Here is a 134,996-nt window from a genome sequence, read left to right as displayed (position 1 = left end):
CCACAACAACAGAAATAAATAAAAAGGGAACGGGGTAACAATAAATGTGATGTGATATGGTAGCCTAGTAGCAGTTATAAATTTGGGGGGATTTTTTTCGAACTGCCGGGTGCGTGGCAAGATTATATTATATTCAATTGTCCGCATAATTTTTCTGTATGCTGGAGGGGGGTGTTAGTTATTCAAATTTATGTTTGGTTAATTATGATAAATATATTTAATTTTCTCTGTCAAGGCTATCCAGTTAAATGCGGTTAAAGGCTGTGGGGTTGGACAACACTGAAGGCTGAAGTGTTGAAAACATCACATGGCCTTATCTTGGCGCATAGCTGTTTGAATAAAAATTGACGAAAAACGTTTTGGCAAGCAATTTTCTTATCTGAACAGCTCTTCAATAATTTGTTCACAAAAAAAAAAAAAAAAAAAAAACGAAACAAATTGATTAGATTTTTATATTGGCTCAGACACACACACGAGCACACATACATTGAGAAGCGGAGAGAAACTCACTCACAAATTAAAGTATTAAATAGTTAAATAATAATAGTTATTTGATTTGTTTTGAGGTTTTTTTTAATGTTTTGGACGTATTATTAAGGGGAATGGAAAATGATATGGCCTTTAGACTTTGCGGAGCAACACCTTTCGATTTCTTAAAGAAACTGAAGTCATTTTATTTTTTAATAAATTTCAATGGATATTTCCATTTTATTTTTTTTATTTTTTTTTTTATCAACGAACAACGTCAATGTGTATGTGGTTTGTCATTTTAATATTTCATCAGATTATTTTGTGATGATGATGATATTTTTAGTTTTTGTTCAGGCACATATTTTTCCCCCTATATATTGCTGCACTTTTCTTATTCACCTTTATTTTTATCTTATTTCATTTATTGCAACCACACAGACCTCTTCTGGCCTACCAACATTTTATGTCATTCTATATTTTTTTATTATTTTCTTCTCTTATCAGTCATTGTCTTTTAATCTTTGACAAATATGTAACATGTCTCGGGGCTGATGTGTCGTAGCATTTATCTGTCTGTCTGCCTGTCCGTCCGTCTCATTGAGAACGTAATTCGCTTCTTGTCATTTGTATTGCCTATACCTTTCTTGGTAATACGTGTTTATTTTTTTCTATGATTTTCTCGTTTATAGGTAACTCGGTTCGTATCGAAAACTTATCTAGAATTGTTGAGGGAAATAATAAAATGTACTTTTTTTGCTTTGCTTGATATCATTAAAAAATACTCTAGAGGAATGTCAACAAATTTACGGTGATTTTTATGAGTTAATTGCAATGAAATTAAAAACAAGTAACAATGTCGTTAGGATTGATCGGAACGAATTTCTTTTACCCTGCATCATGAGAATATGTGGACATTCAAGTCGATCAGTAATTTAACATTGGTACTATTACATGGTAAATTACTGTTAAAAAAACGAACACAGGCTCTAAGGTTGAAAAATCCTTAAAATACCAAAAAATTTGGTTGATAAACAAAAATGTCATATTTGGTAGGGAACACAAAAAACTTGGACCAATATTCACAATTTATTATATTAAAATGAGACTCCAAAAGATATTAAGAATATTTTTCGAAGGCATATCCGAATTTGTAAATTTGCATATCCGATATTTAGGTGTGGATTTTAAATGAATATTCTTTCAAGTAAGTTCCGTTAGGAATTACAATATACTAAAGAGATGTTGCAACCATTTTATTATTTTTAATATACATTTCACATTAGGGAAAATTGTATTTTACAGTGAAATTCTCATTGAGAACAATTTCGGATATTATAATGAATTATTTCTGAAATTCTCATAAATGTATATTATTACGTGTATAGATTATAGGTAAATTCCACTGTACGGACGCAAGTCGTTTCTATAAATATACCATTCAAAGCTATTGTGAACATATTTACGTAAATATACTTTTTAGTATAAATTCACCTGTGTCAATAATTAGGCAGCAACGAAGTGTTTCATAATACTGCTGTCAAATTAAAAATATTCAGTGTTGGGAAAATGTGTCTATTTTTTAATATTGGGCAATGATACACATTATATATTTCTGTTTTAAAATGTGCAGTATGTAGTTCCTAAGAAGCAACAAGTGAAAAATACATTACGTTCGGCCGGGCTGAAGTTTTGATACCATTCCATTTTAATGAAGGTACTATGATACATCATATGATGTGTGAAATGTGGCTAAAAGCAAAAAAAAAAAAAAAAAAATACTGACGACTAGAAATACTACATTTTCATGGTAAACTTTCTTTAAAATTCCACAAGAGGCTTCTAATGTGCTCGTATTGATCGTAATATAAAGGATATACCAATATGTGTACCTATACATACGACTTTTCTAAACAATTGTTGTAAACCACAATCAACACGAAATGCTAATTTCAGAAACTTGTAATGAGTTCTTTCCCCAAAACCTCAAAATATGTACCTATATTGATAACGCATGGTAGAGTAGAACAAGTGTCTGAAATATATCTAAAGAGAGACCAGTATTGATTACATGTGGTAAGAAATACCGAATAAGGAGGGTGGTGTATAATTTTTTGAGGGTCGATGCCTTAATGTGAACCGATATAGCTCATTTTCGAAACTGACTTTTCAGTTCTGAATTTTGATACCCTCCGAAGTTAGTTTGATAGCAATATATGTACAGACGGGCAGAAATGACTTAATTTTCATTGAATTCCTTACTTTACAGGATATAAACGGACAATTTCGAGTTCAGAATGGGGGCAACCCTTAACATTCGAAACAAAGAAGTTAACTATATATACTAATAAATGAGTAAAGTTTCATTTCATCAACGTCCACACGTAACGGCTAGAGATAGAATCTTGAAATTTGGAGTGATGGTCACTCTTGGTCCAAAGGGGTCAGATATGGATGAGTTTTTGTAAATTCGTTGCTAAATGTGGTACCATTTGTATTGGGTGAACCGGTGCGGATAGAACTTTGAAATTTGTTTGGGTGTAGGAATATGGTATGTAGGGAATTTTGAAAATTCGTACTAATGTGTACTATATGGTATCAAATTTGGGTGAACCGATAGAGCTGGAATCTTGACACTGAACTATATAGGAAGTTTTTGGAATTTCTACTAATGTGAAATAAACTTTGAACAATTTAAATTTTGCGTGAACCGATGTATGCATTTTTGCAAATTTGTACTAAATGGTAACAAATTTAGATTTGGGTGAACCGATAGAGCTAGAATCTTGAAATTTGATGCTAGGATAACTGTTGGCGTGTAGGATTGGGCTATGTAGAAAGTTTTGAAAATTCATACGAATGTGTACTAAATGGTACCAAATTTGTATTTAGGTGAACCGCTTGAGCTGGATCACTGTTGCGGTGTTGGATTGGGATGTAGGAAGTTTTGGAAATGTCTACTAATGTGTACTAAATGACACTTAATTTGGCACAATTTGGATTAAAATTGAACCCTGAAATTTGGTAATATGATTTCCATTGGACTGCATGATCAGGTAGTAATGGAAATTTGTACTTTGTACTAAATACTACTAAATTTGATACAAATTGAATTTAGGTGAACCGATAGAATGCTGAAATTTTGAATAAAGATTGGGGTATATGGGAAGCGTTGGAAATTCGTATTTATGATTATTACAGTAGGTAGCTATGGACATTTATATTAATGTTTACTAACTGGTACTTAATTGGGATTTAGGTGAAGCCATATTTGAAATTTGGATTTTTTCAATCAAAATAAGCACTACAAGAGTACGAAGGGTAAAAAATTACACCAAATTTAGTATAAATCCAGATTTCTGTTGCAGTCAGAACTAGTGTGTAGGGTTTGGTAGGCCAATTTTTTACCAAATGCCAAATTTTAACTAATTCGATTGAAAAACGCCCAATTACCGACAATTTGGGCTATCATAGGGGCTATCAAAAAATTCGAAATTGCAGCCAATGTTATCGAAAATCTGGTATCCTTATATGGGGGCTACCCCCAAGTGGAAAAGTGGAACATTTTTAGTGTGGGGATTTGGTACTCAATAAAAACACAAAGAGCGGAATTGCAGCAAATTTGAATGAAAAACTCGCTCAAAAATCTTAATATACCGAAATGTTGGATGTACCGTTAAGTGGGGCCTTTTCCTAAACAGACAAAATACAACTCTATGCAAAATTTTTCCATTTATCTCAATTCGTTTAGAGTGATTACAACAAACTGACATATCGAAATCGTCATAAATCCATTCCACTGATTTTAGGGTTGGAAGTGATTATTTCGATGAGTTGCAAATGCCTACCATACTATGGCGTAAGGATCTTTGATCTGAAAGTCTACACTATTTTCATCTTGATGGGCTCACAAAAAGAATTCGATATCATGGTTTGTAAAATTGTTGTATCATACGGCAACGGTTAAATCTAATTTAAATGTCCTCAAACGAATTTAATCTTTATTCTTTAGCAGAATAAATTCACAAGTCGATTTAACTATGACCGTATGTCTGGATCTCATTGGGAACCAAGAACTTTGGATTTACACGAAATTGTGCGTATGGCATTAAACTAAGTCTAGTATAGTGCTAAGTTTCGTTGAAATCGCTTTAATATTTGATGTAGCACCCTTATATGTTCGTCCGATTATAGGAGTATCCATTGTATGAGGGGTATTATATTGACGGCGAGGGGTATTATATTGACGGCCCGTCCGACTTTTGACTTTTCTAACTGGTTTCAATTGGCTAGATAGCAATCTGCGAAGCAATCGAAGTTCATATAAAATGGGATACTCCATATAAGATTTAGAATGTTTTTATATATTGACCCCTTGTGATGGGGTATACCACAGACAATAGAAATAGAAGAAGAAGTGGACCGATGGTTTCAATATTTCATTCTAGAACATAATCAAATTATTCATTATATTCATTATTTATTCATTACTCTATCCATATCAAAATAGATAGACCACAATCGCTTTCCCATACAACGGTGCTGTCCATTTTCGGCAGTATAAAAGTTGTTCAAAATTAATTCCAAGAAAGGTCCATGTTTTGATATAGCCGCTTTGTGAAGATACCAACCAACTATGATGGTTTAAGTGTATTTTACATCTAAAATTCTAGACGTTTTACTTTCCAATCCTAGATATAATTCTAAGTTTTGACATAGAACCCATATAAAGTCACGTCCTATTTTTCGTATTTTGAAGATTTACCGAACGGTTTATTATTTGACATTCTGTGTTTGGCATAGACAGAGTTTCCAAACCGTTGGGATCTAATTTGAAATTCCGAGCTCGAAGAGGGTGAAACCATATTTGCAGACATTACCAACATAGGTCCATATTTTCTCCCATACAGAGGTCATTATTATCTGTGGTTTAAAATATATTTAACAAATAAGTCCACACAGTTGATACGTCACATCTTCGATATATTCATGGTTGTCGACAAATGTTTCAGCCGGAGCCTCTATAATTTGCTAGTTGGATTTTTCAGAGGACGCACAACCTCCTAGCAATAAGTCAATTGTTCAGGTATTTATCATGTTATTTTTCAAAACAAATTTCTCCAGAAATTTCTACTTTTTTATCAAATTTAAAAGCGTCACGCGAACAACACAGATCGCAATCAAAAACACTCCCATTATTTATTTTCAACATCCATAAAAGAAAACACGTCGACTTGACATGTCTTGAACACTTGACTTCTTAACAGGAAAACAACATTTACCGGAAAATTATCACTTGAAATTTCCTGTTTCCGGTCAAAATTTTAACGAACAGTTAAAATTATTAACACAGTAGTGGCAGCAGCATGACAGGACGCACAACCAGAAAGGGATTCCATAGAAATAATTTGCATTACATTAAGTCATTGGCGTTTTTGTTGTTGTTGTTATAGCTGTGGTACCTTATTGTACCAGGAATTGTGTGGACGAATGAACGAACGAGCGATCGACCAAACGATTACATCCGCACATAAAATTTGGAGACCGGAAAAAGACGTCAATTTCGTTTCGTTTTTTCTTTTCTTGTTACAGACTTTGGCAAACCGTAGAAAATCCGATGTTAACGATTTGGTTTCCTATTACGGTTTCCAGTGACGTATTTTGTTCACATTTCACTTTTTATACGTTGGTTTTATTGTTGTTGGTGTTGTTAGCTTTTCTTTATTTTATTCTCGTTTTGGCTTTCGTAATATTGTAATGAATATCGAAGGTAAAGGCAAGAAACGAAAAAAGTGAACGCACACAAACTCTACATGTAAGGGGTGAAGCACAGAAAAAAGAACAACGACGACGATAGCGACGACGAAAAACAACGGAAAAACAGTCAAACCAGACAACCACCTGCCGCCGTGGAAGCTGATAACTCAACTAATTTAACGCATTCAATTTAAATTGCCAATTCAATGAACAGTAAATACGAAAAACAACAACAGCGGCAACGGCAATATCGACAGAACACGTTGGGCTTTTGGGGTTGGGGGTAGGGGGCTAAGACGAAGTCATGGTAGGAACATAAAAGACGTTAATGGTGGGGTTGAACGGTGGGCCGGCGAGTCGGTTGGCAAGCAATTACTGATATCAAAATGGAGCTGTGAGCGTACTGCTCGTACTGTGTATTTTTGTCGCCTATAATTACAACAACATCAACAACTACAGTCCCCAACACCAACACAGGAAAGAGAATTCCATAACGGGGCAACGAAGTGCCGACGTACCAACAAACGAACGAACGTAAACAAATACCAACAGAAATGTTGCAATATCTCCAATACCACCATTACCTTTCAAACTGAGCCTCCTTCAGCCGGCAAATGAATGCCAATGGATTGTCTGAAAGTCGAAACATGAACCTCGGCATTGCTACCTTCCGTTTTTCAAGGAAACTACCAACCTGGCCAATTTATGAATATTCCACAATATTTAGTTTTGCTTTTTGTTTTGTTCTGTTGGAATTCCATTTTTGTTTTTGGTATTGTAGTTGTGTGACGTTAAACTTATTTGACTGGAGCAACCACAACAAGCTCACATCTACACACCCACTCCCACCCATCCACCTACCCTGAACACACATTGACAGCACCATCGAACGAGCCATTTAACGATATCAGATAATGAAGCGAACGAAACATTAAATGTAAGCAAATGGCAAATAAACAAAAGAAAAATAAAAAATACAAATAAATAAAGTTAATGATAAATAGAGAAGTAAAATATAAACGTTCCGACATTCTAGGCTAACCAGTAGTTAATGGAACATATTGGAGGGCAGTAGTGTTTAGGGAGTAATTCCGAACTTAAAGCCGCAATTTTATTCTAGTAGGTTACTTAAGGTCTTAGAATATTTCAAACACTAAGGCTCAAAAACTGGGTTAAGAACTTGAATATACCGAAAATTAAGCTGGACCTTTGTATGAATGCTATGTAAAACCCTAGATCGAAATGGACATTAAACATTTTTGGTAGAAGACAGATATTTTGGTGAGAAATTCAGTAAACACATTCATCAAAAAAACAAGTGAAAAAGTCAAAAGGTTCGGTCGGGCCAAACTTTGGATATCCTCCACCATAGTTACTTGAAATGAAAATATAGGGAACATACCAATAACGTAGGTTCTTCTCCTGATTTTCCTTTTCATAGCAAAAAATTAGATGATTAAGCTTGAATGGGAAGAGTATAAAAAATAACTCACTTAAAATCTCAAAACTCCAAAACGTGTACCTATATTGAAAACTCATGGTAGGGTGAAACATGTGTATAAAAACCTCAAAATACTGCAATTTTAAGGGCAAAGTTATACGAGGCCAATACCAACGTACACAATGTACATTACAGAAAAAAATAAAATAAATTACCGAACATTTGGAGTTATCATTATATGAGATGTTATGCCTAATGGAGGACTGACATAGCTCAATTAAGCGTTAAGTTCGGATGAGCCGAACTTTGGATATGAATATGAATGAATATAAAGGCAACATACCAAAAAGTGAACCTATACAGACAATTCTACCAATCGGTTGATGTAAACCATGTACACCAAATGCAAATTTTAGCAACGACCGATATTGATAACAATGTACCAATATTGATAACGCGTGTGTATAAAATCCTCAAAATACTGCAATTAGAGATAAAAGTTATGTGAGGTTATACCTAAAGAGGGACATTATGTACGAATTAGGAAATACTCGTAGTTGCAGTTTTCATTATATGAGGGCTATGCCTAATTAAGAACCGATATGGCTCAATATCGAACCTAATATTTAAGTTTTGTATTCCAATACCTTCCTTCATGCTAATTCGGACCGATATATTTTATTCTCGTCAGGTTCGAGATCTCGATATCCTCCGAAGGTATGTTATATAGGGGGCTACCCAAAAAATATTGAACATTTTTGGAGAGAAGATTTAGTACCTAATTTGTTTTCTGATTGAAATACTTTTTTAAAATCCTGATGATCAAATTTGATTAAAATACCTTTATATGGAAAATCTTCAAAAAAGTGGACCTGTATTTATAATTTCAGTGGATAATTGGAAGTAACCTTATAAGAGAGCCAAACGTAAACCAATATAGCAAATCTTCGAAAAACGCTTCATCTGCCTACAGAAAATTGACGATGAGAGCGCCTAAACGTATATCTTCAAATTGACCTGTTTAGAGGCTGGTGTATATATCAATTCGTGACATGTTTAAATCGTTATAGAATATATCTATATCAAGAATATACATATCTACTTTATGTGATCGGAAATGATTACTTCAATGACATATATATACTTTGAACTTTGTATAAGGACCTATATATATTGACAAATATATTGGAAAGAGACTTACGACTATATACAAAAAAGTGTTCATTGTAGTAATCTTGATTTTAAACCCAAGACATTTATAGTCGTCCGTCCGTTTGTAAATCGACTGATGCGCAAGATAACTCTCGAACTAAATAACAAATTTCATCCAAACCGTGCATATCTTTATATTACTTCTTTTTCACTCTTACAGGGTCGAACATTTTGAACCTGATTCGTATTTCTTAAGAAGGTGTTGAAGCATAAAACAACTGAATTATTATTGCAATTCCCCATGTTCGACATACATTTCGGCCGAATGTAACAAAATTGTCGGGTTTTTAGAGCCTTTTTAAATCCATTCCTTTTAAAAACAACATTTCTAGAAATATTTAACAACCGACAAAACATTTATTTTTTATTTTAAATTTAACTTGAATTTAAAGTCAAGAGCATTAACTCTACATTATTGCGTCCTTGAACAAACACAGTTCAATTTCCGCTTTACATCAATTTCATGGCCACCCGGGGATACCCAGCTGTAATAGCACTTAAACCAGCACTTCCGTTTCAGGCAAGAGCAGTGCACAGAAAAAACACACACACACATACACAAAATCCCAACAACATTAAAAAGTTTTTCAATTTTACACGCCTTTTCACAGGTTTTCTATTTCCTTCTTTTCTGTTGAATTTGTTTGCTCAGCGTGTTAGAGCGTGGGTTTAAGTGTGTGTATGTGTGTTTCTTTTTTTAGATTTCCCCTCAAAATTTAAGACGAAAAGTTTCTATTTCTCTTGTCATTTTTTTCTTCTTCGCTTTTTGCCGGTGTATACTTCTTTAAAAGCGAATTTTAACTTGGTTTTCATTCTTTCTTGTGTTTAAGTTGTTAATTTTATTTCCAGTCTTCCAGTTTTTTCTCTTTGTTGTTGGCCATTCCAATCCACAATCTATGTTCCAATTCTTTAGCGATTTGCTTGCTGTTTGTTTTGGAGTATTTGTCTGTGATTTGTAATTGACTTTTAATGTTTACACACAAAAACAATTAAAAATCGTTCAGAACAAGAATTACAACAACAAAAGGAAAACTTCCACCACACAATCGTCATCAACGTTTGAAAAAGAAGATAACTAACAAAGTATTAATAGATAAATTAAAAAGTCATAAAGAATTATTAAATAAATAAGAAGAAACACAAAAGGAATAGAAGTGCAAAACCAAAAGAAAATCACATAGCAACATTTTAACATACGTACTTATAACAGTTGAAAACCGTTTATATGGAACAATTCTATTTTTGATAGATCTCAGTTGCAAATATTGAAATTGGAGAAAATCGGTTCAGGTTTAGATATAGCTTCCATATATATTTATATAAATTGTGCACCAAACACGCAACATTTGTCCGATAGAAACTTCATTATGTCCAGTATGTAAGGGTTTGTTGAAATCGGTTTAGATTTAGATATAGCTCCCATATATAGCTTCGTCAGATTTTATATAAATTGTACACGATACTCCCACAATCTTTCTGATTGAGACAAAATTTTGTACAGATTTGTTGAAATGTAATCCAGTTTGATGCCTGTGAAGTTTTGTTTAAATCTGTTCAGATTTAGATATAGTTCTCATAATACTTTTGTCCGATTTTACGTTAATGGAGCAACATATATCCTGTTTCATTTACACGATATTATGTTTAGCAAATTGAATCGAGTCCAGAATATGTGTTTAGTTTTGTTGAAATATTATATTTTGATATAGTTCCCATATATAGTTATAGTTACCATATATAGTATATAGTTTCCCAATTTCATGCAAATAGTGCACCTTATGTTTGCTCGCTTAAAATAAAACATTGCAGAAAGTATTGGACTGAAATCGAAATTTGGTGAATGCGGTTCAGGTTTAGATAAAGTTTCCATACATATTTTTATCCTATTTCATCTAAATATATCCAATTACTAAAGTTTTTCCGATTGTGACTAATTTCTACCAAACGTATCAAATTGGAGCTACAATAACGCGTATTGGATTCTGATGTAGATATAACCCCTATGTATATTCGTCTGAGTTCATGCAATTTGGGCAACAAATAATAAAGGTTTCTCCTACGAGATAAACTTGTGGACAGCGCACTATGCTGCAGCATACTAAATGGAGTATGCCACGATGGCTCAATTAGATCTAGATTTACATATAGCTCCCATATATAAAATTTCCGATTTTATACAAATAGTACACCTCTATTGACATACATTTTTCGTAGATATCAGAATCGTATGCGTATGGTTTTTTTATTGGCCCAAACCTCTATGTAGATCACAAATTTAATTTGGCTGATTCAATTTTAATGGTCCTCCAAAGATGCAATGTATGTTCTATTTACAGGATATTGTACATATGAGCAACTCTTTTATATACACAAAGTAGTGAAGGGTATTATATAGTCGGCGGCGTACGACTTTTGAGCTTTCCTTACTGGTTTGTATTAGTATAGTTAACTGATTAGTTCCGCTTTTCGGGGTTGTCTCCATATAACCGTATTCCACCATAGTATGGGGAATATGTTGTACTCGATATTGTCAATTTATACCCTACAAAGTATGGAATTTAAAAACGATTTAGTCATCTGTTATAATCGTTATATGCCTTCAATGAAATGTGTTCGATATAAACTATATCACCTCGCATTGACCCTCATATAATATAATAACTCAAAATGTTTTGTAATTCCTTCACTATGTATTCAATATTGATTATTCTTGGGCATGGCCCCATATATAATATAACTTTGCCCTTAAAATTGCAGTATTTTGAGAATTTTATACACATGCACCCTACCATGCGTTATCAATATGGGACCAAGTTTCGAGATTTTAGGAAAAATGCCCATTAAAAATTGTTGAAATTTGTAATTCGTGTGCATTATGGCTTACAAAAATCGCTTGGTACAATTGTCGGTATAGGTCACTTTTTGAAATGTTCAAAATATCCCCCCATTATTCTTTACATCAAAATTCTAAACAGTATAAGAAATTCTTCGTGGTGTAAGATACATCATTTCTAATAAATGTCAATACACAATGGTATAATATAAATTTAATATTAATATATTTGACAATAATTTAATGTTTCTGGTCGTCAGTAGTTTACAACATATCTCTGGAAAATGTAATTTACGGAGGTACAGTTATTTGCCGGCCAAACATAACGTTTTTATACCATCCACTATAGTATGGAGGGTATATTAATTTTGTTTTTCCGTTTGTAACTCATCGAAATATTCTTGATCAGCGTAAAATTCTTTGACGATATAGCCATGTCCGTCTGTCTGTCTGTCTCTCCGTCTGTCTGTTTTAATCACTCTAGCGTCTAAACGAATGGAGATAGATCGTCAAAATTTTGCATAGAGTCGTCTTTTGTCTGCAGGCAGGTCAAATTCGAAGATGGGCTTCTTCGGTTCACGTTTAGGCATAGCTCCCACATAAGGGTGCCCCCAAATTTCGGTATTTTGAGGTTCTTGAGCGCGTTTTTCAACTGAATTCGCTGAAATTTGGTACATTAAGTTCTTATTGGGTAGCAAATCTCTCCACTAAAAATTATAAATATGGGGTCCATATTTTCGGATAGCCCCCATATAAGGGTACCCCTAATTTTGCGGTAATTTGGGGGAAAAATTTTCGACCGAATTCGCTGAAATTAGGTACTTTAAGTTCGTATTGGGTAGCAAATCTCTATACTGAAAATTATAAATCGGTATTTTAGGGTTCTTGAGCGCGGTTTTCTACCGAATTTCCTGAAATTTGGTACATGGGGTTCTTATTGTGTACCAAATTTGCCAAATAAAAATTATAAATATAGGTCCACTTTTTTCTGGTAGCCCCAATATAAGGGTACCTCCCAATTTCCAGTTTTTGGGGGGTTTTGAATCGTATGTTTTTTTTTTTAATCTGGTTCTAATTTAGAATTTGGGTTCTTATTGAATAACCACAATCTCTCCACAAAAAATTATAGATATACGGAGTAAAATATATATACGAGACCAAATTTTCCCTATTGGGGCTAGGCGACCGAACTATCGTATTTGTAGTGTTTTTAATGGGGAGCACGTTGTTATTAACTTCTATAATTCGAATTAAAAAAATAATATATCGTTACAACAACAAACAAAATAAATAAATAAATAACGATAAACACATTTTGTAATCCGTCTTCCTTCAAAATGGCTTGAGTTTTCATATAACAAAATGTAGAAGTACAACAGTGATGGAGAATAAATCGTGTATAGATTTTTAAAATCATTACCTATATCAGGGCCGGGCAAATGCATTCTCTCGTGCTCTATGTGTGTACAAGATCTGCTCTCAATATTATAATCTCATATAGAAGAGAGTAGGTGATAACCATTTGATATGATCGCCATTGAGAAGGGCATTTGTAAGACCTTTATGCAATTCAAAGAGAACACTTGGCTGTGTGTGTGAAACTTAGTGGGAGACTAAAAGATAGCGAAAGTGTTGAAGTTGAAGCCTATACTACTAACCTCAATATTTATTGCTAATCTATTTCTATGTTGGTTACACAATTATCGTAGTGTGAGTGCACTGATAGGCACATTTGTTGCAATCGGTCTTCGTCGGCGTCTTCTTCTTGTTAACAGTTATTGATAGTGTTAGGTTGCCACTTAAAAATGACTGACTGTTGATAATGTTTTTTTTTTTTCAGTTTGTTTGTTGTCATTATTTTTTGATATTTTTAAAGTTTATGTTGTTGTTGGTGGTGGTATTGTTTTTGTTTCTTATCAGAGAAAAGAAAAACATGTTAGGGTTGTCAATTTTTTTATTTAACATTTCAGTGGTCTCTCTCTCTATGAGAGAGGAGATATTGTTACTGTAATTCATGGTGTGCTTTGATTTAATAAAGAGTCTAGTTGGTAGAGAGAGAAAATAGGAATGTTATTTACTCACGATTTACAGGTAATTTCAGTGAGAAATAAATTAATACAAATAAATGTCTGTTTGTTATCACATTCAAAAGCAATTATCTGATATTGACGAACAATCAATCATGTTTAATTGACGAAATAGGTAGGGTACACTGAAAAAAATTACCTATGTCTTATAAAAAATATTTTCGAGGAATATTCTCCTAAACTCTTCAGGCATATGAGCATGTAAATTGTTCACAGATGTCGCTGTTGTTGTAGTGTGATAGCACTATAATAGACTTTTCCTCTGTTGTTACGATATCATAACAACAGAGCAAACAATATTAAACGAAACGGGTCAATTTTTTGAGTACAGATCTCTGATTTTATTTATATTTTATACACACATTATCGTCGTTTAAGCTAAGTGAATCGCCAAATATTCGCCATATAAATATCACGAATAATTCCTCTATATGTCACAATGATATAACTTACAGTTTAGAAGTTTATTTGTTGATATTTTAAGTCTCTATGCTAAATTAAGCTTAACTAGCAAACAAAAAGCTAGTAACATTTGTTGCTAGTTTGAAAAGTATTAACTTTTGTCTCACATTCACTCGAAGGATATAATTTCCGAAAAAAAGTTTTTTCTTTCCTGTGCAGCTTTGTTTATTGTTAAGAGAAGGTGTGCTCACGGGAAAAGTTTCTGATGACTACAGAAACCCATACGACTGCATGACATTTGTGTTTTGAAAAAAAAAACAGGCACACACACATGAAAATTCCAACATATGTTGTGATTGTCAGTTAACCTCTCCCACACTAACTATGAAACTCATACAGGGATAAAACTTTCGAAAAAGTGAATGTTTATCTTTACGAAACATATGTTGAAGAAATTATAATTAGTTACTTTTGTACAGCACACAAAAGCCAAGATCGAGAGCATGGTCCATAATGAAAGGGGGGAGATACTGAACTGAACTTTTCCTAGATGAAACAAAAGTTGTTTGCCAAAAAATAAGCAGGTGGTTCGGTTAACAAAGGTTCATGACGAGAAAACTTTCCTTTTTGGGTACATAATGAGCGGAAATATTAAATTTGGAGAAATTTAATTTCAGACAATAGGAAATATTTGAAATTTTTTATAGAATTGTTTTGTGATAAGCTCCGTAATTTTCTATAAAAAAAATTTAGAGTGAAATATCACTGCATCTAGATTTTTTCTATAGAAAATTTTCTGCTGTGGTATATCACCGCATCTAGAATTATCCTATAGAAAATCACAATGGTCGCACCTCAGTTGAACCTCATTGGAAATTTCCTGCTGTGATATACCAAATCATCTTATTTCTGGTGTAATATATCACAGCCACTGGAGAATTTTTTTTTTTTAGAAAAGTGGTTTAGAATTGTCTATAGAAAAATTACTGCTGTGAATTATCGCAGCATCTGCAGAATTTTCTATAGAAATTTTTCTGCTGTAATATATCACAGCATCTGCAAAATTTTCCATAGCAAATTTTCTGCTGTGATATATCACAGCATCTGCAGAATTTTCTATAGAAAATCCTTCAGTGTGATACATCGCAGTTGTTGAAAATTTTTTTATTGGGATAAATTTTAGTTGGAATTTCCACACAACTGATATTTTCCATAAAAAGTTGTATTAAAACAAAATATCTACTGAATATCTCCTTTTATTATTTTTTGCTCAACTCACTTTTTAAATCTCTCCTTTATTTCTTTTCAGATATAATTCTTAAAATTCCTGACATAGATATCTCTCCACACAAATGTTGAAAACAATTTTGAAAAACATCACTACGCTCAACATCATCGTCACCACCATCATAGCTGCTTCTACTTACATCGTCCTTAACAACATATCGTAAACATCATCGGTCAGGATATTTTTCATCATTACATTGCGGTTGTGGATGTCTTCTCGACGAAAGAGCCAAGCCGCACAAATAAGTCAATGTCGATGACGACATTTCTGACTTCAGAGCTGCTCTTTGCGCTGCTTATGTTCCTGGCACATTTACATCAAAATCAGGCGCACACAAATGGGGCTGTTTGGTGGCACAAAAGGGCAAGTAATGAAGTGGCCAAAATGCACCAAACAACAACAACAATGCAGCAACGATCCCAGCGAGGTGTGCTGGTGGCAGCCCGCTCCAAACGGCAACCTTTCTCACCAAATGCCCCACTGTCGGTGTCAACTGCAACATCGTTGGCGTCACCGGCTGCGGCCGTGGCCAGCCCATTGTCATCGAACACCTTTGATTTGGACAGCTTTAATCATCAATTAAGACTACCTTCAGTGCCACTTCCACCACCACCACCATTTCCCAGCAATATAAATGCCATCTCCCCGTTCGCCAGTGGCACATCATTTACAAGTGTGTCAACGTCCTCCTCGTCGTCGTCTGGCTTAGAGACAAAACCTCTAAATGCATTTGCCTTCAAGCCCCAAACACATTCATCATCACCCTCATCGACGCTGGCGGCTTACAATTGTGGCGGTGTACTAACGGCCCGACACGGCATCATTCACACACCCAATTTTCCACATAAATTTCAAACACCCATCGAATGTGTGTGGGTGATTGATGCCTCCGAATTGGTTAGCCATGCCGGACACAATATATCGATTGTTGTCTACTTGACCCAGTTGTATGTGTTGGGCGGACTCAAGTTCACCGAATACATGTACTATTCGGATGATTATAAAGTGCCGGCTCATCGTGTCTTCACCCTGACCGAAGACGATGTCACCCAGGTGGCGTGGATTCAATTCACGTCACAGTATTTGGAGATACGCTTCCATATGACGACATTGGATGGTACACATTTGCGTGCCCTCGACCGCCTACTTGACGTTTACGGTTTCAATATGACTTATGAGGTTGAACCGGTCAAGACATATCAGTGCAATACCCTGCAGTGTCGTTTTTTGGGTCATTGCTATGCCAAAGAGGATTTTAGGTAAGTCGAGCGGGAGAAAAAACAGCAACAAAAACAATTATTTTTTTTTATTTTTGTGTGTATTGATGTAATGTGATGGCTAGACTTGTTGGCTTTTAAGTAGTTGTTGTTGTTATTTTCCAAGTAAAGGCAAACTTTCAGAATTTGATTTTGAAGTGCACTGGGACACTTATTGGCCAAGTGAGGAATTTGTAAGCATGTATTTGTTTCAATATAGGCTAAAGGTATAAGGGTGTTGTACAAATAGACTTTGTTAAGAATATTTTCAGGAGATGGTATTTTTTAGAGAATATTTCTTGGAGAGACTGAAGCGAATATTTAAAAAAAAAAAAATTAAAGAAAATTTTAAGAGATCCTGATTTTTAATCAACATTTTTGGGAGAGTCAGAAGAAATTTTTTAAAGAATATTTTCAGGAGAGTCGAATGTGAAGACTTTTAGAGAATATTTTTAGAAGAGACTGAAGCATAGATTTTAAAATAAAAAAATTTTAGAAGAGCCTGAAGCGTAGATGTATGAAGAATATTTTAGCAGAGCTTGAAGCGAAGACGTTTTATAGAATACATTTAGGAGATAATGCGACTTAGATTTAAATAAAAAAAATTAGAGGAACCTTAGGGGCAGATTAAATAAATGAATATATTTATGGAAATCAAGGAGTAGATGAAAAACAATTTAAGAGAGCCTAAAGCGAAGATTATTGAAGAATACATATAAGCGTAGATTATTAACAAATATTTCAGGATAGGCTGAAGCGTTGATTTTGAAATAATATTTTTAGGGCAGATTGAAATGTAGATTTTGAAATAATATTTTTAGGAGAGGTTGAGGTGTATATTTTTAATGAATATTTTTAAGACTGACTGAAGTGTAGATTTTTAAGGAATATTTTTCGGAGAGGCTGAAGGATGTATTAAAAAATATATATTTTTAGGAGAGCCTGAGGCGTATATTAACAAATATATTTTTAGGAGAGACTGAGTCGTAGATTTTTAAAAAATGTGTTTGCAGGAGTCTGAGGCATATTTTAAAAATATATTTTTTTAAGAGAGCCTGAGCGCAGATTAAAAGAAAAATATTTTTAACAGAGCCTGAGTTGTAGATTAAAAAAATATTTTTAGGAAAGCCATAGGTGATTAAAAAAATGTGTATATTTTGGAGATCCTGAATTTTATAGTTTTATATTAAATATATATTTTCATGGAAAATATCTTTAAGAAGTATTCTTCTACCCACAGTGTAGATTTTTATACTTTTTTTGTTGAGAGCATGAAGCATAATTGTTTTAAAGTATATATTTACAAAAGCATGAACCTTTGTATAAGAAAACAATTTCATAGTGCTAATTTTTTGGGCGTCCATTTTATATATACAAGTTCCGCCCAAATTGTAAAAATGTCAATGATTATAAACGCATTTTCCTTCCGAGGTTAATGTAATTGCGTATTTCGGGATCTTGGCGGGTAAAAAACTACGCACCCTCCATATTGTGACATTGGAATGATTTAGGCCGATTTTCTTACCAAATTACCTTCTTTGTGGGTAAACAGATTCCCACTTATTATTTTCCCTATAGCTTCCTGATATGACATAAAAGCGACCGCGCAATATTATGCCAAGAGTTTGTAACGCTGCGAGATATAGGTCTTAGTCTCTCTTTTAGGATACCTCAGGACAGGTTCTGGCTAATGAAGACCCCTATTGGAATTGAAATGACCAACAACTTTATTCTTGTCTAGTTTCCTGGTCTCTCTAGAGGCCACAATTATGACTCGAACATCACGAAATTTTATACAGAGAAAGGGGTCTGACCATGAAACAAGCATGACTGTTTTCATGAATATCGGTCAGTATTTAGCGGTACAAACGGACATCAGACTTTTGAGTGGAAAGTGACAAGATTTTCTGTCTATAGCATATATGTTTACTCCTGAAGGACTTAGTCCCAAGAAGATGACAGTATATCCAAGAGGAGTGCTTGGCCTTTAAATTGATACCAATTATGCTGATGTACGTATATACAGAGGTCTATATATTCTTATATTGTTTAGTAGTACCATTAGCTAGGCAATTTTGCGTGAGTTTCCGACTATAGTCAAGGACGACGCCTATAAATTCGATGATGATCAACATATATTTCGGTCCGAAAACTGCACTTTTGTCTAGTCGGTTTATTTTTAAATATTTTCATGTATCTATCTTTCCAATTACCTAAAAAACTTGAAATTGAAATTTTTTTTTTCAAAAATAGTTTTAACGACGTAAAAAGTACGTACGCCCTTTTTTAATATTTTCATATAACTTACAATATTATTATTATTCATATTTTTGTATTTTTTAAATAGGTTAAGGAAAAACTTTTTCCACCTACCATAAGACCAGCAGTTTTGTTAAGTATATATAAATACTCCCAAAACCTTTTATTATTATTTTTTTAACATTTGATTTGAATTCGAAAGGCAAACTGCAATATGTTTCACATCAGAATATTTATTATACCCTATGTTCTGTTTATTTAACCACCCATTTTTTCTCATTTTTCGATTTGTTTTCATTGTTGATATTTCTTTTTTCTTCTTCATCTAGTCAGCATAACAATTTACTGACTAGCAGACCTTTTTTCTGGGTGTATTTAGGGGCACACAGTTTACAATTTAATATCCATATAGGAGGTGAACAATTTTATTTCTATTACTTTATCATAATAAAGGAAGGGTTGTATAGGAAAATAAAATGTTTCATGATTCCTCATACATTACCGAAGAAAAAAAAATATGTATATATTTGCATAACCTTTTTGGCCTTTTAGCTTCCAATATGTTTGTGAAAAAGGTGAAATGATGTGACATGTCACACGCACTCACACCCACCCGAACTTGTTAACGCCTTTTTCTCTTTGTTATTTCCATACCAATATTAACAACGTGGCTTAGAGATGTTAAAAAATTGCTATGACATTTGTGTGGATATGTGTGGGTGCGAATGACAAATAAAATTAGGGTAATAAAGAGAGACACAAAAGATATGGAAAATAAATTGGTAGAGAAGTTTAACGTTTTTTCGTTCTTGGAGCACCAAAAGAAAAATGAAAGGATTATATTACCCATAGCCCATTGTAACCGATAACAAATAAATTGAACAGGTATTAAATTTATCAAATAAACTAAGATGGGAAAAATATTTCCAAAAAAATATATCCCCCTACACTGAAAATGAAGATGGAAAACCAATAGATGAATAATTTGTAAAGAAAAAAAAATGAATACCAATTCCAGAAAACAAATTTACCCAAACACCAACAGCCATCAGTTATGTTGCGAACGTGCCCTACAATGTTTATCCAAAAAATAATTTCATATACATAAGTGTTTTCATATAATATACATATATGCGCGATATGTTCATGAATCAGTCATGAACGGGGAAGAGTGGAAAACAAAATATTATTTACTACTACCTTTCGTTTATTAGTGTTTTCATTTCGTTAACAACCACATTTTGTTTCTGCAATGTTTTTTGCTCCATTGCATCTTTCCTAACGGTGAAACAGCACCGCACAGCATCATAGTTTGGTTCGGTCGGGTCTGTGTTTTCTTTTCACATTTTTAATATTTGCTCGAGTATTTCCATGTTCGCGTTACACACGATAGCTAGATGCCCATAACAAATGAAACAATAACAAAAACTTAATTTGTGTTGGAAAAACAGGAACATAAACACAGTTATTTGGCATACAAACACAGCCACGAACTCTCACACGCACACACAGATACCGCTGCATATCATGAAAATCAAATAATTTTGATGCCTCGAAGTCTGTGATTGTTAATGTGGGTGTAGTGTTTTTGTATGAAAGGGTAGGGATGTGGTTGCGTGTATGTGTGTGTGTTTTTGCTATTTTGTATAACTTTAGCAGAGTTACTTCCGTTCTTACTGTTGCATACTTTCAGGTTCATTGCACTGAATTGTAAAAATACTAAAGTTGTTGCACACCAGAGATGATGAATATGTGAGTGTGTGCGTGTTTTGTGAATATTATAGAGCATATTCTTCGATGGGAGTACTTGACTGGTATTGTAGGCAACATATGTAGAATAGACAATAGACACCCGTAAGCATACATTCTTTATATGCTTTTTTTAAACTATCAATTAGCAATAAATTAACTTCTTTGATGAAATTGAAATACATGTTGGTACGAATTGTATACTTGAACAATTTATTACACACATCCACCTAGTGTGCAACAAATTTTCCAAGTATACAAATCGAAACAACATGGATTTAAATTTTATTAAAAAAAATCAATTTATAGCTAATTGATAGTTTCAAAAATTAATATCTTGGATGGAATAACGTTATTTAGTTTCTAATCATTTATATAATGTTTGTATACCTATCCCGATAAAAATCTGAAAACAACATTTTTTATAATTGGCAGTTACAAATGTTTTCGTATTTTTTAAACGTAACCCATATGCCATAACATAAGGTGAAATTTAAATTGGTTAATCCATTTGCAATACCAACATTTATTTTTGATGTATGTCTGTCTTTTGAAATCTCGATATTGCTCACAAGGCAGCGATGTTTGGTATTAAAACCAGTAAGGAAAATAGTAAAGTCGGACGGGCCGACAATATGATACCCTTCACCACTTTGGGTATATTCTACATATTTATCGTAACATGAAACGAACTTAAATATGTGATTTTTATCTATAAGAGAACCGATTAACATCAATCTATGCAACCTATGATACATTTCATTTCATTTGGGCAGATTTAGAATCGTTTGCGTACAATGGGACTAATTGATTTAAAGCAAATTTGATACACGCTATGCGGTATGCCGCACTGTTCCAAATTTAATCGAAATCAGACACCCATACATATGGAAATTAAGGAATACATATAGAAATTATGCCTACATCTACACCACTTTCAACAAAACGCAAGAATGTTATTCTAGTCTGTGGAAAAATGTGTGAATCAATGTAGACTCAATTCAGTACGCTATGCCAAATTTCGTGCATGTTTCAAATGTATAGGGTCTTTGGTGCTTCATTAACATTAAATCGAACGAAAATATATATGGGATATTCACGAAACTTAACACACCTGATTATACACTTAAGGGAAACCACCCCCACCATTTCACGATTTTAATTTTTCCAAATTTTCAATGCGCTGGTAAATCAATACCAGTGCTTGTTAAGGTTTGTAACTTTGCACATATACATTTGAAGATTTCTGGCTCTTGTATGAACTAGGATTATTGACTTCGCTCTAAAATTAAAAAAAAAAATGGAGGACCTTTGAAAAAATATTCTTGGAAAATCGCCGATTTGTGACCAAAAACCATGTTAAAAAATAAGGAAGATCTTCACCGATTGGCTTTATCCTAGTTCATACGATAGCTATATACTAATAGAGAAACGTGTAACGTGTTATTAGTTTTTGAGTTATGGTGCCCGCCATTCGCAAAAGAGAAAAACGCGTTTAAAGTTTGAGAAGCCCTTTAGCCGTCACTTGATGTTGACACAATAAATCGGCTATATCTTCAAGAGTTGTTGAGATCTTCACTTGAAATTTTGTAGAGTCATTCTTGAATTAGTGTAGATTCGAATTAAATCAAAAACATTTTTGACCCCGAGAATGGGGGGTCCCCTTAATTCAATACCCTATGCCATATTTCGTGCAAATCGGAAGATAAATAGGGACTTTGATACACAATCTGAACCAATTTTCACGAAACTTAACAAACTTAATTCTAGACTTAATTCAGTACGCTATGCTTTGATAGATCATTTAGCTTAAATCGGACGAAATTATATAGGGGAGCTATATCCAAATCTGAACCGATTTTCACGAAACTTGACATGGTTCGTCCTCGGGCCAAATTAATGAGCTGTGTCAAATGTTATCCAATTCGGATCATAAATGAGTCCTGTACATTGTTTACACTTTAAAATGGAAAGACGGACGGATGAATGGAACAGGAAGTGATTCTATGCATATTCTCAAAAGGAACTATGTGTCTATCTCGTTTTCTTTTGCCTGTTACAAACATATGCACAAAGATATAATACCCTGTACCACAGTGTGGTGAAGGGTATAAAGATTGGAAGAATATATATATATATATATATACGACCAATATTGCCAATTTTTTAATATTCCATTTTCAAAAAATCAGCTTTTTTGTGGCACATCAATGATTTTTGGTACACATATAGAGAAAAATGTTCTGACTAAACCGTTCGAGATCAAATTTTATAGAAGTTATAGAAAATTATAGAAGTTTTAATTTTGGGCGTAAGAAAAAAATCTTAAAATTACGCCGTTTATTATATTGACCAAAAACGTTGATATATATCTTCCTCCGTAAAATAAGAATATGAACATATTATAATAATCGTGATAAAGTTGCACATTTTCGCTAAATATGAGAAAAAAATAAAAAAATAACATCAATATTTTCATTATATTAATGACACACACACCTAAAAATTAATTTAAAAATATCTACATAATCTAAACACCATGATGAATCAAATGCTATCAATATCAAACAAGTCTGTGTAGCGGTTTGTAAATCACAGCGACAACAAAACCAGATATTGAGGAAAAATAGTTGTATTTGGTTCGAACAAATAAGGTCACCATATTTATTTTTTAATTTTATACAAGAAATTTCAGAAAAATTTTTGGGTTTATTCTACTATTTTACCCGAAATTCGCCGAAAAATTTACATATATAAAAATAATCACTTTTTGTGTATAAGTATACGCCTTGCAGATTATATCAAGATCCTTCCGATAAAACTTGGTGTTCTATAAATAGGAATAAATCTTAAAATAAAATAATATTATGAAATATACATTTTAAATTGCGTCTAAATCGCGTAATTCTCAAAATCATTTGATGCGCATGCTGTTTCCAGGAAGTACTGAAGTTTATCTTCCAATCCATATATATTTTGCGAAATTTCATTTGACGACTAAGATGTACTACATGTTGCATTGAAGTACCCAAAACTCGTAAAACGCAAATAATTTCCGAAAACTCCATATGCCATTAACGCGCATCCGATTTCGGAAAAAATACATCTATCTATACCGATTTCAATGTGGTCCATTAAGAACCATGGATGTGCCAGCTCACACTATTTATGACGTAAATTTGGTACATCTCTCTTTCGGCTGAAATTTTTAAAGTTCTCTTTTCGAATATCCGCGATATTTTCAAAAACATTTTTTAGCCAAATTTCGTGTTTTTGGAAGGTCAGTTCCCGCCGTTCTAGTAGATGGATTTTCACGAAGAAGATTTTATATCATTCGAAACGTAAAAAAACTTATTGATCGCGGGTACTCGTATCATTCAGTTGACAGATCCAAAAATTTGGCCTGAAAAATAGGTTTTTTAGAAATTTTATCGCACAAAATTTTCAGCATCGGATGAGTATTACTCTGAAGCTGTGCATACTACATACACAAAATACATATCAAATTACGCAGATTCGCGACTACAATAATCTTATAATCGATTTTTAGAAATTCCTGTTTGTGTATTAAAGCTAGAAATAAAAAAATTAAAAAAAAAACACTCAAAATCGAGCTTCAAAATGTCAGCATCATTTAAAGGTAGATGCAGTTAAAATTTTGAAAAATGATACATAAGGGCTTCTAGTTTTACTTTGACACGAAGACCGTGAAATGAGTGGCTTAATCACAAATCGTTAGAGAACATAAAAAACTGGTTCGCCACAACCTAAATAAATCTAAACCGATTTTTTTTCAACTTCAATAGGGAACGTCCTTAGGCCAAATAAGTGGGCGGTGCCAACTTTCATCTCACAAAGATCTGTACCACAGTGTTGTAATGGGAATAAAGGGGGGTTGTATGGGGACTCCCCCCAAAAGAGGCCTAATATTAAATTTTTTAGTAGGAGGATTTGTTACCAAAAAAACAAATTACATCGAATTTGGTTCAAAACCGCAATCAAAAACGCTAAAGTAAATACAATTTTGGGAGTACCATTATATGGGGGCTATTCCAAAACCTGTACTGATTTTAATAATTTTTAGTGAAGAACTTTCAAATAAAATTCCAAAATATCAAATTATAACCATTTCGACCAGAAAGTAACTACTCCGAAAATTTCCTTGACAGAGTAAATTAGGATAGAGAATTTGAAGGACTTATCTTTTTAGATTCTCCATAATAAGATGTAGGATATATTACATTAATCATTCCTATCGAATTATATGTTATTGTCTTTTCGAGTTTCCTTGGTTTTTTTTTTTTTTTTTTTGTAGAAGACTTCAATATATATTTATTCAATATTATATTTAAGATAGAACTACATTTTGGATGTTCTAGCCGTATTTGAAAACGATTTGACAAACGAATTTGGAATCTAAATAAATATCATTATTATATTTCTTGAATATTGTACCATTTTCCAATTTTTTGAGAATCTACCAGTATTATAGAGGTTATGGCCCTTTATAAATTATAGGTAAAATAGTATATTTTGCAATTATATAATTCAATTCAATAGGACAAAAATTGCCTAAGATATGAGTTATCAGACGTAAGAACCAGTTGTATTTTTGGGCGTAGAGGCGCACTTCTTATATTACTAGATTCTTAATGATCATGCAGAAATATATGCTGTTCGGTTTATTAATTTATCATTCATTCATCTATAGTTCAAATTGTGTATGGTAGGCAGGCATTTATCCTAAAACTGTGTAATATTTTTCAACAACAAAATTCCGATGGTATCTCAAGGTGTGACCTTTCAGAGTCTTTCAAATATTTGTGAAATTGCGTTTGGCTTGGTTACAGTTAGAATATATTAATTTAATCTCTTTTGGTATTTCATGTTCTTACTGGCACATTATCAAAATATTGAAAGATATTCGATTACATAATCATTGGTGATGAGTAATTCCATATTGACGATGACTAAGTTTTACATTAAAAACTTCATACATTGTTTCCAAACTCCCCGCTTTTTATTACAAAATTCTGATTTATGGTAGATGGAGACACATATTTTACGATAGTGGCCACCGATAATAAAAACGGTGATAACCCTTTTGTAAAAAAGGGGCTTTTTAGAATTAATTACCGCTTCCCTTTTTTTATGTGCCCAAACATAAAATCAAAACAAAATCCCATTAAAAATGAGGGATATTACTGGATTCCTTACGATATCGGCTATAAAGTATAAAAACTTGGTTATTTAACGATATTGAATTAAATCAAGTGTTTAACATAACTGAAAAACAATAAAGATCTAAAATAAAGTGTAGCAGCATCACGGAAAACGACCATAAACTTCATGCCTATTTCGACGTGACTTTGGAACAAAAAATACAGGGGGGAGGGTTAGGCATAAAAGAAGAATAAGGAAAAGAATCGAAAGGAAGAAAAAAGCTAAAGTGGTGGTCAACTGTGGCCAAAATCATTTATTGTCCAAAACGCAAGAAAAACACATATATTCCGACTAACCTCAGAGTTAAATCACCAAGGACACATGAAGGAATTTTAACACTCCTCATGTCCTCCTTCCCCTCTGATTCGTTTACCAGTAAAAAAAAAATCCCAAAACATGGGAAGGCGTTAAAAACACAAAAAAGTGAATCTAATGGATTTGTATTTATAGGCATCAACTTTGGCAATTTATTCCTTTTCGGACGAGTGAGTTGTTTTCATGTTCATCCATATTAATACACACATATACATACACACTCACTCACTTACACACACACTTCAAACATATTGAAAGTCATGCTTGAACTTCATTTGCCATTTGCAAAAAAGAAGCAAACAAGGAAAATGTTTTTTGAAGTAATGTTAGTGTTCGTGTTGGCCATGATGTCCTCTGTGTCCCAACTTCTTTTGCAGATTCGCCTTTAAATGACACTTTATGGACATGCCTATTTTGTTAAGGTCAAAAGCATTTTATTGATTTGACCAGACGTTGAACGTTGGACAAAAAATAAAAAAAAAATTCTCCAAGTTTATGGTCACTTTTAATGTATTGTTGTTTCTTGCTGTTTACTTTGATCATTTAATGAATTCCATTTTTAGTTTCCTCCCTCCCATCCTTTTCTTCGCTTGTAAACACTTGTGTGCAGAAAAGTTATTAAATATTACACAGTTACTTCGTCTGTCTAACAGGACAACGTCACAATGCCAAGATGTCTTGTACTGCCACCATCAACCAAAGTGGTGGTGAAGTGTTGAAATCGGGATATGGCTCGCCGACTGATGAGAAGTTTAACGTCGTCATGCTTGGCCAGTCCGATTAATTCAATCAAAATGTATTTTCCGCCTCAGTACTCACGAACAACTTTAATTGAAGATTTTAACTTAGTTTCACAGGAGTAGACAGTGGCAATTATGATGGAAACAAGAATATCAATAGGGAATCGAATACAAATTGTTTATATTTTTTTATGGGAGATTTCATTGTAAAAATGTTATGGAATTTTATAAAATAAATGGAACAATATAAAAAATAATTAAAAATATAACAAATCTCCACTTTGAGGTAATCGGCCAAAACATAGACCATAAAACAAGTAAAAGTTTCGTTATGTTTGGCCTGATAGAACGTGGGATAGGCAACAATATTGCTAGGAATACTTGACATCCGATGAGAAACAAACATATTAGAGCCAAGTTAAAAAGGATGGTCGTTATACGGATGGTTTTGCAGGTCAAAAAATGCATATATGATATTAACGTTATAAAAGATACAAATTGAGATATAAGAAACATAAAGACAATATAAAAAATGGTTTGGTGATCGCATTATGGTACCGCCGACATCTATCCAATCAGCTTATAATATCGGCATTTCCCCCTTTGCCTGACGGCTTCTTCTTCCAGCCTGAACGATTGCCCATACTACTGGCTACTCCGCATCTTGCACTCTCGCTTCATATTTAAGCTGGACCATCGTCTTGCAGGCCAGAAAATGTCTATAATATATATACCGCTGCCATCTCTCCAAACAGTTTACATTATCGGCATTTTCACCTTTGTCTGTCTGTTTCTCAACTGGCTTCTGCGTATCTTTGCGCTCTCTACCTTTTATATTGAAGGCTGGATAATTGGCAATTATCTTCTTCAGCACAGACCACATTACATTCGCTACCCGGCACATTTATTTTCATTCGCCATCGCGTTCGTCCTCTCTTCTTTTACGTGCCTTCTCCAAAAGAGTAAAATCTTGTGAAAGTCATTAGACATTGGCGTCGTTCTTTGTGTTTAGACCTCCTTATTACTTACACGCAACTCCGCAACGTTACGGCCTTTTCCCCCCAATTCTTATAGTCTTCATATAGCATATCGGCCACAAGCTTCGATAACCTAAGCTTTCGTCGCTCCATCTCCAATGCCAATTGAAGCTTGTTAATTTGCTCTTGGCTTTCCTAAACCTTTCTGCATTTTTTTATTTCATCCAAAGATCACGAACCATAGGATGTTTTCTCTACTAGATTTCCTATATAGCTATATGCGCTCCCTGTCTCCTTCATATTCACAATTGTATTCTTACTATATTTGCTAGTGGAGTCTGTGTTCGGTCAGTGTCTAACCTTTGCACCACTAAACTTCTCAGTAATAAGCCCAATAGCTTCACCGCTTCGTTTTGTAGCTTATGCACCCAGAACTGAAGACCACTCGCCAAAATGTTTCGTCTTCACAGCCTTCGTCCTTGTCGCAGCTTCCTTCTGTCTCATAATTTAATTTATCTTTCAAATTTTAAAGCTAACTCTTCAGCATATAATTATATAATTATATAATTATATAATTATATAATTCAGCTCGAATTACCAATGTTTCGCAGGGATCTATATAGGATTATCCCTACAAGTGGTGTACGGGATTATCCCTACATGTGGAAAGAAGAACGAATAAGAAGTTACTGTGAATACCTACATAACCCAGGGCCGGCAGGTGCACACGAGTCACGCTCTGTAGTCATCTTGTGATCATGAGCAATCATCTCTAACAGATGTCGGGGTTTTAGCATATGTAGTCTAGGGTATCGCTAAAAGCGCCAGGCGAAAAAGGATCCGGGTTGAAACATCGCTGGGGAAGAGCAATCTTAATCAACCTTCCGAAGAGGCAAAAAGAGACCAGATCAGTAGGAGCAACATGAGCGAACATCAGACGGTGGTCATAAGTATAACCCTGATCTTCCCTCCATTTTTTCTGAAACGTATGACATCGTTATTATCGTATTAGTTAAGACACTTACCAAAAGGTTATGAAACCATCTACCGGTAATTGTCTGAAATAAAATGTAATGTGAAACCATATTAAGCGAATGTATCTACTTACCCTACTTGAATTATATTTTGTGATTCAGTTCCCAAGGTTTATTTATATTTTGTAACTATTGATCATGTTCCAATATGCTTTCACAGTTCCATAAAGAAGATAATTTATATATAATAATATTCGATTCATGTTTGGGCGCCACATTGTTGGTTATTAGCAGTCATGGTTTTCAAATGTTAATAAAGTGTAGGATATCAACTATGCCCGATTTTTTACTTGAATGTTCTATTAACACTCCTCAATTGATTAACGCCCCTTATGCATGTAAAAGCAAAAAAAAGTTTAACAACAAATTCACTTAACTTGCCAACCAAATGGCATTGACAATTGCAAATAACAAAAAAATGGATAATTTAATTAACTGAAGTTGTTGCTAACAAAAAACAACAATCACAACTTATAGTCCTTGAGTTTGGTATTTCTCTATTGAGTCCTCTTCTCAATTATTTTTTTTTACAAATTTTCTCTCTCTTTCTAATAATTGAATTTTTGTTTTTGTAGTTTTGGCAATCATTGAAACTAAACTCATTAATTTCTGTGAAAACTAGGCAATCCTTAGTCCTTTTGACTGTTTTAATATTCAAAGCTTTGTATCAATAAATGCTAATTTGTAGTGGGCTGTGAGTAATAAAAAAAATGGAAATATTCTGATAGAAATGCCTTTCTGTCAATTAAGCGAAAAAGTTTTTGGCATACAAAAATTGATTTTAAATTTCCTTTGAGTTTTTCTGTGGTTGTGCGTTTGGCAAAAAAATCGAAACGAAGTAATGAAATTGAAAAAAATTGGCTTAAATGCTTTTTAATGATCAGCGAAATATTGAAAAAAGGGTAGAGAAAAATCAATTGGTATTCAATTGGCAGATGGAGTTTTTTTTGTGTGACATTTAATGTTCACGAAGTTGGATGAGTATGAATTTGTGGTGTAATTTCATTCTCTCCTGTTTTTCCTTTTGGAAGTATAGGTCTTCCACAAAGTATTGCCATCTTACTCGATAAGTCTTTTATCCATTTTTAATGTGCTTATTCCAGCTAAATATATGATTGGACTGCTATAACCTCTCCTAGGTGATGGGGCTGCCATCTATCGTTTTCTAGAAACAACACCTTCTTGAATTTTGTGCAATGGTTGATATCCTTGCTTATTGAGTTTTGCTATTTTTCTCTGGGTGGCGCCATATCCTCTTTTTTGTGACATTCTAATATGTTGAAGTTGGATTTGAGATTGGTTATTAGAATGCATTTCATATTCGAAACCCACTTTAAAAGATTTTTTCATCTTTCGCTGGGACACGAACTCGTGATCTCGTATAAATGTTCCGCCATCATTGAGGTATTTTCAGGGAGAAGACGCATTTTCCAACCAAACTGGGTGTAATTTGGCATTCGAAGTTTGTGATGAATAATGAATCGTCCACTCTATTTTCGGTATATTTAAGGCCCTGTCCGAATAGTCTAACTTATGTACCTCTAATGTGATATTTAGTTTCTTTCAGATGATGATCTACCTCCTGGAATAATAAACCATTTGAGATATTTTTAAGAGTATAAAAGGTTCGGCTTGATTGAAATCTGAATATTTTTCAATTTCCAACCTATTACAGTCCTTATTCCCAACAAATGGTAATATTGCCAGTTACTATGTCATTGTGACAAAAATAAGTGTCACAAAACTTTCAAAATATTATTCATACATATCGCAATATATTAACTTCTAATCCTTGAACTATTTTCTAAAATTTCTTGTAACTGATATTTACATGGTTCGTTTTTGTTGATTTTTTTCCAAAAAAATTTTAAAAAAAAATATTTAAAAACTTTATTTGACATAAAAGTTAGTTAACATGTCCGGAGTTTGTTTGCGACATAGTTGATAATTTTACTGAAATAAAATCCTCGAGAAAACACAAAAATCAACAAACACAACAACTTGCATTTGTAATGACTTGACCAACATTTATGATGATGATGACTAAAATATATATGTATGTAAAAATATGTATATGGGCAATATTGCCAATTTTTTAACATAGCTGAAGCGGAGGTTCACCCCATTATAACTCGGGAATTGATTTAGTATATGAAAAAAGTGAATAGTTTTGGGTTAATTGGTCTGTCGTTGCAAACTGTTCATGATATTGAACTCCAAACTTTATTTTGGTGGAAGCTGTGTCTACTTTAATGTAAAACCAGTAAGGAAAGTAGTAAACCGATACTAAATTTTTCATTTGGTCAGATATAGAAGCTATATCTAAATCGAAACCGATTTTCAGGAAACTTAACACACATCATTCTAGACCCAATTCATTACGCTGTGCCAAATTTCGTGCAAATCAAAAGATATATAGGGACTTTGGTGCACCATTTACATTAAATCGGACGAAAATATATATGGGAGCTATATCTAAATCTGAACCGATTTTCAGGAAACTTAGCACACATCATTCTAGACCCAATTCATTACGCTGTGCCAAATTTCGTGCAAATCGAAAGATATATGGGGACTTTGGTGGCCCATTTACATTAAATCGGACCAATATATATATATATATATATATATGGGAGCTATATCTAAATCTGAACCGATTTTCACGAAACTTTGCCACATCATTCTAGACTTAATTCAGTACGCTATGCCAAAAACCGTGCAAATCGAAAGATATATAGGGTCTTTGGTACACCAATTACCTTAAATCGGATGAAAATATATATGGGAGCTATATCTAAATCTGAACCGATTGTCACGAAACTTTGCACACATCATTCTAGACTTAATTCAGTACGCTATACCAAAAGATTTCCATGGACTTTAGTGGACTATTTACCTAAAATCGGGCGAAGCTATATATGGGAGCTATATCTATTTATTTTCACGAAACTACATACATCATTCTAGACCTTATTCATTACTCTGTGCCAAATTTCGTTAAAATCGAAAGATATATAGGGGCTTTGGTACACAATTTACCTTAAATCGGACGAAGATATATATGGGAGCTATATCTAAATCTGAACCGATTTTCACGAAACTTGGCATACATCATTCTGGACCTTATTCATTACGCTGTGCCAAATTTCGTGCAAAACGAAAGATATATAGGGGCTTTGGTACACAATTTACCTTAAATCGGACGAAGATATATATAGGAGCTATATCTAAATCTGAACCGATTTTTATGAAAATTTACACACATCATTCTAGACCTAATTCATTACGCTGTGCCAATTTTCGTGCAAATCGAAAGATATATAGGGACCGTTTACATTAAATCGGACGAAAATATATATTGGAGCTATATCTAAATCTGAACCGATTTTTCCCAATTTCAATAGGGTTCGTCCTTGGGCCAAACAAATGAGCTGTGCCAAATTTCATCCAATTCGGATCATAAATGCGACCTGTACTTTGTTTACAATTTAACATCTACAGACGGACAGACGGACGGACGGACATGCTTAAATCGACTCAGAAAGTGATTCTATGCATATTTTCAAAAGGAACCATGGGTCTATCTCGTTTATTTTTGCCTGTTACAAACATATGCACAAAGACATAATACCCTGTACCACAGTGTGGTGAAGGGTATAAAAATGTGTAGAAACAGGTTGAGGCGAACCAGTTTTTTTATGTTCTCTATCGATTTGTGATTAAGCCACTCATTTCACGGTCTTCGAGTCAAAGTAAAACTAATAGCCAACAAAATGGGGACTACGTCTCTTATGTATCATTTTTCAAAATTTTAACTGCATCTACTTTTATATGATGCTGACATTTTAAAGCTCGATTTTGACTGTTTTTTGAATTCTACTTCTTGATATTGATATCATTTGATTCATCATGGTGTTTAGATTATGTAGATATTTTTAAATTTATTTTTAGGTGTGTGTATGTCATTAATATAATGAAAATATTGATGTAGTCTCCTATATTTTTTTATTTTTCTCATATTTCGCGAAGATGTGCAACTTTATCGCGATTATTATAATATATTCTTATTTTACGGAGGAAGACAGCGTAATTTTAAGATTTTTTTTCTTATGCCCAAAATTAAAACCTCGATAACTTTTGCGCGCATCAACCAAATATTTGATCGCGAACGATTTCGGAGTCAGAACATTTTTCTCTATATGTGTACCAAAAATCATTGATGTGCCACAAAAACAAAAAAGCTGATTTTTTGAAAATGGGATATTAAAAAAATTGGCAATATTGCCCATATATGTAGCTCCACAAAAAACAACAACACACATCAACTCACTAAACTTCAAAAACTGCAACAATGTACACAAAATATTTCAACAATTTATCCCAAACAAAAACCCCGGCCTCTAAAGTATCTCATTTGAGTTACGCCAAATAGTGAAACCCATCTCCCCTCAAAACAATTTTACTAAAAACAGCCCCAAAAAATGATGTAAAAGAGAAATAATAAAAAAAATTCTAACTGAAAATGACAGCATTAAATCTGGATCCCTAACAAGAACAACTACAAAATCAACGATAGTTGGCCAAAAACTATATTCCATAGTTTTTATATATATTTTTTTTCTTTGCCATTCTCCATCAAATATTTGACAAAAAGCCAAAGTGCACATACATTTAATGTTTAGTTGGAAGACACAAAAAATGGACTGACAAAAATTACAATAATCCGACAGCAATTACTGCTGCTTCTTGTCATGGAATTTAGAGGAAATAAAAAAGGAAAGTACAACCAACAATTCAAAAATTTACTTTATGAGCTACGTTTGCAAAAATTTTACGTTTTCCATTGCCAGAGTATCATTGACAATGTAAATGAAATGCAAGTACTGGGCCAATTTTTCTTTAAAATTTGGGCTAAAAATCACATATTACTTAGAATTACTCAATTGTAATTTGCAAAGAGCGCAAAGAGTGTAGTTATTCACTACGCGAATGGGTTAGTAGGATAAATAGGGAAATTCGGCCATATTACATTTTAGTTCAAGAATTGCCATCAGATGGCGCCTTCGGCGTAGTTATTTGTTATATAGTTTGTGTACAACATCCATGGGAACGATAGCACACCACAAAGCAGCAAGGTGATATCGTAAATAACGATAGTGTATATGGCGCTGTTTGTATTTATATTGGTCCAGATATGTCGACAATTGTCTGTACTAAAACGTAATCAGTGTCCTGGGTTTATTTCTTGACTGTGACTGTTATATAGAAGAAATCCATTAGGGCGGTCGCCGAATATGTCGATAAAATCGGAGAAATGATCGAAGTTGACCGGCATATTAGCAGTCGTAGCCAAAAAGCTGAATTCGAAAAGAAAGCTCGATGTTTGGGTGCCACACCAATTAACAGAAAAAATATATGGATCGAATTTCCATCTGCGAAGCCTTGGCCAAACGGAATGAGATAGAACTATTTCTTAAACGGATGGTGACTGGAGATGAAAAATGGATCACATACGATAACCCTGTGCGAAAACGATTGAGGTCAAAGAGCGGTGAAGCATCTCAAACGGTGAACAAACCAAGACTAACGGCCAGGAAGGTTCTGCTATTCATTTGGTGGGACTGGAAAGGGATTATTTATTATGAGTTGCTTCCATATGGCCAAACGCTAGACAACTGGACCGTTTGAAGATATTAATTGACCAGAAACGGTTAGAATTGGCCAACAGAAGAGGTGTCGTGTTCCACCAAGACAACGCTAGGCCACACACATCTACAGTGACTCGCCAGAAACTTCGGGAGCTTGGTTGGGAAGTTTTGATGCATCCGACAAACAGTCCGGACTTGACACTAAGCGATTATAATATTTTTCTAGTAATACAAAATTTCTTTAATAAAAAAATTGGTATCTGGGGAGAATTATGAAAATCGACTACTAGAGTTTTTTGCAAATAGAGAGCAGGATTTCTATGAGAGAGGCAGTATGAAGTTACCTTTGAAATGGCAACAAAACGGTGCATATCAAATAAGGTCCTATAGTTCATATAAAAATAATAGATTTATTCCCCCAACCTAATATTTAATCCTGAAGAAGATTTGCCGGAGAAGTTGAGAGTATGTCCACGAGGAGTGGCTGACCTTCAAATTGATAACAATTAAATTGGTGTATATCCTCGGATGTGGGATTTAAATGTAAATACGTACAGGGATCTACCTATTGTTATACCCTACCAAACTATATTGTAAGGGTATTATATTTTTGTGCCTCAAGAGTTTTTACACGAAATGTTGGTGCTAGATCCACCTTTAAGTATACCTATCATATCTCGATTAGCTTAGTTGATCTTGATACCAATTATGCTGATGTATGTCCTCGGATGTGGGAGTTATACGTAAATATATTCTGATATATTAGTCATTACCACATTTCTGTTGACTTCTAATTTTAATTGCGCTATTTCTATTTTAATTGCGCTACTACCGGTTGACCACTGCGTATACATTATAACAATAATCATACGTGCCCTAATACCAATGTAGAAATTAATTAATCATACATGACTTTTACAATTTAATGCCAACAATTCAAAAACTTAATCATTTGAATGAACTTTGAAGGCTCATTTTTAATTCGTCAATTTTCCCCTCCACTGGTAGCTGACGCCTAGTTTACCTTTTTTTAGTGTATGTAATGTATGTGCGTGTACGAGCCCCAAGGCGCTTTGTCGAGACTAGACATCATTTTTTAATATTTGTCTAAAATGTCCTAGAGTAGCTTAAGGCTTAAAACATGTCAAAAATGTTAAATGATATATGTATGGCCGTTGGATGGATAGCCATGACATACAGTTTTTCACTTACTTACAAGAAAGTAAGGGGTTGAGGAGATTTAGAGGTCATGGGGGAGGTCAGGCGTAAAATTCGACAAGTAAAATGGAAAACAGGCCATTTTACAAATGTTGTAACTTTAGAAGTTTGCTGTGTTAATTTTCAAGCAACTTAATTCTAATAAGAACTGTACTTAGTGAAGTCGTGGAATCCTTAATCCTGGGGATTTCATTAAACGCAGGTTATCTAATAACCTGTTATTACAGTTTATATCCCACGCCTTTTCGCAATTTTTTAATTCGATTAATGGTCTGTTAGTTATTAAATGCTTATTTTATAAAGTTGTTGTTATCTGAGCCTCCACAGGAGTATTAGATTTATCAACTTCTATAAACATCATGCTCAACCTTACCCCTTTTCTCCATCCTCATGTCTGATAAGTCGTAGCCGAAGAAGATGAAAAAAGGGACGTGCTTTTCCCATATCCTGTCATGGCTGTTTAGTTTAGCACCGAAGATGACTTAAGGTAGATGAATGGCTTGCTTTGTGTCGGAAAGTGAGTGTCAACTTTCAAAATGCTGATGCTGTTTCAACATTCCAACCACGTTCAACTTGTTATGCTGGCTGTTGTTTTTAATGGAGACGGAGAGGTAGAAAGTGTATTTTTTATCTCAGAGTGTTTGAATGGTTGGTTGCTGCGTGTTTGGGTTAAAATATGTTGACGTGAGCAGCACAAGGACTTGGCCGTGCCTTGCTTGGGCTTTTGATGCCTTCGTGTCAGGTGTTAAAAGTAATTATCATTAATCGACATAAAAATTCCAAAATAACGCTTAACAATGCGCTGCCTCACTTTTTTATTATTAAATGCCAAGCCAAAAGGGCAAACAATAAAGCAGCACAAGCAAACGCCACCACTAAGTTTTAATGGTAATTTCAGGCATCAGCAGCGGCGAGATAAATATCTGCTAATTTCATTTTTTTCTGTACCTAACAACTTAAATATTTCAGGTGTTTCTTCTTTCATCCACTCATCCATTATACATTTTACACGTTTTCCACACTTCATTTGTCGTTCATGGTGTCGTTGCGAAAATGTTTGAGCTCCCCTGTAAATGACTGGCATCATTAACGTTAATTGACCATAATAAGTTCAAGGTTTTCCGGTCATCAATATACATTTATAATATTCTATCCACTTTTTTTGATTTGAGTTATAACCGAATTGAGTCAGGAAAAGAAAAAAAAATTAAACCAAATTCTGCGGTTGAGAAGAATTTGAATTGATGTACTTTTAATGAAATTCATTAACGTCGTTATTTTTAGTTCATATTTCTTTGGTTCGTGTTTTTCGCATAATTTCTTTATAAATCGATTATCACTTACAGAATTTTTTCTCGTATTTCTTTTTTACAGTTCTTATTATTGTTCATGTTTTCCCGGGTTCAGTGGACAGGATTGTGGCCGTGGACCATTGTGTGAAGATCCGCATACGAATATTTGTCAAAATGGTGGAACATGCAAGTAAGTATTTAGAGAAACGAATTATCAATGATCAAAGAACGAACCGAGTTCAACTCAGCGACAGCTGAGTTCCTCAGATGAGCAAATCATTTCGGCAGCTTTGCTCGCTATTCTTTTAATTCGTGTCGTTGTTGAAGAAAACCCAGGTCCTGATGTCTGGTTTTGTTCCGTTTGTCATCAAGGCATCGCCGCAAATTCAAACTCAGTACGATGCAATGTTTGCAACAATTGGAGTCACCTGAAGAGGTGCTCAGGTCTACCACGACCTTATCTCCAACACTCCCATTAATTCCATCCTTTCTCAGCAACCTGCCCAGAACTCCATGTGGAACTGTTCGATTTGCGGGAAAATCATATGGGGAAATGTATCATCTGTAAGGTGTAATGGCTGGAGTAACTGGTGCCATATGAGGAAATGTACAACCCTGCGTTCACACAAGAATTGGAATTCCGACTTTGTAGCCATTAATAAGTTGAGTCCTTCCAGTAATACAGCTAGCTTTCCGTCCAGTTTTCCATCTGGAAGTACTGCTACCAGTGTGAGCACTATTAGCAGAGCTATTTGTTCTACTAGCTCTACTTCCAGTTCTTCTGTTAGCACTCCGGCTAGTTTTTCGTCAAGCAGAACTCCTACCAGTTCCATTGCTGGTAGTCCGGCGTATTATCCTACTAGTGATTCCAGTATTACGGCTAGCACTCCCTCTCGTTCTCCATCCAGTAGTTCTGCTACTAGTGCTCATGCTAGCTTCTCTCCCTATTCTACTGCTAGCATTCCGTCTAGCCATTCATCTAGTGCAATTTATTCTAGTGTTTCGACTAGCACTCCTTCTAGTCCTGCAATTCTAACATCGAATGCTCATAACATCTCATCCAGGTGGCAGCTGAACAGTTAGATTTTCAGTAGGCCGATTAATTCCATTCGCCTACTTCCACAAGGCAACTTACTGTAGCAGTCCATGCAGGGGAGTGATCCAAATACATCATTCTTAATCATTGTAATTTAATTGTAATAGGCTTAGAAATAAGGTAATTGAGATTACAAACTTCATGTATGAAAACAATATCCTCATCCTGCGAGGTAGAAGCAATTATCTCCAAATCCAAGTCATCTATCCATTTCTGTGTTCATACTGGGTTATCTGACCAAAATTCACGAAATGTCGATGTCACATTATTCGATGTCCGGATTATTCCAATTCTAAAGCCAAATAAACTAATGGAAAACCTACCGGCCGATTTCTCTACTTTCACCAGTTAAGCTTTTAGAGTTCCTATTGCTTTCGTCCTCGAAACATAATTTTATTCTTGCTACCAATCAACATAGTTTAAGGGAAACATGTAGCACAACAAAGGCTTTAAACGAAATGACTTCCACTATTGTAAATGGCCTCAATCAGCGACGACCACCTGAAAGGACCGTTTTGGCAACCTAAGATCTGCAGAAGGCGATCTTCCCCCCTTCCGAGTGATATCAAGCGTTGGCTTGAGTTTCATGGCCAAACATCTAAATATCGCACGATCAAAATAGGAGTATCGCAAGCCTGTGATCCATCTTCCATTTTGTTCAATATGTATCTTGCGAAACTCCCCATTCCTTAACTAGATGTTTCAGTGGAGTTTACGCCAATGACTGTACAATTATTTCCTCCAACCACCATCACCAACTTCTTCCAGGAGCGCAATCAAAAGGTATCCCCCGCAAAGTCTATTGTGTCACTTTTCACATCTTGGTCAAGTGAAGTCTATTTTGAACTTGACATTTCCATCGAAGGTAGGCGTATCCCCATCGTCCATTATGAAAAAAAAATTATTGAGTTGGTCCTCATTTCTTCTCGCATTCCAACTACGTCAACCAGAAAGTGAAAGCTTTATTCCTAGCTTTCACTTTCTGGTTTGGCTGGCAACTCTATGACAACAATAAAGAAAAATTGGCTGCCCGGTCTGCACTTCTTTCCTTGGCGTCACACTATGGAGATTCTTGCAAACTACTCTAAATATTACAGTCTGAATTGCAACCAGGTGTGTCCAGATGACGAGTGTCGATCAGATGACCTCCATGAGCCGACCAGAAATCTGTCAGTCAACCATTTAGGTCCAGGCAGAAGTGTGGAAAGTTTTGTTTAAATCGGTTCAGATTTTGATATAGCTCCCATATATAGTATCGTCCAATTTTATATTATTATTGAGACAAAATTTTGCACAGCGCACTGAAATTATGTTCCAATGGTAGGAGGTCGTGCCCATGGTCGAAAATAACGATTTCTCTTTAATCACTAAAAGAAATTATGTAAATTAGCTTTAGTATCCTTTAAGTCTTCAAATACAAAATTAAAAGTCTTCAGTTGAAAAGCGCCGGAAATTTTAAATCGAGAATGTTGGTAACCTTAAGACAATTAATTTCCATTCAACGTTTGAATTATCTTCTTCATATTCAAATTATTCCTATGGTAGCTTTTCCAACAAAGACTGTTCGAAAAATCGCTAAAAATTACTTTTTTATATTAGACAGCTGTTACCTGATGAAAGGTCATGATTTCATTTATTGAAATTTATTTCGCCACTGTGGGAGTAATAGCTTTACTTTGGAAAGTCATTAAGGTAATAACAGTTTTTCTTCGAAGCAGAGACAACGAAGAATAGAAAAAAAGAACAAATAAAACTAAAGACCAAAATCATCTATGTCTATGGGTTCTTTGGCACCAGAGGTCATGGCATCAAAACAGAAAAAAATGGATCCATGTAATTTGATTTGTGTGTATCATAAACTGAATTACTTTCATTTGGTAACTGTTGTTGTTCGTCGTTGTTGTTTTTTTTGTGTATTCTTGAAAGATATGCTAAGAGGTTTAGTGACTTAAGTGGTACTCCTTCATAACAGTTTATGTTGTTGTTGGGTATTTTTTCCAATTGGACCACCCACCCACCTAGATGTGAGAGTTGTTGGGTCTTAAATATCACTAGGACAAAAAGTGTCAAATTATCCATAAAATGATGTCAAATCATTTGAGTATAATACCAATAGGAAAATACACAAGTCTCTGTTTTGGGAGGTTTGCGAGATTCGCACACACACACAAACATTTTTAAAGGTCACTAGGTACGATGTTCATTGGGGTAAGGAATAATATTTTCTGCTTACTGTGGCAAAACCTTCAATGGCTGTTGCCGGTGCGTTCAATGAAAATATCCCCCAGGGAATATATTTAAAGAAGTTGTCTTCGGTGTGTGTGTGTGTGTGCGTTACGTGTTTCCTTTCCTATCTATTTACCTTTTCAGCCACATTTCAAGTCATAAACAGGATATGTTAAGTTTCACAAAGTGTCATATCCTTAGACAGCTTTAACAATATACTTGGGAAAAATGAGAGAAAATTTCCACTCATACAAATGAAATAATTCATTTCTTGGAATAACCCTTGGAAAGAAAAACAAGAACAAAATTTCGTAAATGATACAGGTTTCCTTCTAATATCAACAACAAGCATTTCACTCAACCGAAGAAAAAACGGTAAAAAAACAAACATGTCCCAAAAAGATATTCCACAATAAAAGTAGCCAAAATAGCAAAAGGATTTTCACAAAAAATCAGGCATTCCACAAAAGCCATCGCACCCACTCCCCCACCTCATCATTGGCCCCCTTTTATATTTCCATTAATATTCTTAGCTTTTAGTATCAACACTCATCAAATTATTTGACTAAACTCGATAGTGTTGTCGTTGTTGTTGCTGCTGTTTCGTTTCACATTTATTGACATTTAAGCTGTCCGACTTTAATACCTGACGATTTGTAAGTGTGTGCTTTACCTTTACAACAATTCTGGGAATACTTGTCCTATCATCAGCAGCAATAGCAGCCTCGTCGTCATCATCATAAAGTCAGTGGGTGTCCTGTTCGTAAGAAAAATAGAAAAAAAAACGAAATGAGAATGTATTTTAATTTCATTTTGATTAATGATCCTATTTAAGCTGTTAATAGTTCTCAGGATATTTACTTTGGCCACAATTTTCAAGAGTAAGAAAAACAAAATATTTAGCCCCGGCAGATATTTATTTAGGTGAACGAAAAACCAGGTTAATGTTTGAATAAATACATTTTAAATTAATGTTTATATTTTATTTTTTTATCAAATGTATCTATTTTGTGGCATATACTAGAAAATGTAATTTTTTGTGTTATAGAAGCTTCTGAGGGTTTCTTATATTTTATATATTAAACTAGCATATACCCGCTACTTCGTTAGCGAATGTGGGTAATATTTAAACATGTATTAACATATTATTTTATTTTCACAGAAAACGGCATATGTCAGAAAAACTAAACAATCCACACATTAATATCGACCATAAATTGAATTTGAGTACCATTTAGTACCAAATTTCATGATTCGAGCTCACCCAAATCCACATTATTTCCATAAGTACCCTTCTCAACCATCCAACAAAACTTCCTGCATTCCCCGATCCTAATTGTACTAAATATAATACAGTACCAAAACTTCCTACTTAACCCAAACCTGATTCCAACTCTATGGTTCACCCATTATTTACATTGTACCAAATTTAGTACACTTAGTACAAATTCCTACATACCTCAAACCTACACCAACACAGTGATTCCAAATCCAAGTTTCAGCATTCTAACTCTATCGGTTCACTCACAATTCAAATTGTACCAAATTTAGTACACAATAGTACAAATTTACAAAACTTCCTATATACCCCAAACCTTCACCTCCACAGTGATCCTAAATCCAAGTTAAACTTCCTTCATACACACACCCTACACCCTCACAGTTATCCCAAATCCAAGTTTCAGGATTCCAACTCTATCGGTTCATTCACAATTCTAATTTAGTACACATTAGTAAACATTTCTAAAACTTTTACATATCTCAGTGATCCTGACTCCAAATTTCATGATTCTAGCTCTATTGGTTCAGCTAAAATTCACATTGTACCAAATTTAGTACGATTTAGTACTTTTCATACACATAAGTAACAAATTTCCAAAACTACGTTTATATCCCAATCCTACACTCCGGCGGTAATGTTAATTTAAATTTTCAGGATTCCAGGTCGATTTGTATCTCCAAATTAAATTTGTACCAAATATAGTACTATATAGTACTTTTCGTACACATGTGTATACGCTTTCAAAACTATCACCTTAAATAGACCCTACATCTCAATCTCAATTAGCTCAATCCATTCACATGCCACGAAATTGTACTAAATTTGGTATATTTTAGTACTTTTCACATACTTATAGTTCGAATGTCCAAAAACCCTTTGCTATATCTATTCTACACTCCATCAGTGACCCTCATTTAAAATTTAAGAGTTCTAGCTCTATCGGTTCCCCAAATACAATTGGTATCACATTTACCGTTCTAGTACGAAAACCTAGCCTTATCTGTCACCTTTGGACCAAGAGTGACCCTTACCCACAATTTCAAGATTCTAGCTTCAGCCGTTTCGTCTGGGCGTTGATGAATCATTAAATCAGTCAGTCAGTCAATCACTTTACTCTTTTATTAGTATAGATTAAATTTGTACCAAATATATAGTACCATATAGTACTTTTCGTACACATGAGTACACGCTTTCAAAACCATCTCCTTAAATATACTCTACATCTTAACCCTAATTGGCATTCCACATTTCAAGTTTTTAGCTCTATACATTCACATGTACCAAATTTGTACCAAATTTAGTACATTTTCGTACTTTTCGGATGGTTATAGTTCGAATTTCCAAAAACCCAGCCTTATCTGTCACATTTGGACCAAGAGTGACCCTCACCCAAAATTTCAAGATTTTAGCTTCAGCCGATTCGTCTGGGCGTTGATGAATCGTTAAATCAGTCAGTCAGTCAATTACTTTTCTCTTTTATTAGTATAGATAGATGGTGGAATGAAGGGGTTCAATAAGGTTTATTTTTTTAACCTCTATAGATTTGAATTTGAATTTTTTTTGAAAATGGTTAGTAAGATCCCTTGTATAAGATTTAGACTGTCAAGCTGTAGTCTTAGTTAAACATTAACCAGTAAGGGAAGTAGTAAAGAAGGGCAAAGCCGACTATATGATTCCTTCACAACTTTTCGAAGAAACATTAACATGAAATTGAAACTTAAATATATGATCTTTATCTATAAGTGAACCGACTAACATCAACTCATACACATGCCTTTCTTCACCCTGTGCTAAATTTCATTTCATTCGAGCAGATTTAGAGTCGTTTTCGTACAATGGGACAAATGTATGTTGTGAGCTTGTCTATATGTTGTCGTACTTCCCCAGCTTATTTGCTTCTTATGGGTCGATTACGGATGGTAACCATAGTTTAGTGGCGTTGCCAGTTGCCAAATTTGAATTATGGATGGCAACTGTTGTCAACTTCAGTTGCTTGTAATATAATTTTTCGCAACCATTTATTTCTGGTTGCTGCTTTGTCGTGTTTAGCAATAATAACTGAAATTTGTAGGCTTCCCATAAATGTTAAAATTGGGCCCATGATATGTACGTGTGTGTCACCTATACATTCGACAACACCTGTGAACTTTGTTTTCGAATAAAAAATTTGTATTCTTCCTTTTTCCTCTTCTGTTAATTTGGAAACAATCCAAATTTTTCACAGTTTTTCCTATAATATCCGGAAAAATTCAATCAAAACCACCGATATTGTGGGTTTAGCGATGCCAAGGTTGATATCATTGCCATGGGACTTTTGAAAACTTCCCTCCGCAAAAAACCTCAGAGCTGCACATACTTTTAAGAGAGACATAATTGTTGTTGATCGTGGGGTTTTTTCGAAACCTGGGTTTATTGCTTTAACTAAGTACACAACGGTATCTTTTGGTAGCCGAAAATACGCCTTAAAGCTAAAATGAGCACTTGATTGAACATTTCTCCAAACATCACAGTACGGATGACAGTTCTAATGGATTGGATTTATCTCTTAAATGCCTTCTAATAGATGATACGATTTGCACATAATTTTCATCATCAAAAAATAGTTCCAATGAGCTTATAATCACTTAAAATTAGTTTTTCTGAAATATTCAATTCAATTTTTTATTTGTTTACAATATTTCTAGTTGTAGAAGTGTCAAAACAGTATTATCGACAGCAACTGAGAAAAGTTGATATTTGTAATGTAAATTTTTATTTCAGTTGCCACTGGAACTGAGTAATTTGGGCTCAGCACCGCAATTTCATTGTACTTCGTACATGCTTCTTATACACTCCAACACTGGAATATTCACCTAAGACAAAATAAAGTATTTATATTTTTGATCCGAATAAAATTCTTTGTCGATTTATCCATGCCCGTCTGTCTGTTGAAATCACGCTAGAGCTATAACAATTTAAGGTTACAGTTATGGACATAAATTGCGACTACTCCTAGAATGTTTTTTATATCCTCCACCACACTGTGGTACAGGGTATTATGTCTTTGTACATATGTTTGTAACAGGCAAAAGGAAACGAGATAGACCCATGGTTCCTTTTGAGAATATGCATAGAATCACTTTTTAAGTCGATTTATGCATGTCCGTCCGTCCGTCTGTCCATGTATTTTTGTGAGCAAAGTACAGGTCGCATTTATGATCCGAATTGGATGAAATTTGGCACAGCTCATTTGTTTGGCCCAAGGACGAACCCTATTGAAATTGGGAAAAATCGGTTCAGATTTAGATATAGCTCCCATATATATTTTCGTCCGATTTAACCCTTTGAGCCCCGAAATTTTTTCCGCAATCCTAGAACATATTTCTGTTCACAGATTTAATGCATTTATCCTAAATAGGATATGTACAAAATTTGGCATCGCTACATCCTTGCATTCGGAAGATACAGTACATTCTTTCGGAAAAATTAAAGTCCAATATCAAGAAAACCAAATGCAAAATCGACAGAAAAATTATTTTAAATTATTCTCTATATTCATTTGTACAAGAATCAAAAATAATTCTGATGACAGAACTCGTACAATTTGAATACGAAGCGATTTAAAAAAATTGGACTGTATACACAAATTAGTACTGTACACAAATTTACCTTCTTCTCTATATTGAACAGCTCATAACTTTACAAAAATTGGGAATATTTTTAATTTTTCGATTGATATGTGTTGTCCATAATCAGGTCTTGACATATGAAATCCAAAAAATATATATCTACTAGCTAGATATTAAATATAAGCTCTAAAACATTTTGTTGCCTGTGGGCAACATTGGGCCACAAAGGGCTAATGTAAATGGTGTACCAAAGTCCCTATATATCTTTCGATTTGCACGAAATTTGATATAACGTACTGAATTGGGCCTAGAATGATGTGTGCCAAGTTTCGAAAAAAATCGGTCCAGATTTAGATATAGCTCCCATATATAGTTTCGTCCGATTTCATGTAAATTGTGCACCAAAGTCCCTATATGTCTATCGATTTGCACGAAATATGGCATAACGTACTGAATTGAGCCTAGAGTGATGTCTGCCAAATTTCGTGAAAATCGGTCCAGATTTAGATATAGCTCCCATATATAGTTTCGTCCGATTTCATGTAAATGGTGCACCAAAGTCCCTATATATCTTTCGATTTGCACGAAATTTGACATAACGTACTGAATTGAGCCTAGAGTGATGTCTGCCAAGTTTCGAGAAAATCGGTATAGATTTAGATATAGCTCCCATATATAGTTTCGTCCGATTTCATGTAAGTGGTGCACCAATGTCCCTATATATCTTTCGATTTGCACGAAATTTGGCATAACGTACTGAATTGAGCCAAGTTTCGTGAAAATCGGTCCAGATTAAGATATAGCTACCATACACCAAAGTCCCTATATATCTTTCGATTTGCTCGAAATTTGGCATAACGTACTGAATTGATGCTGGAATGATGTGTGCTGAGTTTCGTGAAAATCGATTCAGATCTATATATATATATATATTTTCGTCCGTTTTAATCTAAATAATGTACCAAGTTGTTATGTTGCATAGCGTTTTGAATTTAATCCAGAATGATGTGTGCCAAGTTTCGTGAAAATCGGTCAAGACTTAGATATAGCTCCCATATATATTTTCGTCCGATTTAATGTAAATGGTGCACCACATGTATCTTTCGATTTGCACAAAATTTGACATAGCGTTCTGAATTGATGCTGGAATGATGAGTGCTGAGTTTCGTGAAAATCGATTCAGATCTAGATATATATATATATATATTCGTCCGATTTAAGGGGACCCCCCCATTCTCGGGGTCAAAATTTTTTTTGATTTAATTCGATTCTTCACTAATTCAAGAATGTCTCTACAAAATTTCAAGTGAAAATCTCAAGAATTCTTGAAGATATAGCCGATTTATTGTGTCAGCATCAAGTGACGGCTAAAGGGCTTCTCAAACTTTAAACGCGATTTTCTCTTTTGCGAATGGCGGGCACGATAACTCAAAATCTAATAACCCAATCGATTTCAAATTTTTACACGTTTCTCTGTGAGTGTATAGCTATCGTATGAACTAGGATAAAGCCAATCGGTGAAGATCTTCCTTATTTTTTGACTTGGTTTTTGGTCAAAATTCGGCGATTTTTCAAAAAAATTTTTTCACAGTTCCGCCATTTTGTTAATTTTAGAGCGAAGTCAATAATCCTAGTTCATACGAGAGCCAGACATGTACTCTTTCTAACACCGTTGGAATTTTCGGATTCCGATGTTCCAGTGAGGAGTTATCATGCCCGCCATCAAAAATAAAGACTTTTCTTTAATTACAAAAAACAACAACAAAACAATAACAAAATTTTTTTTGTAAATTATTTTTCTTCTCTTTTAAATCTTAAATTATATATGTGCAAAGTTACAAACCTTAAAAAGCATTTGTATTGATTTACCAGCCCATTGAAAATCTTGAAAAATTAAAATCGAGAATGGGTGGGGTTCCCTTAATCTAAATAATGTACCAAGTTCTTATATTGCATAGCGCTTTGAATTAAATCCAGAATGATGTGTGCCAAGTTTAGCGAAAATCGGTTGAGATTTAGATATAGCTCCCTTATATTATAGATTGATTTTGAGTAATTGGCGCACCAAGGAACCAACATATGGCTGATAGGAACAAAACGTACTGAAATTAGTATAACCAAACCTGTGACAAGTTTCGTTGAAATCGGTTCATATTTCGATATAGCATCCATATATACGTAAATTGTGCATCAAACTCCTCATATTTGTTAGATTGACATCAAATTTTGCACAACGTACAAAATTGAGCATAGAATAACGTAGTTGGGTTTTACAGACCTAGCCCAACGGATGACCTATTGATATTTGTTTGAAGTCGATTTACATACTTTTGTTCCATTGTAACAAACTAATGACATGTTTATGGATAGATCCAGGTCGTTTCACATTTAGATAAATATCACATATTTTATTTCATACATTTTCATGATAATAGTCCTGTTTAATATACCCATAGTGGTGAAGGGTATCATATAGTCGGCCCCGTCCGACTTTACTACTTTCCTTACTGTTTTTTTTTTTAAATAGGACCGATTTTGGAGTCTTACCGGGCTGAAAAAGTTCCTACACGTATCAATAAGTATAATATCTCCATATAACGCTACATGCCAAATTTCGGTATATTGGGATTGTTTGGGTCGTATTTCAACCAAATTGGTTCTATTTTTATATTTTAAATTCTTATTGTGTATAATATCTCACTAAATAATGTTTCAATACCTTTTGGGCACATTTTCCTCCGTTTGTCAATATTTTGGAGGTTCTCATCCCACCAAATCGGTATCGTTTTTTATAATTAAAAATTCGTTCATTAATTGGAATGTCATTAAATTGACCACAAACGAAGGAAATATTTTCCACAAAAAAGTGAATAAAGAGATAAAAATGGATTATTTTTCGTTGATCCATTTTTGGAAACGTTCATTGTGAACATATCCATATTATTGTAATTAAATGGTATTTTCCTTTCATTTTCAATGAATGTAAACAGTCGTGATAATATTTTTATTATAACATTTAACGGTTCCACCTTGGTGACCTCATACGACGTTATGGCCACGACGATGATGATGATGATGTTGATGAGATGACCATAGTTGACCATGTGCGTCATCAGCTTTTTCTTACAAAAGACATGTGGCATAAATATCCGGCTTAACAATGCTACTGCCACCATACTCGTATTCAGTGATGATGGTGGTGGCGTTGTCCTCAATTTTCTTGCTTTGCTGTGTGTTTTCCCTTGGTGTTTCTTTTGGATGGCCTGGTCGATGAAAGGACAAAAATATGTTATTATTCTTGTAAGAGATGGCTGCGACCATGTTTTTCAGCGAGGTAGTTTTTTGTGCGTCAATATTCACTCTCCCAATGGGATATCAGTTTCGGTTCTTTTTAAAATTTTTACGCAGTATTGTTGTGTGTGTGTTCTTTTTTTTGCTCATCCTTTCTCAATTTTTGTATCATTTACAGGCATATTGGTGATGCTGCCATAACCTGTCACTGTCCGCCAGGATTTAAAGGAACCAAATGTGAAATACCCGATATAAGTTCGGTAACAATGGGTAAGTACGATGAGTAGTATATCATCTTTGGTTCTCTTAAGGTTTTTTCTTTCCCCCATCTCCGCCCCATTCTTTCGAATGGGGTTTTATTCTTTCGGTTCTTTTTTGTTATTCATGACAATTGACAGCTGGTCAAAAACAATGTTGGCGTCGAATATTGTGACCATTGTATGGAGAACGGGGCAGCAACATTTGCGGATTGAGTTTTTCTCTACCGGTCATATTCCCAGTTCATAAAAATCGAATATCCATGGCCCACGAAGTGACAGCAAATGCTTAAGCTACAGAGCAAATTTAATTAAGGGCGTAATAATTAAGCTTTTCAGAAAAAATAAGTCATGTAACTGTATTAACAACGGCGAAATCACTGGAAAATCAGTTCCGATCGAAAATAATAATGATGACAGAATTTGTAATAAGAGTGGAATCTTTAACAAATTGGCTGTTAAAGATGAGAGAGTGTGTTTATTGTTGGTTGTTATGCCTGACGGGTTATTTTCATTACTGTTTTCGGTATGAGTGAACAATAAAATTAACCTCTGGAGAGAGATGTTGAAGAGGATTTTATAAAAAAGAGGCTCACAAGAAATTTATAATCGTGAAAACTAAAAAAAAAATCTATTTCGATTTAGTCATGTCCGTCTGTCTGTCAACATTTGCAATCACGAGAGAGATCACAATATTTGGATAGAGCTTTGGAAGTTTAAACACACATTGCTACTATCCTAAGATGTTTGGATTTCGAATGAAATATATCGGTCCACGTTTTGGTTTAGCTTCCATGTATTCGGTATTTCGGTAGTTTTTGGCATATTTGAATTTTTTAATATTTTCTTGTCAGAATATTAAAGCTTTGTTTGGTCGCAAGAGTTTGTAAATATATCGTAGACCCACCTTTAGATAAACCGATCGTCATATCTCGACCAGCTGAGTCGATTAAACTTTAGTGTCCATCTGTCCGTACATCTGTCTATTATAATTTCTAAACATGACACTGACCACAGTTATTGAGCAATAGTCACTAAATTTGTCATGTAGGATGGATTCTGATCAAAGAAATCACCTCTTGTTTTTGTTAATGAGAGTCTAATTTTTAGACGATCAAATGAACCAAAAACTTTATTTTTGTCTGTTTTTCTAGTCGCACTAGAGGTCACAATTATAACCCGAACATCATGAAATCATACAAAGAGAAAAGGGTTTGACTATAGAATAAGCATGAGTGCCTTGATAATAATCGGTCAATATTTAGCATTTCAAATTGACGCAGACGTTTGTGTGAGAAATGAAAATTTTTTATTCTATGGCGAACATATCTATTCCTGAAGTATGTAGACGAGAAGTTGGTAGTATATACTAGATAAGTGGTTGACCTTTAAATTGATAACACTTAACTTGTTGTATGTACTCGGATGTGGGATTTATACGTAAATATTTGCAGCGGGTCAAATCAATCAAAATCTTTCTGTGTAAAATGGCACAATTTGTATCTTATGGCGTAAATGTTCATTCCGGGAAAATTTTTCCGAGAATGTCCCAGGGTAATAAAGTGTGGCTGTTGATCTCTAATCGAGTGGCTGCCAATATCGTGAATTATTGCCATGCATGGAATATAATTCCGCAAACAGTTATTGTGCAGGTGTTTCAACTAATTTGGGAGCTATTTAATACAAAGTAAGCTGTAATTTTATATTTTGGATTCTCATTGATTAGAAAATGTTCCTGCATACAATTTATCAAGACCGAACGAAGTTTCTGCATAGCCCCCATATAAAATTACACCGATATTTTCCACCAAATTCGTTCTAATTTGATTTTCTTCAAATTCCTATAGGTAAAACGACCAGACCAATAAAAATAGATAACAACAAGAAAAAGGTATATTTTTAATAAAAATAATAGGATGTGTATAAAACGTACATTTAGATTTATTTATAAATATATAAAATGAGTTAAAAAGTCGTTAAGTTTTCATTTTTTAAGCAAATTTTCTTAAAATTAAAAAATGGGTTTCTTTATATTTGAAGGGAAATTTGTTACCCAATTAGAACTCAATATATAAATTAGCAAATAATTCGGTTGGAAAATGTATATAAAAATTCTGAAAGTAATGTAGTGTTTCCTACGAAGATTGGGACCTCTTTTCTAATTTTTTACTGAAATTTCAAATAAAAATATTTATTTATTTGTTCTAATTTACAAAAATACTGATTCTTGTTTAAAAAATATAGATGACAGATTATAGAAATATATGACAGATAGAGGACATACATTTTATAGATGATAGCCAGTTAAAATAGATGATAAAAGAGGCGTATGGCTACCTTACTATACAAAACACTTGTATACGAGCAGAGTTGCCAAACTTAGCTGACATTAATCCACATTTTCCCACCGTTGTGGCTGTAGGTTGTTAAAAGGCTTATGGAAGACCGATAGCCCTACCTTTTCAGCATTTTGAAGGTTTTTGCTTGATTATCCCATTGGAAGGTAAAACAAAATCTGAGCGGAAAATTGTGTATGTAGACCCAAGTTTTGATACTACTACCATGTAACGCAATAACATATTCCCCCAGATCGAATTTTGAATGCACATCACGTGGTGGACGGCATAAATAGTTGGACTGGCCGAACTTAATGAAGTGTATATATATAGTATGTGTACCGATCAGGACCAAATTTTCCGAAAGTAGTTCTAAATTGAGCAGGACCCACTGTATCAAATTTTAAAACGATCGGTTACAAAATGTGTCCTTTTTCTCGCTACTATATAAATTCAGATGAAATTTACGAAAGCTATATTTACATCTGAAACGATTCCTCAAAAATTGTATGCGGGTTATCGACATGCGAAAGAAATTGTTGGCTCAAAAACCTGTCATTGGGCCTATAGTAAGCTGATACAAAAATTTATTGTTAAACTCGGTTCAAATATGTTCGGATGAAAATATACATATACCCTAGAGTTATATAAAAATTGGCATGGGGTTGAATAATATTTAAATCCCTACCATAAGATCTTTAGAGAACCTCTTGTATATATACAACTTTTGGCATTTCCTCTGAATGTCTTCAACATGGCTACTAGACTTAATATAATCTCCAGTATTTTTGTACGACTCCGACCATAAGCTTTAACTGCTTCTTTCAAAACATATTTATGATTTGAACTTGATGACCTTAAAACATTTATAATTTATAATAATATGATGTGTAATAAATTTTATATGACAACTACCATATTGATGTGAGTATAAAAACATAAATTGTGCCCATACCAATACCACAATTGAAAGTGATATATATCACAGATAAAAGTCATTTAAATTACCTTTTCCATAAATTCCCCTTTTTCCACTACTGCTTCAATGACTCAGTCTTTTTCCGAACGATTTCTCCTGTCTCAGCTATATGTGTAATATATATGTTGACATTTTTTCCTTTTTTCACCCTCACTTTACTTCCATTAAAAATCCTTTTGTTATTAAATTTCCAAGAAAAAAATAAAATGGAAACGAATGTTTATTCACCCTTATTTCCATAATTATATCATACATGAAGTAATGTTGACAATGCCAACAATGTTGACCTTTTTCGGCTCAGTCACACATGCACGCAAACACACACACGACACCAGTGACCTTCCACCAGCACCTTCCCGTAAACCAAATAACATTTATGGGTATGTTTGTGTGGCCTTTATTAAAATTTTTGTGGTTTTTTCATAAAATTCGAGTTTCATGTTTCCTCCCTCCCACAGATGTGGACCATTCCACCACATTGCTTTTGCTGGCTATCCTGCCACCGTTTTATTACCGATGTGTTTTTTTTTTCATTTTTCTTCAACCAGATTGACATAAAATACTGTTAATCATTTAACATAGAAAAATCACTGACCACATGGCCTGAACAAAAAATGAAAAAATCCCCAACGAATAAAATCAAGGACATTTTTTTCTGCTTCATATTATTACCAGGACATCAATTATGTTATGACAATGACAAAACATCAGTCATTGTTTGATGATCAGAGCAATGAAAGCGTGTGTAAATCTGTGAATAAAGGAAGTTATTAACATTTGTGTTCGTTTTTATCGAAGTATGGGTTTTTTGTCTTGGTTGTGTTTTTACGAGCGGATATTGAGTGAATATTTATTTGTTTGTGTGTATGTATGCTTTGGGGGTTTAAATTGGATTAAGTAATTAATCTTTCAGAATGTGATATCACTTTTTTGTCATAATTTATTTTTTAATTTTTAAAAAATTTGTGACAATTACTGTACATTTCATGATGAATTTTATAAAAATGCAGGTCGTAAATAGAATATGCCATTAACAAAGAGCAAGAACAAACGATTTTTTGATCGGTGTGGTCAAACATTTGATACCTTCCAGCATAGGTTAATTGAAATGAAATCTCCAATCCATAAGGATTTAACAAAAAAAAAAAAAAAAAAAAAAAAACAATAAAGAAAGTTTAAAATTTGGGGTCGAACACCAATTTGGGTACATGCAAGAGATGCTCACATGTACAATATCCTGTGTATAGAACATACATAGAATTTTTGGTGGACCATTGAAATGGAATCAGAAAAATTTAAATATGTAATCTGCATACCTATTTGAACAAAGTTAAGTCAATCCATACACATACCATTCGGGAATATATGAAAAATTGCATATCAATCGGGCAGAATTAAGTTCTTTTGTGTACCGTTTGTATGAAACAGAGCAAATTTTTGTATTGGAGCTATATGTAAATCTGGACCTATTTGAGCAACCGTGGCATACACCATTTGATATCCTACAGCACAGTGGTCTGTCTTAAATTTTATTTCGATCGGAGAAACCTTTATTATTTGGTGCACTATTCTCTCCTACATCTGAATATAGTTTAAAAAATCCAATACTCGTTTTTCTAGTTTCAATTTGGTACGTTGTGCAAAAATTCGTCCCAATCGGAAAATTTTTCGTTATTATACCACACACAACTATGATGTCAGGGTATTATAGTTTTGTGTGGCCCCAAGAGTTTGTAACGTCGCAAAATATTGGTCCTGGACACTCCATTAGATATCCCGATCGTTATATCTCGACTAGCTGAGTCGATCTAGACATGTTTGCCCGTCCGTCCATTATAATTTGTAAACACGATACAAGCCACAGTTATTGACCAATCGTCACGAAATATTGCATGAAGGATTCTGGCCAAAGAAGACCGCTTAATATTTAGGGGATGAAATGTACCATGCGAAAAAGTGATCTGACCATAGAATAAGCATGAAGATCGGTCAATATTTAGCGGGTCAAATATGTGTGAAAATTTACAAAATGTTTATTCTATGACGCAAATATATTTTTTTGTGATGACATTGACGAGCAGTTGATAGTATATTCAAGAGGAGTGGTTGACCTTTAAGTATATTCCAATTATATTGTTGTATGTACTCGGATGTGGGAGATACATTTAAATACTTATAAGTGTCTACGTATACGGATTACAACACGTATTACCATTACCACACTAGAGGTCGTAAATTTCACGCCAATCGCTTTGAAGTTCTTCATCAGTGACGACCCGATGGTATTTCACAAATGAAATGGAGCGAGAACTTAATTTTGTTTTGATAATTATTGGTCATTATTCAGGGGTCAAATTAACTTTTGTTCAAAAAATGAAAGAATGTGAATGTTATGGCGTAAAGGCTTACTCCGGAAAAACATGATACAGAAATGATGCTAGAGTAAGATTGCGGAGCTGTTGACCTTTGCAAATAGTGCGTGATATTGTCCTAGATCCGCAAAATGTTAGTTTTAAGTGTAGTTGTGTAGGGTATCATGTCATCGGCCCCAGCCGACTATACTGCTCCATTTAGATAAAATTGTATGAAAATATATATGGAAGCTGTATCTAAACGTGAACCGGTTTCAATCCAATAATACTTCATGTTAGGCGACTCAATTGCACTGACTCAATTGCATTAGCAATTGCATTCGCTATGCAAACTTTCGTATACATCGAAAAAAGATAGAATCTTAGAATAAAATGGGACGAAGCTATATATGGGAGCTACATCTAAATCTGAACCGATCGAATCAGAAGAAACTATATATGAGAGCTATATCTAAATCTGAAACGATTTCATGAAACTTCGCAAAAATCAATTTAGACTTACTTAAATGCGCTGTGCAAAAGTCTGTCTTAATAGGTCAAATATTAGAGTTTGGTGCACAATTTACATCAAATCGGAAGCTACATCTAAGCTACATCCCATCTATGGAAGCTACATCGTAATCTGCACCGATTTTCTCAAATTTCAATAGGGTTTGTCCTTTGGCCAAATGCGATATTTTTACATGGACACGCGGACGGACACACGAACATGCATAAATCGACTCCCATATTTATTCTATGCATATTCTCAAAAGTAACCATGGTTCTATCTCCCTTCCTAGTAGGAGGTGAAAAATATAAGGAGTTCACCGCACAATTTACAATAAATCGGACTATGTTATGGTGTTATGTGATAGTAGATTGTTCATGCTTCGAAAAATAATGATCCAAATTACGGACTATCTAGGTGGAAACGTAAAACTGACTTTTTTAAATTAATTTTTCATCGCCAGGAATCCGATATACAAATTATACGTCATATCAAAACTTGGACCGCACAAATTTGTCAGCCTTCCAGAGCCCTTTGTACAATATTACAGGCCCATCGGTTGGAAATACCGCTAAAGTCTTCAAAATACCTAAAAAAGAATGGTACCGTTCTATGGGAGCTATACAAAACTGCCATTGATAATTTTGGTAGGAAGATTTGATACCCCATAGAAATTTGAAAAATCAAATTAGAGCAAATTCGGTTGAAAACATGTCTGAATGTCGAAAAATTTTCCAAACATGCAAGAAACCAGAACCCAAATGTTTTTAGCAGATTTTATTCATCCATTTCGAAATATAAGAAATTCACATTTTGGTGAAGGGATTTCCAAATTTTAGAAAGCAACGAGTTCGGTCGGTTCCAAATTTGTATACGCTATACCATAACCGTAACATTTAACATTCAATACTAAACATGCTGGGAATACTAGCAATGCATGTGCAAACTTTCCAAGGTTCTACTATCGTGATTTCAACAGAGAAACAAAATTCGACATAGAAATTCATTCTGATTAAGAATTCATATACTCTACTGGGGTCTCCGGTGTTACAAACGGAACAACAAATTTAATATACCCTTCCTTCTATGGTGAAGGGTATACGAAAAACCTAAGTTCAATGAATAAGCTAAAGCTATTCACAATTTATTCCATTTATTTTTCAAACGTTTGAAGCAGCAAAACCCCTAGTTATTCCTTTTTCATTCATTTCGTTTTTCTCTAGTTATTCTCTTTCTAAAACTAAACTAAAAAAACACAATGACTCAATTTATCACATCCACAGAGGATGCTATCCCCGCTGTAAAGCTTTATGAACAGGCACAGCAACCAACCAACAAAAAACAAAATTGATGTACAACATCACACAGGACCAGTTGTGTACGCAATTGATTACTTTTCGGCATGTTCAATGGATTTGTGAAAGGATTATACACAAGCTTAACACAGTCACAGATACACACACACACACAAACGCCAATACCTTTATACTTGCCCAATTCACATATAAATGAAAAATGCTATGGCAACATATTTTGCTAATTTATGATGTTAAGAGAGAACCCAATATGATTTTCCAGTTGTCATATTTTTTAGCCCTTCTTCTTCTCCTTTCAATTCTCTTTATTTGTAAAAACTTCGTTTACTTTTAGATTTTTCATTTGTCATTTTTATGGTGGTCGGTCTTTTTCCCCTTCATGGCTTAAAGCTTAAATTACCATCATACCTTCTTTTCTTTTCCGTTTTGCTGCATTTGACCTGTTCACACTTGAAATTTATCTTCATTCATAGCCTTAGTGACGGACATAAGTTGTCAGCTGCATTCAATTTACTATTTGCTTTTTCTCTCAGTTTTTTTCTCAAGCAAAATTCTGGATCCATTTTTTGTTTCTTCTTTTACTCTTCCTCTGATTGAAAAGTGATGTATGTTTCATAGTTTTGTTTTAGTCAAACTTTTTGGGAATTTTTGTTTTTTCTTGATGTTGAAAAAAAGTGTAAAAGCAAGCCATCTGGTTTGTTTATTTATTGTTTGTTATTGAAGTCTTTAATATCCTTTCATTTATTTCATGAGGTGAAAAATAGAAATAGAAACACATTTCATGAGGGCTGGGAAATTTGTTTAGACTATAAACAATTTGGCTACAAGTGTTCTTGAAATAAAAAATAAATAAATAAACAAGTGAAAAAGCGTTATGTTCGGCCGGGCCGGACTTTGGGTATGCCTAAAGGGGGACCAATATTGATTACATAGTGTAGTGAATATTTGGGGATATGATTATATGACGGCTATGCCTAATTAATTACCGGTATATACCAATTTTGAACACAATATTTTAATGGTTTATCTCAATTCTTCCCTTCAGGAGGTATCACTATATTGAGGAGATGCCTAAATGTCTATCGATATATTTCATTATCGTCATATTTGAGTTTTTTTGTATAACAACATCATTAGAAGGCGGAATGATCACAACAGATGGCTAAATAGTCTTTGTAAGGTAAAAATTGACTATTCCCCGTAACGGCTGCCCAACCGCAACACACGGAACAAATCAGATAACTATTTTAATATAAACAAGTGAAAAAGCGTTAAGTTCGGCCGGGCCGAACTTTGGGTACCCTCCACCATAGATATACTGACAGGTACATGAAATTAGGTTAAATGATTACGACAGACTCTTAGAACCAAACTCAAAAACGCGTAAAAAATTAGATAACTATTTTAATATAAACAAGTGAAAAGCGTTATGTTCGGCCGGGCCGAACTTTTGATACCCTCCACCATAGATATACTGACAGGTACTTGAAATGAAAATGTAGGGAAATTACCAAAAAGTGGACCTATATCGAAATTTCCATAAACCGGTTATGTAAACCAAAATGTAAACTATAAAACAAATTTCAGAAATTTTTAATGGACAATTATACCGACATCTTTATGGATAATGAGGGTGTATACACTTTGACACGGTTAAAATGGTTCTAGACCCCATTTTTTTTTGGACCAAATTTGTTTCAGAAAATTTTGATTTCATCCAAACTTTGGCCATCTTATTATTTCTTTCAAACATAGTTCAAGTTCGAAGATGGGGAATATCGGTCCACTCCTTCTGGTACCTCCCACACAGGGGTTAGGTCTAAATACGGGTTATAGTTCATATATAGTTCATTATCGAACCTTACGTTCTAGTTTTTTATCTCAATATCCTCCGCTGGTGATATGATTACAACAGAGTCTTAGAACCAAACCCAAAACGCAGAACAAATTACATAACTATTTCAATATAAAAAAGGGGGTTAAATGGGGACTACCCCAAAAAGGGGCTGCATGTTAATAATTTTTTGTAGGGAAATTTTTTACCATATACGACTACAAAATACAAAATTTCAGCGAATTCGGTTGAAAAACATGCTCAAGAACCTCAAAATGGCGAAAATTGGGGGTACCCTTATATGGGGGCTACCAGACAAATTTGACCTATATTTATAATTTTTGATGGAGATATTTGGAACCCAATAAGAACCAATTGTACCAAATTTCAGCGAAATCGGTTGAAAAACGCGCTCAAGAACCCCAAAATACCGACATTTAGGGGGTACCCTTATATGGGGGCTACCAGAAAAATTGGACCTATATTTATAATTTTTGGTGGAGATATTTGGAACCCAATAAGAACCAAATGTACCAAATTTCAGCGAATTTGCTTGAAAATCGCGCTCAAGAACCCCAAAATACCGACATTTGGGGGGTACCCTTATATGGGGGCTACCAGAAAAATTGAACCTATATTTATAATTTTTGGTGGAGATATTTTGAACCCAATAAGAACCAAATGAGCCAAATTTCAGCAAATTTGCTTGAAAAACTCGCTCAAGAATACCGACATTTGGGGGTACCCTTATATGGGGACTACCAGAAAAATGGACCTATGTTTATAATTTTTAGTGGGGAGATGTGCTACCCAACAAGAACTCAAAGTACTAAATTACAGCCAATTCGGTTGAAAACTACGAACAAAACCCCCAAAATACTGAAAATTAGAGGTACCGTTATATGGGAGCTACCAGAAAAAATGGACCTATATGTATAATTTTTTGTGGAGAAATTGGGAACCCAATAGCAACTCAATATACCAAATTTCAGCGAATTCGGTTGAAAAACGTGCTCAAGAACCCCAAAATACGGAAAATTGGGGGGTACCCTTATATGGGAGCTATGCCTAAACGTGGACCGATATATCCCATCTTCGAACTTGACCTGCGTACAGACAAAAGACGACTCTATGCAAAATTTTGGCGCTCTATCACAATTCGTTTAGACGCTAGAGTGATTACAACAGACAGACGGACGGACATGGCTAGATCGTCTTAGAATTTTACCCTGATCAAGAATATATATACTTTATAGGGTCGGAAATGAATATTTCGATGTGTTACAAACGGAATGACAAAATTAATATACCCTCCATACTATGGTGGAGGGTATAAAAAAGGCTGGCTGATATTGGAATGGTGAATATGAAATTCTTTATTGAAATTATAATTCTGTTATGTTACAATACGGCGATATATTGGCTTTTGGTTATATCATATAATTTAAAAATCTCAATCGGTTGCATTGATATTTATACCCACCTCCATAAGGAGAACTGTGTATGACATTTGTCATTCCGTTTACAATTATTCATGATCAGAATAAAATTCTATGTCGAGGTATACATGTCCGTCTGTATGTTGAGATCACGTTGGAGATTTAATATTTAAGATTCAGCTTTTGAATTTTGCACATACATAGTTATTACTCCTAGAATGATTGGTGTTGTAAATGTGATAAAACGGTCCACGTTATGTATTACCCGAACTGGCTCTGATTAGATGGCAAATAACCCGGCATACAAGTATTTCAAATGTCTTAATCATGATGGATGGAGCTCGGCCGAACTTAATGAAGGTTTTACTTGTCTGAAGTAGGTCTGTTCCTAACCTACTTACAGACTAGGGCCCATTATCACGTACAAATAACTCAGTAGCTTAAACAGAGATATGGATCGCCGAAGTCACAAAATAGACAAAAATCTAGACTTTTAAAGTGGACAAAACCATGGACTGTGCCACAGTATCGGGTTTCTTCTCACTGTTATGTGTCGTTACTTCACCACATTGTGGTACAGGATATTATGTCTTTGGTCATATGCTGGAATCACACAAAAGAAAACAAGATAAACTCATGGTTCCTTTTGAGAATATGCATAGAATTACATTCTGAGTCGATTTATGAATAAATGAATGTCCGTCCATGTACTCTTTGCGTAAATCGGTTCAGGGCATTGAATTGAGTCTAGAATGGCGTGTATTACGTTTTGTTGACATAGCTCCCATGTGTATTTTCGTTGGATTTTATGTAAGTGGTGCATCGAATAACCTACGTTTCTTCGATTTAAATGAAATTTAGTATAACGTATTGTATTGAGCCCAGAATGGCATGTGTTGAAATCAATTCAGATTTAGAAATGGCTCACCTATATATTTTTGCTCGATTTTATTTAAATGGTGTAGAAAATTCCCATTATTTGTCCGATAGAGACAACATTTTACATAGCTTATTAAATTGAGTGTAGAATGATATGTGTCTGGGTCCTGGAAATATTAAGTATTTTTGTAAGTGAGGTTCAAGAAAGAGAGAACCAATATTCCATACCTACGAACTTGATTTAACGCAAAGAGGGACATACCTATCAATACTAGATAATACTTTTTGCTATGGGAATTTCATATTACAGCCAAATTGGTATAAAAGGCTATATGGAGGCTACCCAGGTAGCCTCATTTGGTAGCAAATCTTATTATTGAGAATAAGATTTGCTACCAAATGAGAATCAAACAAAAAAACTACGTCTAATTTGCTTCACAACGTGCCAAACACCATAAAATACTAAATAATAAAGGTTACTGTTATATGAAGGTTATCCTAGAAAGTTGATCAATATAGATTATTATTATACCCTTACCCTGATGGCTAATGAGGATATATACACTTTGCTGCGGCAAAATCAGAAAATTTGAAGTCGATATCCGTCCGTCTGGTTGTTGCAAATGATAAATCTCGGAAGAAGTAAACGATTTCATCCACACATCGTAATATTTCTTCCAAACATAGTTCAAGTTTGAAGATGGGAATATCGATCCATTCCTTCTAGTACCTGGTCAAAATTTTAGTGAAAATTTAATTTTATAATATCATATGAACGGACTACCCAAATTTTGTACAATCTATTACCTCACCATAAAATGAACGTTGTTTTCATGCTAATTTTATCCATATTAATCTTCAGACTTTCCATATTTTGAATTATTTTGACATGTTTCCTACTTAATTATTATAATTTGACATTTTCAATTCAGATTGATAGAAAATCGCATTTATTAAATCCCCCAATAATCCTCAATATTTTATACTTGGTCGATTTTCAGATTTCAGGTAATTGTTTCATTACTATTTCTTCGTGGGTTTTCATTACATCGAAAGCTTAGCCCGAAATTCCTATATATATTACATCAAGCTTAAAATGTATCCTAAATCTAAATATATTTTTCTAAAAATTAAAAATATTTTTCAGAGGTATACATACTTAAAACATACGTATTCAAAATTCTACTTTCATCATAAAATGTCCCATAATAACCCTGGCAGATTTATGGACATATTAAAACTATTGGATGGATAGTGATATGTTCCTCGTATGAGCTCTCTTTTAATATAAAGGAAATAGTTTTTTTTTTTTTTGACCCAATTTCGATTTCCTTTGCCAATGATTTACGAAATAACTCTGTTTCGAAATCTTCTTTTTTTGCTAGTTCTTTAGTTTTATTTAACCTCATGTAATGTTTTGTTAGAGAAAAGTAACTGCCCTCCATATATGCACATGTCAGGGCATGAGCATTTTCTGACACGTGCTTGCAAATTTGTTAAGTGTCAGCAGTTGACAAAGAAGTATTAAATTGCCAGGAAAGCTGTGGTAAATTGATGTGTCACTCCTCTTTGTCGCCAGATGTACTTCGTGTTTTTTTCCTGTTTCGCCCTCTTCGATTTCCTTTATGGCCTCTAGTTTGTTTTCCTCGTAGTTTCTTTTTTCTGGCAATTTCAATTAGATTTTTTTTCAAAATTGCTTTGGAGTGTGTTCGGAGTTGTTACTGTTTTCTGTTGTCGCTTTTAGGGTATACCAAGATGAATTGGAAAGTACATAGAATGACAAGCAAGCAGTTTTGCATGCATGTAAAGAATTTGTATGTATTTGCCTCAGGGAAATCTTAAAAGTTTCAGGTTTTCGAAAAGGTTGTAAGAAGACTATGTGGTGTAGATAAAAACTAGAACTTAATAGTGAAAATGCACATAGTTTTTAGGGGAAATTAAAACAAAACATTTTTTTGTTTATAAATTTTTGACCTTTAAAGGGGACATACAAAATTATTTAGTTGTCATATTTGTGTCATACAAACAGCAGAATTATTTACACATTATTACCAAAATCACGATTACCAAAATTCGAATGTTCGACATATCTGATCCATTGTTTGAAAGATTATGTACACGGGTTTGTAGACCACAATTTCGTTTGGATCATATTATTTCCTCAATTCAAAAATGATATTTCTGATTTGTTTATTTAAAATTTAAATTTAAATTAAATTATTCTCTCTCCCACTTTCAGGTTGCACAGCAAATTCCTCAGCGCTGGATTGTCATCGTGAATGTGATTTTGAAAACACTTTACACAAATCAAGCAGAATTTCAGGTAATTAAATATATACCCACAAACTAAGATTATATTACCAACTTCTCCTTTGTACATTTCTTTGATATTTTAGCACGTTCCGGTAAAACACGTTATGAGGTGACAATACGTTTGGGTGCTAATCTCACAGCGTATTATCGTAACATTGACCATGAGCAGCAACATAAAAGTAAAGAACAGTTACCGTTGACTTTGGAGAGGCATGTAAGTAGATAATTGGAAAATTTTATTTTTAATATATCAAGGACACCATGAAATTCTTAAATACTACCATTATTAATTTGGAAAAGCAACTTTGATTTTGTAATTTTACTTTCAACGTGGGCATTCTCTTGCAGTATAATATCGTATCGTAGTTTTTAATTACTTAATGAAATATGATATTTACATCGTATTATCAGCTATTTTAATTACCACACAAAAATACTTTTATAGTTACTTCTATGAACCATGTCCATCCCTTCATCGTGTTTGTTTTTTTTTTTTTTTTTTAATTATTTACCTTTCAATAGAAGATGACCAAGCCAAAGTTATTTGCTTAATTAATATTGTAACAATTATGACCAGGCTAACGATTTATGGTCGCAGCCTAGTTATACATCATCTGTGCTGGGTAATATTTAATTAAAAACAAAATAACATCCACACATACACACGCAAATATTTCTGGAAAACTTGTTACTCTGGTTGCTCGATAGACACCATCAGAGTCCTTACAAATTTACTTTCATCGTAACTACCATCGCCCACTTCATTTCCATAACGGTCCTCTTTATTTCCTCTTTAAAATCATGTTTTCCTTTTTTTTTGTTTTTTTTTTTTTTCTTCAAGAATCCTTGAAGTAGAGTTGTTAAAAGAAACACCAACAACTCACCACCAATCAACCATCTCATTCCCCTCATCCCATTCACAACATAATGAGGCAGTGAATGGCATGGTAGTTGTTTTATTACCATCCGGGTTCTCAACAAGTCGCTGAACCTTAACGACGATATTTTTTTTTGTTTATTGTTCGTCTGTTAATTTTTGTCGATTTTGCATTCCTTATTCGTAGGAATTTTTTACAGGCTATCAGCGTATAAATCTTCTACTAAAGAATTATTTCATATTACGAATGTGTAATATTCGACCGAAAAATCAAAAGTGGGTTTTATCTGGTATACTATATGTCCTTATGTGTGTCATAGTTTCATCCAATCTTAGTTGCTGAAGCCGAAGGATAACGACAGCTTGACACAGCGGCAGCCCGATTACGGCACACGAAGGTTGGCGACAGCTTTGCACAGTGCCAGCACGCAAAAGTCCACGGGTCGAGTCGGAGGGCTGAGGAAACGTTGAAACTCCACTCAACTATAAAGCCCATACAGCAAACGTCTGTAGAGAGGAGGGAACGTTAAAACTCCACCCAACAGTCCACACACAACCTTAGAGCTGAGGGAACGCTAAAACCCAACTTAACTCTCTAGACCATTTTGTGTGGTCTAAATACAAACACTGTCAAGGGAACATTAAAACCCCATTTAGAACAACAGCCAGACACAGAAGACTGTCCGATTTTGTCGATTGCACCTACTTTTATACTGTTTCTGTGACTGGCGGAAAACTAGATGTCGGCAGTATTATCTTAAACACCGTACAAATACCATTGACGTTGGATTAGTCTCTCAAATGACTAGGGGGATCAGTTGACCGTTAATTTCAAAAAGGACTGATTTAACAAACGCTTATGATATTTTCCTTGTGATTCAAAACCGAGGATTCGACTTTTGGATCGTCACACAGACTCCTTCTCAATTTGTTCAAAGGTGACAATTACCGCTCTCAATGATCGATCCATTATGTCGATGTTATCGGTGTGGGCCAGTAGCATGTGTTGTTTGGTGTACAGAGTGTCATTTCTGTTCACCTTTGCGTCTCGTATGACCCTTTCCAGCAGGATGTTAAAAAGGTCAAACAACAAATCATGTCACCATGTCTGAATCCTCGTTCGGTATTGAAGGGCTACGAGAGGTCCCTTCCGAATTTAACTTGTGTCAGTTAAAGTTTTCCTTTATAGCCGTATTCATTTTGCAGGAATAACAAACACTGACATGGCTTTTAATACCTCTAAACGGATAGGGCTGTCGAATCCGGCTTTATAGTCGACGAATATGTGAAATGTGTGGATGTATTTTTCCAGGATTTGGCGCAGAGTGAAAATCTGACTAGGCCCGAAGCCACATTGGTATGGTCCAATAATGTCATTTACTATTGGCTTCAGGCGTTTACCCAGTAATCGGTATAGCACTTTATATGCGATAGTACATATCGTCTTCTCGCCTTTTTTGTGCACGGAACACAGGATATTGAGGTTCCATCATTGAGCATTGGGCTTCTACATGCTCCTGACCAGCATCTAACCAACGTTCTTTAAAGTTCGGGTGGTAATCGATCGGCACCTGTTCCTTTAATATTCTTCAGCTGATTAATTGATATCCTGACCTCATCTTGGCTAGGTGGTATACAATCTATACCGTCATCTCCTATTGATACCAGAAACATTGGAAAATGCTCCCTACAGATCCTCATCACGCTATATATATCTGTCACCAGGTTTCTTTCTTCAACTCTTCAGGAGGATGTGCCTGCACCAAAGCCTTTGGTCTGGTAATCCATCCATCCTTCAGGCTGGTAATTTTCTGTGTTTTTTTTTTGCATTTTAATGTCATGGCCAGGTCAGCGGGCATATGCTGTTTCTAGGCACACATCTTTGCCTTCCGTCGGATCATAGGCACAAATAAGACTAATGTAGAAGAACTTCGCTTTTATACTGATTATAGCAATTCGCTCATCTACTGGAATGAATCTGGAGACAAAGTCTTTTAATCCTCTATTAACCAAAAATCCGCAGCGTAATCGTCTGATTTACTTACGCCTGTCCCTTTCCATCGCATTTGCTGTAAGTAAATCATATCGGCTTTGTAAAACTTTACCTGCTCTGTATACGTTTGCGGGGTAAACGTCTGAGCGTTGGCAACAAACACGACGCTTCAACCAGATTTGTTATAGTTCTTATGGGTAAACTCGTGGTACATATTAACTCACTATTTTAACGGGAGATGAAAGTAGCTACCCCAGGTGACATCGCGCGTAGGTCAGTGTCCACAATTGAGATGAAAGAAGGACCGGGATAAGCCTGGGCTATGCCAATGTTAAAGACAATCCATACCGTTGCTTGGTATACAGTCTAAATTATACTTTTTATTTATATTTCATTTTCATCTATAATATTTATTAATTTACATACTCTACTTGCTTTTGTATATTCATATATGTGTATATTATAAACAATAGTATATATTATACTAAGCTATATAATTTTGTGTTAAATTAAGATTTTCCTCATTATCCGGATTCGTTGTCATATTCCTCAAAACATTGCGCACTGCACCCGGCGTACGTTCCAATGAACTCGACCATGAAGTACGCTGAGAACGTGGACGTCCCGCTGCCGCAGATTCATTATTATTTTTCGTTGATGTCATGCTGCCGGCCGTGCTTTCCATAATAGTGGGCATATGTTGTACATCACCATTGCCCCCGCCACCGCCACCGCTACCCGTCGATGTCTGATGATCTGCACCATAATTAGTTGAACCCTCAGTGATATTAAAACTATGTGCCGAACGTGATGTAGGACGCCAACGATTCAATTTCATAGATGCCTTACGATTTGTTGCCGGCGTCGATGCATATATGGATGAGGCACCCAGTTCGCTCTGCGACGTTACTTGTTCTTGTTGTTCCAACAAATTTGTTACGAGTTTATCAAGTGCCTTCAAATCGACTTTCCTTTTCGAGCCACGTATTGAGTTCATGCGACTGCCGGTATGACTGCCACCGGCAGTACCCGTCAAACCACTTAGGTCGCTGGCTGCAGGCTTATTAAGACCCGCCAATTTGGCTAAACGTTGTGTTAGCTGTAAAATATAGAAAGAGAAAGAATGCGAATAAGTGGAAGACAGAAATTAGGTTTAGCTAGAAAATAAGAAGAGAAATTAGGTTTCAGATAATTAATTGCTTTAATTGGTAAAATATTTTCAACTGAAATTAAGTTGGCTATTTGAATTATTGATTTTGTCTGCAGTTTAGGGAATGGTAGTAGTATTCGTCTGTTATATAATGGGTACATTCCAATATCAGACAAAAAAATTAAAAAACAATTAGAAATTATTTTAATTGTAAATAAAACGACATATTAACAGCATTGGATTTAAAAACTTTAAAAAACTCTAAGCTATAATATTTTCCGGAATTATTTTTGGTTTTATTATATTATGAAAGCATATTGATCATCCATTGGGACATTGTGACGTATAAGTGTTGTCATAAATTAGCCACACCATTATAAATTCCACAAACCGTTAAAAAGGAATAAATGGTAATGAGAATAAATGTCTGTTTTGCTATTACGCCGCTCTATTACAAAGACAAACGTATTGTAATGCCAGTGAGCGGAAAAATATAGTCGAACAGGGCTGACCATATGATACACAACTGCCACGGAAATATAATTTTGAGCGGTTCTATATTCTGAGCCTGGGCAATATTTCGCGATCAACATCTCCGCTTTTTAACACTGGCATATTTTTCAAATCACTTTGTTGATTTGTCCCTCGGAATATTGACCCGTCATCATCTAAATATTGATAATACACATTTTTGACAATGTTATATTGACCCTCCCTTGATACAAACCTAATAATATAGGTCCTTGGAGCGTATAAGTGTTGTCATCAGTAAGCCGCAACGTAGCACACTATTAAATATAAATTCAAATTATAACACCAAATATGCCGCTAATGATATATATGAAGATTTTCTCTCTTGCAAACATAAAGTTATTGTGAAAAATATATTATTCGTCCATGCTGAACCTTCAGCCCTTTGGCTGCTCAGCCACTCTCTTTGACTAAGATTTACTTGGACTAATACAGACTTCGAACCACAAATCCTGCATTCCGAATTGTTTGCATTTAACGGTTTAACAGAAGCATTATCATCTTTTTTCGACGACTTACGGCTTTCATTAGTAATATAAACCTTTTACTTTTTGTCAGGTTTTCATTTTTCCAGATATTCCTACTGCGTCTTTTTAAACACATTTATTTTCATCACAACCTAAGCTCGAGCTTCATTCTGGTATATGGAAGTTTGTGTATGTTGTCTCATGCTTATACCCTTTAGCTCCTGACTGGTATTTGTCTGCTGTACTCATTCGAAAAAACCTAAACCTTTCGAAAGTTGTTTCACTTAATCTTCTAAGGATTTGACTGCAATCATTTCTGTTCCATCTTTGCTACCCATACTTTTTCTGCGATTAAGCCAAACACTCTGAAACTTTGTTCATTTCCAACTACTTCACCTTCTTATCAGCTGCCACCAATTTGGACTTTAGTTCATAAACATGATTTTGTTTTCAGTCTCTACATCCAATCCAATGATTGCAGCCTTCCTCCAAGCCAAGCTTTTGTATGTTCGTCTGTTTTGGGGTCCGCCATGTCGAGCCTGACTTTCTCTAGCTGCTGTGCAAATTTATTATTGTTGGCAAACTCATCCCGTTTCATCTCATTTGTACGGCAAGAGTCTTTCGAAGAAGCTGGAATGTTCGATTGTTTCTTTTCTTCAATTTCCAAAAGTTTAACTCTATGGTCCCCTACAATAATGTCTGTAACATTGTCATCATCATATTCGATCTCCGGTATACGACCGTCCTCCTCCGATGAAGTCAAGTTTTTCGAAAGTTGCTTTTTTCCAAGAATTTTACTGTATACGCTTTCTCGACAGCTTCCACCAACTCGGACTTATGTAACTTAATTTGTCTCTCTGGCTCCTCTGCACTTAGCTTTGGAACCCGTTGAATTAGACTGCAACCTTTTTTCAAGATAATATTTGGCATGTAAAGTTGTTTTCAGGGACATTCTAGCTCCAAATTTTTGGTGGTAACTCCGCTACGTCACGCCTTCTTCAACTACTGGCAAATTTGTTTGATAATTTTATCTCTACAGGTAAAACATCGTTTAAACCATTTTTTTTTTCAAATCTTCAAACCACATCCCGTCATAAATCTGAATATCTTTCTCCTAACCTTTTATAAGATTTAGGATTTGTAGGAATCTATTGTCCCCTCTTTAAATAAATTTTCTAGTTTTTACATGTAATGCCACAACTATATATTTTCTAAGAAAATACATATGCGCTAAAATTTAACTGCTCGGTTACAGGATTTGTTTTCAGATTTTGTCATATGGTTTTGTCCAATTTTTGATTATCTTGACAATTACTTTGGTGTTCCTGCATTTGAGACCGCCAATTTTGATGTAGGGCGAGTCAAAGTCGAAAAACTACACGTCTCCACTGCAGGTTGATTGGTTTCGAAAACGAATTAATCGTAACGTATAAGTGTTGACATCATTCATACGTATATAGGCTAATTTTGAGCAATGGTTTAAAATCGAAAAATGGCGAAGCGAAAGATTGGCAACTTTATTTTAAGTTGCTGTAAAATTATTTACATCGTAAATTAATTAAGCGTATCGTATACGTGGTGACATCAATCATACATCTATACAACGAATATGGAAGTTCGTAACGTATACATGCGGACAGCATCCATACGGTCACATGTACAACGGCTGTAGAATATTTAGCAATGAATTAAAATCGAATAATATCGAATCGAAAGATGACAATTTTATGTTATGTAGTAAAAAATATTGACATTGTAAAATATTTAAATGAAGGGTATACATCGTGGCATAATTCGTACGCACACCTGTACAATGGCTATAGCATTACGTATACGTTTTGACACCGCACACAAAAAGTTATAAGTCTTTAGTATAAAAAGTATGAAATGACAAAGAAGTTCCTCAATTCGCCCCTCATTTTCTCCTTATATTTCTAATTTGAAACTTTTTTAACCGTATAAAATCAGCTTGTCCCCTTTCAAACACCTGCTACTACTCTAAATTGTTTTTAAACATTCTTTAACTTTGACATTGTCCGAGATGAGAGAAAAAGGTGATAAATTGAAAACCCATTGACCCTTAACTAAAAAGTTATACTATAGTTGATTCATCCCTTCAGGCGAAAGAAAAAAAACTATGCAACAATCTTTAGTGGTCAGTTTTTGTCCGTTTGTTCATCTTCCTCCATATATATATTTTTTTGTGGAATCCCCTGACAAAGATAGAGTACTCACAATGACCTTTGTACTGAGACTTTTGCCAGATATTTTCATTTGAGCTGTCTAACTTCCGTTTAGCATTAATTTTCCCGTTGCACATTATTGTAGAGACAGTCGGCAAGGATTCTTTCTCTTTTTTGTTAGTGTGGTGTAGTTTACTAAGTGAATGACCGGGCTGGCCACCTTATACATGTGCGGTTGGAGTTTTTCCTGTGACCATTTCACCACAAATAAATCTTTGATAACATGATGCTGGGGCAGAGAAATAAAAAACAGAACCTAGGGTATTTCAGGCCATTATAAGCAAACAAAAAATTGTATCCACGGGGACTTTTTTACAAGAATATTCTCGAAAAAAAACTGAACAGAAGAACAACACAAAATTCAAAGGGAGTAACTTTGAATTTTTTGGGGAATACATCCATGGCAAGAACGGGAGAGACAATGTCAACTAGAAACGAAATGCATCTCCAGAGCTTTGTCTGAACTGCATTGCATTGCTTTTGTCTAATGGTTTTTTGGTCTCTGCTTCTCACTTTGGTGATTTATAATTTCCTATTGTTTATGGTATCTTCATTCATTTTTTTTTTTGTCTGTTCAACTTTGCCATGCCATTTGAAGGGGTCGGACATCATCTACACACATACTATCAAATATCCCCTTCATGCCTTAGCTTATATCAGATGGATTTTTTATGGACATTGAATGGGGTGCTAATAAATGGCTTTGTAATGACCAGCAGACCGTTTGATGCCATGGTTTGTGAATTGCCAGTCGTCTATGTCGCCTTTTGTTGGCCGCCAAAGGAATTGCACAATTAATACCTTTCATGTTAGTTTCCGACCACCAACGAAAAATGCTTGCGTTTTTTGTCAGCTCGTTTTTTGCCCCCAGCGCTCGCTGTTTTAATTGTTTGCAATTAACAATAGTCCACCGAGCAAACGGACAGAAAGAATTACTCGTGGCTTTAGATTTAAAAGAAATCATTTGTCATGTTGTCGAAATAAATATGCTTTTGGTTAAGTAACTACTAATGATGATGTCTACAACAATGGAATTGCTTTAGCTAAGGGAAGGGGAGTTGAAATTTGGGGAATGGTAGTTATTGTAAACGAAACTTATGAAGGTTATTTGCAAAGTTTATTGTGAAATGACAAGGTGAGTTAATAAATGTCAGAGGGAAAACAAATATTATGGTGGTCGCCAATAAGTCAGTGATTGGTTGTGTCTGGGCAGTGAGAGAAAAGTGAATGGAATTTATTTATTTTGAAGATGTATATATTGATTATTTATTTGGATAATTGGATAATTTATTTGGATAGTTGTAAATATAAATTAAATTTGGGCCAAAACTTTTGACAATATATACATGGTGACATTGTTCAGACATACCAGTAAAATGGCTATTGTAGTTGGAGCAAAATATAAAAATCTAATAAAGGTGAAGCGAAAGATTGGCAATTTCACTTTAAGTTGTGGCAGAATTATTGATATTATTCGTAACGTATACGTGCTGGCATCATTCATACGGGCAACTGAACAAAGTAAATGAAATTAGGTTACATCGACACGATGACATCGGTAATACGCACACCCGTACAACGGCTGTGGAATTTGGAGGTTTTGATCAGTGTTTTCAATTTAATTTTAAATGTACTACGATTGTAATTATTGACATTGTAAAATTATTAATCGTAACGTATACGTAATGACATCATTTATACGCACACCCGCGCAATTGGTGTGGACTTTCGTAACGTATACATGATGATATTATTCATACGCACACGTGTACAACGTCTATAGATTTTTTTTCAAAGCATTAAAATTCGAATCGAAATTGAGAATTTATTTTTGAATCGAATTAAAATTATTGGCATAGTAAAAAATTCATAATCATATCCATCAAAAAGTGAGGTCGGATTTGGGAATCAGTAATAGTTTGGTAGAAAAGCCCAATATAAAACAAATAAAAGGCGTTTTTCAAAGCTTATATTTGTAATTTTTCAAAGAGAACGAAAGGCCTATCGAAAAAATAATAATTTAATTAGGGCTATGACTTTATCTGGCCTTATATTTCGGAATCATGTGTTTTTATCTAAGATTAAATAAAATCCTAAATATACATTTTTTGACAATCTTTTGGAATCACATCGAAAAATAAATATTTAAACACATGTTTTAAATGAGTCGTTTCTTCTGACAAATCTTGATTTTCTAGTTTACAAAACATATTACGAGAGTTTCTATCATGTTTAATGGCACAAAGCCGCACACAAAATGTAACAATATTTTTGAAAAAAATCAAAGCCAAACTTCTAAATAGCTCAATACAAGAAAAAATTGGCTTAATCCACTTTCAAATAAAGGAGTATCTCAATGGAAGAGCGACGGAAATGTTGCATATCTTTGATCACACATTTACAGCACTGATTGCTTCATGCATTGTTGACTGGAGATTTTTTCCAGTGAGTATTGAAGGATTTGAGAGTTCGAAATCTAGAACGCGGAACAACGGATTACTGAACAAATAATCAGAGTAAGAAATAAACGAACACATCTTATAGAACCTGTCCCGGGTTTCAGACATCAAAATAAACGAAAGAAGGCTTATAATGGCACGAAAGTTCCAGTGTGCATTACATACGTTTGGAATCTGTTTGAAAACTTTTCAAGGATCCCAAAAATGTAACTATGGTTGACTAAAAAAGTGTAATAAGGTCCGAAGAATCCAACCGTTTTCAATCCAAGGATAAACATGATTGGTGAAGAAAACTAATTCTAAGGCGAAACGTAAAGAACGGTTGAGGAATCCATCGTATGGGTTCGCTTAAAAATACTATATAACAATGGAGAGCATAGTAGAGTCATATCAACCGTTTTTGGTAGATAGGAACACCTGTCCTGTGAAAGAAGTATTTTTGAGCGGGACGGTGATACAAAACACATACCCAACATAGTGAGAGAATATCTTGGTGAGTCCCGACCTCAATTCGAAGGATAATTTGGAGACCAATCAGCCTCCAACAATTTAGATGAGCTTTGGCAGCAGGCCTGCGATGAATGGAAGAATAATAAAAATGAGATTGTATTGAAATTGGAGTTAATGTTTTAATATTAAGTTGTTTTCCGGCTAAAGCTTTAAAAATTTCGAAATGTGGTCGTTACCGTTATATGGGACCTAAACCAAACGAATGCCGATGTACATGGGTAGGACGATTTGATAACCTTAAATTTGATTTAACAACCTTAAAATCAAGTTGGAACCCAATCAGTTGAAAAACATGCCCACCCCAAATATCGAATAACACGATATAGAGGCAACCCGCAAACTTGACAATATTTTGAAAAGGTTCAGTAGGGAGATTTAATATTCAGAGATACATTTATGTTAGAATTTGTGACCAGAAGCTTCATAATACCGAATATTAAAGGTACCGTGATACAAATGCTACGCAAAAAAGCGGACCAATATCGGTCATTGTTAGGAGGAATATTTTCTACCCAATACACTCCTCCCTACTGTGGTTGGTATAATTCTTTTCTTACTTACCTCACCCGCTGCATTACTCGAATAACTCATGCGCTTTACTTTCTTGAAGGTGACATCATCTTCGGCTTCTTTTAGAGCTTGTTCCAAAACGCTGTCCATTTCGGGGCTGCGATGTTCATCTAAGCCTTGATAGCCGCTATTAAACAAATAAAAAATTGATAATTACAAAATTATATGGAATTATAATTGCAAAGAGTTCTCCATTTCAAAATTCGAATATATAACTATTTACAACATGTTGTTACTGTTGTTGTCGTCGTTGTTTTACATAATTATTAAACACCTGGGGCACCTGGGCAAATTTAAATGATAACCGTACAACAATCAAAACAATTAAAAACGTTTATTCAAATCGCTATAGGCCTTTTTGTCACTACATTGTTACATATCATAATTATGTATATAAATTTGCAAAGCTGGCAAAAAAGGGAGAGCAAAAAGAGGGGAGGCTGACCCTTATTAAATGAATGTCACTGTTTTCAAATACACACATGTACACTTCCCCCTATAATCAATTACACTTAGTTGGAATATATAAAAGTAAAAAAAAAAACAGCAACAACAAAAACAAAAACCAAATCAATAAAACTTCCAGCTAAAACAATAACAACAACAATAACTATGGTAAACATTCATGCAACAAATATAATCTTATTATATGATATCTGTGTGTGTATGAGTTTGTGGTTGCGAATGCGAGTCATATAAATGTGAACGCAATATATATTGTATGTATGTATATTAATATTGTGTAGCAGTAAGTAATTGATATTTGTAACAATGTTGGAGGGTGTGGAGGGCCTTCTGGTTTTGTGGAATCCTTTCAACTGTTATAGCGGCACGTTTCTCAAACGAACTATAACGCACCCACACATACACACTGACATATGATAGCTAATAAACATATATAGAGGAAATGAAGGTGCAGATGGATGTGCCTGAACATAATTGGAGCATCTCTGATGCATAATCGAAAACCCCTCTTATTTTTTGATTAAATATAAAATTGAAAACATGTTCTCTTGCAAATGTGACAGGTGGTTCAAAATTGAATTTATTCCACACATTTCGATCCGAAGGGAATAATTGTTGGTGTTATTGAACTACTACTAGGTGACATAGTTTAGGAAATTTCACGCATAAAATATGCACTCGAAATAGGAGCGTAATTAGCAAATTTGAAATTTATCGAAATGTGATATGTTTTCAAGATTAGCAACTTAATGTTTTACCCATTAAATTTATGGTTATTAAAATCGAAAAGGTTACAGAAATATATCCCTGATAATAAGAGGGCATTTAAGACTTATTTACTCAAAACCGTGATTTTTTATCATGCGATCCTTCCTAAATTTTTATCAATTTTCAATATCGTAGACTTCGATTTTCTTCGAAAGCTCCTACCAATTTTTAGTTTCCCATTGAAATTACCACCATTTCAATTACTTACCTCAGTAATTTATCACGGAAGGTACCCGTACCACCAGCACCTGGTCCACCGCCACCCCGACGTTGACGCATCGTCGAACGATTGGTTTTGCGTACCGTACGTAAATCAGTTTCCCAGAATCTGTAAAGCAAAGAGAAAAGAAAAATTATTGTAGTCTACCTCGCACAGTTGAATGTAAATTAAAATATAAAGAAATATTTTTTTTTGTTTCTATAAAACCGTAACCAGAGGCAAATTGTAATATAAACAAAGAAGACGAAGAATATGAAAAACAATTAAAACATAAATCAAAGAAAACTTTTACCTTGAAAGTTTTCAGACAATGTTTTTTATTTCAATATTTATTTATAATTATTTATTATAGTGAAATAACAAAATTAATTGCCTGGTAGTAGGGAAAATTCGTGGAATTGCTTAATTAAAATGTTATGATATGTAACTGATATCTGAAAATATAGAGAGATGTATTATAGATATGACACTATACGAGGTCCGATCAAAAACTGAACGTTTATTTATTCATCAATAACTTACGTGTTAAATTAAAAGAAAACAGTAAGGAAAGAATTAAAGTCGGACTGGGCCGACTATATAATACCCTTCACCACTTTGGGTATATTCCACATATGTATCCTAACAGAATCCGCCTTTTCGAAAGAACATTGACATCAAATTGAGAGCAATATCTAAATCTGGAACTATTTTCACGAAGCTTGTCCCACATCATTCTACGCTGTTTCAAATTTCGTGCAAACCGAAAGATATATATGGACTTCGGTGCACCATTTACATAAAATCGGACGAAAATATATACGGGAGCTATATCTAAATCTGAACCGATTTTCACGAAACTTTGCACACATCATTCTATACTCAATTTAGTACGCTATGCCAAATTTCGTGCAAATCGAATGATATATAGGGACATTGGTGCACCATTTACACAAAATCGGACGAAAATATATATGGGAGCTATATCTTAATCTGAACCGATTTTCATGAAACTTTGCACACATAATTTTAGGCTCAAATCAGTACGCTAATCCACATTTCGATCAAAATGAAGGAGATACCGTTTACATAAAATCGGACGAAAATATATACGGGAGCTATATCTAAATCTAGACCGATTTTTTCGGAACTTAGCATACATCATTCTAGACTTAATTCAGTACGCTGTGCCAAATTTCGTGTAAATCGAATGATATATAAAGACATTGGTGCACCATTTACTGAAAATCGCTGTGCCAAATTTCGTGCAAATCGAAAGTTATATTGGGACTTTGGTACACCATTTACATTAAATCTGACGTAAATAAATATGGGAGATATATCTAAACCTGAATCGATATTTCCTAATTTCGGTAGGGTTCGTCCTAGGGCCAAAAAAAAAGAGGTGTAACAAATTTCATCCAAATCGTGTTATAAATGCAACCTGTACTTTGTTTACAATTTAACATCAACAGAAAGTGATTTTATTCTCAAATGGAACCATGTGTCTATCTCGTTCACTTTTGCCTGTTACAGACATATGAACAAAGACATGATACCACTGTGTAGTGAAGGGTATAAAAATATAGGCCAATGTATTGATATAATTCCATAAACAGCCGTCCCACTTTTGGAAATATAATGTTTTTTTTTTTGAATTTCGGGTTATTTGAGGGTGAAAACCATATTTTGACATAGCTCCAAATAAAGATCCCGCCTCAGTTTTTTACGTTCATCCATATTGCCATCGGAATTGGCTGTTATTTGGTATTCTGGAGTTTTAATGTATAGCCATCATTCATACTAAAATTTTATAATATTGACTCAAATTTCGGAGTAGCCCTCATATAACGTTACACCCGATATTCCGTATTTTGGAGCTGTTGGGGCACAATTTCAGAGCATATACGATAAAGATCCACTCTTATTTCGGTATTTTGAAGGTATATGAAAATTATATCTGCTGTAAATTTAGTTTTGATGTGACATACACATGAAAAGGGTCCGTCACATATTTGATTTTGTTCACTTTTTGCACTGAAGTAGAATAGTAAAGACAAAATCCGAGTCATGATCTGGAAGGTGAAAAATTCTTATTGGGGATAAAAGATCTTGGCGAGTTTATGCAAATCCCAGAAGGAAAAAATTATTGAACCGATACCATTCACCACAATATGTAATTTTTCATCTTCGGATTTTAGGTTGGGTCGTCAAATATTTATTCTTTATAATGAATAACAGTCGGATTCGTCCGAAAACCCCTCCTGGTAATTCACCAACCCCCTAAAATACTGGTTACTCTATTCCCACATAAAAGGGGTACAGATATTCAAATTTCACTAATATAAATTTTGTTTTTAAAATTGTACAGGAACAAACCCTAAATATTTCTTTTTTTTTCAAAAATTTACACAAGAATTTTTGTGTATTCATAATACCAAAAATATTTGACAAAAAACTAAAAACCAAACCCTAAATTCAGCATTTTCATATATTAAGTATAAAACTCTTTAAAAACAAACAACCCTTTCTCTATTGTAATCTGTCATTGACATTTATCGTCATTTTGAATACTTTTCGCCTTTACATACACAATAAACTTCTGTAACACTTAAGCCGAAACTAAAAATACCAAAAAATCAAGAACTATCTAAGAAGAAAAGGAAAAAATCCAATAATCATTAGTAAAACTTCCTACATTGATTTCTTAAGCAAAAAGGACATTGAAAACAAAATAAAGGATAAACAAAACGAAGAAAAACAAAAAACTTCTTGTTAACAACCTTTTCCCCTCCCGCTCCCGGAAAAACGAACCCAAAGGCATAACCCAAAGAAAAACACATTGACATCGTTAATTCAAGGCCTTCTTGTTACTTCCTTCAGATCATCATTGATGGCGACGTTTAAGAAAAGGACTCATCCTTAAGATTTTTAAACACTTCTAAGATGAGAAAAATATCTTAAATAACAAACAAACACACACACACATGCACTCACTGGCAAAACACTTTAAAACATCTGCTGCTGCTACAGTTCCTGCTGGTGCCATTGCAAAAACCTATAAAGACTTCTGCGGCTGATTGTATCTTCCACTGGTAATGATGATATAGTATCTGTGTGTTTAGAAAAAATACAACACTACACACTCGAGGCTTTAGATTGATGTGTCTTTGTCTTTGGGCAGTGGTGCGTTGTTACCATGGCACAAACGATACAAGACGAATTGTAGGTCGTTGAATAATGATGGTGGTTAAAAGGAAATGGACAAGGGTATAACGGCAAATAAAGAGACGATGGCCCAAAGGGGCAAAACCAAACAACAAAATCAATTTCCCACATATGTCATTGTGTTTGTTTAAGCACATACATATACAAGTAGACATGAATGTATGGCCTTTTAAGTTAATAGAAATGTTGTTGATAATAATTGAGGAAAAAAAGGAAAACAGGAAATACTATATATGGGCAATATTGCCAATTTTTTAACATAGCTGAAGCGGAGGTTCACCCCTTTATAACTCGGGAAATACTTAAATATATGAACAAAAGTGAATAGTTTTGGGTTAATTGATCTGTCGTTGCAAACTGTCCACGATATTGACCTCCAAACTTTATTTTGGTGGAAGCTGTGTCTACTTTAATGTAAAAAAATGTGTAAAAACAGGTTGAGGCGAACCAGTTTTTTTATGTTCTCTATCGATTTGTGACTAAGCCACTCATTGCACGGTCTTCGTGTCAAAATAAAACTGGAAGCCAACAAAATGGGGACTACGCCACTTATGTATCATTTTTCAAAATTTTAACTGCATCTATCTTTAAATGATGCTGACATTTTGAAGCTCGATTTTGAGTGTTTTTTTAATTTTACTTCTAGCTTTAATACGCAAACAGGAATTTCTAAAAATCGATTACAAGATTATTGTAGTCGCGAATCTGCTTAATTTGATATGTATTTTGTGTATGTAGTATGCACAGCTTCAGAGTAATACTCATCCGAACGTGCGAATTTTGTGCGATCAAATTTCTAAAAAACCTATTTTTCGGGCCAAATTTTTAGATCTGTCAACTGAATGATATGGGTACCCGCGATCAATAAGGTTTTTTACGTATCGGATGATATAAAATCTTCTTCGTGAAAATCCATCTACTAGAACGGCGGGAACTGGTCTTCCAAAAACACGAAATTTGGCAAAAAATGTTTTTGAAAATATCGCGGATTTATTTGCGTTTTCTGTGTATAATTTCCGCTTTAATAAATGACCCCATACGGATTTTGATCTTTTTCGAAAAGAGAACTTGAAAAACTTCAGCCGAAAGAGAGATGTACGCAATTTATCTCAAAAATAGATTTTGCTGGCACATCCATGGTTCTTAATGGACCACATTGAAATGGTATAGATCGATGTATTTTTTTAGGGTGCACACTGAAATCGGATGCGCGTTAATGGCATATGGAGTTTTCGGAAATTATTCGCGTTTTACGATTTTTTGGGTACTTCAATGTAACGTGCGGCACATCTTAGCCGTCAAATGAAATTTCGCAAAATATACATGGATTGGAAGATAAACTTCAGTACTTCCTGGAAACCGCATGCGCATCAAATGATTTTGAGAATTACGCGATTTAGACGCAATTTATCTCAAAAATAGTGTGAGCTGGCACATCCATGGTTCTTAATGGACCACATTGAAATCGGTATAGATCGATGTATTTTTTTAGGGTGCACACCGAAATCGGATGCGCGTTAATGGCATATGGAGTTTTCGGGAATTATTCGCGTTTTACGATTTTTTGGGTACTTCAATGTAACGTGTGGCACATCTTAGCCGTCAATTGAAATTTCGCAAAATATATATGGATTGGAAGATAAACTTCAGTACTTCCTTGAAACCGCATGCGCATCAAATGATTTTGAAAATTACGCGATTTACACGCAATTTAAAATGTATATTTTATAATTTTATTTTAAGATGTATTCCTATTTATAGAATTCTAAGATTTATCGGAAGGGTCTTGATATAATCCGCAAGGCGTATACTTATACACAAAAAGTGATTTTTATAATATATCTCAATTTTTCGGCGAAATTCGGGTAAAAAAGCAGAATAACCCCAACATTTTTTCTGAAATTTCTTGTATACAATTAAAAAAATAAATATGATGACATTATTTTTTCGAACCAAAAACAAATATTTTTCCTCGATATCTTGTTTTGTTGTCGCTGTGATTTAGAAACCGCTACACGGACTTGTGTGATTTTGATATCATTTGATTCATCATGGTGTTTAGATTATGTAGATATTTTTAAATTAATTTTTAGGTGTGTGTATGTCATTAATATGATGAAAATATTGATGTAATCTGCTATATTTTTTTTTATTTTTCTCATATATCGCGAATATGTGCAACTTTATCGTGATTATTATAATATATTCATATTCTTATTTTACGGAGGAAGATATATATCAACGTTTTTGGTCATTATAATAAACGGCGTAATTTTAAGATTTTTTTCTTATGCCCAAAATTAAAACCTCGAAAACTTTTGCGCGCATCAACCAAAAATTTGATCGCGAACGGTTTCGAAGTCAGAACATTTTTCTCTATATGTGTACCAAAAATCATTGATGTGCTACAAAAACAAAAATGCTGATTTTTTGAAAATGGAATATTAAAAAATTGGCAATATTGCCCATATATATATCCCTCCTTTGGCATTCCTACTCGTCTTTCTCTTAAATATATGTAAAGATGTACATAAAGATTGACAAAGAGTGAGAGGACTTAACTATATACATCTTCTTAGCCTTAGGTCACATCAACAAACTTTACCCATACCGATACACGTACACTCATCCCTTTGCACAAAGATAAACATATATTTTTCGAAAATATATATCTAAGGGCAATAAACAATATATATCTATCTATCTAGGAAGTTGATGTAATAAAATCCACAGACAATTGCATTTTGACTGAAATGAAAATGTTCACATATATGTATGTTATATGTTACTTATGGATTTACACATTCTATGTCCTTGTCGTCGTTGCCAGTTGTATTCAATAATTTATTGATTTCAAATAAAAAAAAAAAACAAAATGGAATTAAATTTTTGCGGGAACCCCAATCCCAAAAGCAGCTTAAGGAATATTGAGAAACATAAAAATAGTATTAAGAAGCTAGGTCTGTGAATGAGTAAAGAACTATTTTTTGTATAAAGAGTTAATATTTACGTAATTTCAGAATTAAAGTTGAATAAATGCATTAATATACTTCATTATATTATTTAATTAGCGCATTGACTACAAAATGCAACGGCCTTGAACATGAAAATACACAAAACAAAATGATCCAGAACATTACATATTTTACACGATGAAGGGGATCTGACCAAATACAGTAGTTTTTATATCCTACACATCTATGTTGTCAGGGTATTATAGCTTTGTGCAGCCCCAGGAGTTTGTAACGCCGCGAAATATTGGTCCTAGACCCACCTTTAAGTATACCGATCGTCATATCTCGAATAGCTGAGTCAATGTAGACATGTGTGTCCGTCCGTCCATTTGTAAACACGACACAGACCACAATTATGGACCACTCTTCCCGAAATATTGCATGTTGGATGGTTTCGGCCCAATGAAAATCCCTATTGTTTTTGTAAACACGACACAGACCACAATTATGGACCACTCTTCCCGAAATATTGCATGTTGGATGGTTTCGGCCCAATGAAAATCCCTATTGTTTTTGGTAAAGATCGGTTAACATTTAGGGGATAGAATGGACGAAATACTTAATTTTTGTTGGTTTTTCTGGTCGCTCTAGAGGCCGCAATTATGGCCCAAACATCTCGAATTTTTACAAGGAGAGGGGATCGGGCCAAAGAATAGGCATGCCTGTTTTGATAAAAATCGGTCAATAAATTGCGGTCAAATGGACCCTGATTTTTGTGTGAAAAATGACAAAATTTGTATTCTATAGCGTACATATTTACTCCTGAAGAACATAGAGCCGGGAAGTTGATTGTATATCCAAGTGAAGTGGTTGGCCTTTAAATTGATACCAATTATATTGTCGTACGTTCTCGGATGTGGGAATTACACTTAAATATTGTCAGGTGCTTATGTACTGAGATATTATTTAGTAACCCTTTACCACACTAGAGGACGGAAATATCGGGCTGATGGCTTTAAAATTTTCCATGAGATTCCAGTTATGGTCGAGGACAACGCCTATAATTTTCGGTAATGATCAGATAATAATTTTGGGATTTTTTTGAGCCGATCAATAGGCCACGATTATAAGCCGAACATCACAACACGGTTCACGGCGAGGGGAATCTGGACAATTAATTAGAAGAGCTGTACTGAATATTAGTAACATTCGGAATATATGTCAGTGTAAATAAGAAGTGGTGTAGATCGGGCAAGAGGGTGCAAATATCACGAAATATTGCCCAGGATCGGAATAAACATCAGTGGGAAGCTAGTGTTCCGTGGTAGTTGTGTAGGGTATCGTATGGTCGGCCATGTTCGACTATACTGCACCGCTCACTAGTTTTTATTGAAATAGTCAAATTATTTTTGAACACATTTCGAAGAACTATGGTTGTTGATTACAAATGTGAAATCCTATTTTAAAATTCTAATAAAATTAATCCGAAATGTCAGATCAAACATGAGAAAAAATACGTCCCTGGCAACAGGCAAAAGGAATCGAGATAGACCCTTGGTTCCTTTTGAGAATATGCATAGAATCACTTTCTAAGTCGATTTATGCATGTCGTCCGTCCATCTGTCTGTCTGTCCATGTTAAATTGTAAACAAAGTACGGGTCGCATTTATGATCCGAATTGAATGAAATTTGGCACAGCTAGTCTATTTGGCCCAAGGACGAACTCTATTGAAATTGGAGAAAATCGGTTCAGATTTAGATATATATAGTACAAAATGAAAAAATTCGCTCTTGCAAACATAAATTTACTGTGAAAAAATTAATTTGGGGCTGGGGGGCCGGGCCCCCAGGGCTCCCCCCTGCTTACGTCCCTGTGGTCGGCCCAGTCCGACTTTACTACTTTCCATATTGGTTGTACTTGAAATTGAAAAACGGTCAAAATGACCGTCTTCGGCAATCTAGTGTTAAAGTTGTGTAATGGCAGGTAGAGTTTTAAGAAATATCGTAGCCTTCTATATTATTGATGGCGATACACTTAACCTCAGAATAATTCTAATCGTGCTCTTGATTCCCCTGATGATATACCGGTCAATCTTTAGATTTAATTGTTTGGTAAATTTTTAAAGGTTTTAAATTTTAATCATGTCGAAATGTAAGCATTTCGGCCCTGTTAAATTTAACTTTCTTTTCCAAGCCATATTCCATGTAGTTCTTCACTCATAAACTAACTAGTATAATATTATTGAGTAAATGCCCCCAAAAATATGCTACAAATTTTGCAAAGGATAAATATCTATATATAGCCTATATAACACGCATAGATCCGTTGGGAGAGTAATTTTCGCTCTCTTCGTACAGATCTTATGTTATTGCATACATGTTCGATTTATGTTGAAATATTGTATTGGTACTCTCCCAAAGCGCCCGCGGGCGCCTGTTTGGTGAACAGTGATCTATATATACCTATATAATACTTTTAATATTATTTATTAAATATTTAATATTTTCCTACCAGCAAAGAAACAACCCCAAATTACCTTTAGCCTTCAGATTACACCAAATTTCATAAACTGTCTGCAAAAATTCTGATTGACACCTTCAGGATATACTTCATTCATATCGGCAAGAATAGAGAAAAAACAATTTTCTTACACCTGGCTTATTGTATGCTTAAAGGTCTCAATTTACCTTATCCTAAGCAAAACAACAACAAAATTGTATTTACCAAAAAAAAAAATAAGCTAAGAAGACGCCAGACTAATATTGTTCAAAGTAAACTAACACCAACACAAATAGTGTTACCTAGCCAACAACAAAAAAGTGAAATTCAAACGCACACATATATATACATTGGTATAAATCTGTATGTGTTCGGATTCATCAGCAGCACTATTTGGCAAATATTGTCCAACAATATTTTTTGTTTGCGTAAATATGTCTCGGTGTTTGTGTGCGATATTTCGTTACTAGTTTGGCATGGCCTCAAGTAAGAACAACAAAATAAACAAGAAATCCGACAATGTACTTGCCTGACAAATACCTCTCTTAAGCGGCAGCAGTAGCAACCAATACAGCCAAATACAAGGGTTCAGTTTTTGTTCTTAGCAATAACAGCAGAGTAAACTTGAAACTACAAATTTATACAAGTGATGTAGTTTTCGTTTTTTTGGATGAAATACCTTTCCACAAAAAACCCAAGAACTACGAAACTTAAATCTTATAGAAAATGCCTTTCAAGAATTTTTCTAGATTTTTTATTTCATTCGCAACGAGAGACATTGAAGCTAGTAGACAGCTTGCCAACAAGCAAATATTCGATTTCCCAGTTCTCTTGTTAAGTATGGCTTGGCATAGCCAGTGTTTAGTTGGATTGTTTAGATTGTCTACACTTACGTTCACCAACTCACACACACACACATATATAGACACACTCCCAAAATGACTAATGAAAACCATAACCATATCTAACTTTACCCTTGTGTCCATTTGCAAACTACCAACAACAAAAAATACAAATATCAAAACATACACACAATGTTAAATAGAATTTTAAACCAAACAGACAAAAAACGGTACAATATTAAATTCCATAGCATACATTTAGGCAACAATCTAAAATGTTGGGAATTGCATTGCACACATACACTCACACACGCACACAAACACTCATTGCTGTTGTTCTTTATAAAATGAATGGAATGAATAAAAACCATAATAGAAAAAATATGTATTACATGTTTATCTCCTGGCTTTTTACTAAATTGAAAAGATTTTTAGTTTTATTCTCTAAGGATCTAACCACAAAAAAAAAACTAAGAAAATAAATATATTTTTACTTTGCATGGGTAAGAAATTTAATGAACTCTTTAAAATTTAATTGATATTCTTATGTTGTTGTTTTTTCTTATCCTTGTGGCAGAGATTTTAAATAAGAAAATAAAAACCTATTTTTTATTTTTTATATTGCATTGAATATAAACAACTATAAAAATCTTAAAGCAAAGAAGCTCATGGAAACAACTTAATCATATTTCTTTTAGAAAATGAAGACAATGATATTGTGTCTGTATTACCTTATGTGGTTGGTATTGTATGGGAAATAAAATGAAGAATATCAGTTTTTAAATAATATTTAAGAAAATTTGTCATTAGAATAATATGTGTAATATTAATATTTTTGGATAAAAAAAGTAAAAAAAGTTTCAGTCGGAGTTGCCGACAGATATATATATATATATATATATACATAGGTTTTATTATTCGCTTTATATAAGGCATATGGTTTTATAAAAGGTTTCGGATTGAATATTGATCAATTCACTTCAAATTAAATTTATAAAATATTGACCCTTTGTGGAGGCACAAGAAGGAGAGGACCTTCGGGTTTGATATAGGCTTGGTAAAGATAATAGGTTGTGCAAATTTGTATTCAAATCGGACATTCCGCACTTAACCTTGATGTGTTCATTCAAAATATCTAAAATCAATAGGCATTTTTATTTGGGTGATGGTGAAATGCTGTCAGGAGAAAACGAATTAACACACTACAGCCTCTCAGGTTGCAAAATAGGGCTAAGGCCTTAACATATCGAAATACTCAAAATACCAAACCCATGACTAATATTGATAATTGTTAATATGAAATTAGAGCCAAACCTGCTGAAAAATGTACCAGAAATTCTCTCAATACGAAGTAATGGGGAGTGCCGTGGAAGCTACCATAAAACATGGGTCCATAAACATAATATCACAGTATCATATTACGGACTCTCAGGTTTTAAAACTGGACAAAGACCTTGAAGATATCGAAATCCTTAAATACCAAAAATAAGGAATAACTTCACCAAACTGATGAACGATATTGATAATTTTTGGTGGGAAGATTTTACAAGCATTGCGAACCCAAACTATCAAATTATAAAACAGGTCCTTTGAAAAATGTATCCGAAATCCCCAAAATATCGAATAATGGGGAGTACCGTATATCACACTCTACAAGACGCTTATACTACCCGTGCTGTTATACGGATCTGAAGCATGGATACTTACGCAAGCAGATGAGGCAGCTCTTGGAGTGTTTGAGAGAAAAATTCTCCTATAATTATGCAAATACCATGGGTTTCGAGTCCTCCACCCTAAATGATGACACACTAACATTGAGGTGTTAAGCGACCTCATGCCTATCAGCACAATGCTGTGGTTCTATGCGACTTCTGTTTGCAGCCGTAGAAAACCTTGTTAAAACAAAACCTCCTTGTCACGGCAACAGCCTCTTTGATAGTTTTTCGCCGAGTATCTAAAATCTTGTTCTTCACTGCTATAATAATTTCAATGATTCTTAACGTGCTTGGCCGGCCAGGATAAGCATCGTCAATGAAATTTTTTAGACCTTCCTTAAACCGGTTTTTCCACAATTGGACATTTCATTTAAAATGCACTTTCGCTTTTGTTTAATTTCTTATCGAATAGTAAGAAATCGAAGAGCACTCCAAACCACTACTCGAAATTTTAAAATCTTTATCGATCAGACCTCGTATGTGAAGCTTTTTATACAATAAGCATACTTACTATATTTCCTACTATCCTCGAAACTAGTTTCTTAATTTCCAAATAATCCTTATAAAACTTTTTTCTTTTTAAACGGAAAATATTGTGGGTTTTCTTTATTTTTTCATTTTTAATTTAACGTCTTTCTTATATTTTCCACCATCCCAATGGACGATAAAAACATATAGTCGTATTATTATTTCTTCACCCACCCTAAACTTTTTGTTATCAGTTTTTTTCAGTTCAAATATACCACACATGCTTCCTTGAGGTTAGAAAAAAACGATATTTATGTTTTTTCTTATTTCTTTCTGTTATCTCGTTTTTTTTTTTAATGAGAAAAATCTGTCTTAAACACCATTCTCCCACCACACCGACACTTTTTTACGTATATTTTTATATAATTTAAAACTCAATTTCAAATCAATTATTATTGTTATACGGTTTTGCTTTACTATTGCCCTAACCTTGACAGAAAACACGTGCACATCTTGTATGGATTTAAAGAATCGTTTTTTTAATCTCCTGAGGGGAATTATCTATATCTGTTTTGATATGATTTCCAATAAATCGTTGTGGTGATTTGGGTGGGTTGCTGGTAGTTTCGTTTTTTTATTGTCAGTTGTTAAACGCTTAATGAAAGCCCAGAAAATATTTTTAATGACGATGCTACTCCTGGTCACCCGAGCACGTCATCAACTGTGTCTCAACCACTGTATACACCGGAATTGGTTTGCGCTGGAAATATCAAAAACAGTATAACTGTTATGTCAATGGCAGTGAAATCAAACATTTTGGCAAAAACAATTGTATTCTGTTGTTTAAAGATAGCACCATTGACCTTCAGTTAATTTTGTAATTTGACCTTGCCGAAGTTAATTTTACTGTTTTACTTGTTATTTTGTGTCTTATCATTTATTAAATTCTCCAAACAAGTAATAGCTATTATCATTATTTTTAAAGGATTTTCTTTCATGTAATCCCTCTTGGAGCCATAATAATGGCCAATGATTACAAGTTTATCTTATTTTGTCAAGGTTTCACAGTATGATCTCTCCCAACCCATCTTTGTTATTATTCTGATGGTTCATATTTGTTTTCATCTTCTTATTCTTCATTGTGACCCTGACATTTATTTATGATTTAATGTCATTATATATCATTCACATTTATCGTTTTAAAATATTTCCACAGCAAGAGATTGAATTTTTTGTTTCAATTCGCAAATCTCTCCCATTGGTGTACTTACCGTTTTAAATCCGGACTGGCGGTATATGGCGCCGAGACTTCCTTAATTTTCAACACTATTATGGCGGTAATAAAAATGCAAATCACATTCACAACCGTTAGCAGACACGAAACAATGCCATTGATCAAAAACTCAGTTGGTAAATAGTCAGTATAGAGGAATGGATATGCGGATGTCTCATTCATTGCTTCGCCTTTGATATGGGGTATACGTGTACCGGGATAAATCAGCCAAATACAAGCCAATGCCCAAAAGAGACCCTTAAAAAAGAAATGTAAATAACCAACAAAAACATGATATGAAAAATAAATTTGTTTTTTGGGGTATTATTTTGGCATAGAAATATAAGAGGAAATTAAAAGAAATTTTCAGTTGATAATTCAATTTGATTTGGTTTGTGTGGGAAAAAACAGGGGCGTGGGTTATAGCACTCCAATGGTGACATACTGGGCAGCTACATTTAGATTTTTTTTCTGAAAATACTAATAAAACTTGTGTATTGCCCCAAAGGAATTCTATTTCAAACCCCCTCTAGGACTTTTCGAGTCATCGTCCAAAATGCTAAAGAAAAAAAGCCAAATGAAGTTTTATTATTATTTTTTCTGCAAAAACAACCATAGAAATGATAAAGTATTTTTTCTGTCTAGTTTCTTCCTTTGAATCCACAAAGCCGTCTGATTTAATATTTAAATTGTGTCCTTTTTGTCTGCCATTAGCCGGTATTTGTAGTTGTTGTTTCTTTGTGATCCTAAAAAGGACATTTGATTTTGTTACATTTTTACGTTAAGTTCCATCCATTCGTTTGCATTTAATTTTAGTTTATTTGTTTGTTTTCTTGTGTCCTTTTTTCGGTTCTATGATTTCACATTTGCCATTAGCTTATCATCTATTCATAGTCAAATTTATGCCCCCTCCGATTTTATTATTAGACATAAATATGTCAATAAAATATTCATTGCTTATGTCCCACAGGAAGGGTGGGGGTAATGTTGTTGAAAATCTTTGTTTATGCTTTGCCAGAATAATTTATCAAAAGGGGATAATTTTTTGTAAAAAAATATCGAAGTAATATATTTGTGAACTATATGTAATTCTGGTAGACGGACAAAGAAATTATTTTTTATTAGCCTAACAAAATATGGATTAATATAATAGGAGACCGATAAGTAAATAATCTAATATAACACTGTGGAACAAAATTTAGAGGGATATGAAAAATTGACTAAAATAGAAGGAATATGTACGGCGCATTTTTGGGTCAGGAACCCAAAAGTCAAAATCAAAATATATGGCAAAAAGTTAAAATCAAAATATTAAATATTAAATTGAATTATGGCAAATTAAACAGGTGGAAATGGTGGATGAGGTGAAAATTATTACTAATGTTAAGATAATCATAAAAAATCGTAATTAAAATCCATACATAAGATATTTAAAAATAATAATAATAATAAAATTGATTTCCAGAACCCAGTGACAGAGGATATTTTAATGGTTATATCATCAATCGACGTCTTGGTACATTTTCTGTCCAAAATTTTTCGACAGTTCAAGACCGTTCAAAGTTTATTATTTTGAATTATCTTTGGTTTTGATATCTTCGTACAAAAATTATGATAATTAACTAAGTTTCAAGGTACCCTCTATATAAACGGACCCCCATATTGAGCACATCTTCATCCAAATCGGCTAAAATTAAATTAATTAAGGAATGCATAATACATAAAAAAGCGATTTTTTGCTATTTAACTTTTAAAAATTTTGACAGGCATTTTCCATCTACGCTATTAAATTTGTAAATTTTTCTTTTAGTATCATAATGAGCGTCAACGAAACCCTTATATATGATATTTATATCTCTGCCCCATAGTGCGGTGTATGGAATTTTTACCCCTCAACAAATTTTATTTAAATCAAAGTTTTCGGAAAGACACCCTTTGTCCAAGTCCTATAATATTGATTTTAAGTTCTGAGCAGGACTTTGTAATAGCAGTTATCTTTTTTACCCTAGTTCGAAAAAGAATCCGAGGGTTAATTTTTCAAGATTCGCAACGTGTGCCCTGGACTGAGAAACAGCATAGATTCAGAAGTCTTAATTTTATGAAAGACTCGAGCCGAAAAGTAGATATGTCGTATGTGCTCACTCTTGATTGAGGCAAAGATTCTCAACTCCAAATACAGTAACTGGACTTTATAGTAGCTGGTATTATAGCTTTGTGTGGCCCCAAGAGTTTATAAGGCCACGAAATATTGGTCATAGACCCACCTTTTAGTCTATGATAGTCATATCTCGACTAGGTGAGTCGATCTAGACATGTGTGTGCTTTCGTCTGTCCTTATCACGATACATGCCTCATTTATGATCAAATGGACCAAAAACTTCACTGACAACTTTTCTGGTCGTTCTAGAGGCCACGATTGTGACAGGTACACAACGAAATTTTACACGGAGAAGGGAATATGGCCAAAAAACATGACTCTTTCCACTGTAATTGGTCAATATTTAGTAGGTCAAAGAGACCAAGAGACCAAAATTACAAATTTTAAACTCTATATATTTACTCTTGAAGGACATAGAACGGAGACCCTATATCCAAGCGGAGTGGTTGACCATTATATTGATACCTATTATATTGTATAAGTACTCAGATGTGGAATTTATACGTAAATATATACATAAATACCTAGATGATATTATTTGGTGTTACAATTGCGCATTGAAATTTTGCATAAGTTCCGGTTATGGCCAACAATGCCGCCTTTAATTTTCGCTTATTAGCAGATGGTATTTAGAGGATAAAATTGACAGAAAACTTTATGTTTTTCTGATCTTTTAGTCGCTTAGAGGTTACAATTATAAGCCGAACATTACAACATTTTTACGCGGAAGGGGATCTGGTAAATATGCAGAGGTTCAAAAGAACCAAGATTTTTATGTGTAAAATAACCACATTTGAATCTTATGGCGATCACTCTGGGAAACATTATTAGAAATAGGGGAACTGTTGACCTCTAATTGTTGAAGATGATGAAATGTACAGAAATATTGCACATGTTCGGAATATAGAATCGTAGAAAGTTAAAATTCAGTGGTGGTTATGTATCAGTATAGTCGATTCCGTTCGACTATACTGCTCCGCTAATGCGTTTTTTTTATCAATATAGGGTTGTTAATTTTATTATCTCCATATTTCCTTGGACCAAATCCATGTCACACAAATTGAATTCGATTTACAAATGTCCGCCTGTCTGGCTAAACTTTGCAAAACCTAATATCTTTAACAAGCCTCTGTCAGGTACCTTCCCTAAAAATGGTCAACATTTTCAATATTTATAAACGCAATATGTCCGATTTGACCCAGATTTCTGCCAACAGTCGTATTTTTAACAACACTAAATTAAGTTCGAAGATGGGGAAGATCGTTTCACTCCCTCTGGTACATCTTCTAAAAAATTGCCAGAATTGTGCTCAAAAAAGCATTCGATTCAAACCAAACTTTGCACAACCTACTACTTTTACCATACGTTCATATTGTTAGGAGATTGGACCCTTTTTGGGGGAGATAATAGAAGGAGTGGACCGATAATCCTTCTAGTATCTCCCCCAAAAAAGGTCCACAGTTTGAAATTTTTATGTATTATATGAAGTGAACGAAATATCATCCAAATGTCGCCCAAACTATGCACATTTAATATTTTTACCTAGTCTAGATAGAATCGGAAGATGACACCCATCGGTCTACTCCTTCCAATACAAATTACAGCCAATTCGGTTGAAAAACGTGTCCAACTTTCCCAATTCTATTAATGTTTAGTACAGAGATGTGGGGGTATCCCCGTTATATGGGGCTACACTTAAACATGATTCAATAGTAATAATGTTTAGTACAAGGATGTGCTATGCAATAAAAATACAAATTACAGTCAAGTGGTTGAAAAGCCTGCGCAAAATCTCCAAAATACCGAATATTGGGAGATACCGTTATTGGGGGCTACCCCGAAACTTGGGTCAGTATTAATAATTTTTAGTACTGGTATGTGCTATGCAGTGAAAATCCAAAATACTCAATTACAGTCGATTCGGCGAAAAAAGTGTCCAAAATTTGCCAAAATACCGAGTATGTGGGAGTACCGTTATATATTGGACCTACCCTGAAACTTGGATCAATATTAATAATTTTTTCACGGATATGTGTTATTCAATCAGAAACTAAAATATTCAATTACAGCCAACTCGGCTGAAAAGCCTGTTCAAAATACCGAATATTTTGAGGTACCGTTATAGGGGGGCTACCCCGAAACCTGGGTCAATATTAATAATTTTTGGTACAAAGATTGCAGCCAATTCGGTTGGAAAACGTATCCTAAATCGCCAAAATACCGAATACGCTCCACCTTATGGTGGAGGGTATAAACAAAATTGCAAGGTAAGGCTGCTAGAATATACTGGGCTCTATTGAGCCTCCAAAAAATATTCTTTAACATTTCTCGCAAATAGCTGTGTTCATAAAAAATAATCTTTAGAAATAAAAGCTTGGAGCTCTATTTTTCCTTAAAAATATTTTCTTAAAACATACAGGACTCCTTAAAAAATAAGATTCTTTAAAAATTCACGCTTAAGACCCTATTGGTCCTTAAAAAATATCACTCCACGTTTATTCCACAATTTCCTTAATTATTAAATAATGTTCACTATACTTCCTATTTTTTTAATATTTTTTATAAATTAATAAAAGAGTTATAAATTAAATTATTATACTTATAAAACTTTTAAAGACTTTTGCAAAATAAATTTCACTTTCGACTGGGTCATAATAAATTTAAACTTGAACTACATTATTTTGCTGAAAACATAAACTCACACACAGACACACACATAAGTGACAAGAAATATTAAATGCCTTGAACCCCGTAACCTGCCTGCTGGAGGATAGCATAACAGCAGTAGTAGCAGCAGCCGCAACAATGCTAATAACTAGAGTTTGGGGCATATAAAATAGTACTGGACAACAACAACATTGAACTTACAGCAATAAATCTGTCACAACAACAGCAGCAGCGCTCCGTTTGTTTTATTTATGCTTTTTGGGATATATTTTTGCTCTTTTTTTTTGTTTTTGGAAAAATTCAGTTATGGCCATTGTTTTGAAAGAGTATTTCTGTGTGTGTGTTGGTGTGATATATGTGAACCTCCCAAATGCCCAGTTAAATTGCAAAACAACAAAACCCCTAAAAAATAAATCCAATAACAAATTTGAAAAAAAAAATTGCCACAACAGCAACAACAATGAGAAAACAAATATTACAAAAATGACCATAATTTAAAAAGCTAAAAGTCATTTAAAAGTAATTTAGTGTTATAAATGTACACACAGATAGACCGACCTCTAGACAAATAAACATATATTTTTACAAATGGTTATTTGTTTAACAAAAATAAAAATAAATAAATAAATAAATAAATGTTCGAACAAAATGATGATGATTATTGGAAGGATACCAATAGAGATATTGTATTGTGTTGTTCTGATTTGTAATAGATTTGAAAACAGGGTACAGAAATCAATGAATTAAGTTTAAAAATTTTCCAATAACCATCCCCACACTTCATAAGTAAACAAGTCGCCTACAAGCCTTTTATGTAATGTCGTTTTGGCAGTTTTGTCCAACATTGGTCCTTCTAATATCTCCTTCCTAATGCATACTTTTTTAACTTGAAGAAACGTTTCTTGTAGTCCACATGGGCTTGAATGGAAACTAAGCTCTACTGAAAAAATTTAGCCCCATTATCAGTCAAAATCCATACAGCAGCAACAACAACAAATGGCGTTAACATCACTAAATCATGGTTAGAACGGTTAGCCAACTATATAACAAGCACCAGTCATAGACCAAGTCACAATATTTGTCCCGAAGCCTGGTAATAGTGTTCCATGGCGTGTTTGCTGTTGTTCGTGTTGTTGTTGTTGCGATCATCGTTGACATACTTAACACTGGCAGCTGAACAATTGTGGTAGCTATGGAATTTCTATGACATAGAGACTGACAACTTAAAGAATGTTACTGTTTATCCTATGAAAAATAACATTAAGTAGAGGAGGAGGAGGAGGTGGTGTTCCTAATGTTTGTCGACATTACTCACACTTCACTCCTCCCCCAATACCACAACTTAATAAATTACACCACAAAAGCCAAATGTCCAAACAAGCATCTTTTAAGAAAAAAAAAACACGACAACAACTAACTAGTTTACCATAAAATGAAAACGGGAATACTTCATAATATAATTAATAGGAGGGGTGGGCAAATAATGGATGGGAAGAATTTGTATACCCTTCACCGAGAAGTTGAGTTTATATTCTCGAATAGCCATGTCGCACTATTGATATCACTATATCTCGCAATACTTATCACAAAACTTTGAAATTTTGCGGTAATTGCAAAATATTTTTAATATTGGTCTCATTATATCCTCCATAAACGATATAGTCGAAATTTTAATGTTTCAGACTTTCCTTCACGCTAAATATAACAAAATACCGAAACTCGGGAGGTACGATTATATGGGGGCTAGGCCCCACTTAGAAACCTCTGTGTTTTTATTACTTTCTTTACTTTCACGGCTCCCCTAGGGTCCACTGCTCGACGTATTCGGCGTACCACTTCCATTGGCGGAGATCCTCTAAGCTTAACAATATAAAGCTGTAAGGAAAGTAGTTAAGTCGGATGGGGCCTATATGATACACTTCACTACTTTGGGTATATTCAACTTATACATCCTAAGAGTCGTCGCATTTTACAAGGACCATTAACATGAAATTGGATGAACTAAAAAATGTGATGTTTATATAAATGTCAATCGACTTAAATTAATTCATGAAGATGTCATTCAGCAATGAAACTAATTAAGACATACATATATAGAGTCGTTTGTTTCCAATGGAACAAAATTATGTTAATCGATTTAATACAAATCTCAATCGGACTCCCGTTGATTATTTAGAACTAAATTAAAATGAAAATAATCGAAAATATATACAGGATATGTCTACGTTTCTACAAGACGCAATTACAGCATTCTATACTCAATTTTACTTAAAATCGGACGAAAATATATGTGAAAACAATATCCAAATCTGAACCGATTACAACGAAACTTGTCACATGTTATGTTATACTAACTTCAGTACGTTGTGCATAATTTTGTGTCAATCGGCCTAACTTTGGGGCTTTGGCGCACCATTTACTTAAAATCGGACGAGACTATATATGGGAGCCATAGGTAAATCTGAAAGCATTTTCCTAATTTCAATTGGGTTTGTCCTTGGGCCAAATAAATGAGCTGTGCCAAATTTCATACAATTCGGATCTTGAATGCGTCCTGTACTATTTAATATGGACAGACAGGCAAACAAACGGAATCAGAAAGCTTTTTTATGCATATTCTCAAAATAATTTATGTATCTATCTCGTTTTCTTTTGTATGTTACAAACATATGCACAAAGACATAATACCCTGTATGGTGAAGGGTATACAAATAGGGTTATATGGTGACTACCCCAAAGATTGTTATCAAACAAAAATACAAATTACCTAATTTCAGCGAATTCTGTTTAAAAATGCGCTCAAACCCTTCATGATTCCAAAAATTTTGGAGTCCTGTAATATGAAGGCTACCCTAAAAATTGGACCACACAAAAACTCAAATTTCCGAAATTTTACGTACGTCCTTTAATAAATAATTTTTTAATATAGAGCCATTCAAATACCAGTGAGCGGAGCAGTATAGTCGGACGGGTCGACCATATGATACCCTGCACAACTACCACTGAGCTCTACGTTTCTGTGGTTGTATATTCCGAGCTTGTGTAATATTTCGCGATATTTTCTCTCCCTCTCTCTTCACCGAATAGAGGTCAACAGCTCCTTTGCGGCAACTTTTCCGAGTCATGTTTTCCGGAATAACAATTTACCACATGCTAGTGTGGTAATGGAAATACTATAAAATATCGGAACATATAGACCCCTGTAATGATTAAGTAGAACTCTCGCATCCGTGGATTTACATCCATATAATAGGTATCCATTCAAAAGGTCAACCACTTCGCTCGAATATACTATCAACTTTTCGGGTCTAGGTCCTTAAAGTAAATATATACGTCATAAAATAATTTTTTTTTTTTTTTAATTTTTCACACAAAAGTCTACACTAAGACTTTTGAACCTCTAAATATTGACCGATTTATATCAAAACAGTCAAGCTTATCGGATCCCTTTCCTCATGAAAAATTTCATAATATTCGGGTCATAATTGTAGAGCGACCAGGAAAACAGGAAACAAAAATTAAGTTTTTGGTCCATTTCATTCCTTACATATTAACGGAATTAACCAAAAACAATAGGTGTCATCTTCGGTCAGAACTGGTCCTACATGAAAAATTTCGTGACGTCAACAACTGTGGCCTGTAGCGGCTTTACAAATTATAATGGAGGGAGTTACATGTTTCGCGGAGTTACAAACTCTTGGGCCCACTCAAAGCTATAATACTCTTACAACATAGTTGTGTAGGTTATAAAAATACAGGCATATATGTTGTAAAAGTCCTGTAACAAATATATATTGAAAAGGACATTTGACAAACATTTACGGCTAATTAAATAAAGTTCATTTGAAGAATATTTAGAAAAATTCACCCTTAAAAATCTGAAGATCCTTGAAAAATGTTTTTAGAAAGCCACGCTTAAATTTCAGAAGGTTGTTTGTTAAAAAAGTAAATATGAAAATTTCCATGTAAATATCTAAATTTCGTTTGAAAATTATTATATTCCTTAAAAGTTCAAGAGTATTCTTATAGTCCTTAATTAAGTAATCTTAAAATAAACTTAAATAATAATAACCAGTGAGCGGAACAGTATAGTCGGACGGGGCCGACCATACGATACTCTACACAACTACCACGAACTCTAACTTTCTGAGGATATTTATTCCGAGTCTGAGTAATATTTCCTGATATTTGCCCCCTCTTGTCCGATTAGAGGTCAACAACACCACTTCCTTACTTTTTCGAATATTCAGTACAGTTCTTCTAATTACTTGTCCAGATTAGCTTCACGGTGGGTTGTGTTGCGATTTTCGGATTATACTCGACTCGAAAACACACAAAAATTGAGTTTTCGGCCCATTTCATCCCAATATTATTATTTGATCATCACCGAAAATTATAGGCGTTATCCTTGACCACACCTGGACCCTCGTGGAAAATTTCAAAGCGTTCCGCGCTATATTTCCGCCTCTAGTGTGGTAATGGGTTACTAAATAGTATCTGAATACGTAAGCACCTGTAAATATTTGACTGTAACTCCCACATCTGAGTAGATACATCACTATATTTGGTATCAAGTTAAAGGCCAACCACTCTCCTTGGATATGCTATCAACTCCTCGGGTCTACATCCTCCAGGAGTAAATATATATGCCATAGAATACAAATTTTGTAATTTTTCACACAAAAGTCAGGGTCCATTTGACCCGCTAAATATTGACCGATCTTTATCAAAACATGCATGCTTATTCTCTGGCCCGATCCCCTTCTCCATGCAAAAATTCGCGGTGTTTGGGCCATAATTGCGGCCTCTGGAGCGACCAGAAAAACCGACAAAAATAATGTTTTTGGTCCATTTCATCACTTAAATATTAATCGATCTTTTCCAAAAACTATAGGGGTCTTCATTGGCCAGAACCCATCCTACATGCAAAATGTCGTGAAGATTGGTCCATAACTGTGGCCTGTATCGTGTTTACAAATTATAATGGACAGACGGACGGACGGACGGACGGACACACATGTCTAGATCGACTCAGCTAGTCGAGATATGACGATCGGTATACATAAAGGTGGGTCTAGGACCAATATTTCGCGGCGTTACAAACATTTGGGGCTGCACAAAGCTATAATACCCTGACAACATAGTTGTGTAGGGTATAATTATAATAGTTATTCAAACTTCAACATAGGAATAATATCCGAAATAATGAAACTTTTGTCCAATGAAAAAATCCCGCCCTCCTTACAACCACTAAAACGTATTTCCCTATTCTCAGTTTAGTTTCTGGAAAATGTATGTATGACATATATCATGACCTTTTCGGTTTTGCCTGCTCGTTAATTTTTATAGCCTTTAACAGTATTCTTCTATCCCTTAACAATATTCCATGATATGTGGCCGTAATTCGTATAAGTAATTATTTATTGTTCACTATCTACAACAAAAAACAGTGTTTTCTTCTACATCTCCTCCAATAAAAGTTTTTACATAACTACTTATGCATGTACGTGTGTTAGTAAATTATTAAATTAGACTAAGATGCTAAAATACACTTATAGGAACTCTATGTATGCGTCTGAGAAAGGGGCAAGGGATCTTTGATTCTAATTGTTTGCCAGACTAATCAAGGCAATATTTCTAAAAACACAAAACAAAGTCAATATTAATGAATGTGCGAGCGATTGAAGTTTAAGGCCAAATCTTAGAAAGTTGTGAATGAATGAATACGAATAATTATCTATTATCAAATACATATGCAGTCTGGCATTTCATGTTTCAATTTTCCCTACCCCCCGAATTTGGGAATAATGTAATTACTTTTAATTTTGCTTAAAAAAATAAATGTTCTATGTACTTACACAATTCACAACCGGTGGCAATAATGAGGCTGAAATTGCCACACCAATCAAGGGGCCAGCTGAGCCTTGTAATAATGCCACCGCCACACCAGTACCCGAAGTTAAAGCCCACAAAACGCCCATCCATAAGGAACGCACATTGCCTCTTCATATTAGCATCATCATCATCATCCACACCATCAGCAACAACAACACAAGAAACCATACGTCAGAGAAGACATGGAAAAAATTTTTAATAAATTAAATTATAATCTCCCAAATGAAATTGTGTTAACATGGTCTTAATAAAAATTAACATTCACATAAAATTTAATTTTGATGGCAAACATTTTTCAATAATGCGAATGTATGGATATAACCTCCAGCTGAGTTTCCCTGAAGGGTTGTTTTTTGGGATATAAACGAAATGAAAGGAATACCGAGAAAGGAATTGTGAATTTGACAGAAAGTGAAAACTATATTTTTCAGCTTTTCACCAGTTTTCCGTTTACGGTAATATTTTCATATTTATATGTGTGAGTTGGCAAAGTGATATGAATGTGTGTATGGAAATTGTTATCATGAATATGTTGGTATGGGTTGTCTAAGAGGATGGGAAAGAATGTTCAATAATTCAACATACAAACATCTTTATGGGGTGATGAAAATGTGTTGAATAAAAATTTATATTATTTTTATAACAATTCAAGAAAGTATCTTTAAAAAAATTCTCCACAAAGTATTCTTTAAAAATCCAAATAAATGATTTGTGGATCATAATAAGAAATCTTTAAAAATCCAGGACATTGATTGGGGTTGTCATACAAAAACCAGTAAGGAAAGTAGTATAGTCGGAACGGGCCTACTATATGATACCCTTCACCACTTTGGGTATATTCGAAGGAACATTGACATTTAATTGAAGAAAGGAACATTGACATGATCTTTATCTATAAGTAAACCGACTAACATCAATCCCAACACATGTCATTCTGCAACTTATCCTGGAGAAACTCAAAATATTGTATATAAAACCAATGTACCTTTGATAGAAAATAAATAAATAAAAAAAAAAATTATACTAATTTCAGTACGTTGTGTCAATCGGCCTAGCTTTGGGTCTTAAGTGCATCATTTACTTAAAACGAACGTATATATAGGAGCATTATGTAAATCTGAACCGATATAGGGACTATGGTGCACCATTTACATAAAATCGTAAGAAAATATATATGGGAACTATACCTAAATCTGAACCGATTTTCACGGAACTTAACACACATCATTCAATGCTGTGACAAATTTCGTGCAAATTGAATGATATATAGGAACATTGGTGCACCATTTACAGAAAATCGTATGAAACTATATATGGGAGCTATATCTAAATCTGAACCGATTTTCGCGAAACTTCACACATATCATTATAGACTCAATTAAATTTAAATTTCATGCAAATCGAATGATATATAGGGACATTGGTGCCCCATTTACATAAAATCGGACGAAAATATATATGGGAGCTATATCTAAATCTGAACCGATTTTCTCCAATTTCAATAGGGTTCGTCCTTGGGCCAATCAAGTGACCTGTGACAAAATTCATCCAAATCGGATCGTAATTGCGACCTGCACTTTGTTAACAAAAATACATGGACGGACGGACGGACATGTCCGAATCAGAAAGTGATTCTATGCATATTCTCAAAAGGAACTATCTCGATTATTTTTACCTGTTACAAACATATGCACAAAGACATAATACCCTGTACCACAGTTTGGTGAAGGATATAAATATTCCTTAAAATCCACGACACTTCCACTGGTCCGAATTCAAAGTCAATTCAAAGCCCTATGGACATATGATAACCGTCCAATTTGTTGCCTGCTATTGAAGAATACGACTTGGAGAATATGTGGTTTCAACAAGACGGTGCCACATGCGACACAACTCGAGCGAATATAGCTTTATTGCAACATTTCCTGATCCAAGCCTTTCTCGAGTAATTTAAAAATTATTTTTAATAAAAACTATTTTTTAATAAATCCACACCTTTCATAAGTCCTTTCAAAACTATTTTAAAAAAAATCCACGCTTTTCTTGAGTCCTGTAAAAATTATTTTTAATAAATCCACGTCTTTCTTGAGTCCTTTATAATTTTTTTACTAAATCCTTAAAAAAATATTTTTTTTAATAAATCCATAATAAATGTCTGCCATTCTCGTTGTCCTTTTCGTTGTCTTCATATTAATTCTATTCGAATTTATGAGAGTGTGGGTATGCTTTATCTCTGTCCTATCTGTATTTTTTTGGGTTATAAATTTGTGTTTGTGAAAATATGAAAAAATGTTAACAGAAAAATAATTTCCACACATTTATGTCTCTCTATCTTCCTTTCGCGTTTCCGTCACACCTCTATTTGTGACGTTGTTATTGTTTTCCGTATTGTTGTTCATTTCCGTTTTACTGAGGTTCGTTTTTTGCTTACATTGCAGTTTCCGCATTTTCAGATCTTTCAAAGTCATTGCTTATTTTGATTTCGAAAAAAAAAGAAATTACAAGCGATAAGGAAAATTTATGATGACAGAGCATTAAGGGAAAAGTTAAATATTTTTTGTTAGAAATTATTATTTAAGGGAAGGAAATTTGAAATTGATTTCATTGTATTTAGGGATGGTTGACAAAATGGGAAAACAATTAATACGCTTTTCCTGTAAATTCAAATTATTTCCGGTAAATTTTAATGGGAACATATAAGAAAAGCGTTGTAATTAATTTTTTAAAGGAATTGCTAGTATTTCAAAAATATAATTATTTAAATTTGCTTGGGAAAGTGGAACATAATTCTAAAAATTGTTTACGATATTTTGTCTTTTTATATTTCCTTTTTTATCAGTTGTACTTCTAATGGTCTTAACCAGTTATGGGGTGGTGTAAAGGTTTCAGCCTAACATTTGTCACCCCAATACCCGTAAATTGTAACATTTCAAAATAAATCCTTATCTTCACGGCCATCCAGAAACGAATCCACCTACCACCAGTGTTAGACCATTTAGTTTAACGTGTCTAACTTTTAATTCATTTCAACTTTGGTGTTGTTTTTTTGTCCTTTTTAATTTTTTTTTCTGAATAAAAAACAACCGTCATAAATTTGGTTTTTACACTTTAACTCCTTACTTTTTGTTTTGGTAATCTTTGTCAACGTGTTTTACACTTGTTTGGAAGTTATCACCGGTTAGCACATACCAGCATTGTCAGCAGGATAACTGACACGTGGCTTTTGTGTTGTGACTTTGAAAAAAGACAGGGTCTTTAGGGCCATTCAAGGTGGGATGTTTTTATTTTTATCAAGAGTCCTTAAACGTATAGAAAAAAGTTCTAAAATTAGAGGGGATGTTTTTCTGTCTTTCTTTCCAAAAATTTCTTTAATAAATCCACACCTTCATTTAGTCTTTCAAAATTTTGTTGTTTTTTTTTTTTAATAAATCGACACCTTCATTCATTTGGTCTTTCATTTTTTTTTTTTTTTTGTTTTTTTTGATAAATTAACGCTTTCGTTTATTTTTCAAAATATGTTTTTTCATTTAATCTTCAAAGCACATTTTCTTCAAAATATTTTTTTTTAATAAAACCTCGCCTTCATTTAATCTTCAAAGTACATTTTCTTCAAAATATATTTTTAAATAAAAGCACGCCTTCATTTAATCTTCAAAATACATTTTCTTCAAAATATATTTTTAAATAAAACCACGCCTTGACTTAGTCCCTAAAAAGATATATTTTTAAAAATCCACGTCTTCATTTAATATTCAAAGTACATTTTCTTCAAAATATATTTTTATAAATCCACGCCTTGATTTAGTCCTTAAAAAGATATATAAATCCCCGCCTTGATTTTGTCATTAAAAAGATATATTTTTATAAATCCCCGCCTTGATTAGTCCTTAAAAAGATATATGTTTTTAAATCCCGCGTGATATAGTCCTTAAAAAGATATATTTTTATAAATCCCCGCCTTGATTAAGGGCATTTTTCAAGATTTTCAAAGGGCTGGTAAATCAATACCAATGCTTGTTAAGGTTTGTAACTTTGCAAATATATATTTGAAGATTTAAAAGAGAGGAAAAATTATTTGCAAAAAAATTTTGTAATTGTTTTGTTGTTGTTTTTTGTAATTAAAGAGAAGTCCTTATTTTTGATGGCGGGCATGATAACTCTTCACTGGAACATCGGAATCCGAAAATTCCAACGGTGTTAGAAAGAGTACATGCCTGGCTCTCGTATGAACTAGGATTATTTACTTCGCTCTAAAATTAACAAAATGGCGGAACTTTGAAAAAATATTTTTGGAAAATCGCTGATTTTTCACCAAAAACCAAGTTAAAAAATAAGGAAAATCTTCACCGATTGGCTTTATCCTAGTTCATACGATAGCTATACACTCACAGAGAAACGTGTAAAAATTTGGAATTGATTGGGTTATTAGTTTTTGAGTTATCGTGCCCGCCATTCACAAAAGAGAAAAACGCGTTTAAAGTTTGAGAAGCCTTTTAGCCGTCACTTGATGCTGACACAATAAATTGGCTATATCTTCAAGAGTTCTTGAGATGTTCACTTGAAATTTTGTACGGACATTCTTGAATTAGTGTAGATTCGACTTAAATCAAAAAAAAAATGACCCCGTGAATGGGGGGTCCCCTTAAGTCCTTAAATGGATACATTTTGATAAATCCACGCCCTGATTTATTCCTTCAAAAAAAATGTTTAATAAATCCACGCCTTGATTGACTCCTTAAAAAAATTCTAATAAATCCACGCCTTGATTTATTCCTTAAAAAAATTATAATAAATTCACGCCTTGATGTAGTCCTTGAAAAGATATATTTTTATAAATCCACGCTTTGATTTAATCCTTCAAAAAAATGTCTAATAAATTTACGTCTTGAAAAAAAATAATAAAACCACGCCTTGATTTAGTCCTTCAAAATAAATTTTTAATAAAACTACGCCTTGATTTAGTCCTTCAATAAATATAAAAACAATATCCTTCGAACCTTTTGTAGTCTAAAAAATATGCCACCTATGGCTTAAATATCATTAACAACAAATGAAAAATATTAACAAAACTACGACGAGGACAAATATCTAAAAATATGCAAATATTGAATAATAATTTTTCAATTTGACTTCAAAAATTTTATTCAAAAGATTCCTGTCGTGCTTTCCCAAAGGAGAACAACAAAAGGGTCATACCGTTTATTGAAAAAGGGTAAACAAGTAAATACAAAACTCTCTGGGACGTCTGACCAAAATACAAACACACACACAAAGGAAAATCCCATCGTAAATGTGTTCGTTCACTCTCAAAGGTAATAATAACATGGGATTATCATCACCATCTGGGTAATTTGTTAATATTCAATAAAATGTAGGATGTTTTCAAAGGAATTTTCGAGAAATCTGAATTTGAAATTAATCTCACAGCAAAAATATTGTATTGTCTTCGAAAAGACAATGAAATATTTTTGGAAGTTATTATGGAGTACTCCTCGGCTCCTCCTTTACAACCTTTAACCAACATAACAAAATTGTTGGTTAATTGTAATGCTGTGGCTTTTGTTTACTTTCCATTTTTTCCGTTCGTCTGTTGGTTGTTGTTATTGTTTATAACGAAATTTTCACTTCAAGTCATTAGCGTAGTGATTTGTTTGCCTTTGGTAAGCTTAAAGTGTGTGCCGAAAAATAACTAAGAATTTTTGTAATGCGGGTAATTAAATATAATTAATTATTAGGGATTGTTACAGTTAATAGGCTTAATTAGTGATTTTTTTGCTTTGTTGTTGTATTTGGCTTTGTAGTTAACGGTAGGAATGAAGTTTGAGGTAATTCAAGGAAGACAAGTTTGATATACCCTTCATTACAAAATGAAGGGTGTATTATTTTTATACCCTCCACCATGGTATGGAGGGTATATTAATTTTGTTTTTCCGTTTGTAACTCATCGAAATAATCATTTCCGACCCTATAAAGTATATATATTCTTGATAAGCGTAAAATTCGACGATATAGCCATGTACGTCTTTCCGTCTGTTTGTCCGTCTGTCTGTTGTAATCACTCTAGTGTCTAAACGAATTTAGATAGATCTCCAAAATTTTGCATAGAGTCGCCATTTGTCTGCAGGCAGGTCAAGTTCGAATATGGGCTTTATTGGTCCACGTTTAGGCATAGCTCCCATATAAGGGTATGGGATTTTGAGGTTCTTGAGCGCGTTTTTCAACTGAAATCGCTGAAATTCGGTATATTGTGTTCTTATTGGGTAGCAAATCTCTCCACTAAACATTATAAATATGGGTCCATATTTTCGGATAGCCCCCATATAAGGGTAACCCCCATTTTGCGGTATTTTGGGGGGTTTTATCGCATTTTTCGACCGAATTCGCTGAAATTCGGCACTTTGAGTTCTTATTGGGTATCAAATCTCTATATTAAAATTATAAATATAGGTCAATTTTTTCGGGTAGCCCCCATATAAGGGTACCCCCAATTTTCGGTAGTTTAGGGTTCTTGGTACCTCCCAATTTCCAGTTTTTGGTTGGTTTTGAAAGGATTTTTTCACCGAATTGGCTGTAATTTAGTAATTTGAGCTTTTATGGGGTAGCAAATCTCTCCACAAAAAATTATAAATATAGGTAATTTTTTTCGGGTAGCCCCATATAAGGGTACCCCCAATTTTCGATATTTTGAGGTTCTTGAGCGCGTTTTTCAACTGAATTCGCTGAAATTTGGTATTTTGTAGTCGTAAATGGTAACAAATCTTCCCACCGAAACTTTTTAATATTCACCCTTTTTTAGGGGTAGTCCCCATATAACCCCCTTTTTATATTAAAATAGTTATATGATTTGTTCCGTGTGTTGAGGTTGGGTAGTCGTTACGGGGAATAGTCAATTTTTACCCTACAAAGACTATTTAGCCATCTGTTGTAAGCATTCCGCCTTCCAAAGATATTGTGATAAAAAAACTCAAACATGACGATAATGAAATATATCGGTAGACATTTAGGCATCTCCTCAATATAGTGATAACTCCTGAAGGAAAGAATTGAGATAAACAATTAAAATATTGGGTTCAAAATTGGCATATACCGGTCATTAATTAAGCATAACCCTCATATAATGATATCCCCAAATATTCACTATTTCCTATGTATGTAATCTATGTAATCAATATTGGTCCTCCTTTAGGCATAGTCTCATATAACTTTGTAATCCATATTACAGTAGTTTGAGGATTCTATACTCTACCATGCGTTATCAGTATCAGTCCACTTTTTGGATCTTACAGATTTTAGGACAAATCCCCATTAAAAATTGCTGAAGTTTGTATTTAGTGTACATAAATCAGTTTGTAGAATTATCGGTATATGCCCACTTTTAGGTATGTTCCCTATATTTTCATTGCACGTATCTGTCAGTATAACTATGGTGGAGGGTATCCAAAGTTCGGCCCGACCTAACTTAACGCTTTTTCAGTTGTTATTGTTATATTTGTAAAACTGAATTAATGTAAAAAATTGACCGGTCGTGGATTTATTAAAAATATTTTTTAGGAGAACTAAATCAAGGCGTGGTTTTATTAAAAATATTTTTTTAAAGAACTAAAGCAAGACGTGGATTTATTTACTTGTGTTTCTTTTTATTGTTTTTTAATATTGAATTTCGGAAAATCATCTAATCTCCAAAACATTGTTATTCTCTTCTTATTATCTTCCCGTTAAGTCAATTAAATCTGTGATTAGTGTTAAATATTGTTCGTAAACACAAAAAGTACAAACAACCAATGGAACTCAGCGTTGAACATTCGTTTTTAAACGCCCCGTTTATCTCTCTCATAAATAAATTAACGATTTCCGACGACATCACAATTTGTTTGGCAATAAATTACAAATTCAATTGCGAAACATTTAAACTAATGAAATTAAAACAAATTACAAAACGAAATGTTAAATCCACAATACAAATTTGGTTTTAGGCTGAAGTTTGCAATAAATCTCTGGCATTGTACGAATGTTTTGCGACGTGGCGTGGTGGCTGTTGATGTAGTGGTGAGAGAGAAGAAAAAGTGGTAGCTGTGTGCTTGTATTGGTGTTTATGGTAACAGATAAAAGCCTCTTCAATGAAGTGTCTTATTGCAAAATAATTATTTCTGTCGCATTTATTGAAAATGTGCTGCTAATAGGCATTGTCACACACATACCCGTACACACACATACCCATAGCCTGAAGGTTAAAGAGGGTGAACGAGATAGACTTTGCAATTAATCACAAATCATTCCATGGTAAAAAAGAAGAAAACGAAAACAATCTTTACACGAAAATCTTAGAATGTAACCATAATGAAATTGGCATTAAAATGAAAAATGATGGCTTGGCAAAAGAAGTTGGCAGTGGAAAAAATTAGACACACGTGCTCACGTACATAATATCTGCACACACACATGAAGTGATGCTACTCATACGCATTCATATTTAAGCAACCATAGGTACGTGTGCTTGTTATTGTTATTGTGGGCTAAGATTGATAACATTGCATTGAGAAGCTTGAAGTGTTATCGTTTTGCTATGACACGTCCCCCTCGAGGGATATTCTAAGCAAGAAAAATATTCTGAAATTCCCCCCACCTTACCTCTACCTTGCGTTTTTCCTTCCCAATAACAAATGATCAACATCTAATGGATATGACATTTATTATGATTATGGTGATGATGATGACGACGACGACGACAACGAAGACGATTGTTGTTTGGTTGCTAATTTGATGAGCTGAGAATAGAACGCAAGCTTTATTTAGAGTTCCTGACTCCGGAATAATTTTTGCCGACCACAAACAAGTCTTCAAGGTATTTCTATAATAGCATTGGTAGTAGTGCCACAACCACACGCACACACACAATTTGCGTTGGCAAGCAATTTATTTAAATTCCCATAATTCCATTTGTTTTCAGTCTTCATATTTTTTTGTACTTTGGTTGTTTGTTGATAGGTGGGGGAAGGTGATTAAAGTACGGAAAATATTTCTGTGGTTTCCTTGCTCACTGAATCATTTATGAAACGAGTTATAAGGCAAAATGATGGATTGTTTTGTATAATTATTATGAACTTAATTTGCCATCATGTTTCTTTATTAGGATTAATTTATAAATCTTTGGATTTCGAAATGAGAGTTAATTGTTTGAATTATTACCCTGACAATATTAATGATATTTTTGGAGTAAATTCATATGTAATGGGATATAAGGTGAATGGTTCTAAAAATACTTATAGTAAGTGTTCTGTCGATAGAAGAGCGAGGGAAGTCGATTAAATAAATAGATTTTTAAGGTAATTGAGAAGAGAAATCCAAAATCATATTTCTTCATATTTAAAAGTTGTAACAAACTCGATTAAAACCCTCAATCTACCAAAAATTTGGGGGGGGGGCATAGCGTTATATGGGGGCTACCGGAAACATTGGGCCTTAATTTATTGTTTTCAGTGGAGATATTTGGTATCCAATATAGCAAATTTCAGCGATTAAATCAAATTTACGAATTCAATCGAATGCGCTTAGAAAAAGAAGAAGTAGACCAATATTTATAATTTCTAGTGGGGACATTTGATACACAATAAAAACAAAATGTACTCAATTTCTGCGAATTCGGTTGAAAACCATTCTTAAGAACCCCAAAATACCTAAAGGGAACCCCCCCATTCTCGATTTTTTATTTTTAAGATTTTAAATGGGCTGGTAAATGAATACCAATGCTTGTAAAGGTTTGTAACTTGGCACATATATATTTGAAGATTTAAAAAGGAAGAAAAATAATTTAGCAAAATTTGTTGTTGTTGTTTTGTTGTTGTTTTTTGGGTTCAAAGAAAAGTACATATTTTCGATGGCGGGCATGATAACTCCACACTGGAACATCGGAATCCGAAAATTCCAACTGTGTTAGAAAGAGGACATGTCTGGCTCTCGTATGAACTAGGATTATTGACTTCGCACAATAATTAACAAAATGGCGGAACTTTGAAAGTTTTTTTTTTGGAAAATCGCCTATTTTTTACCACAAACTAAGTTAATAAATAAGGAAGATCTTCACCGATTGGCTTTATCCCAGTTCATACGAGAGCTACACACTCCCAGAGAAACGTGCCAAAATTTGAAACCGATTGGATTATTAGTTTTTGAGTTATCGTGCCCGCCATTCGTTGCGAGAAAAACGCGTTTAAAGTTTGAAAAGCCCTTTAGCCGTCACTTGATGCTGACACAATAAATCGGCAATATCTTCTAGAGTTCTTGAGATTTTCACTTGAAATTTTGTAGGAACATTCTAGAATTAGAGTAGATACGAATTAAATCAAAAAATTTTTTGACACCGAGAATGGGGGGGTCCCCTTAAGGGAACCCCACCCATTCTCGATTTTAATTTTTCAAGATTTTCAATGGGCTGGTAAATCAATACCAGTGCTTGTTAAGGTTTGTAACTTTGCACATATATATTTGAAGATTTAAAAGAGAAAAAAATAATTTACAAAAAATTTTTGTTATTGTTTTTTGTAATTAAAGAAAAGTCCTTATTTTTGATGGCGGGCATGATAACTCCTCACTGGAACATCAACTGGAATCCGAAAATTCCAACGGTGTTAGAATGAGTACATCTCTGGCTCTCGTATGAACTAGGATTATTGACTTCGCTCTAAAATTAACAAAATGGTGGAACTTTGAAAAAAAAAATTTTGGAAAATCGCCGATTTTTTTACCAAAAACCAAGTTAAAAAATAAGGAAGATCTTCACCGATTGGCTTTATCCTAGTTCGTACGAGAGCTATACACTCCCAGAGAAACGTTGCAAATTTTGGAACCGATTGGATTATTAGTTTTTGAGTTATCGTGCCCGCCATTCGCAAAAAATGTTTAGAGAAAAACGCGTTTAAAGTTTGAGAAGCCCTTCAGCCGTCACTTGATGCTGACACAATAAATCGGCTATATCTTCAAGAGTTCTTGAGATTTTCACTTGAAATTTCGTGGAGACATTCTTTAATCAGCGTAGATTCGAATTATATCAACAAAAATTTTGATCCCGAGAATGGGGGGGGGGTCCCCTTAATTGGGGGTACCGTTATATGTGCATTTCCCGATATTACTTATTTTTAGTGGAGAGATTTGGTACCGAATAAGAACACAATGTACCAATTTTGAGCGAATGATAAACGCGATTAAGAACCCTAAAATACCGAAAATTGGGGAGTACCCATATATGGGAGCTATACCTAAATGTAGACCGATATAGATCATCTTTGAACTTGACCTGAATTCAGCCCTATGCAAAATTTCAGAAGATAGCGTAATTACAACAGGCGGACGGTTAGATCGTCTTAGAATTTTACCCTGATCAAGAATATATACATTTTGTAACAAAATTAATATACCCTCCATACTATGGTGGAGGGTATAAAAATACTTTTGGACTTTATATACAGAATATATATTTAAGTATTTGGATATAGCGACACCCAGAGGAAAAGATTGTAACGCGGCAAAATGTTGGCCCTTTAAGTACTCCGATCTCAAATTTCAACTATCCGAGCCGATCTAGACATGTGTGTCCATACTTCTGTCCATTATAATTTGTAAACACGCTATAGATCACAGTTATGGACCAATTTTCACGAAAATTTGCATTTAAGATGGGTTCTGGCCAAAGAAGACCGCTATTGTTTTTGGTAATGATCTGTTAATATTTAGGGTATGAAATGCTACAAAAAATTTTTTGTCGCTCTAGAGGCCACAACTATGACCCGAACACCCCGAAATTTTACCCAGAGAGAAGGGACTGGCCATTTGATAAATATTTATCGGTTCAAATGAACACTTGTGTGTGAAAAATGACAAAATTTGTATTCTATGCAGAATATATTTACTACTGAAGGACCCGAGAAATTGACGTATATCCAGGATTTAAAATTGTCTACGCGTTATGATATTGTTTAGTATTACTATTACTATAGTATTCAAAGCGCTTTGATATTTTATTTGAAGTTTCAGATATGGTTAAGGAACGATATACCCCCTTTTTAAATGCCAAACATATAGTAAAAAGACCAAAATGCCAAACATTTGTACAATAGTGGAAAATTTCTATTGTATATGAAAACCCTTGATGATTATATGAAAACCCCAGAAGGAAAAATGCGCCTTAGGTCAAAATTCGGAGATATGGTGTTATCATTTTTTTTTCGCTGGAGATCCTGTTATACATTAAGAGAATATCTTGATTTGTAGCATTGTGTGTATTGTTTCAGATTACATTTCTTCAATAAAGTCGAATGGGGATTTTTTTGGAGAACATTTCGTCTTTCTAACTCGATTCTTTTTTCGCACTCAATTTATTGAGCCGGACTCAAATTATGACTAGATACGATTTTTCATCTTCACAATATTCTATAAAAATGTTGCGCATACGTTATTTTAACTATAACTATAAAGTAAGGGATAAATATATTAGCCTTGCAAACTGATATAACGTTTCTGAAATCAATTCAAATATAATATTTTCCTATCTAATTGAAGCTTGTCGTATATATTATGACAATAATCGTACGCCAAAAATTTAGCAAATTCACCCAACTTATTTCAAACCATATCTAAAAAATCACAGGATTAAAACAAGAAATATTTTAAAATTTTCATATCAACCACATCCCATTTAAATGGCCAACTCAATGCTAAAATTTATTTCTTTTGCATTTAATGTGACCCATATTTCGGGGGGTTTTTTGTATTTTATGCAGTTTATGTTGTATCGAATACATTTGTGTGAGTGCGCGCATGTGTGTGTGCACCGTATTGGCTGATGTGGCAAATCTCTATCACAGATAAAACCGATATCTGTAAAACAAACAATGTGGCCGACCAGTCAGCCATCCGACAGCCAACAGAGTTACAGCAACGTCATGTCCAATTAAATGTTTCAGATGCAAACAAATGCAGCTGAACTGGAAAATAAATGGAGCCAAATGGACGAGTCAAAACAGAGCGACCGAAAAAACAAGCAGCAGCAAACTGTTCCAAATATTTGGCCAACTAAAAACTTGGTGGCGTGGCGTGTCATGTTGTTAATGAGATGAGGCAAACAAAAATACAAGGCGATTATTGGGTTTTGTATTTGAGTTTTTTTGGAGACCATACAAATAAAAATTGACAACAAAATATAATTGATAATATTTTGGTGGAGAGAAAATGGAACATCGTTTTTTGTTACGAGGCAATTGAAATAAATTAGATTGTGGAGTAATTTTTTATTTGCAATGCGCAAGAAGGGACTGTATGTGTAGTGAAATCTAAGAAGTATTAGTGCTATAAGTCGCATAAGTGTTGTCAACAAACATACGCAACCAGGGATTGTATATGTTGTTAAACTCAAATGAGGGTGTTTTATTTTAATACAAGTACGATCGAATAGTGGTTTATAGTCCTCGATTATAAACAATCTTCGATATTCATCTTTGATATAAATATAAGCCTTCTTAAAGAAAGAAAAAAATTATTTGATCCTTTGTATTCCTTTTGGAATTTTTAATATAATTTATATACATTTTTTCAAAGATCTGATTTTTTGTAGTGGCTAGGATAATACTAACCTATTTTAACTATTCACTAAAATAAATGTCAAACACGATGGCAAAACTGCGTTTAAAAAATATTAATAATGTCCCATACAACTTGATCTGAATGGCTAATCCTTCTTAGCGTATGATAATTGTCATCAGTCATACGACGGACTTCACCAAAAAACCCAAGAAAGATATTGAAATAATTGAATATATATATTTTCTACAAGAAATAATTGCTAAAGACACTACTAATATTTACTATAATGATAGGGTTTCATTTTCAAAATCAAAACTATTTTGATTTTCTTCATGCATTGTGTGCGTAACACATACATAAATAAATTTTCAAAAAATGACACATACTATGATAAATGCTGTACGTCATGATGTTTAGTGTATGGGGCCTTTAAGCAAAGATTGTCAAATAGTTGTTCATTATCAAAAAGGAAAAATTATTACATTATCATAGTGAAAATTTTTACATTCTTGCATGTTTTCGAACAGAACAAAAAATGCCTCATACAACGTCTTTGGAGAATCCATACCCTCGTAGCGTATGGTTATTGTCATCACTCATACGCCGCTTTCTTTGAACAGAGGCATAGAGTATTAAAATAGGTCATATTAATAAGGCTAGTTTCCTTTTTAATGTCTAAAAAATTAAAAAAAAATCCTCTCTAAGGAGCCTTCTTAAGTAAATTCATCTAAACAAATTAAATTTATTTGGGAATTTTAAATTAAATTAAAAAACAATAATTTAATTTCCCCTCAAAAATGTGTGCATAAATCATAAGTCATTTCGTTTCGGCGAATTCATGCACCCATCAGCATTTGACCACAAATATTAAATTCCCTTGTGGTTTTACAAACAACTTTTCCCTTTTCCAAAAATATAACCAAATTTTCAAATATAACCAAATGCTGATATTTTCCCCACACAGAAAAGGAATTTGCATAATTTTGCATCGTTTTTTTGTGCATGTGTTTTTGAGTTTGCAACAAAATTTAACACTGAATGCAAATTTGTTGCTAACATTCACAATTTGTAGATTTATCTCATGCATTTAACATCAGCGACATAAAAACACAAAAAAAAAACCTATGAATGCACGCACACACACTCACACTAGCTACACATTCACACGGAGAGAGATAGGTATTGGACATACACGAAAGGATTTCATTTTCATCTTTCTTTTTTCTGCCTTTTGGCAGCATTTTGTTCATCATCACCATCATCGTCATAGCCAACACTCAAAAGAAGATGGTGCATTTTGTTTGCATGTTTTACGTCTGGCTGTGTATGCTGGTTGGTGCTAGACAACCGGGACACGCACACACACACAGAAGTCTGTATTTAAGTGCGGCAGTGTTGCGTTAATGACATACGATTTTGTTTTAGTTTCATAACATTAGTCTACACAAAATTGAGAGAGTTGAAATTTATATTGAATGCACATTTTAATTAAATTGGGGAATATTTGAAATGTGGCACTGGTCATATGAGTTGTGAAAATACCAATACGCAACATAGAAAATTTGCTACAAGGAAAAGTTATTCAATATTACTAAAAAATAGATTGGAATAAATTATTAAAATCCATTCCGCTCACAAAAATGATTAAAATCCATTCCGCTCATGGATCATTTCAATTAACACTACAATGTATTATTGGCCCATTTAAATGTGTGTTTAATGAAGTCAATCGTTTACGGATATATTTCTTTAAGCTCGAAACAGCACCGCAATAGAGAGTTAGAGAGTAGACATTTATATCGAATGCACATTTTAATTAAATTAGGTAATACTTGAAATGGGTTGTGACAAACTAAAAAGCTGATATTGTGAATTTCTTCCATCTGAGGAATATGAAAATATCCGACACCAAATCCGTACCGTTCACCACATGAGCGGTCGATGAAGAGCAGATTCTGGGCGAAAACTTCCCAAAGATATTGGGTGTAAAGCTTGACAGCCTTTTCCCTTCGTCGCTGACTGGCAGCAATGGGGTTCTAACAAGGAGACTTTATACCAATAGGCTAGTGTGGCTTGCGAATGTATGTGATACGCAGTGAAATAATATTCTGACCTGCTGGAATACCATTAATATGAAGTAATATCAATATTGTGCTAAGTACACTTGCTTGCATACGTGTCTTGCCTTGTTGCGCATGATAGTTAATATGCGCAACAAGGCACCGTATTTAAAGTGAATCCCAAAAAGTATAAGTGCTATATGTCGTATAAGTGTTTTCAACAATCATACGAAACCAGGGATCGTATTTGTAATGAATCCACAATTAAATTTCAGATATTGCGAGATATATAAAAATACATGCTTTCATTTATATTGGAAATATTGATTTAGATCTGACCTGCCGGAACGCCGCACTGAGATCAGCAACAGGTTGTCTCCTCATTACACCAGTGCATCTTCTTCTTGAGCAAACGAATTCAAGCCCGCCCATTAGCACACCCTTCCATAGCCTTATGGACGGGACTCCCCTGCATGGGCATATCAGGAGAGATCTACATGATCTAGAGAGAGATGCCCAAAGGTACAAACGTGAACCTTTAGATCAGCAAGCTTATCAGGCAGCACAGAATAGTAGAGGAGTTGCAGCTGCTTACACAAGTAGTTTTAGCACAGGTATAGTCAGGATGGGGAAACCTCCTCAATTACACATAACACATTCCCAGAATGTGTACTAGGTCCACCCAACACTTTTTGCATGTTCAACTGCCCAGTTAAGCCTTCTCACTTGTATCTCTATGGGCGCGAACTTTGTATACACTCCACCATGAGGATGATAATAAAAAAATATAAAATTAATGTTCGCTATGGCGAACATAGCGAAAAATACGTGTAATTCTCAAAATATGTAATACTGAGGCAATCGTTGTATGAAACTTGGGTCAATATTAATAAATTTTAGTACGGAGATGTGTTATACAATGAGAACACAAAATACCAAATTACAGCCATGTTGTTTGGAAAATGTTTCTAAAATCGCCAAAATACTGGGGATGTACTATTATATGGGAGCTACTCAGAAACTTAGGTCAATTCGGTTGGAAACCGTGTCCAAAATACCGAATATTGGGGGTACTGTTATATGGGGGCTACACCAAGACGTGGACCGATATATCCCATTTGCAATACCATATATCCTAAGAGTACTAGCAATGTCTGTGCAAAATTTCAGAGCTCTATCTTGAATATTGTAATTTCTATCGTGCGATGGGTAGGGGTTAACACAGAGAACGATATTCATCCTATATTCATTTTACTCGTAGGCAACTAAATCAGGTTGAGGTTGTTTATGTACAAAATGAACAATATAGAACAGTATCGTTTGACCTCTCATTCCTCTATATTGTTCCGATTCTTCCTGACAAGTCTGGCTGAGGGAGTTCTATCCACCATATGAAGATTAAGATGAGTCTCTTTGAAGCACACACACTGTTAATGCAACGAAAACATTTTGCTATACTGACGTAGGGGAATCATTTTCGTGTCCTCATGTAGATGATTCATCGGTGGCATGAGATGACTTTTTCAGTTCTTAGGGGGACTTTCTTACAGGTCTGAATGCTTCTCCATTGCGTAGCACTAGTCTTCGTAGACCTCACTAGCACCAAAAATCTATCTATCGGTTTATAAGAGCCCATCTTTCAAATCTTGTATTGTAGTCTAGTGTTGTTTGTTGTTTGCAGCTGTTAATTGTTACCAATAAGTGTGCATTTGCCGTAATGGTTTTCAGCTAAACGTATTTGTTTGGACTGTGTTTTGTTCTTGATCCTGTTGCAGCATACGCATGCTGATGACATCTTTTTTCCGTAAGCAAAATGCTCTTATGTCCATGGTTATTTATATTTCTTACACAGTTGATGTATACGTTATGTCAGTAGTAAAGCTAGTAGTAATTTAAACAATAAGGAATAGTTTTTTTTCATAGTCTCAAAGTAGTAAAACTTTCTTAAAAAAGTAACTCATGCTTTCAAAATTCATTTAAAAATTACCATTACACCCCAATACATTTTTCTCAATACCACGGGTCTTGTTCAATGTTATTATGTGCATGTGGCGAAAGTGTTTTGGGAATGTGTTTTGTTTATTTCTCACTGAGCTAGACGGCTTGTTTCAAATGCGTTTTCAGCAAAATCTCTGAAAACAAAGCAGTTGCTGCAGTTTATGGAAACTGTTGCAGACACATACACACACACTGCCGCAAAATATCACACACAGTAGCCCATATATAAAGTAACACACAGAATGTTACCCACAAAAGACTACATACCCATCCCCTTCCCAACAAATCCCAGTCGATGTCCAGCTATTGTTCCCTCTTGTTGTTGTTATTGTTACTGTCACTACAACGCAACCCGATGTTGTTTGCTTTGACCATAATACAATTCGCCGGTATATTGCTGGCATATAAACACGAACATGACATGAGCATTTGACCCAGGAACCCTTTTCCCCAACTCTGTTTGTTTCGGCAAACTAACATTCCCCTTACACAACGCTCTCGCACACACACACATCCACTTTCAGTTTGTTGTGTTGTCGGTTATAAATTTCAAACGTTTTTCAATTTTTGGTTTTCAAACTGTCATAAAAATAAAAACTAAATCGAGTTAGGTTAAAACTCTCAATTACGTGAACATGTTTTGAATTTATTGCCTATAAATTGATTTTGCTGGTATTTTAGGGGGAAATGGGTTGTTTGCTTATTTGTTGTTGTTCGTTTGTGTGACCGTACAACGGGAGAATTGTAAATTTGGGACATTTGCAAAAACAAGACTGAAAGAGGAAATTAAATTTAAATTGATTTTTATTTTAGCAAATCAACAAACAAACAAATCAAACAAAAAATTCTATTGAAAATCGGAAGAAAAGGGAAAAAGAGTATTATCGGTGGGAACTTTATAAAATGTAGAATTTGGAGGCAAATAAAACGTGAATGCAATTGGAAACAATATGCCTTTATAAAATGATAAAGAAAATCAGAATGCGGAGAGTTCAGTCGGATGAGCCTGACTAAATTATTAATTACAAAACTACCACATAACTTTAAACTTCTGCAGATCTAAATCCTGAATCAATTCGTGATACTTTCATTCTCCTGTGTCCTAAATCGAAGCCATATCGCTACATATATTTCAGAACATCAATGTAATGGATATCAGATTAAATGTCAATCATTCCTCTATTGCTGATCTGGAGGAATTCCTTGGACCAATAAAAATTACAAATATAAAATTGGAGTCATTTGGATTAATAAAAAGTCGGACTGGGCCGACCATATGGTACCCTTCACCACTTTGGGTATATTGTACATATGTATCCTAACAATTGCATGTCTATGTTCCCTCTTTCTCCAACCTATCCTAACTTTAATTTCATTCGAGCAGATTTAGAGCCGCTCGCGTAACATGGGGAAAATTTATGGAAAACGATTTATAGCAAATTTGATACACGCTATTCGGTACGCCGAGTTGTTAAAAATATAATCTATATGTGGGAGCTATATATAAATCTGAACCGATATCCACGAAATTTTACATACATCGCCTTAGACTTAATTCAGTACGCTGTGCCAAATTTCGTGCAATTCGAAGGATATATAGGGACGTTGGTGAATCATTTACATAAAATCGGACGAACATATATATGGGAGCTATATCGAAATCTCGACCGATTTTCCCAAAACTCACCACTCATCATTCTAGACTCAATTTAGTACGCTAAGGCAAATTTTGTGCAAATCGAAGCATATAAAGGGACTTTGGTGCACTATTTACCTAAAATAAGACGAAAATATATATGGGAGCTATATCTAAATCTGAACCGATTTTCCCAAATTCAATGCAACCTGTACTTTGTTTACAATTTAACATCGACAGACAGACGGACGGACGGACATGCATAAATCGACTCAAAAAGTGATTCTATGCATATTCTCAAAAGGAACCATGTGTCTATCTTGTTTCCTTTTGCCTGTTACAAACATATGCACAAAGACATAATACCCTGTACCACAGAGTGGTGAAGGGTATAAAAGAGGTGTCCAAATTTGGGAATAAAAAGTAGTTAAATGAGGGCTTAACAAAAAAAGTGGATCAATATTTATAGTTATAGGTAAACAGGTACAATAACAAATTTTTTAATAGGCGATATAGATTATGTATACTTTTTAATTCGTTCAGTGCAATTGTGGCAGATGGCTCTAAAAACTCTCCAAAGACATCATATGGCGAATGACCATACATTTTTTTCTTGATGATCAAGAATAAAAATAATTCAGTGCTAGTTTGATCCGATTTGGCGTCATGTCATGGCATTACCCTGTGGGTTTTCGAATTTTTCCGGAGAATTGAGGCAGAATGAACCGTCCTATATTGTTCAAGCGGAACACGGTCACAAGACCTGTTGTGTCGAACAAACATGGTGTGCATCTCGATCACCTCGATCGATTTTTTTTTTAAATATTGTTTACACCAATCGAAACGAGCCAAGATTTTAGAGGGTTGTCAAATTTTTTCAGATACAAAGGGAACAAACATATTGCGGCCATTGTTTATGCAATATCGAATGTATACTGGGAAACAAATGCTCACGGTACGTCAAATTTTCTAATCGAAATGTCAGAAGGGTCCAAGCAACACTTAATTGTGTTTGTTATGGAAATGTTGGTACTTGAAAAAATTATTATTATAAATCTACGCAAGAAAATGTATTCTTTAAAAATTCTCATTAATGTTTAATTTGGCGATGATTTTTAAATTTATGGCTATGGTAGTCATTGAAAAATATTAATTTGACCCGAAATAAATTAGCCAATAAATTAGCCTTTCTCCGTGTAAAATTAGTGATATTCGGCTTACAATGACCTCTAGACCGACTAGAAAACCATGCAAAAAAAACTTTGGTCCATTCCATCCTCTAATTATCATCTGATCATCACCGAAATTTGTAGTTATTGTCCTTGACCATTCCCGGAACTTCATGTAAAATTTCATAGCGCGCGTTCTAGTGTGGTAATGTTAATTACAACCAAATCAAAATATGTAGATACCTGTAATAATCTTAGTATAAATCCCACATCTGAGTACATACGGCAATAAAATTGGTATCACTTTAAAGGTCAACCATTCCGCTTGGATGTATTATGAACTTCTCGGGGCTCAGGAGTAAATATATACGTCATAAAATAGAAATTTTGTTATTTTTCACACAAAAGTCTGGTTCCATTTGACTCGCTAAGTATTGATCGATCTTAATCAAGACAGTCATGCTTATTCCATCTGTGTAAAATTTCGAGATGTTGGGGTCATAATTGTGGCCTCTAGAGCGACCGGAAAACCAGACAAAAATAAAGTTTTTGTCCATGTAATCCCCATAATATTAACCGATAATTACCAAAACTTCCAAACTTCCAAAAATATATTCTTTAAAAACTACGCTTAAAAATATATTGTTTAAAAAACTACACTTAAAAAATATATTCTTTAAAAATCTACGCTTTAAGGTGGTTTCCAAAATGTATTCTTTATTAACCTACGTCTTACAGGTTTTCAAAAATATATTCTTTAAAATAAATTAAAATAACCAGTAAGGAAAGTAGTAAAGTCGGACGGGGCCGACTATATGATACCCTTCACCACTTTGAGTATATTCAACAAATGAATCCTAACAGAAGTCGTATGTGTCAGTCTCGTTTCCTTCTGCCTGTTACAAACATATGCACAAAAACATAATATCCTGTGCCAGAAAAAAAATTGGTTCAAGAACCTCAAAACCTGGGGGCTACCAGAAAAAATTGACCATAAATATTGGTCAATTTTTTCTGGTAGCCCCCAGGTGTAGAGTGTAGAGATGTGCTACCTAATAAGAACTCGACGTACTAAATTACAGTCAATTTGGTTGAAAAATACGATCAGAACCCCCAAAATACCAAAAATTTGGGGTACCGTTATATGGGGACTACCAGAAAAACTAGACCTATATTTATAATTTTTAGTGGAGTAATTTGGTACCCAATAAGAACCCAATGTACAAAATTTCAGAGAATTCAGTTATAAAACAAGCCCAAGAACCCGAAAATACCGAAAATTGGGGGTACCCTTATATGGGGGCTATCCGAAAAAATGGACATTTATTTTTAATTTTTGGTAGGGAGATTTGCTACCCAATGAGAACACAAAGTACAAATTCGGTCGAAAAATGCTATCAAAACCCCCAAAATACCGAAAATTGGGGGTAATCTTATATGGGGGCTATCCGAAAAAATGGACCTTTATTTATAATTTTTGGTAGGGAGATTTGCTACCCAATAAGAACTCAATGTACCAAATTTCAGCGTATTCAGTTAAAAAACGCGCTCAAGAACCTCAAAATACCGAAAATTTGGGGGTACCCTTATATGGGGGCTATCCAAAAAAATTGACCTTTGTTTATAATTTTTGGTAGAGAGATTTGCTACCCAATAAGAACTCAAAGTACCAAATTTCAGCGAATTCAGTTAAAAAACGCGCTCAAGAACCTCGAAATACCGAAAATTTTGGGGTACCCTTATATGGGAGCTATCCCTAAACGTGGACCGATTTTCTCCAATTTCAATAGGTTTCGTCCTTGGGCCAATTAAGTGACCTGTGCCAAATTTCATCCAAATCGGATCATAAATGCGACCTGTACTTTGTTAACAAAAATACATGGACGGACGGACAGACGGACGGACGGACGGACAGACGGACATGCATAAATCGACTCAGAAAGTGATTCTATGCATATTCTCAAAAGGAACCATGGGTCTATCTCGATTATTTTTGCCTGTTACAAACATATGCACAAAGACATAATACCCTGTACCACAGTGTGGTGAAGGGTATAAAAAAAGACGACTAATGGTGGTGTTGGCCTTCAAAAAAAATTTATTTTAATCAACGCTCTAGTGGTGTTGGTAATTTAAAAATACTGTTTATAAATCCGAGCCATTTGATAGTTTTGGCCATTCGAAAGATAGTTTTTAAAAACCCATATGTTATGGTGTGTTGATCTTGAAAAACTTAGTCATCAAAAACCGCGATTTATGGTTCTGTTGGCATTCAAAAGAGATATTCTTTAAAAATCTAAGTCTTAGGTTGGGGTAGGACTTCAAAGAAATATTCTTTAAAAATCAACGTCTTAATTCATCCTGTCTCAAAAAAATACTCTTTAAAAATCAACGTCTTATTTTGGGGTAGGACTTCAAAAAATATTCATTAAAAATCAACGTCTTATGTTGGGGTAGGACTTCAAAAAATATTCATTAAAAATCAACGTCTTATGTTGGGGTAGGACTTGAAAAAAATATTCTTTAAAAATCTACGCCTGTATAGGTCATTGAAAAATTATTCATTAAAAATCTACGCCTGTATAGGTCATTGAAAAATTATTCTTTAAAAATCTACGCCTTATGGTAAGGTAGGCTTTCAAAAAATATTGCTTAAAAATCTACGACTTATGGTAAGATAGGCCTTTAAAAAAATTCTTTAAAATATACACCTTATAGTGGTGTTGATCTTCAATAATGTTAGTAGAAGTGTTGGCCTTCAAAAAATATTATTACAAAGTTATTATTATTTTCTTTCAAAAATTATTATTAAAACGAAACGTTACTAGATTTCAATTGAACTTATTTTCTATTACTTTTTCCTAAAAATACTTTGCAAATCATTACAAAAAATCACAATAATTAATTTTAATTTTCAACACAGCATTTCCTTACAATTGTCTCCAAAACATAAACCACCGAAGCTGTGGTAATAATATTAACGACTTTTTTATTTGTTTTCGTTGAAGTACCAATGTCATTGTTCCACCATATATTGTCTGTTGGAACATTTATTGTCATTGTCAGAATGCCGGTGTTTTTTTTTTTTTGTGTTTCGAGAATGTCTGAAGTGGATTCATCAAGTGGTGTATATCATATTAAAAAAATAAAAACAACAACAATAAATAAACAAATATAATTTAATGTCAAAAAGGAAGTGTCGAGTGGAGTCAGTCACAACAAGCAACAATGGCCTCTTAATGACATTAACGCAATTAATGTCAGCTTTTGTTTTTTATACATGTAAACACAAATACACTCGATGTTTGTGTGTGGAAAATCGTTAATTGTATTTGTATGTTGTTGAAAATGATGCTGTTATAACTCACATTTAATTAAATTTTCAATACGGGACAGGGGAAAAATGTGGGAAATGACAAAAAACCAACAAGAAGTCATCACGCCACACTTGAGCTACTTTGCAAAGAGAGGGAAATTATATTTATCAGAAAATGATATACGTCCCTATGCACGGCTTTCATTTCCGTTTGTCATAAATCATGTGAAAAAGTGTGTAATCATCATTTAAATTAAATGCAATTAAGAAATCTAAAAAAATGTTTAGTAGAATTTTTGACAAGGTCATGTGAGGTCTATAAATCTTGTTTTGTGTTTTTTAATACAAATATTAAAGAAATAATATAAAATTTTTGGTAAAAATTTTTTTCATTAATTTTTAAATTAACTTACCTTCCCCTCATTTCCTCTGTGGGCCAATCTCCACTTCCCCATGGCATTTCTGTGGTACCCAATATTAAGCCAAATATAAAACCAAAGAGACAGGATATAAACATACCCAAGGCTAGGGATATGAAGCCAACACGCTGGAAAATAAACATAAGATATTATATTTTAGAATTTAAAAAAAATAGGAATATAGGAATAGACGGACATATGTCATGGTATCATATCAAATGGCTATCCGAAATTCATATCAAAAGTCAGCCAATACACAAAAAATAATGGTAATATTTCAACAAATTAAATCGTATGAATAATATATGGAAAGTGTATGTAAATGTGAACCAATTTATTTACTGTTTATACAAATATATAATTCTAATATCCAACATATTAAATATTTTCCTTGAAATTAAAAAGGCGTATACGTATTGACAGTGGTTATACGCAATATGGTTCTTCAGAAATATTATACACTTTTTATACCCTACACCATAGTATGGAGGGTACATTAATTTTGTCATTCCGTTTGTAACTCATCTAAATATTCATTTCCGACCCTATAAAGTATATATATTCTTGATCAGTGTAAAATTCTAAGACGATCTAGCCATGTCCGACCGTCTGTCCGTCCGTCTGTTGTAATCACGCTATCTTCTGAAGGAATTGAGATAGGGTGCTAGGAATTGCATAGGCTTGTCTTTTGTCTGCAGGCAGGTAAAGTTCGAATATATCGGTCCACGTTTAGGCATAGCTCCCATATAACAGTACCCCCCCCCCCCCCCAATTTTCGGTATTTTGGGGTTCTGAATACGTTGAAATTTGGTACATTCTACTTGTCAGCATTTTGGGGGTTTTGATTGTAATTTTCCACCGAATTGTCTGTAATTTAGTATTTTGAGTTCTTAATAGGTACCAAATCTCTCCACAAAAAAATAATTATAAATATAGGTCAATTTTTTCGGATAGCCCCCATATAAGGGTACCGCCAATTTTCGATATTTTTGGGTTCTTGCGCGTTTTTCAACCGAATTCGCTGCAATTTGGTATTTTGTATTCGTATATGGTAACAAATCTCCCCACCAAAAATTATTAATATTCGCCCCTTTTTGGGGTAGTCCTCATATAACCACCTTTTTATACCCTCTACCATAGTATGGATGGTATATTAATTTTGTCATTCCGTTTGTAATATTTCGATATTCCTTTCAGACCCTATAAAGTATATATATTCTTGATTAGGGTAAAATTCTAAGACGATCTAGCCCTGTCTGTCTGAGTGCGCTTTTTGGTATTTTCCCTATATTTTCGTTTCAAGTACCTGTCAGTATGGATTGTATCCAAAGTTCGGTCCGGCCGAACTTAACGCTTTTTCACTTGTTCTAATTAATGTTATAAATATCAGTATCGAAGTTCAATGGTTAATTCGATGCAAAATGATTATATTTTCTTTTGAAGATCTTCGAAATCGACCGATTTCTAATAAAATTTTAATATATTTTTTAATGAAATAATTTTTCCACATCTCCAAAAATTTCCAAATATATTTTTCATATTAAAATTCGTCAGAAGTATCGTATAGCAAATAAATAATTTCCAATTACCTTAGTACTTCAAGAATTAAAATTCCAATAAACTTACACACTTCACATAATGCCACTTGGCTGCACAATTACTTATGCACAATTTTTCGGGAGTGTAAATAAATTTCTCCCCCTCGACATTTCTCTTGAAATTCATAAATTTATCGACGATAAATATATTTGTTTTCCCCCATACGATTCTGGAGAAATTTTCAACATCAATGCAAACCTTACAATTTTGATGGGGCAATGCATTTTTTTTTCATCATTCTTATAGTCACTTTAGTTATCGTCATAAAATAGTAAATCTCTGCCTGACATACTTTAGGGGTTGTTCACTTGTTTTCGTGAATTGTACAGAATGTCTATAGATGTAGGCGGATTGTGTATTGTTGATCAAGAGGGTGCAAATATCGGGAAATAGTGTCCATGCTCAGAATATAGAACCAAAGAAAGTTAGATTTTCGTCGAAGTTGTGTTGTGTGGTATTTTTTTTATAATTTACTTAGTGAATTGTCTACTACGCCGTTTTCAATATTAATTCTATTTTCGTAGACATACGTCAAAAACATAAAAAACTGTATTTTAGGCTATATTATACACTTTACACTTTGTCACTAATCAGGCTGTTGACTTTTCATGTGTGTGTGTGTATTTATACCGATTCTTTGGAGTATTGTATCATCGTTTAGACGTGCAGATGTTACACTGTTTTCTTTCATATGAAAACAAAGTATGTAAACCACCGGGGAATATATTTTGCGATAATAAAATGTTGTCATCAATTTTGTTTACACAGAAAATAAAAATGGCAAAAAAAAACTCATGGTTCTCTAACAAGAACATACTTAGAATTTGAAATAAAAGTGATTAAAGTAGGCCCACTTTTCATGAAACAATAAGTTGCATTTATTGGAATAAAAATAAATTTGGCAAAGCTCATTCATTCGGTTCAGTTTAGTATATAGTTGTCACATATTACTGTCCGGATTCATGTAAATGGTGTACAAGATAAGGTACTTTAAAAAAGATTCAAGAACCATCAGTCTATATTTTTTCAAATTATTCCGATGAGCTCGTAATCATTATTGCCGACCGTTATAGTGTCATAATAATCGACTGTATGATGACATATGTAGACTCCGCCAATTCCCAGGATTCCAATTTTTTTGATAAAAAGTCCATTTCATGTAGTGAGGAAAAACAATTATGTATATATTTCAACTCGGAGGACTTTGATATTTATACCAGTAAAATTTTACATCATTGTGGGTCACGGTTTACAAAATATCATATTTCATAAATCAATTAAACAGGTGGAACTGGTGATTATAATGAAAGAAAAAATTACTAGTAATTTTGAAATAATCACCAATCATCGTATAAAAAAACCAATTTTTTCAAATAATTAGAGTTTCGGAACCTAGCGTCAAGCAGTGCCATATGTGATTTTTATGGTTATAGCACCAATCTACGCTATGATATGTTCTCTGTCCAGAATTTTGCGATCATATGCGACCGTTCATAAAATTAACATTTATTTATTTACTAACATAGTTAGATATAGCTCCCATATATATTTTCGTCCGATTTAAGGTAAATTGTGCACCAAAGGCCCTAAACATCTTCGACTTGCGCGAAATTGTGCATAATTTACTGAATTGAGTCTTAAATTATGTGTGCTAAGTTTCATGAAAATCGGTTCAGCTTTATATACGGCTCCCATATGTATTTTCTTATGATTTTATGTAAATGGTGCACGAAAGTCTCTATATAACGATTTCACTATCGACTTCCACGAAATTTGGCATAGCGTAGTGAATTGAGCCTAGATATATGTGTGCTAAGTTTCGGTTCAGATTTAGATATAGCTCCCATATATATTTTCGTCCGATTTTATGTAAATGGCGTGTTAAGTTTCGTGAAAATCGGTTCAGATTTAGATATAGCTCCCATATATATTTATATGTATGTTAAAAACTTATCCATTCTGGACAATTCTTTGGGGTACCCTCAATATTTGGGGTACCCTACCTATTTTTGTATAATTTTCAAACAGATTCGTATCAAAAACTTTCAATATTGACTTAAGTTTCTGGGTTGGCCCCATATAAACGGACCCCACATTATTCGTTATTTTGAACATATACAGCATGTTTTCCAACCTAATAGGTAATATTTCAAATGTAGTTAAAGCATGTCATAATTTTATACCCATAATGCATAAACCAACAACATCATGCTATTTTGATATTAAATACTGCTATAAAATTAAATATTTAATTTTTTCATGCGTCTGATCCGCCACTTTGAGTTCATTTTATTTGATTTTCAAAATCTGATTTAACATTTGTAATGAGTGGTCATATCTGCACAAACGTGTTCAAAAAGATTAATACAATTTTTAAATCAGTAAGAAAAGCAGGACCGATTATATGATACTTTGAGTATATACGAGAGATGCTACTCAGATTATTATTGTAACAGAAGGTCGAAATTAAATATGTGATCTATATTTATATAACAAACAACAAATGTCATTCTATGCAAACTATGCAATGCGTGATATCTTTCGAACAGACTTAGAGTCAGTTATGCACCATTTATTTGAATCGAACCAAATTATGAAAAGCTGGACCCATTTCAAGCAAGCCTTATACCCGCTATGCGATAAACTGCAGCACATTGCCTTTAAAAATGTCATGAACAAACGTTGATTATTTGATGTACAATTTGGATAAAAAAAAATAATTGCAACCACACAAACTTCAAAAAAAAAAAAAAAAAAAAACAACCCCTATAACATAATTCTAGGAATAATTTAGACGTTATGCAAAATTTTGTCGCAATCGGGAACCGGGAGATATATAAAAAATATGTGTCGGTTTCTAAACCCATTTCAGTGCGTTGGGCACAATGTTGCACTGCTATTCGAACAAACCTTGGGATTAAAGCTAATCGATATCGAAATGTGAACCGATTTTCTCCGATTTCAGTAGTTTTCGCCCTTGGGCTAAACAAGCGAGGTGTGATAAATTTCATTTTATTACGATCATAAATGCGACTTAAGCTTTGTTTACGATTTAAAATGGACAGGCAGACGGACGGACATGCATAAATTGACTTAGAAAGTGATACTGTACCACAGTGTGTATATAAACATTTGCCGCCATTTCCGATCCACACTATCGAACATTTACTTTTTTCTTGCAGAATCGTAATTAGCTTCTCCGAAAACCTTTTATTTCATAAACCCAAAAGATGAAATCTCTGGCCTATAGTGTACTCTATCAATATTGTGAGGATTTTTCCCAAGGGGATACGAGGTCTAAACAAAATATATGCGTTATTTCGTATTATTTTAGTATACATGTCGGTTATATATGTATGTTGCTAATAACGGTCCTTTTCAATTGTCAGTTTATTTTTGACACGGTTTTTGTGCTCATCCATTTTTTTTTTCAAAACAATAATAATAATAACACTGTGCTACAAAATAACAAAAATTTTTTTTTCAGGGGTTCTAATGTACCAATTCTGTTTATTTGGAGTCTCTGGACCACGAAAATACCTTTGGTTTTTCTGGGTCACTTCGAAAATTTATTTTATAACGGTAAATATAGAGAAAAACGTGGTTTCATGGATTTTCAATTTAAAACTCTAATAACTTATTTACTTTTTAACAGATTTATATTATTCTTTTTTTTTCTTTCGAAGAGTACAATTTTTCCTTTCAAACAAGATATATACTTGGTAAATCGGTTGAGGATTGGCTGAGTTACAGCGGTTGAAATGTGAAAAAATACGTATAAAATGACAAAATTTACTTTTCTTCGGGCTGTACGATGAAATTATGGCATCAAGCCGTATAAGTTTTATTGTATTACGGGGAAGAAAATTAAATTAGCTTTCGAAGATGTTAAAAATTAGAAAAATCGGTTAAAAAATGGATGACTTATACACATTTTTGTATTGATTCTATGCATATTCTCTAAAAGAAAAAAAAATAATATAAATCTGTTAAAAAGTAAATAAGTTATTCTAGTTTTAAATTGAAAATCCATGAAACCACGTTTTTCTCTATATTTACCGTTATAAAATAAATTTTCGAAGTGACCCAGAAAAACCAAAGGTATTTTCGTGGTCCAGGGACTCCAACTAAACATATTTGGTACATTAGAACCATTGAAAAATTTTCGTGTCGCACAGTGTAATCAATAAATAAACCAGTAAGGAAAGTAGTAAAGTCAGACAGGGCCGACTATATGATAGCCTTCACCACTTTGGGTATATTCAACAGATGAATTCTAACAGACGTGGAATTTTTGAAGGACTATTAACATGAAAATGGATGGATTTTGTAGCAAACGGGTTAACGCCTTTCGTTTAAAATCTGACGAAATTATATACAGGAACTATATCTAAATCTATACCGATTTCACCTAAACTTTAAACGTTATATTATAGTAACTTCAGTACGTAGTGCAAAATTTTGTGGCGACTGGGTCCACCTTTGTGAAGCATTTATACCCATCTGCTAGATTATACGAAATTCAGTACGATGTGCAAAATTTGTGTCAATTTTGAATAAAATCGGACAAAAATGTATATGTGGAAGCTATATCAACTACATTTCATTGTACAAAATTGTGTGGCAATCGGACAAACTTTGGGTCTTTATTGCACAATTTACATAAAATCGGAAAAAAATATATATAGGAGCTTAACTTAACACAAATAATTCTAGACCTATTTCATTACACTGTGCCAAATTTCTTGCAAATCGAAAGATATATAGGGACTTTGGTACACCATTTCCATTAAATCCGACGAAAATATAAATGGGAGCAATATCTAAATCTGGACCGATGTTCAGGAAACTTATCAAACATCATCCTAGACCTAATTAATTACGCTATACCTAATTCCGTGCAACTCGAAAGATATATAGGCACATTGGTACACCATTTACATTAAATCCGAGGAAAATATATATGGGAGCTGTATCTAAATCTGAACCAATTTTCAGGAAATTTAACACACATCATTCTAGACCTAATTCATTACGCTGTGCCAAATGAACCAATGATTCCCAATTTCAATAGGGTTCGTCCTTGGGCCAAATAAGTGACCTATGCCAAATTTCATCCGATTCGGATCATAAATGCGACCTGTACTTTGTTTACAATTTAACATGGACAGACAGATAGATGGACGGACATGCATAAAACGACTTAAAAAGTGATTCTGTGCATATACTCAAATAAACCATGTGTCTATCTCGTTTCCTTTTGCCTCTTACAAACATATGCACAAAGACATAATACCCTGTACCACAGTATGGCGAAGGGTATAAAAACCAAATTACAAAGAATTTTGGTACCCCATAAGAACCCAATGTACAAAATTTCAGTGAATTCAATTATCAAGCCCAAGAACCCCAAAATACCGAATATTGTGGGTACCCTTATATGGGGGCTATCCGAAAAATGGACCAATATTTATAATTGTTAGTAGGGAGATTTGCTACACAATAAGAACTCAAAGTACCAAATTTCAGCGAATTCGGTCGAAAAATGTGATCAAAATACAAATATTTTTGTATTTTCATGGAATAAAAAATCTTCGTATGTGTTTTGGTACGTTTTTAGGTTTAATTTTATTTTTATATTGTTTCCCATAAGCGGCTCTAATATCATTATTATTGAGTAATACCATATTTTAGTTTTTATTGAAAATCCTTCAATGATTATGTTTTCCTTGGAAGATTATTTGTGGTATTCGTTTTTTAATTCTATTTTACATCATTTTTTGACATGAGGTTTTTTATATAATTATCACAAAAAGTCCATAAGAAAACAAATCACATTATATATACTTGTCATATCAAAATCAGTTGCACACAATTATCCTTGTGGTTTAGTAAAAAAGAAAGAAAAAATATCACAACCTACTTCAAACTTAAATATTTTCAAAATGATTTATAGAAATGGCATTATTTTTTTATTTTTTGGCCTTCTTCTTTTTCTCCATTTTTTGGAAGTTCTATACATACATTTTTAGTTGGTTTGGTGCACCATCACGTAGATGACATGTTAACCTAAATTTTTTCCAGTCTTCTTTTTTAATGTTGTCGTCGAAAGTGTTTGCATTATGTTGTGTATGCGGGAGAGTGAGAATGTTTTTATCCTTTGAAGGTGCATATATGTATGTATATATATGTACATATGTATATGAAGAGTTTTTTAAAGAAAGGAAAAAAAAATTAAGTTCTGATTTCACTTGAATATAATAGTTTCTTTAGCACGATATATGTATAAGTTAAACGAAAAGAATGAAATTGTAAATGTAGCTGTCGCAAAATGTTAAATACAAAAAGAAAATACGTCTTTCTTACAATGGTTGACATGCAACAGGAGTGACAACAACAAAAATAACAACAATTTCTTTGTTGTTGTGTTTATGTTTTATTTATTTCTGGACAAAGAAGTGAGGAAGATGAGAATTCTTTTCGGGTACTGTCTCACATTTGAAGACTATATTGAGGGGGTGATAACTAAAATTATTTTTTTTATTGAAATTCGAATGAAAATATAGCTTGAAACCCTGATAGGTACCAATTTGTAGACGAACAGACCTGGTCTATAAATACTCTAAAGTCTACGACTCATGGAGCGAACGAAAGTCTTTCGCTGCGTCTATGAACTATTAACTATTTAACTATCCTCTGGTCTTCACTTCTCTTTTCTTTACTCCATGTGTGGGAAAATATATTTCAATTACCATTGATTTTAAAATTTATTCAATTTAATAATATAATAAAAATGTATATTCATTCCCACAACTCTCATCAATTTAAGTATTAAATTTCAACCACAAAAAGGGGTATTTTTTTCTCCAGTTTACAGCCAAAATAATTTTAAGCACAATTGTTTGCCAAATCATTTTCAGCTACAATATGCCAGTCAGACAGCTAGCCAACCAATGCCACATGTAAACCACATTTGTGTCAACGTCGTTATTATCAACATTATCAGTTGTGAAAACAATGTTGAGAGTTCCGAAATTGTTCTTTTTTGTTTGTGGTGAAAATAATTAATTTATCATTTCAATTTTTTTCTGCATGGTACGATTTTTTGTCAAAAGCGGTGATATAGATGAATAGGAAAAATAGAGAATAACTGAACGTCGTTGGGGAATTAGTTTTCTCGCCGAGAAAACAAACATAAATTTAATAGTTTTAATATAAAATTTCATAAAAAATAGCTGTGATGGATGATCATCGGAAATTTGTTGAAAATTCCAAAAGTATTTAAAGAAAATTCAAGAACTGTGATATATCACAGGTCAAAATTTTCTATAGAAAATTCCATAGCAGTAATATATCACAGTGTAAAATTTTCTATAGAAAATCCCATATCACAGTGTATAGAAAATTCCTGAGCTGTGATATATCACAGGGCAAAATTTTCTAAAGAAAATTCCAGAGCTGGGCACACACAGGTCAAAATTTCATATAGAAAATGCCAGAGCAGTAATATATCACAGGGCAATTTTTTCTATAGAAAATTCCAGAGCTGTAATATATCACAGCAAAAATGTTGTATGGAAAATTCCAACTGTGATAGACTATCACAGACCATTTCCTATAAAAAAATTCAGTGGTGGGATCACAGGGAATTTTGCATAGCAAATTGTACATGTGATAGTTGATCACAGAAAATTGCAGCTGCTATATTTGATCATAGAAAATATTCTATAGAAAATTAAATCTTTAAAAAAATTAATTTAATTTCTGTCTCAAACATATCTGCGATAACTAAACATTTCCCCATAACACTATTACTCTATAACACTATTACAAAAACAAAAAACATTTGATTCCAAATCTATGTTGTACTGGTTTTGGATTTTCATTTTGATTTATGTGTTATTTCAAAGCATAATTAAAGTTATCCCCTACCACCACGTTCGTTCGCCATGATATTGCATTTGTTATTTCAAATATTATGTGGCTCACATGCCTGATAATGAGATTTATGCATTATTATGTGCATGTTGTTGTTGTTATTTCAGTTGATTATATCAACATTATTTAAATTTCGCCACAAATACAAAGCACTTCAAATCTGTTCATTACTTTTGGTTGGTCTCGGTGCATCCATATGGTCAATGGGAAAAAATTCTACATTGGTTTATGCTGCTAGTCAACCAAACGACGACGAGAGTCACAGATCCACCCAGTCAGCCAACGAGCCAGCCAAGCGAAAAAATTTTCAAATGCAATTAAAATTTGTGGTTGTCTAAAACAGTCTTTAACATCTTCCACCTAACAGCCATTGCCACATAAATTGTACATTTTTGCCATGGTATTCCACCTCGACCATTACACTACAGATTAAAAGTGAATTTGTAAAGGGAAATCATTTACCCAAAATGAATGGTTTAGTGTATGGGTACATGTGTATGTGTGAGTGTGCGCAATAGAGCAGCCACATTACCAAATAGTAATTTTAAAACAAATGTTTGTGGAATTTTGCATTTGGAACGTTAAACTCTTTTTGACACATCTATGGTATCAGTTGCTGGTGTGGTGGAAATAGTCGGTGGGCAAGGGGCATGATGGAATTAAATTACTATAAGAAATTTTAGTTTAAACGTTTTCATGCTAGATTATTTAAGTTCAAATTGTCTGTGATCAATTATTGTAGCTGGAATATATATAAACATTTTTCGATGATATCCACAATCATAGCTGAAGTCTTTCTTTGTAGTCCCCCAATCGTGTTGCCACACCTAACTGTGCGTCAATACAACATGATGTTGTCGATTTAATATTTTTTTAGGTGTTAAAAAACGCTGACATCCGAATCCACCACCAAAACATGTCATAAAGGATCTTCATTATCTCGAAAGGGAGGTCCAGGGAACAAATTTTAGCACTTTTAAAACTCGTTTAGCACCAAAAAACTTGATCTAGCACCTAGCACTTTTTTTAGCATTTTTAATTTGTTCCAAGATTTTTTCAAAATTTTTAGTATCATTTCAAAAAAATTGCAGTTTCTCGATTTCACATTGAAGTTTCCGTATGTTTCACATGATTGATTTGATTTTCCAATGTTTTTTCTTGTGAGCGGAGCAGTATAGTCGCACGGGGCTATCCATATGATATATTACGTAACTACCACAAGTCTTAAATTGTCTGCGAAACAAATTTCCGTGTCGGTGAAATATTCTACGAAATATCCACCTCCTGGTGTTGTAATAATTCTCAGAGTTTAAGAAGTAAAAAACTATGTGAACGGCCGAACTTTTTATAACTTTTATAACTATATAATAAATTACAGCCAGCTCGATTAGAAAATGTTTCCAAAATCCCCAAAATACCGAATATTGGGGGTACCGTTATATGGGGGTAGACCAATACTTAGACTGATAAATGACATTTGCAATAACAAACATCCAAGGGGTACTAGGAATGTCTGACAGATCATTATCAAAGCTTCCATGTTTTTCGTTGATTAGATTTCCCGTATTTATTGGTTTCAAGATATAAAAAAAAAATTTTTTTTATTATTTCATACTCTAAATATCATCCGTTCAAAACCGATAGATGTCGCACTTCAACAAAACCGGAACTTTATGCAAAATTTTATAGCTATAATCTACTGCGGTAATGGTAATACTAAATACTATTAGAATAGATAGACCCCTGTAAATATTTACGTAAAGCTCCACACCTTCAAGAATCTGCTCTTCTAGAATAAATGTGAAGAGCATATAATGTAAATTTTGTATTTTTTCAAACAAAAGTCTGGGTCAATTTAATTGCTCAATATGCTTATTCATTATCATTTCCCCATGTACAATTTTGTGACCTCTAGAGAGACCAGAAACAAATATGAAATGCTTTGGTTGACTTCAACATCCAAATATTGACCGTTTTTACCAAACACAATAAGTGTATTCACTGGCCAGAACCGGATATGCAGAATATCGTGACAATTGCTTCACAGCTATGACCTTTACTTTGTTTACAAATGTTAATGGTCATACGGATAGTCACATACATCTATATCGACTCAGCTATCCGGGATATAACGATCCGTATACCTAAATGTAAGTCCAGGACCAATATTTCGTTACATAATATTGAAGCACAAACACTTGCAATGCCCTCACAACATAGCTATTAATTTAAATTTTAAGAAATATAGATCTCATTATAAAGCAGTAAGGAAAGTAGTAAAGTCGGATGGGGCCGACTATATAATACCCTTCACCACTATGGGTATATTAACACTAGATTGCCGAAGGCAGTCATTTTGACCGTTTTTCAATTTCAAGTACAAAAACAATTGTGTATATTATGACCCAGCTTTTTAAAATTTGGTGACTTTTTGTACCAC

General features: G+C 33.9%; 1 protein-coding gene across 1 annotated transcript; it reads right to left on the bottom strand.

The window, feature by feature from the left end:
• Positions 1-66,271: 66,271 nt before the first annotated feature.
• Positions 66,272-123,147, bottom strand: LOC133338841 (uncharacterized; the record flags this gene model as incomplete). The annotated part of the gene is made up of 6 exons (XM_061546948.1): positions 66,272-66,886; positions 73,709-73,844; positions 75,159-75,278; positions 88,128-88,387; positions 98,813-98,957; positions 123,014-123,147. Coding segments are annotated over 6 exons (1,410 nt in total), but the record flags the coding sequence as incomplete, so codon positions are not given.
• Positions 123,148-134,996: the final 11,849 nt, after the last annotated feature.

Source organism: Musca vetustissima, unplaced genomic scaffold, assembly GCF_032173495.1.
Source record: "Musca vetustissima isolate MV318-11 ecotype Yass unplaced genomic scaffold, APGP_CSIRO_Mvet_v1 utg5083, whole genome shotgun sequence".
NCBI classification, from domain to species: domain Eukaryota; kingdom Metazoa; phylum Arthropoda; class Insecta; order Diptera; family Muscidae; genus Musca; species Musca vetustissima.
Note: the sequence above shows the minus strand (reverse complement) of the source record. Positions and strands in the feature narration are given on the sequence as shown.